Here is a 144,179-nt window from a genome sequence, read left to right as displayed (position 1 = left end):
AGAGTGTGATCAAGTCTGGAGACTTCTCTCCACATAAATATACTGGAGCTAAGGGCAATTTACAATGCTCTAAGCTTAGCAAGACCTCTGCTTCAAGGTCAGCCGGTATTGATCCAGTGGGACAACATCACGGCAGTCGCCCACGTAAACAGGGCGGCACAAGAAGCAGGAGGGAAATGGCAGAAACTACAAGGATTCTTCGCTGGGCGAAAAATCATGTGATAACACTCTCAGCAGTGTTCATTCCGGGAGTGGAAAACTGGGAAGCAGACTTCCTCAGCAGGCATGACCTCTACCCGGGAGAGTGGGGACTTCATCGGGAAGTCTTCCACATGATTGTAAACCGTTGGGAAAAACCAAAGGTGGACATGATGGCGTCCCGCCTGAACAAAAAACTAGACAGATATTGCGCCAGGTCAAGGGACCCTCAGGCAATAGCGGTGGACGCTCTGGTAACACTGTGGGTGTACCAGTCAGAGTATGTGTTCCCTCCTATGCCCCTCATACCAAAAGTACTGAGAATCATAAGAGGGAGATGAGTAAGAACGATACTCGTGGTTCCGGATTGGCCAAGAAGGACTTGGTACCCGAAACTTCAAGAGATGTTCACGGAAGACCCGTGGCCTCTACCTTTAAGAAAGGACCTGCTCCAGCAGGGGCCTTGTCTGTTCCAAGACTTACCGCGGCCGCGTTTGACGGCATGGCGGTTGAACGCCGGATCCTGAAAGGGCATTCCAGATGAAGTCATCCCTACCCTGGTCAAAGACAGGAAGGATGTAACCGCAAAACATTTTCACCGCATTTGGTGAAGATATGTTGCGTGGTGTGAGGCCAAGAAGGCCCCTACAGAGGAATTCCAACTGGGTCGTTTCCTACATTTCCTGAAAACAGGACTGTCTATGGGCCTAAAATTAGGGTCCATTAAGGTTCAAATTTCGGCCCTGTCGAATTTCTTCCAGAAAGAACTGGCTTTAGTGCCTGACGTTCAGATGTTTGTAAAAGGGGTACTGCATATACAGCCTCATTTTGTGCCCCAGTGGCACCTTGGGATCTCAATGTTGTTTTGAGTTTCCTAAAGTCACATTGGTTTGAACCACTCACCACTGTGGACTTAAAATATCTCACATGGAAGGTGACGATGCTATTAGCCCTGGCTTCAGCCAGGCGTGTGTCAGAATTGGCGGCTTTATCATATATAAAGCCCTTACTTAATTTTTCATTCTGACAGGGCAGAATTGAGGACTCGTCCTCAATTTCTCCTTAAGGTGTTTTCTGTTTTTCACATGAACCAACCTATTGTGGTACCTGCGGGTACTAGGGACTTGGAGGACTCCAAGTTACTTGACGTTGTCAGGGCCCTGAAAAATATGTTTCCAGGACGGCTGGAGTCAGAAAATCTGACTCGCTGTTTAGCCTGTATGCACCCAACAAGATGGGTGCTCCTGCTTCTAAGCAGACGATTGCTCGCTGGATTTGTAATACAATTCAGTTTACACATTCTGTGGCAGGCCTGCCACAGCCAAAATCTGTAAAAGCCCATTCCAAAAGGAAGGGGGCTCATCTTGGGCGACTGCCCGAGGGGTCTCGGCTTTACAACTTTGCCGAGCAGTTACTTGGTCAGGGGCAAACACGTTTGCTAAATTCTACAAATTTGATACCCTGGCTGAGGAGGACATGAAGTCTCTCATTCGGTGCTGCAGGGTCATCCGCACTCTCCCGCCCGTTTGGGAGCTTTGGTATAATCCCCATGGTCCTTATGGAGTCCCCAGCATCCACTAGGACGTCAGAGAAAATAAGATTTTACTTACCGATAAATCTATTTCTCGTAGTCCGTAGTGGATGCTGGGCGCCCATCCCAAGTGCGGATTGTCTGCAATACTTGTACATAGTTATTGTTACAAAAATCGGGTTATTCTTGTTGTGAGCCATCTTGTCAGAGGCTCCTTCGTTGTTATCATACTGTTAACTGGGTTCAGATCACAGGTTGTACGGTGTAATTGGTGTGGCTGGTATGAGTCTTACCCGGGATTCAATATCCTTCCTTATTATGCACGCTCGTCCGGGCACAGTATCCTAACTGAGGCTTGGAGGAGGGTCATAGGGGGAGGAGCCAGTGCACACCACCTGATCCTAAAGCTTTTATTATTGTGCCCTGTCTCCTGCGGAGCCGCTATATCCCCATGGTCCTTACGGAGTCCCCAGCATCCACTACGGACTACGAGAAATAGATTTATCGGTAAGTAAAATCTTATTTTATTTATAGTTTGATAATATGAAGTTACGAGGCCACGCCCACTTTCCCAGGAGGCCACGCCCACTTTCCTTGAAGCGCGCGCGCACCGAAGGCGCGCGCATAGGGGTTGGGGGGCGCTTTTACATTTTCTCGCTCAGGGTGCTAGTAGGCCTGGAGCCGGCCCTGAAACAGGTCGACAGGGTCAAAGGTCGACATGACAATGGTCGTCACACATATGGTAGACAAATGTTTTTTTATTTATTTAAATTTTAAAAAAATGTTTCAGTCTTTACCATCCATGTGGACTATGATTGGGAACAGTAACCTGTCCGGAGCGCAGTTAAGCACCTTGCCCAAAGCATGATGAGCCAAGCTAGCCATGCGAGGGGGCATAGGGGGTCATTCCGACCCGTTCGCTCACTGCTTTTTAACGCAGTAGAGCGAACGGGTCCCTGTTGCGCATGCGCTGGTGCTGTAGTGCGCCTGCGTATGCGGGACGGCCGAAGGCCGTAGCAAGACAGCGATCGCCTCTGCCTGATTGACAGGCAGAGGTGATCGATGGGCGGGAGGGGGCGAAACGGCGGCGTTTGGCCGCCGTTTTGTAGGCACGGTCCGGCCAACGCAGGCATGGCCGGACCGAACGGGGGGCGGGCCGCAGCGGCTGAGTGACATCATATGCAGCCGCTGCGGGCCAGGGAGCGAGGAGTAGCTCCCGGCCAGCACGCTAAAGCTGCGATGGCTGGGAGTTACTCCTGAAGTGCAAAGGCATCGCTGCTGTGCGATGCCTTTGCACTTCTGCGAGGGGGTGCCGGACTGACATGCAGGACGGACTAGCTCCGTGCTGGGCGTCCCCCCGCATGTCAGGAAAGATAATCGTAGCTGTGCTAAGTTTAGCACAGCTACGATCAACTAAGAATTACCCCCATAGTACACTAATGGGGTTGTTTGTGGCAGAAAAGTGACAAACACCCCAAAAAGACAAAAAAAAAAATTGTCTACCTTTTCTGTGTCGACCATTTCCATGTCAACCTTCTGACCCTGTCAACCTAATGCATGTCTACCATTAGTAGTAGACCTACTGACTATAGACCTTTTTATTTTAGTGTAGATCTAATAATCTACACCCCTTTTACAAATAGCATTCTACACCCTGTAGGCAGTGGCGGTTCTTGCCACGGGCAAGCGGTACTTTTGCCTGGGGCACCGCCTTCCGGAGGGCGCCGGCGCCATCCGGAGGGCGCCGCACCAGGGCAAGATCCGCCACTGTGCCCCCCGTAGTGCCCTGCTGTGCCCCCCCGCTTTGAAGGGAACCAGACGCGTAGCGTCTAGTTTCCCTTCATGGAGAGGACCTTAGTTGTGCGGTGCGCGATGACGTCATCGCGCACCGCACAGCAAAGGTCCTCTCCATGAAGGGAAACTAGACGCTACGGTCTAGTTTCCCTTCGTCTAGAGGACCTTTGCTGTGCGATGCGCGATGACGTCATCGCGCACCGCACAGCATAGTGGCACAGACACTAGGGGTCATAATTGACCTTTAGTGTCTATGCTGTTCTATGGGAGAGACGTAATAACGTCTCTCCCATAGATCGAAGAGAACAGAAGAGAGGAGGAGAGGAGAAGAGCTGCGCCGCCGGCGGAGGGGGTCTGGATCAGGAACGGGGATGGTAAGTATACTTTTTATTTATTTTTATTTTTTCTTTCAGCGCGCTGACCACGCCCCCAATCGAAGCCACGCCCCCCATATTTTGCCCGGGGCGCCACAAATCATAGAACCGGCCCTGCCTGTAGGGAGGGGCAGGGATCCTCTTACATGTACTAGTGGGCGGCAGACTTTATTCCATATTGATAACAGCGAAGCTAGAATCCAATAGAATAAACAGTACCAAGGACAATGAAATATTAAGATAGCAGGAGGTGGCCAATAAACATGAAAGTCTTTTTGTTTGCCATTCTCTTATCTAAATGTAGACGCAGGATAAATAATTTATTGTAATATATTGTGATAAGTAAGATGATTGTAAATATGAAACCTAATTGTTTATTAGCCACCTGCTCCATTAATAGTACTGTACAGTAGTGATGAGCGGGTTCAGATCCTCGGGATCCGAACCCGCCCGAACTTCACCTTTTTTTTCACGGGTCCGAGCGACTCGGATCCTCCCGCCTTGCTCGGTTAACCCGAGCGCGCCCGAACGTCATCATCCCGCTGTCGGATTCTCGCGAGATTCGGATTCTATATAAGGAGCTGCGCGTCGCCGCCATTTTCACACGTGCATTGAGATTGATAGGGAGAGGACGTGGCTGGCGTCCTCTCCGTTATAGTAGAAAAGACTGAGTGACTTAGTTATAATTGTGGGGAGGATTGGATAATACCAGTGAGTTTAATCCGTTGTTTCTCTGCCTGAAAAAAACGCTCCACCATATCTGTGCTCAGTGTGCTGCACTGCTGCATATATCTGTGCTGAGTGCACTGCTCACACTGCCTAATTGTGGGGACTGGAGAGCAGTTATAGCAGGAGTACAGTGCACAGTTTTGCTGACAGTGACCACCAGTCCAGTATACGTTTGTCTGCCTGAAAAAACACTCCTGTGGTGGCTTTTTTTTCCTTCATACTAGTTTAGCAGTCTGCTGACAGTGTCCTCCAGGTCCGTTATTATTATACAGTATATTATATATATATATATATAGCAGTACGGTAGGCCACGGCTGTACCTACCTCTGTGTCGTCAGTGCACTCGTCGTCCATAAGTAATATAATACTATACTATAGTATCCATCCATCTACATTGTATACCTGTGGTGGCTTTTTTTTTCTTCATACTAGTTTAGCAGTCTGCTGACAGTGTCCACCAGGTCCGTTATTATTATTATACAGTATATTATATATATATATAGCAGTACGGTAGGCCACGGCTGTACCTACCTCTGTGTCGTCAGTGCACTCGTCGTCCATAAGTAATATAATACTATACTATCCATCCATCTACATTGTGTACCTGTGGTGGTTTTTTTTTTCTTCATACTAGATTAGCAGTCTGCTGACAGTGTCCACCAGGTCCGTTATTATTATTATACAGTATATTATATATATATATATATATATATATATAGCAGTACGGTAGGCCACGGCTGTACCTACCTCTGTGTCGTCAGTGCACTCGTCGTCCATAAGTAATATAATACTATACTATAGTATCCATCCATCTACATTGTATACCTGTGGTTGCTTTTTTTTTCTTCAAACTAGTTTAGCAGTCTGCTGGCAGTGTCCACCAGGTCCGTTATTATTATTATACAGTATATTATATATATATATATATATATATATATATATATATATATATAGCAGTACGGTAGGCCACGGCTGTACCTACCTCTGTGTCGTCAGTGCACTCGTCGTCCATAAGTAATATAATACTATACTATCCATCCATCTACATTGTATACCTGTGGTGGGTTTTTTTTTCTTCATACTAGTTTAGCAGTCTGCTGACAGTGTCCACCAGGTCCGTTATTATTATACAGTATATTATATATATATATATAGCAGTACGGTAGGCCACGGCTGTACCTACCTCTGTGTCGTCAGTGCACTCGTCGTCCATAAGTAATATAATACTATACTATAGTATCCATCCATCTACATTGTATACCTGTGGTGGCTTTTTTTTTCTTCATACTAGTTTAGCAGTCTGCTGACAGTGTCCACCAGGTCCGTTATTATTATTATACAGTATATTATATATATATATATATATATATATATATATATATAGCAGTACGGTAGGCCACGGCTGTACCTACCTCTGTGTCGTCAGTGCACTCGTCGTCCATAAGTAATATAATACTATACTATCCATCCATCTACATTGTATACCTGTGGTGTTTTTTTTTTTCTTCATACTAGTTTAGCAGTCTGCTGACAGTGTCCACCAGGTCCGTTATTATTATTATACAGTTTTATATATATATATATATATATATATAGCAGTACGGTAGGCCACGGCTGTACCTACCTCTGTGTCGTCAGTGAACTCGTCATCCATAAGTAATATAATACTATATTATAGTATCCATCCATCTACATTGTATACCTGTGGTGGCTTTTTTTTTCTTCATACTAGTTTAGCAGTCTGCTGACAGTGTCCACCAGGTCCGTTATTATTATTATACAGTATATTATATATATATATATATAGCAGTACGGTAGGCCACGGCTGTACCTACCTCTGTGTCGTCAGTGCACTCGTCGTACATAAGTAATATAATACTATACTACCCATCCATCTACATTGTATACCTATGGTGGTTTTGTTTTTTTCATACTAGTTTAGCAGTCTGCTGACAGTGTCCACCAGGTCCGTTATTATTATACAGTATATTATATATATATATATATAGCAGTACGGTAGGCCACGGCTGTACCTACCTCTGTGTCGTCAGTGCACTCGTCGTCCATAAGTAATATAATACTATACTATAGTATCCATCCATCTACATTGTATACCTGTGGTGGCTTTTTTTTTCTTCATACTAGTTTAGCAGTCTGCTGACAGTGTCCACCAGGTCCGTTATTATTATTATACAGTAACAGTATATTATATATATATATATATATATATATAGCAGTACGGTAGGCCACGGCTGTACCTACCTCTGTGTCGTCAGTGCACTCGTCGTCCATAAGTAATATAATACTATACTATCCATCCATCTACATTGTATACCTGTGGTGGTTTTTTTTTTCTTCATACTAGTTTAGCAGTCTGCTGACAGTGTCCACCAGGTCCGTTATTATTATTATACAGATATATATATATATATATATATATATATAGCAGTACGGTAGGCCACGGCTGTACCTACCTCTGTGTCGTCAGTGAACTCGTCATCCATAAGTAATATAATACTATATTATAGTATCCATCCATCTACATTGTATACCTGTGGTGGCTTTTTTTTTCTTCATACTAGTTTAGCAGTCTGCTGACAGTGTCCACTAGGTCCGTTATTATTATTATACAGTATATTATATATATATATATAGCAGTACGGTAGGCCACGGCTGTACCTACCTCTGTGTCGTCAGTGCACTCGTCGTCCATAAGTAATATAATACTATACTATCCATCCATCTACATTGTATACCTATGGTGGTTTTGTTTTTTTCATACTAGTTTAGCAGTCTGCTGACAGTGTCCACCAGGTCCGTTATTATTATACAGTATATTATATATATATATATATATAGCAGTACGGTAGGCCACGGCTGTACCTACCTCTGTGTCGTCAGTGCACTCGTCGTCCATAAGTAATATAATACTATACTATAGTATCCATCCATCTACATTGTATACCTGTGTTGGCTTTTTTTTTCTTCATACTACTTTAGCAGTCTGCTGACAGTGTCCACCAGGTCCGTTATTATTATTATACAGTATATTATATATATATATATATAGCAGTACGGTAGGCCACGGCTGTACCTACCTCTGTGTCGTCAGTGCACTCGTCGTCCATAAGTAATATAATACTATACTATAGTATCCATCCATCTACATTGTATACCTGTGGTGGCTTTTTTTTTCTTCATACTAGTTTAGCAGTCTGCTGACAGTGTCCACCAGGTCCGTTATTATTATTATACAGTATATTATATATATATAGCAGTACGGTAGGCCACGGCTGTACCTACCTCTGTGTCGTCAGTGCACTCGTCGTCCATAAGTAATATAATACTATACTATCCATCCATCTACATTGTATACCTGTGGTGGGTTTTTTTCTCTTCATACTAGTTTAGCAGTCTGCTGACAGTGTCCACCAGGTCCGTTATTATTATTATACAGTATATTATATATATATATATATATATATATATATAGCAGTACGGTAGGCCACGGCTGTACCTACCTCTGTGTCGTCAGTGCACTCGTCGTCCATAAGTAATATAATACTATACTATCCATCCATCTACATTGTATACCTGTGGTGGCTTTTAGTTGTGCGCATTAAAATATGGAGAACAAAAATGTGGAGGTTAAAAAAATAGGGAAAGATCAAGATCCACTTCCACCTCGTGCTGAAGCTGCTGCCACTAGTCATGGCCGAGACGATGAAATGCCATCAACGTCGTCTGCCAAGGCCGATGCCCAATGTCATAGTACAGAGCATGTAAAATCCAAAACACAAAAGATCAGTAAAATGACCCAAAAATCAAAATTAAAAGCGTCTGAGGAGAAGCGTAAACTTGCCAATATGCCATTTACGACACGGAGTGGCAAGGAACGGCTGAGGCCCTGGCCTATGTTCATGGCTAGTGGTTCAGCTTCACATGAGGATGGAAGCACTCATCCTCTCGCTAGAAAAAAGAAAAGACTTAAGCTGGCAAAAGCACAGCAAAGAACTGTGCGTTCTTCGAAATCACAAATCCCCAAGGAGAGTCCAATTGTGTCGGTTGCGATGCCTGACCTTCCCAACACTGGACGGAAAGAGCTTGCGCCTTCCACCATTTGCACGCCCCCTGCAAGTGCTGGAAGGAGCACCCGCAGTCCAGTTCCTGATAGTCAAATTGAAGATGTCAGTGTTGAAGTACACCAGGATGAGGATATGGGTGTTGCTGGCGCTGGGGAGGAAATTGACAAGGAGGATTCTGATGGTGATGTGGTTTGTTTAAGTCAGGCACCCGGGGAGACACCTGTTGTCCGTGGGAGGAATATGGCCATTGACATGCCTGGTCAAAATACCAAAAAAATCAGCTCTTCAGTGTGGAATTATTTCAACAGAAATGCGGACAACTGGTGTCAAGCCGTGTGTTGCCTTTGTCAAGCTGTAATAAGTAGGGGTAAGGACGTTAACCACCTCGGAACATCCTCCCTTATACGTCACCTGCAGCGCATTCATAATAAGTCAGTGACAAGTTCAAAAACTTTGGGCGACAGCGGAAGCAGTCCACTGACCAGTTAATCCCTTCCTCTTGTAACCAAGCTCCCGCAAATCACACCACCAACTCCCTCAGTGTCAATTTCCTCCTTACCCAGGAAAGCCAATAGTCCTGCAGGCCATGTCACTGGCAAGTCTGACGAGTCCTCTCCTGCCTGGGATTCCTCCGATGCATCCTTGAGTGTAACGCCTACTGCTGCTGGCACTGCTGTTGTTGCTGCTGGGAGTCGATCGTCATCCCAGAGGGGAAGTCGGAAGACCACTTGTACTACTTCCAGTAAGCAATTGACTGTCCAACAGTCCTTTGCGAGGAAGATGAAATATCACAGCAGTCATCCTGTTGCAAAGCGGATAACTCAGGCCTTGACAACTATGTTGGTGTTAGACGTGCGTCCAGTATCCGCCGTTAGTTCACGGGGAACTAGAGAATTGCTTGAGGTAGTGTGCCCCCATTACCAAATACCATCTAGGTTCCACTTCTCTAGGCAGGCGATACCGAGAATGTACACGGACGTCAGAAAAAGAGTCACCAGTGTCCTAAAAAATGCAGTTGTACCCAATGTCCACTTAACCACGGACATGTGGACAAGTGGAGCAGGGCAGACTCAGGACTATATGACTGTGACAGCCCACTGGGTAGATGTATTGCCTCCCGCTGCAAGAACAGCAGCGGCGGCACCAGTAGCAGCATCTCGCAAACGCCAACTCGTTCCTAGGCAGGCTACGCTTTGTATCACCGCTTTCCAGAATACGCACACAGCTGAAAACCTCTTACAGCAACTGAGGAAGATCATCGCAGAATGGCTTACCCCAATTGGACTCTCCTGGGGATTTGTGGCATCGGACAACGCCAGCAATATTGTGCGTGCATTACATCTTGGCAAATTCCAGCACGTCCCATGTTTTGCACATACCTTGAATTTGGTGGTGCAGAGTTATTTAAAAAACGACAGGGGCGTGCAAGAGATGCTGTCGGTGGCCAGAAGAATTGCGGGCCACTTTCGGCGTACAGGCACCGCGTACAGAAGACTGGAGCACCACCAAAAACACCTGAACCTGCCCTGCCATCATCTGAAGCAAGAGGTGGTAACGAGGTGGAATTCAACCCTCTATATGCTTCAGAGGATGGAGGAGCAGCAAAAGGCCATTCAAGCCTATACATCTGCCCACGATATAGGCAAAGGAGGTGGAATGCACCTGTCTCAAGCGCAGTGGAGAATGATTTCAACGTTGTGCAAGGTTCTGCAACCTTTTGAACTTGCCACACGTGAAGTCAGTTCAGACACTGCCAGCCTGAGTCAGGTCATTCCCCTCATCAGGCTTTTGCAGAAGAAGCTGGAGGCATTGAAGGAGGAGCTAAAACAGAGCGATTCCGCTAGGCATGTGGGACTTGTGGATGGAGCCCTTCATTCGCTTAACCAGGATTCACGGGTGGTCAATCTGTTGAAATCAGAGCACTACATTTTGGCCACCGTGCTCGATCCTAGATTTAAAACCTACGTTGGATCTCTCTTTCCGGCAGACACAAGTCTGCAGAGGTTCAAAGACCTGCTGGTGAGAAAATTGTCAAGTCAAGCGGAACGCGACCCGTCAACATCTCCTCCTTCACATTCTCCCGAAACTGGGGGTGCGAGGAAAAGGCTACGAATTCCGAGCCCACCCGCTGGTGGTGATGCAGGGCAGTCTGGAGCGACTGCTGATGCTGACATCTGGTCCGGACTGAAGGACCTGCCAACGATTACTGACATGTCGTCTACTGTCACTGCATATGATTCTCTCACCATTGAAAGAATGGTGGAGGATTATATGAGTGAACGCATCCAAGTAGGCACGTCAGACAGTCAGTACGTATACTGGCTTTATTCCACCTAAGTTGCCCTCCCTCCAGTGTGTACTCCGAAAGAGTGTTTAGTGCCGCCGCTCACCTTGTCAGCAATCGGCGTACGAGGTTACTTCCAGAAAATGTGGAGAAGATGATGTTCATTAAAATGAATTATAATCAATTCCTCCATGGAAACATTCACCAGCAGCAATTGCCTCCAGAAAGTACACGGGGACCTGAGATGGTGGATTCCAGTGGGGACGAATTAATAATCTGTGAGGAGGGGGATGTACACAGTGAAAGGGGTGATGAATCGGACGATGATGATGAGGTGGACATCTTGCCTCTGTAGAGCCAGTTTGTGCAAGGAGAGATTGATTGCTTCTTTTTTGGTGGGGGCCCAAACCAACCAGTCATTTCAGTCACAGTCGTGTGGCAGACCCTGTCGCTGAAATTATGGGTTCGTTAAAGTGTGCATGTCCTGTTTATACAACATAAGAGTGGGTGGGAGGGCCCAAGGACAATTCCATCTTGCACCTCTTTTTTCTTTCATTTTCTTTGCGTCATGTGCTGTTTGGGGAGTATTTTTTTGAAGGGCCATCCTGCGTGACACTGCAGTGCCACTCCTAGATGGGCCAGGTGTTTGTGTCGGCCACTAGGGTCGCTTAGCTTAGTCACACAGCTACCTCATTGCGCCTCTTTTTTTCTTTGCGTCATGTGCTGTTTGGGGAGTATTTTTTTGAAGGGCCATCCTGCGTGACACTGCAGTGACACTCCTAGATGGGCCAGGTGTTTGTGTCGGCCACTAGGGTCGCTTAGCTTAGTCACACAGCTACCTCATTGCGCCTCTTTTTTTCTTTGCGTCATGTGCTGTTTGGGGAGTATTTTTTTTGAAGGGCCATCCTGTCTGACACTGCAGTGCCACTCCTAGATGGGCCAGGTGTTTGTGTCGGCCACTTGGGTCGCTGAGCTTAGTCACACAGCTACCTCATTGCACCTCTTTTTTTCTTTGCGTCATGTGCTGTTTGGGGAGTATTTTTTTGAAGGGCCATCCTGCCTGACACTGCAGTGCCACTCCTAGATGGGCCAGGTGTTTGTGTCGGCCACTTGTGTCGCTTAGCTTAGCCATCCAGCGACCTCGGTGCAAATTTTAGGACTAAAACTAATATTGTGAGGTGTGAGGTGTTCAGAATAGACTGAAAATGAGTGGAAATTATGGTTATTGAGGTTAATAATACTATGGGATCAAAAAGACCCCCAAATTCTATGATTTAAGCTGTTTTTTAGGGTTTTTTTAAAAAAACACCCGAATCCAAAACACACCCGAATCCGACAAAAAAAATTCTGTGAGGTTTTGCCAAAACGCGTTCGAACCCAAAACACGGCCGCGAACCGAACCCAAAACCAAAACACAAAACCCGAAAAATTTCCGGTGCACCTCACTACTGTACAGTACCTTTTATATACTGTTATACTGCATGTATGGGATGGACAGCTATATAAAGTTATATGTACAGGAGGCTACTACAGGGTGTGCATAATGTGCAAGGGGCACTGCTACTGTAGGCATAATGTGTAAGGGCACTACCACTGTGGGCATAATTTACAGTATATGCAGCACTACCACTGTGTGGGCATAACGTGTAAGGGGCACTACTGCTGTGGGCATCATGTGTAAGCGGCACTACTACTGTGGCATAATGTGTATTGGGCACACTATTGTGTGGGCATAATGCACAAAGGCCACTACCAAGGGCATAGCTACAATAAGTGCAGGCAGTACAGCTGCTATGTGGCCCAGAGCTGAGAGGGGCCCAACTTCTCTGTCAAAGTTACATGTGTTATATAAATTTTTGCCATTGGGTGGTACGTTGGGGTCCTTTCAAACTTTTTCCTTGGGGCCTGCAATATATCTAGGTTTGCCCCTGGACCTGCTCATTGTAGTATGGTATAAAATGAACTGGAGGGCATTTTAATGTTATTTAATATGAACCGGGGCACTGTAATGAGGCACAATATGAACGGGGAGCACTATATATCATAATGTAAATTGTGGGTACTGTGCGGCATAATGTGTACTGGCAGCTCTGAAATGTGACATATATTGAACTTAAGCACTACTGTGATTCATAAAAGAAACCAGGGCACTACTATGGGACATAACATTAAATAAGGCTCTACTATGGTTCATAAAATTAATTAGGGCACTATTATAGGGCATACAATTAACAACTGCTACAGAGAAGTGTCTCTCTAGAAGCACTGGGATGGGAGCCCCTTCAAAATGTTGCTATGGGGCCCACAAAGTTCTGGCTACGCCCCTGGCCACTACTGATGTGGGCATAACATGTTTAGGGCACTACTACTGTCTGGGCATAATGTGTAAGGAGCAGTACTGTGTGGCATAATATGTATAAGGGGTACTACTGTGTAGTGTAATGTGAGTAAGGGACTCTAGTATGTGGTGTAATATGTATAAGCAGTACTACTTTGAGGCATAATGTATGCAGTGCACTACTACTGTGGGGCATAATGTGTATGTGCACTACTACTGTGGGGCATAATGTATACGTGCACTACTACTGTGGGGCATAATGTATACGTGCACTATTACTGTGGGGTATAATGTGTACGTGCACTACTACTGTGGGGCTTAATGTGTACGGTGCACTACTACTGTGTTTCATTATGTGTACGCGCACTACTACTAGGAGGCATAATGTATACATGTACTACTTCTGTGGGGTATAATGTGTAGGGTGCACTACTACTGTGTGGTATAATGTGTACGTGCACTATTACTGTGGGGTATAATGTGTACATGCACCACTACTGTGGTGCTTAATGTGTAGGGTGCACTACTACTGTGTGGCAAAATGTGTGAGGAGCATTACTGTGACATAATGTAAATAAGGGACACTACTATGTATTGTAATGTGAGTAAGGGATACTACTGTGTAGTGTAATTTGAATTGGGAGTACTGTGACCACATCCTTTCCCCACTTAGCCAGGCCCTTGTTTTGCGGCGCGCACTGTCCCTATTTAAAATATGGGGCTGTTGCACTAATGCTCTTGCTAGTACAGGGCACCAAAATGTCTAGTTACGGCTCTGCTGATTGCTGTGTGTTACAAGATTGCTCATTGCACTGGAACCTGCACAGTTTGTATCTACAGATTATGCCCCTCACATAGACCCACAGTCCAATATGCTTTGTTATATGTTTGGAAAAAGACATATTAGACACTTGCTTTGGTGTGTTCTAATATGTGCATGGTCATCCATGAAGTAGCTCCTATATAATTGCCCAGATCTGTCACTCTATGACTGTGAGGATGATGCTAGGAGTCGGTAGGAGCTCTCATTGGGTTAGCAACAGGTCTATCACACCCAGTCCACAGCTGATTGGGCGAGAAACGCCCTCCCACACAGGTTACACCCAATGGGAGGCTCTGCCCTTTGGCTGCTTTGTGTGTGTTCCCCGTAGAGAGAACTGAACCCTACTGGACTTTGCCTTCCGAGTTCAGTTCCGAGCCAGGCTCGGGTTTTCCCGCCTGACTCGGAAACCCGAATGCGCCAAAACGTCATCATCCCACTGTCGGATTCTCGTGGGATTTGGATTTCATATAAGGAGCCGCGCTTCGCTGCCATTTTCACTCCAGTCTCGGAGAGTGTATTGAGAGGACGTGTCCTCAATGTTCAGTGTCTGTGTGGGGTCGGGAAAGTGGGGTGGCGAGTCTTGTGCTGTGTTGTGCTGTCCAGTGTAGTCAGTGTATTGTGCTGCATCAGTCCAACCAGTCACAGTGTTGTTGTCCTCTGCTGCCATATATCCAGTGTAGCTGTATAAAGTGGTGCTGTGTTGTGCTGTACAGTCCAGTGTAGTCAGTGTATTGTGCTGCATCAGTCCAGCCAGTCACAGTGTTGGTGTCCTCTGCTGCCATATATCTAGTGTAGCTGTATAAAGTGGTGTTGTGTTGTGCTGCATCAGACCAGTGGTAGTGTCCTGTCCATCATTCATTCCAGTGATGATATCCGCTGCTGCTATATGTCCACTGCTGCTGTATAATAATTATAACAACAACCACAAGTCTCATACAGTGTTGCTGTGTTGTGCTGCATCAGACCAGTGGTAGTGTCCTGTCCATCAGTCATTCCAGTGACGATATACGCTGCTGCCTGCTATATGTCCACTGCTGCTGTATAATAATTATAACAACAACCACAAGTCTCATACAGTGTTGTTGTGTTGTGCTGCATCAGACCAGTGGTAGTGTCCTGTCCATCAGTAATTCCAGTGACGATATACGCTGCTGCCTGCTATATGTCCACTGCTGCTGTATAATAATTATAACAACAACCACAAGTCTCATACAGTGTTGTTGTGTTGTGCTGCATCAGACCAGTGGTAGTGTCCTGTCCATCAGTCATTCCAGTGATGATATATGCTGCTGCTATATGTCCACTGCTGCTGTATAATAATAATAATAATAATAATAACAACAACCACAAGTCCCTTACAGTGTTGTTGTGTTGTGCTGCATCAGACCAGTGGTAGTGTCCTGTCCATCAGTCATTCCAGTGATGAGGCAGTCACAGTGGTATATGCTGCTGCTATGGGTATAGTATGGTATGCCGGCGGTTGGGCTCCCGGCGACCAGTATACAGGCGCCGGGATCCTGACCGCCGGCTTACTGACAGTGTGGCGAGCGCAAATGAGCCCCTTGCGGGCACGGTGTTCACGCTACGCGCACCACGCTATTTTATTCTCCCTCCAGGGGGGTCGTGGACCCCCATGAGGGAGAATAAGTATCGGTATGCCGGCTGTCGGGATTCCGGCGCCGTTATACTGTGCGCCGGGATCCCGACAGCCGGCATACTGAAGACCACCCGCTGCTATATGTCCACTGCTACAGTATTATAATAATTATAACAACAACAACCACAAGTCCCTTACAGTGTTGTTGTGTTGTGCTGCATCAGACCAGTGGCAGTGTCCTGTCCATCAGTCATTCCAGTGAGGAGGCAGTAACAGTGGTATACGCTGCTGCTATATGTCCACTGCTACAGTATTATAATAATTATAACAACCACAAGTCTCTTACAGTGTTGTTGTGTTGTGTTGCATCAGACCAGTGGTAGTGTCCTTTCCATAAGTCATTCCAGTGACATTTACGCTGCTGCTATATGTCCACTGCTACAGTATTATAATAATAATAATAATAACAACAACCACAAGTCCCTTACAGTGTTGTTGTGTCGTGCTGCATCAGACCAGTGGTAGTGTCCTGTCCATCAGTCATTCCAGTGATGAGGCAGTCACAGTAGTATACGCTGCTGCTATATGTCCACTGCTGCCGTATTATAATAATTATAACAACCACAAGTCTCTTACAGTATTGTTGTGTTGTGTTGCATCAGACCAGTGGTAGTGTCCTGTCTCATCAGTCATTCCAGTCATTCCTGTGCCGCATATTGTCTTATATAACTCCAGAAAAATAACGGAGAACAAAAAATTGGAGGATAAAATAGGGAAAGATCAAGAACCACTTCCTCCTAGTGCTGAAGCTGCTTCCACTAGCCATGACATAGATAATGAAATGCCATCAACGTCGTCTGCCAAGGCCGATGCCTAATGTGATAGTAGAGGGCATGTAAAATCCAAAAAGCCAAAATTCAGTAAAAGGACCCAAAAAAAGAAATTTAAATGGTCTGAGGAGAAATGTAAACTTGCCAATATGCCATTTACGACACGGAGTGGCAAGGAACGGCTGAGGCCCTGGCCTATGTTCATGGCTAGTGGTTCAGCTTCACATGACGATGGAAGCCCTCATCCTCCCGCTAGAAAAATTAAAAGAGTTAAGCTGGAAAGAGCACAGAAAAGAACTGTGCGTTTTGAGATGGTATCACAAATCCCCAAGGAGAGTCCAAGTGTGTTGGCGGTTGCGATGCCTGACCTTCCCAACACTGGATGGGAAGAGGTGGCTCCTTCCACCATTTGCACGCCCCCTGCAAGTGCTGGAAGGAGCACCCACAGTCCAGTTTCTGATATTGAAACTGAAGATGTCACTCTTGAAATACACCAAGATGAGGATATGGGCAGTGGCGGATTTAGAAAGGGGGGGGGGGGCACAAAGGCACGTGCCCCCCCTGTCAGTGCCTAGCCCTGCTTATTTATTTATTTGTCCTGGGGGTGCGGGGGTGGGGGGAAGAGAGAGCTGCCCAGTGCCTGGCCCTGCTTATTTATTTCTTTGTCCTGGGGGTGAGGGTGAAGGGGGAGAGAGAGCTGCCCAGTGCCTGGCCCTGCTTATTTATTTCTTTGTGCGGGGGGGGAGAGAGCTGCCTAGTGCCTGGCCCTGCCTATTTATTTCTTTGTCCTGGGGGTGAGGGTGGGGGGGGGGGGTGCGGAGGTAGGGGGGGAGAGAGAGCTGCCCAGTGCCTGGCCCTGCTTATTTATTTCTTTGTCCTGGGGGTGCGGGGGTGGGGGGAAGATGCCTGGCCCTGCTTATTTATTTCTTTGTCCTGGGGGTGAGGGGGGGGGGGGGAGAGAGAGCTGCCCAGTGCCTGGCCCTGCTTTTTTATTTCTTTGTCGTGGGGGTGCGGGGGTAAGGGGGGAGAGAGAGCTGCCCAGTGCCTGGCCCTGCTTTTTTATTTCTTTGTCCTGGGGGGGGGGGGGGGGGGGGAGAGCTGCCCAGTGCCTGGCCCTGCTTTATTTTTTCCTTTGTCCTGAGGTAGATGCTAGAATCAAGTGGGCTAAGGGACCTTTTCCGTCTGGGGGAGGAGCCACGACACACGGGGGAGGAGCTAGGCCAGCGGGATAGTTCCTCTACTATCCACGCCACCAACTATTACCTTTAGTAATCAGGTGGCGAGCGAAGCGGAGCGAGCCACCGAGCCCGAAGCGTGGCGAGCTAACTTTTCGGGTACCCTGTTCGCCCGTAGCTCCTCCCCCTGGTGACGTGTCTCCTCCCCTAGATACGTCAGAAGGTCCCTTCTCCCACTCCGATATAGAATCAACCTTTGTCCTGAGGTGGGGGGGGGGAGGGGGAGAGGGGGAGAGCTGCCCAGTGCCTGGCCCTGCTTTCTGCTGGTGAGTCTTTTCTTGGTGCTGAGGGGGGAGTGGACAGAGCAGAGGCCTGGGGGGTCACATGTGGTGCAGTGGACAGAGCGGAGTCATGGGTGGGTCACATGTGGTGGAGTGGACAGAGCAGAGGCCTGGGGGGGTCGCATGTGGTGGAGTGGACAGAGCAGAGGCCTGGGTGGGGGGTTGCATGTGGTGGAGTGGACAGAGAGGAGGCCTATTGGATTCTACTGGACAAGTGGACGTGATTCTCAGCGTGGGATGTAGGTAAGTATGTGTGAGTGTGTAAGTGTTTTTTTAATAAAGTTTTACTTTCACGGTGTGTGTGTTGTGTTTGTATTTGGGTATTTTTTGTTGTTGTAGAACTACAGGTACCAGCGGGCCAATTATTTCACCACATGCTGGTACTTGAGGTTCACCAAGTACCAGCAAGTGGGGGAGGCTTGCTGAGCCTTGTAGTTCCACAACAAAAAAACAATATTCTTTTTTTACACACTTATGGCTATCAGCCCGGCACCCACCGCCCAGGGGTGCTGGGGACAGCCTCGGGCTTCACCCCTGGCCCTTGGGTGCCTGGAGGGGGGACCCCTTGATTTAAGGGGTCCCCACTCCTCCAGGGAACCCCGGCCAGTGGTGACTAGTTTGGGGGGTAATGCCACGGCCGCTGGGACCTCCATAAATGTGTCCCCCGGCTGTGGCATTATGTCCCTGGCTAGTGGAGCCCGGTGCTGGTTTTAAAAATACGAGGGACCCCTACATCTTTTGTCCCCCATATTTTTGGAACCAGGACTGGACTAAGAGCCCGGTGCTGGTTGTCTAAATACGGGGAACCCCTGTCCAATTTTTCCCCAGTATTTAAACAACCAGGACCGGCTCAAAGGGCCCGAGGCTGGTTATACTTAGGAGGGGGGACCTCACGCATTTTTTATTTTATTTTTGTAACCCATTCAGACCCTTTTCCATTAAGTTAATGGAAGCCCTGGACAACAAAATTGCATTCATGTCCTCCTCCCACTCCCTTCCCAATCCCAAACACTAATTTTTTTTTCTTCTATACAAATGTACAATATATCACAAGTATGATGAGCAGGCAGCGGGCATTGGCGGCATCGGACTGAGATAAAAATTGGTGATGGAGGGCTGGGTCAGTTGATGGTGGGCGAGTTTGTAAGCCAGTGGCAGCGGACATCGGCTCAGGGGCAGTAGCGGGCATTGGCTCAGGGTTTGGATCATCGCCAGGATTCGGTGGACATTATAGCTATAGTGCTTCACCAGCCACTGACCTCACCACACGCCACTGGTGTACATCAGAGCCGTAACTACGTGTGTGCCAGGTATGCCTGGCACACAGCGCAGTCGCCCTGAGGGCGCAACGGCCAGCATTCTATGTCAGCAGCTTGTAATGAGTCAAATTGACTCATTACAAGCCGCCTGTGTTGTGTGCGCCGCCGGAGGAGAAGAGCAGCATCAGGCGAGGACCCAGAGGAGGAGGAGGGAGGGGGACTGGAGCCGCAGCAGTGCTTTGTAATTGGTAGCGGCGCCACTGCAGCAGTCCCTCTCCTTCCGCATTGGCTGGCCAGCGCTGCTGTGAATGCTGGGATGCACTTCCCTCATCCCAGAATTCACAGCGGCGGCGGGCAGCCAATGTGGAAGCAGAGGGACAGCTGCAGCGGCGCCTCTACCAATTACATAGCGCTGCTGCGGCTCCAGTCCCCCTCGCTCCTCCTCCTTCTCCCCTGCCCGGGATCTGCCAGCACCGAGGAGCCTGACTGCCTGAGCCAGCGGGGAGAGTTGGTAAGTATCTATCTATTTGTCTGTCTATCTATTCTGTCTGCCGTAATGTGTAAAAAGGGGGATGCTGTCTGCCATAATGTGTAAAACGGCCTCTACCTGGTGTAGTGGCGCTACTGTGTGGCGTAATTTGAATAATGGAGACTACTGTGCACCGTAGTATGAATTGGTATTATTTTGTGGCCACACCCCTTCCCCATGAAGCCACGCCCCTAAAAAAATAGCGATCGCCTATGGCGCGCACTGCCCATATTTTACATAAGGGGGGGCGCCAATGCCATTTCTTGCACACACCGCTAAAATGCCTAGTTACGGCACTGGTGTACATGTTCTTGTATGGTTTTCCTTTATTTTTTTCCACAGTGGATGTTAATTTGTTATCTCTTTTCCAGACACATCTGCCAGTTTCCTGCGCTTACATATCCGCCAGCTTCCTGCGTTTAGGCAAGCACTGATGGTACATAGAAAAAAAGCTGCAGCAAGTTAGCAAGACACCAAAATCAGGTAGGACATAATGGGATTTCACCATGTTTATTTGATGTACCTGTTCTTGTATCTTTTATGTTTTTCTTTTTTTTTTTTTTTCCTCGCTGCTGTATGGATTTGTGGGAAGGAGAAACTAGTATGTACACTTCTCCACGTGGGTGTCGTACGGTATGCCGGCGCTCGGGCTCCCGGCGACCAGCATACCGGCGCCGGGAGCCAGACCGGCGGCATACTGACAGCGTGGCGAGCGCAAAGTAGCCCCTTGCGGGCTCGCCACGCTGCGCTCACCACGCTGCGGGCACGGTGGCCCGCTACGCGCGCCACCCTATTTTATTCTCCCTCCAGGGGGATCGTGGACCTCCACGAGGGAGAATAGCTGTCGGTATGCCGGGTGTCGGGATTCCGGCGCCGGTATACTGTGCGCCGGGATCCCAACATTCGGCATACTGAAGACCACCCCTCCACGTATTGCTTATCAAACCCACTGCAGTCTATGTAATGCACCCATGATGGCTGCCATGTCTGTTTATTGTTCAGTGGGTTTGATTGACAATACGTGGACATGTTGCTGGGTATCTTGTTGACCAGGCCATGTATTTAGAATTGTGTATGTGTCAAAAATGTCTGCCTCCCTTTCAAATATGCTGTTTTGCAATCGGAAAGTATTTTTTTTTTAATCTTTTGTGTGCATTGTTTACTTGCAAGTAAATTAGAGGGATGTCCAATTGCTATATTTTAGAGTAAGGTTAAAAAAAATATTTTTAACATTGCAGATAGGCAGTTATGGACAAAAGGCGACCAGACAAAGAGCCTACTCTCATGAAGTTTTTTAGAAACTTAAAAGTAATGAGAGCACCGCCAAAAGCACTGAAAACGAAAGCACGTGTGATGATCTGGAAAATACAGCATGTGCTTCGACACCAAACCCTATAGAAGAAAGTTCACCTTCAAATGTTTTTCAGTATTCTAGAGACATTGGCTGCTATGTTAGTTGTACGCAGAGTAGACAATAGTTGATGAAGAACGTTATAAAGTATTGCGTGATCCTTGGTGTCCAGAAGAAAATTACCAATTTCCTTCTGTTGCACAGGGTAAAAAAAAATAGATCTTTTAAATTGCACTGGATAAAGGAGTTTCCTTGGTTGTCTTACAGTCATAAATTTAATGGATGTTTTTGCAGAATATGTGTCTTATTTGGAAGAGAGGAAGGAGGTCGTAGTCATGTAAAGCTAGGAAAGCTGGTATTAGAACCTTTATGTTCATATAAAGATGCCAAGAATGATTTCAGAGTTCATGAGAAAAATGAATATCATAAGAACAACTTGTTGAGATCTCAGAATTTTATTGACATCATGGATGGTAAAACATCAAGTATTGAGGCTTTAGCTGACAGTGCGATTAGACGTAGAATCGAAAGCAATAGACAAAAATTAATTCCAATCATTAAACTATACTATTTTGTGGCATGAACAATATCCCATTAAGGGGTCACAGAGATGATGGATCTTTCTTCACAGAAGACAGTGACGATAAATCAGTAATAAAAGGTAATTTTAAAGCATTGTTAAGATTTCGGATTGATGCTGGTGACAAGATCCTTGAGAGCCATTTGCAGACTGCTGGAAAAAATGCTACTTTTATTAGCAAAACTACGCAGAATGATTTAATCACATGCTGTGGTGAAATTTTGCAAACTAAAATTGTTGACAAAATGAAGATGTCAAAATTTTACAGTATATTAGCTGATAAAACAACAGATATTAGCATTTCAGAACAACTTTCATTCTGTGTTCGGTACCTTGACACAGGTAACTGCTGTGTAGAAGAAAGATTTCTTGGTTTTACCAAAGTAGTAAATATGACTGGTGAAGCTTTGAGTGACACTATCATTGAGTTTTTGAAAAGTGCAAATCTGGATATTGCATACCTCCGTGGACAAGGCTACGATGGTGGTGCAAACATGAGTGGATTGCTGAAAGGAGTACAAGCACGAATTCTGAGAATGCAGCCTCTTGCTATTTATACTCGTGCTAATCACAGGTTAAATTTAGCTTTAAATAAGGCAAGTACTGTTACAAGTATTCGCAATACGGTTGGCATAATAGCAAACATTAACAATTTTCTACGAGATTCTGCATCTAGAACGTATTTGTTGAGTGACAAAATTGGTGAAATGTTGCCTTCTCAGAAAGCTGTAAAGGCCAAGAAGCTTTGTGAAACTCGCTGGGTTGAGAGGCATGATGGTATTTTAAATTTTTTAGAAATACTACCTGCAGTTGTTGGTGTACTAGAAGATATTGGTAACAGTACAAGTACAAACGCAGCAAGCAATGCCCAGTCACTGTTGGCAGTAATTTGCAAATTTGAGTTTTTGGTAAGCTTAAAAATTTTGAGTAAAATTTTAGCCATAACTCTACCACTTTCTGTCCAACTGCAAACTGTGAACGTAGACTTTGGAAAGTCTGTTGAAATGGTAGAATTTGTGAAATCTGCATTACGTAGAATCAGACGACATTCAGAGGATGAATTTAAAATTCTATTTGGGCAGACAAAGGTTGTTGCAGACAATCTAGATGTGGAAGTAAAACTTCCAAAAGTTAGAAATGTGCACCAACACCGAGCTAATTTGACAGATATGGAAGACTATTTTCGTGTTAACACATTCTTGCCTTATCTGGACTATCTGATTTCTGAGTTAGAATCCAGATTTTCACAAGATAACACCTCACATATGGCAAAACTCCCAAAAATAATTCCAAAATATTATTTTGAGTCAGACACATCAGATGCAGACATACTGGAGGCAGCCAAAAAATATGAGTCAGATTTACCATCCACTGTACTGGTACTTTAAGGAGAACTGAAATTATGAAGGGAGTTTTGAGCAATGAAGTCTGAAAAAGTTGATACAGCAATGGAAGCTTATAAATTAGCATCTATGTTTCCTAACATCAGGACCCTATTGATAATTCTGTGTGTGATACCTGTTACCACTGCAACAGCTGAACGATCTTTAGCTCATTGAAAAGAATTAAAACATACTTAAGATCAACAATGGGTCAGGAAAGACTCAATGGTTTGGCCATGCTAAATATACATAACGATATTGAATTAGCCCCAGAAGAGGTTCTATATGTATTTGGGGTGTAGTATGGTTTGCCGGAGGTCGGGGTCCCGGCGACCAGCATACCGGCGCCGGAATCCCGACCGCCGGCATACCGACAGCTGGGCGAGCGCAGATGAGCCCCTTGTGGGCTTGCTGCGCTCGCCACGCTGCAGGCACGGTGGCGCGCCACTCGCACCACGCTATCTATTCTCCCTCCAGGAGGGTCGTGGACCCCAAGAGGGAGAAAAGATGTCGGTATGCCGGCGGTCAGGATTCCAGCGCTGGTATGCTGGACGCCGGGACCCCGACCGCCGGCAACCTGAAGACCACCCATGTATTTGCTGTAAAACATTCACGAAAACTTCAATTGCAGTTCATTTAAGAAAAATAAACCAGCGACTGTGAACCTAGGAAAAATCATAAAAACAAAAGAGACCACTTAAGTTTCCCTGAACTGCATTGAACATAAGCACGCTGTGTCTATAAATACTTTGCATCATTAATAAAAGTTGCATTTTTTTCAGTCAGTCTGCACCACATGGTAGTATATGTTATTTTATTACTATACATATAAAAGAAAAAGGTTGTCTTTGGTTATATCAAAGCTGGTTACTGGCTTGTTACATGTATGTATATTGTTCATCAGTGAATTCAGTGTTACGGTTATCACTTTCCTAGATTCACGTGAACACTGTAATCTGTTTTTTTGAATTGTATGTTCTTATCACTGCTGCTGTGTTTATAAATACTGTTCTTGAAGTAGCATTTTTTATATACAATCAGCATATGTTGGAATTTTCTGTTTTTTTTTTGTCATAATGTATAAAACTATTGTTCTTTTGCAAAAAAAATTATATATATATTTTTTTTAATAAACTGTTTAAAAGCAAATGTTTCTCATTTGTATTCATTAAAAATCCAAAATATATTATTGGGTAAACATATAAAACATTAATTTTCATGTTCTTTGAAATGTAAACTTAGAGTAAGTCTTAGTCTACTCACAATTTCCTTTTTATAAGCTAGAGCTTATACTTTTTTTTTCAATTCGTTTTTTTAGATTTGTTCATAGGCCCATATAGAAATAAACAAATGTTAACAGATATACGGGGGTCATTCCGAGTTGATCGCATGTACAACTTTTTGCTGCCAATGCGATCAACTAGACACCGCCTATGGGGGAGTGTATTTTTGCATAGCAAGACTGCGAACGCTTGTGCAGCCATGCTATGCAAAAACATTTTGTGTAGTTTCTAAGTAGGTCTGCCGGTACTCACCCGCTGCGATGTCTTCAGCGTGTCTTATCCCGGAATTGATGTCAGACACCCGCCCTGCAAACGCCTGGACACGCCTGCGTTGGACTCACCACTCACCGAAAATGGCGAGTTGCCGCCCCAGAACGCCGTCCTGCTGTCAATCTTCATGCGATCGCTGCTGCGATCGCTTTCTTTGGTGTTCTTGTCGTTGCCCAGCAACGGTCGTTGCTGGGCAATAACGCGCCTGCACATTGCGTCCGCCGCATATGCGCAGTTCTGACCCATTCGCATGGCTGCGAAAACCAGCAGCGTGCGAACGGGTTGGGATGACCTCCATAAGGTATAAGAACTAACTGTGTACCCCCTCCAGCAGTGCATTTCGACCACAGACACACTTGATACTCACATTGAGCACTTGACCACACCCCTCACACAATTGGTCACACCCACTGAAACTTGATCACGCCCACTCCACTTCTAACTCCACCCCTCCTTGATAGCACAACCACTTATGGTGCCCCCCCTGTAATTTTTTTCTGGATCCGCCCCTGGATATGGGTGGTGCTGGAGCTGAGGAGGAAGTTGACGATGAGGATTCTGATAGTGATGTGGTTTGTTTAAGTCAGGCACTGGGGGAGACACCTGTTGTCCATGGGATGAAGAAGCCCATTGTGATGCCTGGGCAAACTACCAAAAAGCCATCTCTTCGTTGTGGAATTATTTCTCCACAAATCCGGACAACAGGTGTCAAGCCGTGTGTTGCCTCTGTTAATTTGTAATAAGTAGGGGTAAGGATGTTAACCACCTAGGAACATCCTCCCTTATATGTCACCTGCTGTGTATTCATCAGAAGTCAGTTTCAAGTTGTGAAACTTTGGGTAAGAGCGTAAGCAGTCCACTGACACCTAAATCCCTTCTTCCTCTTGTACCCAAGCTCCTGCAAGCCACACCACCAACTCCCTCAATGTCAACTTCCTACTCAGTCAGGGACGTCAGTAGTCCTGCAGGCCATGTCACTGTCAAGACTGAGGAGTCCACTCCTAACCGGGATTCCTCCGTAGGATCCTTGAGTGGTGCGCCTGCTGTTGCTGCCACTGTTGTTGTTGCTGCTGCTGGGAGTCGATCATCATCCCAGAGGGGAAGTCAGAAGACCACTTGTACTACTTACAGTAAGCAATTGACTGTCCAACAGTCCTTTGTGAGGAAGATGAAATATGACAGTAGTCATCCTTTTGCAAAGCGGATAACTGAGGCCATGACAGCTATGTTGGTGTTAGATGTGAGTCCGGTATCCGCCATTAGTTCAGTGGGACTTAGAGAATTGTTTGAGGTACTGTGTCCCCGGTATCAAATCCCATCTAGGTTCCACTTCTCTAGGCAGGCTATACCGAGAGTGTACACAGACCTCAGAAAAAGAGTCACCAGTGTCCTACAAAATGCGGTTGTATCCAGTGTCCACTTAACCACGGACATGTTGACAAGTGGAACAGGGCAGACAAAGGACTATATGACTGTAATAGTCCACTGGGTAGATGTATGGCCTCCCGCAGCAACAACAGCAGCAGCACCAGTAGCAGCATCTCACAAACGCCAGCTCGTTCCTAAGCAGGCTACGCTATGTATCACTGCTTTCCATAAGAGGCACACAGCTGACAACCTCTTACAGAAACTGAGGGACATCATTGCAGAATGGCGTACCCCAATTGGACTCTCTTGGGGATTTGTGATATCGGACAACGCCACCAATATTGTGCGTGCATTACATCTGGGCAAATTCCAGCATGTCCCATGTTTTGCACATACAATTAATTTGGTGGTGCAGAATTTTTTTTTAATTACAGGGGTGTGCAGGAGATGCTGTCGGTGGCCTGAAAAATTGCGGAGGAATGTGGAGGATTATATGAGTGACAGCATCCAAGTAGGCATGTCAGACAGTCTGTACGTATATTGGTAGGAAAAAGAGGCAATTTGGATGCCCTTGCACAATATGGCTATATTTTACCTAAGTTGCCTCACCTCCAGTGTGTACTCCGAAAGAGTGTTTAGTGCAGCCGGTTACCTTGTCAGCGATCGGCGTAGGAGGTTACTTCCACTAAATGTGGAGAAGATGATGTTTATCAAAATGAATTATAAATTATTCCGGGAAGACTTTTACCAGCAATTGCCTCCAGAATGTACACAGGGACCTGTGATGGTGGATTCCAGTGGGGAAGAAATGAATACTCTGTGAGGAGGATGTACACAGTGAAAGGGGTGAGGAATCGGAGAATGAGGATGAGGTCGACATCTTGCCTCTGTAGAGCCAGTTTGAGCAAGGAGAGATTGATTGCTTCTTTTCTGGTGGGGGCCCAAACAAACCAGTCATTTCAGCCACAGTCATGTGGCAGACCCTGTCGCTGAAATGATTGGTTTGTTAAAGTGTGCATGTCCTGTTTATACAACATAAGGGTGGGTGGGAGGGCCCAAGGACAATTCCATCTTGCACCTCTTTTTCTTCTTTGCATCATGTGCTGCTTGGTGACTAGTTTTTTTAAGTGCCATCCCGTCTGACACTGCAGTGCCACTCCTAGATGGGCCAGGTGTTTGTGCCACACACTTGTGTAGCTTAGATTAGTCATACAGCTACCTCATTGCACCTCTTTTTCTTCTTTTCATTATGTGCTGTTTGGGGCCTATTTTTTAAATCTGCATCCTGTCTGACACTGCAGTACCACTCCTAGATGGGCCAGGTGTTTGTGCCGCACACTTGTGTCGCTTACCTTAGTCATACAGCCACCTCGGTGCAACCTTTTGGCCTAAAAACAATATTGTGAGGTGTTCAGAATAGACTGGAAATGAGTGGAAATGATTGTTATTGAGGTTAATACAACCGTAGGATCAAAATTACCCCCAAATTCAGTGATTTTAGCTGTTTTTAGTTTTTTTTCAAAAATCATCCAGATCCAAAACCAAAAAAAGAAAGGGTGGTTTTGGCAAAACCAATCCAAAACCAAAACACGAAACTGGAATTAGAACCAAAACACAAAACACGAAAAGTGCAAGCCGCACATCTCTAGTTCCCAGAGCAGGATTAACAATGGGGCTGATGGAGCTGCAGCTCCAGATCACACCCCAAAATAGGCCCACTGCATCTGCAGCAACATACCCTCCAACAATTTACACATAAAAATCGGGACAAATTTGAAAAGGGGGCATGGCCACGGGTACAGTGGCGTGGCCATGCCCCTTTCCCTATAACTGGAATTATACAGCAGTATCACGGGAATTATACGGCAATATCACAGAAATTATACGCCAGTATCACTGGAATTATACGCCAGTATCACTGGAATTATACGCCAGTATTCCGAGAATTATATGGCAATATCACAGGAATTATACGGCAATGTCACAGGAATTATACGTCAGTATCACGGGAATTATATGGCAGTATCACAGGAATTATACATCAGTATTCCAAGAATTATATGACAATATCACAGGAATTTTACGGCAATATCACAGGAATTATACACCAGTATCACGGGAACTATACGCCAGTATTCCGAGAATTATATGGCAATATCACAGGAATTATACACCAGTATCACGGGAATTAAAAGCCAGTATTCCGAGAATTATATGGCAATATCACAGGAATCATACGGCAATGTCACAGGAATTATACGCCAGTATCACGGGAATTATATGGCAGTATCACAGCAATTATACACCAGTATTCCGAGAATTATATGGCAATGTCACAGGAATTATACGCCAGTATTCCGAGAATTATACAGCAATATCACAGGAATTATACGCCAGTATTCCAAGAATTATACGGCAATGTCACAGGATTTATACGCCAGTATTCCGAGAATTATACGGCAATATCACAGGAATTATTCAGCCAAATCATAGGAATTATACGCCAGTATTCCGAGAATTATATGGCAATATTACAGGAATTATACGGCAATGTCACAGGAATTATACGTCAGTATCACGGGAATTATATGGCAGTATCACAGGAATTATACATCAGTATTCCAAGAATTATATGGCAATATCACAGGAATTTTACGGCAATATCACAGGAATTATACACCAGTATCACGGGAACTATACGCCAGTATTCCGAGAATTATATGGCAATATCACAGGAATTATACACCAGTATCACGGGAATTAAAAGCCAGTATTCCGAGAATTATATGGCAATATCACAGGAATCATACGGCAATGTCACAGGAATTATACGCCAGTATCACGGGAATTATATGGCAGTATCACAGGAATTATACACCAGTATTCCGAGAATTATATGGCAATGTCACAGGAATTATACGCCAGTATTCCAAGAATTATACAGCAATGTCACAGGATTTATACGCCAGTATTCCGAGAATTATACGGCAATATCACAGGAATTATACAGCCAAATCATAGGAATTATACGCCAGTATTCCGAGAATTATATGGCAATATCACAGGAATTATACGCCAGTATCACAGGAATTATACGGCAACATCACGGGAATTGTGTGCCAGTATCACGGGAATTATACGGCAGTAACACTGGATATATGGCAGCAGAGGACACCACCACTGTGACTGGCCAGTGGACTGATGCTGCTCAAGACACTTCCCCTGGTCTGATGTAGGTCAACACAGCACCACTGAAAGGGACTTATACAGCTACACTGGATATATGGCAGCAGAAGACACCACTACTGTGACTGGTCACTGGACTGATGCTGCACAAGACACTACCCCTGGTCTGATGCAAGACAACACAGCAAAAATGCAAGGGACTTATACAGCAGCCAGCAGCACTGGGGACATATAGCAGCAGAGGACACCAACACTGTGACTGGCTGGACTGCTGCAGCATAAGACACTGGACTGGACTGAGCAGCACAAGACAGCACTAGACTCCACCCCACTTTCCCGCCCCCACACAGACACTGAGGACGGAGATACGTCCTCTCACTACACTCTCCGAGGCTGGAGTGAAAATGGCCGCGACGCGCGGCTCCTTATATGGAATCCAAATCCCGGAGAATACGACAACGGGCTGATGACGTTTTGCCTCGTTTGGGTTTCCGAGTCTAGTGGGAAAACCTGACCCTGACTCGGATCTGGGCTCAGAGCGTGAAGTCCGGTAGGTTTCGGTTCTCAGAGAACGGAACCTGCTCATCCCTAGTATTAATATACTGCCTCCAAAAAAGTGATTCCATTTAATTTTATACTAAGATACATGGACGGCATGTGCTACTGTGATTTTAATTTAGCAAACAAAATGTGAGTGTTTACACACATGTATACTGTATGGGCCTAATTCAGATGTCGTTGGAGTTGTGCCCTGTGCCGCAAAGTACCGATTATTGCGCTTGTGTGCGAATGAGTCCTAGGCGACAACAATGGCCTCTGTATGTGAAAAAAGAGGTGTGTCACTGCCATTTATAGGGAGAGAAAAGGTCATTGATCTGCGCTTGATGGCTTCTGAAATGGGTGGCTTGTGTGGCACCAAGGGGGCCTCATGCCGCCTGATAGTGAGTGAGAGATCCGATGCTACTTCCTAGGAAACAGCAGTGATAGCAATTCCAGTCACATCTGAAATAGCCCCTATGGCCCTCATTCCGAGTTGTTCGCTCGCAAGCTGCTTTTAGCAGCTTTACACACGCTAAGCCGCCGCCTACTGGGAGTGAATCTTAGCTTCTTAAAATTGCGAACGAAAGATTCTCAAAATTGCGACCACACACCTCTTAGCAGTTTCTGAGTAGCTCCAGACTTACTCGGCATCTGCGATCAGTTCAGAGCTTGTCGTTCCTGGTTTGACGTCACAAACACACCCAGCGTTCGCCCAGACACTCCTCCGTTTCTTCAGCCACTCCCGCGTTTTTCCCAGAAACGGTAGCGTTTTTTCGCACACACCCATAAAACGGCCTGTTTCCGCCAAGAAACACCCACTTCCTGTCAATCACATTACGATCACCAGAACGAAGAAAAAAACGTGAGTAAAATACCTAACTGCATAGCAAATTTACTTGGCGCAGTCGCACTGCGGACATTGCGCATGCGCACTAAGCGGAAAATCGCTGCGATGCGAAAAAATTTACCGAGCGAACAACTCGGAATGACCACCTATGTGCCCCATTAACCCACACACACACACACACACACACACACACACACACACACACACACACACACACACACACACACACACACCCTTTCCTTACCACCACCACCTTTTCCAATGTACTGTACAAAACGCTTAGCAATAAGCTATTATTTATGGTGAGCTCACTCTTTAAGTCTGGCATTTCCAAGCTTATCCTTAAGGCGCACTAACAGTCCAGTTTCTAGTGATATCCATTCTTGAGTACATGTGACTTAATTAGTACCTCAGTTATTTTGATTTAACCATCTGTACTGAAGCCTGGATATCACTAAAACCTGCAATATTAGTGTGACTTGAGGACAGAGGTTGTGAATGCCTGGTTTAAGGGGTAATGGGTCAGTGTCATCCTTTGACACTAGCAGTGATGAAATGTCTGATCACATTTCATAATCAGGACTTTGTGAAACATTAGTTGACATTACCAACTGCCAAAAATCCATCCAAAAACCAAAACCAAATAAGAATATGAGTGAATTAATGTCAACAGCCTGCAAGTCTATTCTAGAATTGAATTACCACTAAATTATAAACATGTTGAAACATTAATGTGCCATACCTCTGCCTACAGCATTGACGTCTGCCAACTCTTCCAATTTACTTCCAAATTTTCAGCAACTGCTTTTAAACAAGTCTTTATTTAATTTTCTTTGTTTTGTTTTGTTATGGATTATCTCCACATTTCACATCACAGTTGACAGCTCCTCCCATAAGCTAATGCTTAGTCCTGGTATTGAAATCCACATAATGCTCTGATTACTTAAACAAAGCAAGCAATTATAAGAAAGTATCTACTGGATCAAATGCAGAGAACAAGTTTTGCCACAAAGTTAACACTGAATTTATGGAATTAGAAAAGAATGTAGGACAACCCACGGAGAGAGAAGAGTAGAAGACCAGATATGACCAGCTTGTAGAAAGGACAAGTTCTTAGTCTGTGCACTGCTGTCTGAATAGATCATACCTGCACACAAAACCTGACCTCAAGTCATCATGGAAATTGGGACAGAGAAGGACGTGTCCAATGACCAAGTACCAGACGTGTCGGTGAAACTTCCTCAGCCTGAAGCCTGGAAGAAAGGGGGTCGGCTACTGTCTGGGCTTATAGGCTCCAATGTGCTACTTGTAAGCTGTGCTCTACTAACCTGTGTGTACACTGAGGATGTTGAAGTCTATGAGGTTGACTTTCTTATAATCCTGTCTGTCATGATGGTCATCTGTACTCTGTGGATGTTCTTCCAAATGTACTTCACATGGAAGTACAAAAATGCCATTCTGTATAAGGATTGCGAAGCAGGACCAATATGGATGAGAGGTCAGTCAGTTGATCTAACTTTTTGTGATAATCATTTGACTATGTTGTGTAGATTTATATTTTTGTATAGGTAATGTTTTAAGTTCGTGTATGTTAATATTTAAGTCCTTAACAAGTCTTATACCTGCCCAATGATCTTTTAATTAACTGGATATAATGTAGGCTGTTATATAAACAAATCTCATAAGGTATCCATAAGAGAACTAATATCAAGAGGCATGACGTCATAAATTCCATAGAATAACTACTTATGTGTCACTTGTTGGAAGTGAAAACACTGTTTGTCAATGTGATGGAAACCTGAAACAAATGAAATGACTTAGCTTGCATAAAAGCATAGTAGGAAAAAAACTAAAGGTGGGTACACACTAGGCAATGTGCTCTATGAACAATGTCACCTTGTGTTTCAATCTCCCGAGCCGGGGCAGTTGGTGGCAGTGCATAAACACTGAGCGCCGTGTATGCAGTTTTTGGATGACAGTCCAAACTGAGCTGCGTGCATGGCCGACACCGAGCTAAGATAACGACCAGCGGGTCCGCGCATCACTTGGCGCCAGCAGCATACACACTTAGTGATAAAGTAAACAACGTCGCTCAGGAAGGGTCAAAATGAGCGACATTGTTTCATTTATCGCTAAGTGTGTACCCTTCTTAACTACAAAAATATGGAAGTCTCAAAAGCACAGTGATATATTCACAGTGATATAAAAGAAAAGTACCAAATTGTTCATGTGGGGGTACAGTCCCCTCAAGTCTGTCCCACCTAGGACCTACATCTGTTAGGAGGTAAGTCACAACTGGAGACGTGGGCCTGTGGCCAAGTTTTGATCCTGGAAACCCTCTCATGTCTGCTTTCCTGATACTAATTACTGCATTTGCATTTAGATTGTGTGTACCTTTATGTCCTAATCACTGCAGCTTTTTTTGTCTGTTCTTGTACTGTAAAGCTACATAAGTCTCGATCTCACTATTTTCCATAAGTGTACATCTAGTGTTTAGGTGTTTGCCAGCCTCTTTCCAGGGGCAGATTGGGATTGAAAATCAACTGGTAAATTTCTAGAAGCAGCACTAAGTTGAGGTGGTGGGGTCTATTGAGGGGGCAGGATATTACCTTCTCATACAGGCCTGGTTCTGAGTCTGAGGTAGTCGTGGCCTTCGTTGCGTCTTTTGCTGCAGTTGTGTGTGCGATATTATGCTAATGTCACAACAAAGCCCCTTCCCTGGTGTACATTCGTGTATCTGAATGTGCGAGGACTGAGGCTACAGTGTCAGTGTCTACAGATGCTACAATCATGTTTTGTGCATCTTATACTTCACCATCAGTTGAACCACTTGCACAAGCTCTATGCTAGAAATGATGAACACTGCCATATCAGGGGCACATAAGCCTTTGTCCAGAAGGCATCATAAGCTGGTTCCTGGTTTGAAAACTTAGCCATGGCGCTTTCTACTAACAGGCATGGTTGCCTCTGATGTGTCAGTTGTGATGTGTGTGTCATCAGGAGGGCCACTGCACTGACCACCAGACTACAGTATGTTCTGTTTCTGAACTCACTAACACTCATTTCTCTCTCTCAGATCACAACATTGTCACCTGCATTCTCTCCTCCATTACGTCAAACTCAATGTCACTGAAGTCTATCAAGTCTCCTCTAACCTGCAGAAATATTAATGCTATTAATTTTCAACAACTATCAACCTCTCTGCAACAACTGCTTTCACCAATTACTACACTCACCTCTCCTGAGACGGCTGTATCACACCTTAACCATACTCTGGAAACAGCACTTGATGAAGTAGCTCCAGCTACCCATCACACTCCACGTAGACTTAGATGTCAACCGTGGCACTCTAAATTCACAAGACACCTACAAAAACTGTCACGTAAAATTGTAGTTCAAGTGACTTTCTCACATATAAGACCATTTACCACTCTTATCGTAATGCTCTGGACACAGCCAAACAAACGTATTTCCAATCTCTCATCTCTGCTCAAGCCTCTAACCCCAAGCAACTTTTTAATACATTTAAATCACTTCTAATCCCTCCCTCACCAGTCCCACCAGCCACTATCAGTTCGTAACATCTCAATGGCAAGATTGATACGATCCAAAATGAAATTGTATGGTCTTCCACAGCCAGGGATCTGCTCAATTTCCTTCCTGAACCCTCTGCTCTTCATTTGATCCCACAAATGAAGATGAGGTACCTGTACTTCTCTCATCTGCCTACTCTACTACCTCTCTCTTGATTCTATACCCTCACAAATTAGTAAAGCTGTCTCCTGTGCTCATCCCAACCTTAACTAAAATCTATAATCTCTCTCTGTCCACTGGTATCTTTCCTTCCCTGTGCAAGCATGCAGTGATTACTCCCATTCTTAAAAAAATAATGCTGACTCTAACTCTCTCTCTAAATTATCGTCCCATCTCTCAGCTCCCATGCCTCCCCATGCTACTTGAGAGACTTGCCTACACTTGCCTTACACACTTTCTTAACTCACACAGCTTTATGGACCTAATTCAGCATGGATCGTTATTCTTAGAAATGGCAGTTGTCTGCAAGTAGAAAGGCGCCACCCCGACAGGATGAAAAAATGCCCGAACGAGTTTGCAAATGCATCACAGATTGCTATCCATTCACAGATGCATACGTAATTTTTGTAACATCAAAGATTTGTTGCCGTCTGAGCAAATGTAATTAGGTCTGAGTCTGCAACTAATCTGCAACTGAGATGGCATGGAAGTGGTCTGCACTGACGTCAGAGATCCTCCCCAAAAACGTCTGGGCACGCCTGCATTTTTTTTCCAACACACCCAAAAAATGTCAGGTTTTCTCCCAGAAACGCCAGCTTTTTGCCAGTCAAACAGTGGCTACATTGCGATCATGATCTGTATGTAATTTCTGCCGTTACTACCCACGCGTGTGCACAATGCAAACGCTACGCATGTGCAGTCATTCCATAATCGCTCGCTTTGCAAATTCTCTATTTAGTGATCCATGCTGAATTAAGCCCTCAATATGGTTTGGTTCAATTACAATTAAATAGATGACAAGTCCAGGACACAAAGTCATGTATCAGAATTAGTAGCGTAGCTTGACTACTTTTGGTCCGGGTTATTTAGGAATCGTGTGCACAACTAGGGCCCTTACTTGAATGGTTACATAGTACAAATAAGATCTGTATTTAAATGGAATTGTTGCAGCGCCGTTACGCAGTATGTATTATGAGCAATGTCTAGCACATAAAGTCATTCTGGTGAATGATTAGAAGAAATGGGTGTCTCTCACCAAATCAGTGGATCATAAAGTCGATGGTTTCTCCTCCTTTCTCAGGGCAGTCTGGGATGACTTGGAGCTCTCTTTTCCATTGGAATGCTTGGTCTGGCTGTGGCACCACAAGTCTCAGTCATCTCTTTAATGCAGTTTGTCTCTCTGGGCACTGTCTTTCCCATTTGTTGCCAGTTTTCCTCACTTGAACTGTATGTTACGTCATGCTTCCATACTTTACGTAATGTTCTCTGGCTGACAGCTTGCACATATTCCCATCATGGATGCTTCCTTTTTTTTTCCAGCCATCTCTCCACAGCCCCTGCTCCTCCACCAGTTCACGTCTTGTGCCCTATATCCATGGCTTCACATACTTCTGTAACCCAAAGCCTATCTTACTTTTTTGGCATACTGAGGGATGTAGGCATCTGCAGCTGCAGTAGGGACATGGCATAGTGATACATTTCAACTCTGGGGTATCACACATTACCCCACTTGCAGTGCAACATAGTTCTGCCCAGTTGCTTCATAATTTGCTTTACTCACAAACATGAATCAGGCCCTATTTGAGAATATGCAAGTGCCAGGATGTGTACTGTGACACCAACCCACAGCTCTGCTAATCTCAGCAGCTGCATACAGAGATTTAGTGTCAGCCGCACATCAGTCAACTATCAAAGTTCTGAGTAGCCCTATGGTGGCATAGTGTGGCCGCTGGATTTAAGATGCAGATGCCATGTTCATTGTGTATGGAATTGCAGGCTGAGACATGCCCCAAAAATGGGCACAATACGCCTGAGTTTTTGCTGCAACTCATCATTACCTCCATCAAATGGGAGAGGTAACCACTGATCTCCCCTCTGCCTGTCAATCACTTTGCAATTAATGTCTCACTAAAACGGTCATTGCTAATGAATTGCCGTATGTGCGCATTATAGCTGTAATGCATGTGCAGACTGACGGTAATTGCATAACTGTGTAACCATCGGCAATATAGCACGCAGTACAGCATCTGACTGTCAGTGACTGACAGTCTGATGCTGTATGGAGGCAGGGTGGAGACACCGATGGCCTCCATTTCCATGTCGCTGCAGTTTAGGGAGAAGGAAAAGTCCAGGGATCTCTGTGGTTGCATGGAGATTTCCTGGCCTCTGCGATGGGTGGCTTGCATGTCCCCATGGGTGCCGCAAGCCAGCAGATGGTCCGTGAGTGATCCGATTCTGGGTCCTAAGACACAGGTCAGATCACTACTGCAGCAGGAGGTGACAGCTTGAAATAGGTGCTCCCTGCTGCATTATCATACAGCGCTATCACAGCTGCTAGCAAGGAAGCAACAGTGGTAGCAACTCCAACCACATCGCAATCTGGCCCCGTGTTTTGCGGCGTAAGGGCAAAAACACTGATAGTAAAACCATTGATGGTACTCTATAGAAATAGTTATCTATCGTCGATGGGTTATACCACCATTGATGGTAACAATTAATGGCGTACAAGCCGATGGCCAACCCTAGTGAGAAGCAGGAAGAGGATGACTAGGCTGATACAAGCAGCCTAGTCTGCACAGAAGCTCTGAACACTGCACAATAGGAGCTGTGCGCCAATCATGTCAGCTATAAATCGGTGAGGATGGCGGAAAGGAGAAGGGGGGCGGGGACCCGGTGCAGGCCAGTGGGAAATGAACCAATCAGCCACAGCATTTTTCGGTCCACGTAGTATATGTATTGTTTTCATGTAATAAATGTACAGTACATGTGACTAATTTTAGGTTCTTGTTGTTTGATGCTCTTCCCATTTACATGTGTTTTCAAGAAATATTATTTTAACAGAGCCAAATAAAAGTTTACAAATTATGGCAACATCTAAATGTTTACACACGTTTTCTTTTTTATTGTTGTTATTATTATTGTTATTATTATTAATAATAATAATAATAAGAAGAAGAAGAAGAAGAAGAAGAAGAAGAAGAATCTATAACCGTAATATTAACAGAATGTTAGAATAAAGGATTCATTCATGCAGTAAAATATTAGATGGTTACATAACATGAGTGTAGGGACGTTCAGGATTCCTAAGAATAAATCTGCTAGCTAAACATAACTTAGATTCAATGTATTTGACTGAAATAAAGGTTTGACAATGTACTGTATGGCAGTAAGCAGCGGAATTAGCAACTATAAGCAATGTGGAGATTTAAACCAGGCAAGCCATCATCACTCCCAGTACAGCTAGCAGTTGTTAACACACTAGTATTTAGCTTTCAGAAAGGGTTATGCACATAAAGTGTCTTTCCACCTGTTTTGGAATCCATGATCCCATACCTTATCATATTGGGGCAAGGTCAGAGTAGCCCACCACAGGTAAATGCAGGAGGGTTTTTAGTTTCCTGGAAACCACCCCGCAGCCTGGCCAGTGGCCCCTATATACAGTATAAAGGGCAAAATGTAGAGGTTTTCCTGTTTTTCCTACAGAGTTTGCTGTGTGTGTCATACTTGCCACAGGTCAGCACAGCAGGGGGCATGGTGCGGCATGGGGGAGGGACATATTATAGGAACATGATGCAGAATTGGGGTCAGAACAGGGGGCATTATCGAACAACCACGTCATCATGGCCCCGTCACCCGCAACACCATGCCTAGATTACCGGCATTGTGAGGCAGGGGTCGGGTCCACGTTGGTGTGATTCAGTGTGAATCGCGTCATCGGACCGCCCACTTTGGACATCTGCATGGGGGGGTTGCAGGGAGGGGAGGGTTTGGGTTAGGTTGTGGGTAGGGGATGTTAGGGGGAGGGTAAGGGGTAGCCTACTTACCAAAATGTGTCAGGATTATGACTGTCGGGACGCTGCTGTCAGTATTCTGACCATTGGCATCCTGTCAGAATCCTGTACCCAACCCATTTATGTAGTAGTGTGACCAAGACCATGCAAGGTGCACAGACTTTAAATTAGTGTAGGACAATTTTCCAACAGAGGTCAACGGGCCTAATTATCTCAAACTCAAGGGGGGTCCCTGTTTATATATAAATGTTAGCACCTCGACTATCTTATGCCTCGATCCAGGTGGGTGGCTCCAAAGCTCTGTAATGCATTTTCTTGCAATAAATAACGTTTGCTGGATTAACTTGCATGTGTCAATTCACTCTGTACTTTTTTTGTGTTACACTTTTTATCGATTCCCATTCAGCCAGTTGAATGGTATTTGTGAGAAAAACATAAATATAACAAAAAAATGCACTTTCATTTTGAATACATTTCTCTTATTCTGATGAGTTAGTCAGCCGTGATGTAAGCTCCCATGTCCACAGCGTATAATACAGCTTCCATGCAAGCAATATCATGTGACAACAGTAAAATATATGACTAACATGCTTTCAGATTATTATATCATACTTACGATGACCAAAGAATTTGCTATGGCTCCAATTTAGTGGTGTGGCCATTGTAGAGCAGCAAGACCACACCATTATTGTCACAGCATCTAAAACAGATTGTAACTGGCATAGATTAAAGAATGCTAGTCAGGAGGAGGTTGCAATAGCTGCAGTGAGGGATCTTGAGAATGTGAAGAAAGCTTTCTTTGTATCCTGGAGCAAGTGGAGCCAGGGCCGGCAACAGAAATCTTGGGGCCCAATACAGTGATATCTCTGACGCCCCCTCTGATATTTTATATATATGTGTATATAATTATATTTTAGAGATGTGCGGCGGCCACTTTTCATGTTTTGTGTTTTGGTTTCGGTTCTAATTCCTCGCTCGTGTTTTGGTTTTAGATTGGTTTTGCCAAAACCACCCTTTCGTGATTTGGTTTTGGATCTGGATGATTTTTGGGGAAAAAACATAAACAGCTAAAGTCACAGAATTTGGGGGTAATTTTGATCTTACGGTATTATTAACCTCAATTACTTTAATTTCCACTCATTCCAAGTCTATTCTGAACACCTCACACCTCACAATATTGTTTTTAGGCCAAAAGGTTGCAGCGAGGTGGCTGTATGACTAAGCTAAGCAACACAAGTGTGCGGCACAAACACCTGGCCCATCTAGGAGTGGCACTGCAGTGTCAGACAGGATGGCACTTTTAAAAACTAGTTCCCAAACAGCACATGATGCAAAGAAGAAAAAGAGGTGCAATGAGGTAGCTGGATGACTAAGCTAAGCGACACAAGTGTGCGGCACAAACACCTGGCCCATCTAGGAGTGGCACTGCAGTGTAAGATAGGATGGCACTTTTTAAAACTAGGCCCCAAACAGCTCATCATGCAAAGAAGAAAAAGAGGTGCAATGAGGTAGCTGTATAACTAAGCTAAGCGACACAAGTGTGGGGCACAAACACCTGGCCCATCTAGGAGTGGCACGCAGTGGCTGAATATCGAAAGTGGCCCACAATTTTTCGGTCCACCGACAGCATCTCCTGCACGCCCCTGTCATTTTTAAAACAATTCTGCACTACCAAATGAATTGTATGTGCAAAACATGGGACGTGCTGGAATTTGCCCAGATGTAATGCACGCACAATATTGGTGGACTTATATGGCAGTATCCCTGGAATTATATGGCAGCATCACTGGACTGGACTTATACAGCAGTACCACTGGACTGGACTTATACGGCAGTACCCCTGGACTGGACTTACACGGCAGTACCTCTGGACTTATACAGCAGTACCCCTGGACTTATATGGCAGTACCCCTGAACTTATACGGCTGCACCACTGGACTGGACTTATGCGGCAGTTTCCCTGGACTTATACAGCTGCACCACTGGACTGGACTTATACAGCAATACCCCTGGACTTATACGGCTGCACCACTGGACTGGACTTATATGGCAGTACCTCTGAACTTATACAGCAGTACCCCTGGACTTATACAGCTGCATCACTGGACTGGACTTATATGGAAGTACCCCTGCACTTATATGGCAGTACCCCTGGACTTAAACGGCAGCACCACTGGACTTATGGTAGTACAGGACACCACCATTGGACTTATCGCAGCAAAGGACAGCACCACTGGACTGATGCAGCACAACACAGCACCACTGGACTGGATTTATACAGCAGCACCACTGGACTTATGGCAGCACAGGACACTACAACTGGACTGATGCAGCACAACACAGCACCACTGGACTGGACTTATACAGCAGCACCATTGGACTTATGACAGCACAGGGCACCAACACTGGACTTATGGCAGCACAAGACACCACCACTGGACTGATACAACACAACGCCACTGCACTAAACTGGACTTATACAGCAGCACTGGACTTATGGCAGCACAAGACACCACCACTGTGACTGGACTGATGCAGCACAAGACACTACCACTGGACTGATGTAGCACAAGACAGCACTGGAATGACACAAAAGAGCAGGTCACCACCCCACGTGCCACACCATTTCCCGCACAGACACTGAGGAGACATGTCCTCTCGCTACACTCACCAGAACTGGAGTGAAAATGTCGGTGACGCGGGGCTCCTTATATGGATTCCAAAATCCGTGAGAATCCAACAGCGGGATGATGACATTTTGCCTCATTCTGGTTTCCGAGTCTGGCTCAGATCCGGGCTCCAGATGTGATGTTCGGGGGGGTTAGGTTCTCAGGGAACCGAACCTGCTCATCCCTAGTTTAAACACAGATGCATTGGATTTTAACACAGGCTCTGCCGCCTCCTTTAAGGAAAGAATGGCTTTCATTGCACTAATCTGCTCAGGTATGTCTACCGAGCTGAGTCCTTCCTCCTTGTCTTCGTATGCAGACCCGGAGTGTGATGCGATGAGAGACCTCATCCTCTGATGATTTCTTATTTGAAACATGTGTAGACTGTGAAGATATTGTTTCATATCTATGTGATTTACTTACCACCGGCCTTTCAGCCTGTTTTTGTTGAGAGGCTGCCGCTTCCCTTGCTGAATATAATAAACCCCAGGTGGAAGGTTGCATGTAAAGATTAACAGGGTATCGGAGCTGGCATTATCCGCTCAGCTATACTGGATAATGGGGGTCATTCCGAGTTGATCGCTAACAGCCATTGTTCGCTGCATAGCGATCATTGAAAAAAACGGCTAATCTGTGCATGCGTATGCACCGCAATGCGCACGCGCATCGTATGGGTACGAAGTCCTTTGTGGTTTTGCACTGGTTCTAGCGACGATTCCATTCACACAGCCAAACGCAAGGAGATTGACAGGTACAGGGCGTTTCTGGGTGTCAACTGACCATTTTTTGGGAGTGTTTGGAAAAACGCAGGTGTGGCCAGGCGTTTGCTGGGCGGGTATCTCATGTCATTACCGACATGAGATACCATCATCGCAGCAATCATCGCACAGGTTAAGTAACTACAGGGCTGGTATTGTTTTGCACAAAATGCATTTGCAGACGCTCTGCTGCACAGGCGTTTGCACTCCTGCAAAGCGAAAATACACTCCCCCGTGGGTGGCGACTATGCATTTGCATGGCTGCTAAAAACTGCTAGTGGGCGATCAACTCGGAATGACCCCCAATGTCTTTGCAAAAGTAGCCCATGGGGGTTCAACGTGAACCCGTGCCTGCCTTGGATTATTTAAAAGGCTTTGGTGAAAGCTAAACCAATTTGTACATAATCCATTTTGAACCAGATCCTGAGAGGTTAACACAGCTTTGCAAGACAAACATGAAATGAGTGTTGGTGCTGCTGTATTTTCCTCACCCTTGCCGCTCTTAGACATGATAAATAAATCACACACCTGTACAGTGTTACTACACAATTTGTGACTGTAATCACTTTAAAATTTGTTAAAGTGACACACTGGCCCTCATTCCAAGTTGTTCGCTCGCTAGCTGCTTTTAGGAGCCGTGCAAACGCTAAGCCGCCACCCTCTGGGAGTGTATCTTAGCTTAGCAGAAGTGCGAACGAAAGGATCGCAGCGCTGCTAAAAAAACAAATTGTGCAGTTTCAGAGTAGCTGCAGACCTACTCCTACTTTGCGATCACTTCAGACTATTTAGTTCCTGTTTTGACGTCACAAACACGCCCTGCGTTCGGCCAGCCACTCCCCTGTTTCTCCAGCCACTCCTGCATTTTTATCTGGAACGCTTGCGTTTTTACACACACTCCCCGAAAACGGTCAGTTACCACCCAGAAACACCCACTGCCTGTCAATCACTCAACGATCAGCAGTGCGACTGAAAAGCGTCGCTAGACCTTGTGTAAAACTGCATCGGCTTTTGTGAAAGTACGTTGCGCGTGAGCAGTGCGCACCATACGCATGCGCAGAAGTGCCAGTTTTTAGCCTGATCACTGCGCTGCGAACGAAAGCAGCTAGCGATCAACTCGGAATGAGGGCCACTATCCGACCCTACCCTGCTTTGCACCATCATTGAGGGTCGGAATACACAGAAAAACTGACAGAATTATAGTAAAGTCAGCAATCACACTAGCAATCAGTCACAGGTTATACGTTAGTATAATAAGCAATATGAGTGCATAATCAACCACAAATACATTTCAAGTGTGTAGGAGAAACATATTACTGCATTACCTAATATTGGAGTTTTATTCAGTCTCACAGCGAAAGAAAACAGCAGCATTAGTTTACTCACTCATATGCATCAAGCACTTATCCAACTATTCATATTCAAAGGTAGATAGAGACTTAGTGCTGCATCACCCAGCTCAGGAGAGTGGGATACAGGGAGACTTCACCCCGCTTCCAGGATCGATCAATACTTTAGCGAACGCTGAGTGGATCCAGATGCTAATAGTATACACACTTGCCCCATGAACCTACAGTGAACACAGACACCCAAGTGAACACTGACGCACCCGTCACACAGCCGCCTATGCTGCAACTGGGTCCTTTTAGATACACAGCATCTCAGATGGAAGCAGGAACTCAGTTCATGGTGGTAAACTCGGAGGAAACCGGGCATGAACCGTGGGGAGGGTTGACCAAGGGAGCGTCTGACTCCTCACTGCTGACATCAACCCTAGGGATCACGGCCTCATACTACCCCTGGAGCCTATGATCCGAGGGGCCTAGCGCTGGTGCACCCTGGGTGGCAGCCGCGTTAGCGACTGTTTGGTAGTCTCCCAAAACAGTGCGGCTGTGTCCGTGTTGCCCTCTAAGCGGAACCGATGCCTTACCTTCTCCCCGTGCTCCGGTCACAGCCTGGTAACGTCTGCTGGACTTACTCGAACATCCTACTCAGACCCCCGCCGAAACAGCACTGTAGTAGACGTGGGTAAGCGGTTTTGCGACCCGGCGGGGAGTTGTTAGAGCGACTCTTTCTAAGGTACGTATAAGATGCTTTTTAGACAAAATCGCTCAAAAATTAGTAAGACTATAAAAATAAAATAAAAAAGCTTATGGCTGCTAAAAACCAGCAGCCCACTGACCATGGGGGCTAATTCAGACCTAATTGTAGCCGTGCAAAACGATCAGCCACCCTGTCATGCGGGGCGACGCCCAGCACAGGGCTAGTCCACCCTGCATGTCTGGCCCTCCCCCCGCTGCACAGGTACAAAAGCATCGCACAGTGGCAATGCTTTTGTACCTGAAGAGTAGCTCCCTACCAGCGCAGCTCCTGCACGCTGGCAGGGAGCTACCCTTTGCTCTCCAGGTTGCAGCGGCTGCGTGTGATATCATGCAGCTGCCGCAGCCTGACCCCTGCACGGTCTGGGCACACCTGCGTTGCCTGGACCGCGCCCTCAAAATGGCGGCCCCACGCCACCGGCCTGCCGCCCAGCGAATGCCTCTGCCTGTCAATCAGGCAAAGGCGATCACTGGGCAGAGATGCCTATCGCATCTCTGGCATGCACCGGCACACTGCAGTGCCTGCGCATGCGCAGTTCAGACCTGATCGCCCGCTGTGCGAAAACGCACATCAGTGAGCAGATCTGAATTAGCCCCAAGCTCCGGCTCCTGCCGCACCAAACAAAAAACTGATTTGCCTGAGCCAGGAGGCGGGGATATATGGACGGGCCCGTTACATGCTGGGAGGCCGAAAGCTTTGACCGATTGGTGCAAATCCGCTGTCTCGTCATCATATCCCAATGTTATCCTCTGGATAACCTGTGGACCCTGCCGGAGAAACATGTTTGTACGTTATGCCGATGTCTGTACAATGGAGTGATTATTGGCCGACTGTGCGCACGTGCCAAGGTGCCTTTGCAATCGCGCTCGCACTGAGATTTTACATGCAGAGTTATTAACAGAAAGAGACCATTTGTGGGAGGTAATTGAGAGTGGCAGCAAAAAATGCAGGCATGTCATGGCAGTTTTTTGGGTCATGTATCTGCCTTCAGCTGCAATCATGTACGTAGAGAAACATGGCGCCAACATCGCTACTGCCATGGCCGGTCTGCATGGCCATAGACCTGCCCTTAACAAACGATGTTCCTCGTTGCTGCATCAGTGCTGCATATGTGTAAGCAATTAGGGCCTGACAGGTAGCAGGAGGGGAAGTGTCGACCCAGAACCCCATCAGGCCCTGTCAACAAGCCCCAGCCTTGGAAATTAGTATCTGCCACCCTCTCTGCGCCACTGTATGCAGCTGCTGAGGACTTTGGAATGGCTCTGATGGGTGTTTATATTCTTTTCTGGGCATCAGCTTCACTGGTGATGTTTAGCAGTTCCATAGCCTGAAAATTTGCAGCTGCATAGGCATCAGAATACAAACATTCATTAGGTTCATTAGGACCTATGTCAGAATTGCCTTTGAGAAAAACAACAAGACAGTAGGCTCCAAATCATGGAATGGCCAACACATATGGGTGTGTCTATAACGGGTGTAAGATTTACTTCACATATAAGAAATTAGCATTTGAGATTTTTGACCCCTAATTTATTATATTTGCAGTGGGAATCGTTCTTTTTGGCGTTGGCACCCTTGTTATGGCTTTAATGAAGATTGCAGATACAGCTAAGTACCTGGACTGTATAACACCCATGAAAATCATCCAGCCAGTCATACAGGCCTTTTTTGTCATTGTGCAGGTGATTTTATGCCTCTCTTCTTTACTTATTATATGTAAAATGGTATCCACTTTTGGTGTGTAGTTTAATTCTTTGTAATTTTCCATATGTACTTTAAGTACCGTCATGTAGGTGGGGCCAGCACAAAACTAGGGACTTCCAAATACACTTATCCTAGCAGTGTAAAATAAAAATAAATCATGTTGCTCATGTCTAGTTGTACCTAAAGCTCAGAACATTCGAATGACATACAATACAGAGAGCATCCTAGTGACTGATATACAGAACTGTATAATCTAAATACTTATATACATTGTAGAAAGATTTTTTTTTAAACCATACAATATAGAGAGCATACTAGAGACCATAAAACAATACATATAGCACTCTAAGGTCATCCATAGAGAACATCATAATTACCACCATACAATACAGAAAAATCCAAGTGGTGTGCATACAACAAGGAATGCATCTTATTAACAGGTATTCAATACAGAGAACATTTTAGTTGTCACCATACAATACAGTGAGCATCCTAGGTACTCCACACAATTCAAAGAGATTCCAGTGACTACCATGCAATACAGAACGCATCCTGTAGCCCCCATACAATAGAGAAAGCATTCCACTGAATATTGTGCAACCTAGTGATTGCCATGCATTATGGTGAGTATCCTAGTAACTACCATACAATAAAGTGATTGTCCTAGTGACTACCATACAATACATGGGGCATCCTAGTAAGTGACACACAGACAGCATCCTAGTAACATATTCACACAGCTACTTACCTAAGTGGCCTTCACATATTTTCTCTCACAATTCTTCCCTCTGTTACAATGAATCAGTCCGCAGGCTTCACCATCTGCACCGTGGACAGTACTCACTAAAGTTTAGTTATAAAGTAGGAGCCAAGAGCAAGGGCCAAAGCTATCTTTCTCTACCCTTCAACTTCTTCTTTTCCGTCTTATTGTTCCTCAAACTTTTTCATACTTTTCCTCCTTAATCTTAATTATTTTCCATACTACCCCTTCTCTACTGTCCTCCTCCTTCTTTCTTCTCTACTATGCAATTTAGATAACATTCTGCTGAATGCTATACAATTCAGAGAGCATTCCACTGGGTGCTATACAATACAGAGATCATCATTATGACCACCAAACAATTCATAAGCATCCTAATGAGAGATCCACAAAAGTTGTTCGCTCGCTAGCTGTTTTTAGCAGCAGTGCGAACGCTAAGCCACCACCCTCTGGGAGTGTATCTTAGCTTAGCAGAAGTGCGAATGAAAGGATCGCAGCACTGCTACAAAAAAAATTGTGCTGTTTCAGAGTAGCTGCAGACCTACTCCTACCTTGCGAACACTTCAGACTGTTTACTTCCTGTTTTGACGTCACAAACACGACCTGCGTTTGGCCAGCCACTCCCCCGTTTCTCCAGCCACTCCTGCGTTTTTATCTGGCACGCCTGCGTTTTTACACACACTCCCCGAAAACGGTCAGTTACCACCCAGAAACACCCACTTCCTGTCAATCACTCAACGATCAGCAGTGCGACTGAAAAGCGTCGCTAGACCTTGTGTAAAACTGCATCGGCTTTTGTGAAAGTACGTTGCGCGTGCGCACCATACGACGCATGCGCAGAAGTGCCGATTTTTAGCCTGATCGCTGCGCTGTGAACAACGGTAGCTAGCGATCAACTCGGAATGACCCCCAATGTATCTGAATATTGCTATCTTTTCTCTCCACATTCTTCCATCCACTATAATAGATCTGTCCTCACGTTCCTACTCTTTCACATTCCTTCTTCATCTTCATTGTTTCTATACCCCTCCTCCTTTACCCTCTTCCTTCGTACAATCGACTGGATGAACTCAGTAATTACTGTGGTGCCAGGGAGTGGAGGGTATGTATTGTCCCAGCTGCCATATATAGGGGTTGTGTCCCATGTTAGAAGGGGGCTTGTCCCTAGAGGAGTCATCCATCATCAAGGAAATAAATGTAATTTCAGATCCAATGAGTCAAGGGCTGCATACAAGATAATACTCACTGGCATACTTCTCTTGCTTAATCACATAAAATAAATAGCATTTTCTAAAGAAAAGGAAGAACCATTCTGCAGCTTTAGCATACCCTAATTATTGCATACCTCTCAAATTTGTTAGTAGTCCACATGGCAGCAGAAGTGTATTCACTGTTGCTTTTCTCCATGTACAGTGCCATTCATGTACTGGGTTTGGTCACATTATGTAAGGTTAGTCCAGGCTCCTCCCCTGCAACACATTTGACCTTCCTCACTCCTGTAGTAACCATCACTCATCTGTTTTGCAAACTCTTCATCACCTGTGTAGCACACCCTCCCTCCTACCTGTCATGTAACATATTCCTCCCGCCACCTATGAAATAGCACATTGCCCCACCTGTCTGCCCTGTAACACATACCACATCACCTCTATTCTAACATATGCCCCCTTACACATTTCTACATCCTCCATAACCTCTTTAATCAAATATTTCCAACCCTCATCACATTTCCTTACACTACAGAAATAACAGCACATTCTTCACTGCAGCATATTCATACTGTCATACAATTGCATTTCTTCCAAGTGTACATGAACATTCAGGTGATGGATTTATTTTGCTCACTACTAGACTGACCTTACTGCAGAATGCAAGGTTTGACTGCAGGACGGGGTCCAAGAGAAACCCATCTTCCCCATTTACAGGAAGACCTGATATAATGCCTGGTTTAATGCCTGGATACACACATGAAAACCGGGTATGCCTGGCAGGAAATAATGCAGTACTATTTCTTTCTTGGGTCTCCCTGTATCTGTATAGACTTCCACATGCAGTGCCGCCAAAACTTCTGCTGGGCTGGGTTGATGTGGCCACAGGAGGGGGTGTGGCTCTGCCCCCTTTTAGTCACAGCATTGGTGGGGCCAGTGTTTCAACTCCACTACACTCCTGGGCCCCTACAAAAACCAGGGCCCTGATAATCTGTACCTACTCATCGCTCTCTGTGTCCCTGCTTGCAGGTTCCAAAGTTGCCATGGAGGGTTCTTGTTGTACACGGTGCTGTAGGTTATGTTTAAAGGAAAGAGCTTCGCAAATGTTACATTACAGTATCTGCGTGTCCTGCTTCTGATACATATAAATATATTTGCCTCTAAATTTGTAATGTTTTTCTTTTAGACATTTTTCCTTTGTTTGTGCTGCAAACATTGTGTCCAAATATATATAAATCCAACCAGGTAAGTAATCTCAATGCTGACTTGTTATACTTTCTATTTCTTTCTTACTTGCATTATTGCCTATTTATTTGCTAAGGGTTTTTGTTCATCCTGATTTAAATCTTTTGTTGATTTCACATTTAACCCTTTTTAAAGAGTTTTTCCGCAGAGTACTCAAAGGTGACCTTGTAATGTAACCAATGTAACAGTGAAATTTCCTTTTTGGTGGGTACCACTTTATATACACAGATGTATCCTCATATTCTAGATTCTTTATGCCATACAGAGTGGGATGCTCAACACGTGTAGCTTAACATACATTTTCACTAAATATTGCATTATAGTTGAATCATAGCTGTATCATATACTGTATCGATTTAATCCCACACAGATGTACAAGTATCCTGAGCCCAGATGGTCAATGTACGCTACAAAAGTAGTTATGTTGACTCTTGACTTTTTTAGTGGTGTGAATAAGACATAAGTTTTGAAAAAAGTTGTAGCATTATTCAGAATTCTTCCAAGTTAATTTTGTCTTTTTTTTTCATATAGACTTTGGCAAACTGTGTTTCCTTCCAAATTTTCTAATTAAATAATTTGTCAGCCGACTTAGTTAAACTTTCACTTTCAAAATACACAAAATTAGCAGAATTAATTTTTCTATGAAAGGCTCCAGAATTAGGTATTTTGGTACTAATAAAAAAAAACATTGTTGGTACTAGCATAAGATAATTCACACTAGTTAAAATAAAATAATAATAATAATAATAATAATAATAATTATTATTATTATTATTATTATACATTTAGAAAAAGTTAATAATGGACTTTAGATAAACATATAGGCAACTTTCATAACTTATTTGTGATATCTTGGATCAATTCATTATTCTATTAGACTTAAATATTTCAGCCAATATGGTCGCAATTATTACCAATTTTGAATCACTTTTCCTTGCTATTCAGAACAAAATCTTTCAGGGACTGCATGTGTGTAAACACGCTGTCCCTCCAAAGTCCCTGATGACATTCTTTTAATTTATCTGAAAAGAACTTCCTCTGTATCTAATAATGTACATGCTCCATCTGCCTGCTCACCTGCCACTGTTGTGCCCTTATTAATACAGGCTGCTCAACATCGGAAGTGTGACCAATGGGCTCAATGAGGGCACAGGAAAGGAGGCTGCAAAGGGTGTGGACTGTAGGATTCTGAGGGCATGGGATAGAAGGCTGCTGAGGGCACAGGGCAAGAGACTGCGGAGGGCACAGTGTAGGAGGCTTCACCAACACAGATGCTGTACGTCTTCTATCTATCTATCTATCTATCTATCTATCTATCTATCTATCTATCTATCTAACCACACAGCAATCATTACCCCTATAAAAATTGAAGAGGAGAGTGGGAGGAGTTTGAGCCACTTGCAGGGATTGATTGGACTAGAACAGCAGCGGCTCCTACCGCTTTGGAGGAGGGGGCTGCCAGTCTGCATTAGGTGTGGAAAGCCTCAGTCAGCCTGGCCCACAGCAATGGATCTGGCAGGCACCAGGGCCATCACATGCGCATGAGTGGAGGTGGGACTGCACATGCTTAAAATACCAGCTTCTAAGGACTGTATTGGCTGCAGCCCATAGTAGCTGGGCAGGACTGCCCGAAAGGAAGGGAGTGGCTTATCACAAGAAGCACACTCTGTGATAATCGCAGCCAGTACTGGTAGTCCCAGAGGGAGAAAACATCTCTGAATGGGACTGCCTGTCCAGCGGGTGACTGGCAGGTAACCAGTGGCATATCTATAATGGGTGCAGTGTTCTTCTATACTTACCTTTCTGGTGTCCGTGCATGGGCCCCCATTGCTGATGCCGACTACAGTACGGGAGATGAGTTGGCCCACACCCGGAGACTGCACACGGATCCCATCCTCTCTAGATACGCCCCTGCAGGTAACGCTACCAATGGGAAGGCACTGCTAGTCAGACTAGCCAGTGCAGTTAGGGACTGTAACTGGCTCACTGAGGTGGTGGATTTTACTGGGGTGGCTGCCCATAGGTAAAATCCGCTTCTGCATAGCAGGGATATTTCCATTAATAATTAAAAGATCCATTGTAATACTGTTAATAATTCCGTCAGAGCCCCAATTATTGATGCAAAGGCCCCTCTATGCTCTAACATTACAATTGTTTCTCATCCTAACGTATATTTAAAATCCTATGATGGATAATTTCTTTGTTAGTAATGAGAATAGAATTCTAAGGCAGCCAATATTTTTCTCTTTGAATATACAGTATGTGATGTTGCAGACCATTAAAAAGTCTAAGAAAAACATATGTGGTGCTGCAAACCTCCCAAGGAGCAGTAATTACATTTGTGCTGGTGAGTTTAGAGGGCCGTTCCATAAAAATGAGGGACCTCATTCAGGTTCAGTAGCAGATTTGATAAAAAAGAAAACTGCTACTGCTTACAGTCACATGCTGGTGGCCGCCCAGCACAGGGCAAGGTCACCCAGCATGTGAAATTCCGCCTGGTGATGCGATCACAATTCATTTGCTATCGCATTGAAGAAACTGCCATGTTTCCTATCACAGGAAACGCAAGCAACGTCATCAGGCCACCCAGAAAACGACCATGTCACTGCACGTCTGCAATTCCTGTTTCCCTCCCCTCCAACATCGCATTGCCACCCCTGAACGCCTGCTGCCTGTCAATCACATTGCGGTTGCAGCCTTCCGGGAAGTGATCGCATTGTGAATGTCCGCGCACGCGCGCTGTGGATGCTGCACAGATGGCCAAGACATGGCCGTCTGTGATTTTCATAACTCATAATGAATTAGGCCCTATATTTATAACTATGCCCCCTTATCCCTTGCACACCCTTGTGGCATGCAATATTTGTATTATATGGAGTATTACCTCCAATCATAATTGTGTGAGTGGTTAAATATTGCACGGTCAAAGGGCGTGCGATGGTTAAGGGGTCGTAGCCCCTTGCAACGGTGTGATCAGCGCACGCAGGGCCTGATGAATCACCTCGTAGGTGCTGTGGTTGGTGGAGTGGTGGGCGCAGGGGAGATACGGATGGGGGAGGTGGTCCAAGGGGTGCCACGGGTGGGGGAGGGGCTGGTGCTTGGTACCACGGGTGGGGGAGAAGCGGGTGTGTGGGGGCTGTGGGTGGGGATCCGGATCCACCACGCGTGGGGTAGGACTGGAGCGGTTGTGTGGATGCCATGGTGGGGTAGGGGCAGGTGCGGTGGTGCCGTGAGTGGGGGTGGGGTGGAGGTGGTGTGTGTGTGTGTGTGGGTGCCGCGGATGGGGTCCGGAGGTACTGCAAGTGGGGTAGGGGCGGGTAATGCTTCTCCACCTGGAAGCAGCTAAGCTGCAGTCCTTCCTTTGGCAGTGGCTCTCCCGGAGATTTACACAGCAGCCAAGCAGCCAGTCACTATTGTTAGCGCCGGTGTCCCAACGCGCCGCATTACATGGAAGAAGATGCACTCAATAAACTACAGCTCCCAGCAACCCTTAGCTCGAATGGGGTCCGGAGGTACTGCGAGTGGGGGAGGGGCGGGTAATGCTTCTCCTGGAAGCAGCTAAGATGCAGTCCTTCCTTTGTCAGTGGCTCTCATGGAGACTCACACAGCAGCCAAGCAGCCAGTCACTATTGTTAGCGCCGGAGTCCCAATGCGCCGCATTACATGGAAGAAGATGCACTCAATAAACTACAGCTCCCAGCAGCCCTTAGCGCCGGAATGCTTCGGAGCTAAGGACTGCTTGGAGCTGTCGTTTATTTAGTGCGTCTACTTCCCTGTAATGCAGCGTGTTGGGACACCGGCGCTAACAATAGTGAATGGCTGGCAGAACTGACTGACTTGCTGAATCAATGTAAAAGGTGAGAGTGCTGTGCAGTGTCAGTGACACTGCACACCCACTGCACTGCACAACACTGTCACCTTTTACATTGATTCAGCATCCAGACATTACCCTCCGTGATATCACCCACTCTATCCGTTACATTAGCCATCTTGAGGCTTCCAGGCTGGCAGCCCAGGTGCTGTGTTGCGGAGTCAGGGCCTCTGGGGTTCTGGGCGCGGCTGTGGGCGGTAGGCACTTCTGTGACATCACGCACAGAGGAGGCTCTGGGGCTCAGAGAGTATGCGGTGCAGGGAAGGCTATGAAAGTCTTCTACTGCGCTGCTTTCATAGACATCTATGCCGGTGGCCGCAGCAGCTTTTGTTCCGCCTGCACCGCTGCAAGGGAGCAGGGATTGTTGATGCCGAGGGGGGAAGGCGGACTGGCAGCAGGACATAGGACGCTGCAGTAAAAGGATATTTTTGCCCTATCTACAGCGCAGAGACTTGCTGCAGATGCAGTGTTATACCCTCCAGCTGTACCTTTTTGGTAGGTACAGTACCTTTTTATATGGCCTGTACCAATTTTTTGGCTCTCCAAACTTCCATTGAATGTATAGGAAAAGGGGCATAGCCACGACACTTTACCTGTGGCCATGCCCCCTTTTTGAATTTGTAGCGATTTTATGTGTAAATTGTTGGAGGGTATGTTGCTGCAGATGCAGTGGGCCTATTTTGGAGTGTGGACTTGGAGCTACAGCTCCATCAGCTCCATTGTTAATCCTGCTCTGGGAACACACAGCAGTCAAAGGGCAGAGCCTCCCATTGGATGTAACCTGTGTGGGAGGGCGTTTCTCACCCAATCAGCTGTGGACTGGATGTGATAGACCTGCTGCTAACCCAATGAGAGCTCCTAGCCACGCCCAGCATTATACACACAGGCACAGAGTCACAGATCTGGGCTATTATATAGGAGATTTATATGAAGATGGTACTATATTTAGAAGTTATTAAGGTGGTTACTATATTATGTACAGTGCATCTGGAAAGTATTTTGTTCCAAAACGTGGATAAATGGAATAAATTTTCCCTCAAAATTCTACACACAATATCCCATAATGACAATGTGAAAAAAGTTGGTTTTTTTTTTAGATTTTTGCAAATTTATTAAAAATAAGAAACTAAGAAATCATATGTACAAAAGTATGCCTTTGCTCAATACTTTGTTGATGTACCTTTGGCAGCAATTACAGAATCAACACTTTTTGAATATGATGCCACAAGCTTGGCACACCTATCTTTGGGCAGTTTTGCTCATTCCTCTTTGCAGCACCTCTCAAGTTCCATCAGGTTTGATGGGAAGCATCAGTGCACAGCCATTTTCAGATTTCTCCAGTGATGTTCAATCGGATTCAAGTCTGGGCTCTGGCTAGGCCACTCATTTTATATTGTGGCTGTGCTGAAAGATGAACCGTCTCTGTACGTTGCTGATTTCATCTTCCCCTTTATCCTGACTAGTCTCCCAGTTCCTGCCGCTGATAAACATCCCCACAGCATGATGCTGCCACCTCCATCCTTCACTGTAGGGATGGTATTGGCCTGGTGATGAGCGGTGTCTGGTTTCTTCCAAACAAGATGCCTGACATTCACACCAAAGAGTTCAATCTTTGTCTCATCAGACCAGAGAATATTGTTTCTCACTGTCTGACATTTCTTCAAGTGCATTTTGTCAAACTCCAAGTGGGCTGCCATGTGCTTTTTACTAAGGAGCGGCTTCCGTCTGGCCACTCTACCATACAGGCCTGATTGGTGGATTGCTGCAGAGATGGTTGTCCTTCTGGAAGGTTCTCCTCTCTCCACAGAGGAATGCTGTATCTCTGACAGAGTGACCATCGGGTTCTTGGTCACCTCCCTGACTAGGGCCCTTCTCCTCCGATCGCTCAGTTTAGAAAACCGGCCAGCTCTAGGAAGAGTCCTGGTGGTTCCGAACTTCTTCCATTTACGGATGATGGAGGCCACTGTGCTCATTGGGACATTCAAAGCAGCAGATATTTTTCTGTAATCTTCCCCAGATTTGTTCCTCGAGAGAATCCTGTCTCATATGCCTACAGACAATTCCTTTGACTTCATGCTTGGTTTGTGCTCAAACATGCATTGTCAAGTGTGAAACATTATATAGACAGGTGTGTGCCTTTCCAAATCACGTCCAATCAACTGAATTTACCACAGGTGGACTTCAGTTAAGCTGTAAGAACATCTCGTGGAAACAGGATGCACCTGAGCTCAATTTTAAGCTTCATGGCAAAGGTTGTGAATACTTATGTACAGGTGATTTCTTAGTTTTTTTATTTTTAATACATTTGCAAAAATCTTAAAAAAAAACTTTTTCACGTTGTCATTATGGGGTATTGTGTGTAGAATTTTGAGGGGAAAAAATTAATTTATTCCATTTTGGAATAAGGCTGTGACATAACAAAATGTGGAAAAAGTGAAGCGCTGTGAATATTTTCTGGATGAACTGTAGTTACTCTTTTCATTCTACAATTTCATTTTATTTTATGACTATAGGCAGGAGAGGAAAAGGGCTTTCACTCTAAGCCACCTTTGCATTGCCTAGAGAGAGAAACTTCCAATTGTGCAGTATTTTATTTTATAATAAACTGGTGAATGAGGGTTTGAGAAGTGTTTTATGCAGTTAAACAATTGTAAAATTTGTGACTGCTATATTTACAGTTATACACTTGGTATGAAGGACTGGCACTTTAGGCACCCTGTTGCATTATACTGAGAATACGAAGGTGGCAGAGTGGCCACATATATTTTTTTAACGCAGTAATAACTAGTGTGTTAGGTGATGAATTCATTGTAAGTACACAAACCTAGAAAGTCTTGCATGATTAATTGTTTGATCAAAGTGTTTGTAACATGTAAGTAATGAATCAATTAGAATTGCATCATGAAAAGTACACAATAGACCCATGAAAAGCAGTTGTGTAAGAAATAAGTGCACTTCCTGTATGTTGGCAACTATAGATTTGAGGTCCCCATGTAGAGTTGGTCATATTTACATTTGTTGTCCTCATGTAAAGTTGGTCATATTTACATTTGTGGTCCCCATGTAAAGTTGGTCATATTTACATTTGTGGTTCCCATGTAGAGTTGGTCATATTTACATTTGTTGTCCTTATGTAAAGTTGGTCATATTTACATTTCTGGTCCCCATGTAAAGTTGGTCATATTTACATTTGTGGTCCCCATGTAAAGTTGGTCATAATTACATTTCTGGTCCCCATGTAGAGTTGGATACTAATTACTAATTTTTCAAGGAAGCATTACTTTTAGACGCTTTTTCAAGCATCATGATAAAAACACATGTAAAATGACATCCCATCAAACTTGTGACTAATTTAAGACTTAATGTAGCAGAATTAAAATGTTTAAAAGAAACAAAGGGTGTTTAATTGTTTGTACCTTGAAGTGGTGTTTCGCTCCTCTTGATGCGTGCATACATATTAGTTTGACACTTATTCATTATTATTATAAATAGTCTAATGATCTAATCTGTCTGCTTAGTTGACATGCAGGATTAAGTTAATGGTAATTGGCATATAGTAAGCAAATTATATTTCTCTGACGTCCTAAGTGGATGCTGGGGACTCCGTCAGGACCATGGGGATTAGCGGCTCCGCAGGAGACAGGGCACAAAACTAAAGCTTTAGGATCAGGTGGTGTGTACTGGCTCCTCCCCCTATGACCCTCCTCCAAGCCTTAGTTAGATTTTTGTGCCCGTCCGAGCAGGGTGCAATCTAGGTGGCTCTCTTAAGGAGCTGCTTAGAAAAAGTTTTTAGGTTTCTTATTTTCAGTGAGTCCTGCTGGCAACAGGCTCACTGCATCGAGGGACTTAGGGGAGAGAAGTTCAACTCACCTGCGTGCAGGATGGATTGGCTTCTTAGGCTACTGGACACCATTAGCTCCAGAGGGAGTCGGAACACAGGTCTCACCCTGGGGTTCGTCCCGGAGCCGCGCCGCCGACCCCCCTTGCAGATGCTGAAGATTGAAGGTCCAGAAACCGGCGGCAGAAGGCTTTTCAGTCTTCATGAAGGTAGCGCACAGCACTGCAGCTGTGCGCCATTGTTGTCACACACTTCACACCAACGGTCACGGAGGGTGCAGGGCGTTGCTGGGGGCGCCCTGGGCAGCAATGTATAATACCTTATTCTGGCTAAAAATACATCACATATAGCCCCTGGAGGCTATATGGATGTATTTAACCCCTGCCAGGTCTCAGAAAAACGGGAGAAGAAGCCCGCCGAAAAGGGGGCGGGGCCTATTCTCCTCAGCACACAGCGCCATTTTCCCTCACAGAAAGGCTGGTGGGAAGGCTCCCAGGCTCTCCCCTGCACTGCTGTTGATTTATGGAATCTTATATAACATATATTTATTATATCATATATTGATATAATGGTTTATGTATTTTATATCTGCAAATATATTATAATAGGCTTACAAATAGGTGGGCTCATAACAAAAGGGGTGATGTTTAGTACTGGTCCAATCACACAATATGTAATGCGTGGACGTTCCTATTTTCATACCTGTGATTGGCTCAGATTAAAGGAGCTATATCTCTACTGTCCAGGAAATATTTCCAGGCAAAGCCTAAATATACTTTACAGAGATATATAATCCTGGCTCATTGAACATATAAGTACTATACTTTGACTACAAGTCAGTTGTCCCAACTTGCAGAGCCTTATATAATATATGCAGATTTCATGTATAACTTTAGTGATTCCGAAAATGAGTTCAAGACTTGGAATACCAGCTCTACTTTGTCTAGTACATTTATTATAGGTGATACAAATTACAAGATAAGATAACACAATGATAATAAATCTTATAATTTATCTGTACTTCCTTAACCATGGTACATACATAAAACACAAACAGTTATACAAACTTAAACAATTAATACACATACTATACACTTGCAAGAATATGTGAGGGCATAATTCATAGCTACCGTCTTAGGATCCTGACTCCCTCTGGACTTTGTTCCTTCCTCCTCTCCTTCTAACTCTCTATCTATCAGACTGCCCCTTATATCCTATATTCTACCAATTCAAAACTAGTATATGCCCACAGTTTCCAATGGAGTACATAATTATAGGTTTTGACAGATTCCAAAGTGTAATAAAACGTTCTCTGCTAACTCCGTCCCACGGTGGTGAGCATGTAGAGAATTTTGGGATCATAAAGTTTGGTATTCCTTTATCCATCAGAGATCTACCTTTGTATGGATGTGTAAACGATCTATTTCGCCTAGGCCCTAGGGTGTTAGCATAAATGATTGTGACCTGTTTATAGTGCGTTTGATCCTATATTATCATTGCCTCTGGCCAGCAGTATAACTGGACAATAGGCCAGCTGGTTGATGTACTCTCTAAAGGTATGAAGATCTTTGATTGTGAATTCCAATGTACCCTGTTCATACCAGTAACTGTTTGCATATTATGAGACCTGAGCTAGGTGACCTATTGACTTTATCCACCAAGTTATGATTATTTATTTGCTGTGTGTGAATCAAGTATACAGTATACATATATCTACATATCATGTAAACTTTGATTTAATTGTACTTGGTATAGCGCAGATCAGACGTTAATCCTTTGATTAATACAGATATGAATAATGGCATGGAAGGGATGAATTTGTGTAATGCTCAATGTATTGTGTATTCTGGCTATATGGCTTACACAGAGAAAACCTGTCTCTTACATAATGACCCATAATCTTGCAGTAAAACACACAGAAATACATGCTACTAAATTCTCAAAACATAAGACTAATACATTCAAACCTATTTAAGTTATACCTTACAATAATATATATATACACACACTCTTAACTGGTTAAAATCACATTGGGTAATAAATCATATTATTTAATTTACATAATTTGTTCTAACTTTGGTACCTACTAAATTATATTGTTATGTAATGGTCTATATGGCAACAGTCGCCCCCTTGTGGCCGTGAGAATTGATGATGATGGCCACACATACATTAACATAATAATTGCTTATATCTTGCATCTACCAGTTTTTCTAGCTTACTGCGTTCCTGCCTTATAAGGCGCTTAAGCCACAATATCAGTGAAATTAAAATGATTAGCAAGATTGTTTGACCGATCAGCAAGCCCTTTAAACCAATCTCCAGCCAGGTGTTTGTCATGGTTATTTCAAAATCTCCATCATGCAGTAATTTATTTAGTGTGGCATCTGCCTTCTCAACCATGTTATTAATTTGAACTATGTGTGTGTCTTTCCTATCCAGGAGTTTCTGTAAATCTAAGGTTAAACTATCTATGTGTATGTTGAACACAGGTATATATTCTCCAAGGTTTGAGATTTCTGGTTCACTATCTATATTTATGTCCTCTTCATAAACGGGGATTGGGGTGATAACCGTCTGACCAATGGTGGTATACTCATGTGGGCTAAAGCAGAAATTTGGGTTTGGCACTGGACATGACTTTTCCCCATACAAGAACTCTCCGTGATTTGTGACTATGCAGTACTGTCCATTCATGTTGTATGTAACCTTCACCGCTGGAGTTCTCCATTTTGTTAGCTGCACTGGACAAGCAATGTCTCTGGCTGTATAGCTGGTTGATGTATTTGGCTTTGCACTGTGTTCAGGTCCTCCCATATCCATATCTTTGCTGGGAATGGTGGCAAGTTCATTTATATCTGTGATTAGGGTACTTGGTTTACTTGATTCTAGGCCGCAGATTGGCGTCTCAATTTCGAAAACATTGCAGCGACACAAGTATTGGTTTCCCTTGACTGCACAGCAAGCAGTATGTGGAACTTTCCAGATGTCGTCGACTCGGACCAGTAGTTCTGGTAGGTCCAGCCGCTCTTTGTAAATGTCCTTTTCCAAATATCCAATGGAGTGAACTGTAGACAGTTTGTCAAATAAAGACTTGCTTGGGTCGAACACAGGTAGAGAAATGGTAAAGGAGACATATAGGATATCGCTGACTGCACAAGGTTGCTGCTTGTTGTAACAACGGGGTGAACCTCTATTTGGGTGGGGGGTCACAGTGCCTAAATTCCTAATTGTGGAGATGGGCAGAGGTCTGCAACCATCTCTTGGGGTATTTTCCCCATGCCCAATGTCAGATTGCGAGCAATACCAATTGGTCAGGTCATTATCTCTTAAAATGTCAGGTATTCTACCAGATTGTAGGTCTCTAATTACATGTGTGATTGCGTTGAGGACATAATTACCATATGCAGTGCATATTATTTCTTTCCCCACCTGATTTTGTCTGGCTTCTCTATTGTTCAGTTCAATGATTTCGTTTATCTTGGCTTGGGTCTCTGAAAACAATCTTGCTATGTCATGCATGTTATAAACAGTAAATTTTTCTTCACTGGCCAGACCCTCAATGCCCTGCAGGACAGGCTTCAAAACATATTGCCCCTCTTTCTGCTCAAAATTGCCTATGTGTCTGCGGATGACTTCCAAATCCGCCCTATTCCAAATTGACATCCCGGAACCAAACAGTCCAGGGATGGATCCAATGATCCCATCTAAGCTTTGTAATTTCCTGGATCTAAAAATACCTTTTTGGTTAGGGGTTGCCTGTCCTGTGTATGGGTCTTGAGTTCTGCTCTGGTGAGAAGCAACAATATCTACTAGTAATGAAGCATAGAATAAAGAAACATTACTATTTACACAATAACCAAATTCTGCCATATTCCATTTTGATAGATTTAGGACTACTGGTACATGTATATATTGTACATTGTTTATCAAGGAACCAGGAATGGAGGTGGCAGTAAGGCCACTTGTGGGTCCTTCACTTGTTGGTGGGCACTCAGCTGTTTTAGTAGATGGCAGTGATTTAGCCTTTGTTGTGGTACTTGGGGGAGTAGGGTCTCTTTTCTGGGACACATTCAGTGTGATGCTCCCAGGAACATACGTCCTCTTTACTGTGGGTGGATTCCCATACATGGGAATGGGGATGATAAAACCATATATCCAGGTTCCTGTGTCTGTAGGGTTTGCATGGCTAAGCAATAGTGATCCATTTGGAAAAACATGTATTCTACCCATGTAATGTGGTGAGTTTCCTGCGTTTCCATTATCCCAGGCTTTAATTTCTTTGTCTGCTGGGCCCCACCAGGATACCTGTTTCCCTGTTGTGCCTTGTACTGACACTGGAAGGAGGATGGATTCTCCCTCTTTACAGTGAATCGGATTGGCTTCCACTCTAATTGAAATGTTGACCTCACTGGTACACTGGATCTGGAGGCTCACCACGAAGGACAGGACCAAAGTCGGGATTCTCATTTTTCTGTAAAACCAAAACAAAACAAAATAAAATTATAAGAAAGAAAGAGAGATGCGCTACTCAGTTGACCCTTCTCCTTTGTACAGTTTAATCTGATTGGCATGTACCCATTTGTCCTGCACTTTCTTTGCATCGTTGATTCTTAATTTGTATACTGAGGGACTCAGTCTGTCCACTATTGAAAATGGTCCTTTCCATTTCTTGCCCAGACCATGGTCTGTGGGTCGGAGTTCTAGAAACATGACCCTTTCTCCAACTTCCCAACAATTTTCTCTTACACCTTTGTCAAAATAAGCCTTTGCTTTTCTCTGTGCTTTCCCTAAATGCTGTGCTGCAAACAGATGAACCTCTGTGAGTGCTTTTTGCAGTTTTGTAAGGTACTGATCCATTGACAGTCTATCAATAGTAGGGGTGTGTAGATCTATCCAAAGGTGCTCTGGCAATCTCATTTGCCTGCCTGTCATTAATTCAAAGGGGGTCAATCGGGTCGCTGATGAAGGTGTGGCCCTTATTGCCATTGCCACTAGGGGTAGCAAATTATCCCAGTTCTTACCATTTATGCCAACAAACTTTCTCAACATAGTTTTGATCTGTCTGTTGGCACGTTCCACCTGTCCAGAAGATTCAGGATGAAAAGGGACATGGAAGCTTTGTTTTATTCCCAGCATTTCCAGGCATGTTTGCATCACATTACCTGTGAAATGTGAACCTTGGTCTGATTCAACCGATGTTGGAAGGCCCCACCGTGTGAATATCTGATCAACCAGAATTTTTGCTGTGCTCAGGGCTGTGTTACTTTTAGAGGGAAAAATTTCTACCCATTTTGAAAATAGGTCAGTCACAACCAACACGTATTTGTTATTTTTAGCTGTGGCAGGCAGAGGGCCCATGTAATCAATTTGTAAGGCATTCCAGGGACCTTCCCTTCTCTGGATTCTCAGTGGAGCATTTATCTTTCTAGGTGCTGGGTTAACTTGGGCACATACCACACAGTTGTCACAGTATTGCTGTACATCTTTTACCATATCTGGCCACCAACCTATTGTTTTTAGTCTCTGCTGTGTCTTTTCTACACCCTGGTGTCCACCTGTGGGGAGGTCGTGTACAAGATATATCATTTCATTCCTGTACTCTTTTGGGACTACCCATGTTGTATCTTCCCCATTGTGGATAAGCATTTCCTTGTCCTCTGTTAGTGTTAGATTTGGTGTGTGTTTTGCCAATGTATTTCCCTCTGTTAAGTCCAACTCCTCATTCCTCAACTTTTGTATGATTTCTTTAATTTCAGGGTCCTGCATTTGGATCTCTGAAATGTCTGGTGCATTTATCATCTCTGGCCTTTTTGCCACTGCACATACAAGAGGGCACACTTTTGGCTCTGGGCTTGCTTTCGGTATCTGCCACAGCTCCCCCTCTTGTGCCCCTTGTTTGGCTAAAAGGTCAGACATTTCATTCTGTTCATGGTGTGGTGATGCAGGTGAATGCCCTTTGACTTTACAGACCCAGGGGACATGTGTTAGACTCTGTGCCAGGGAAACTATGTACTGGAGAAGGTCTGCATATTTAAGAGGGCTTCCATCAGATGAGGTATACTGATGAGTTTGCCAAAAGGGCAAAAATTCAGTAAGGGCATTACACACCCATGCTGAGTCCGAGTACAATGCGATTTCATGTTTGTGGTCTTGGAATAATTCAAGGGCATGTGCTACTGCTGCCAGCTCAGCGTACTGTGCAGACTTTACATCACAAGATCGAAAAACAGATTGTGGTGTGGTTTGGGGATGCATTATGTACAGACCAAAACCTGCATGGGGTGACCCATGTACATAAAAACATGAACCATCTGTAAAGATCTGGGTGGTTTGTTCAGGGGCTGTAGCCTCCTGTGGCATTGCTCTAAACAAATGTTTTGAATGGTCAGCTGGGAGTAAGTCACATGTGTGTGTCAGTCCCTGGTATATTAGTCCATATGCACAGGTGGATGGACTGTTAGTTGCCTTCACTGTTATATCTCGATCCTGCAACAAAAGGGCCCAATGTGCTAACCTGGCATTAGAGACATTCCCATCTTTGATTCTGTCTGTGAGGAGGAACCTTGTTGGTGTGTGCGTGGAATGTAAGATGATAGGGTTCAGGCCTATCATGTATGTGAACTGTTTTACTGCCCAAAATGTGGCAAGAAGGTGTTTTTCACACACAGAGTATTTTAATTCCACTGGTGTCAGTAACTTTGATGCATAAGCTATGGGCCTTTGCTGTGCATGTATTTCCTGTGACAGGACTGCAGACATGGCAGTTTCTGTTGCTGCTGTTTCTAAGTGAAAGGGTAACTGTGGGTCTGGATTTGCAAGGGCAGGGGCACTAGCTAGTGCTTCTTTTAATGTTTCTACTGCCTTTGTGTGACTGGGGGTCCATTCCCATTTTATATCCTTTTTGAGGAGAGAATAGAGAGGTGCAGATATTTGTGAAAAATCAGAAATGAAGGACCTAGAGTAATTTACCAACCCCAGGAAGGATCTCAGTGTAGGTATGCTGACAGGAAGGGGTAAACGAAGGATGGTTTTTACCTTATCTGCCGATATTGTTCTCCCATCAGCCGTAACACTGATCCCCAGGAAGGAAACAGATCCCCGTAAAATCTGAGCTTTAGATGGGTTACACTTCAAACCTGCGTCTTTGAGGATGCCAAGGAGTTCTCCCAGTAGCTGAAGATGCTCTTCCTTTGTCTCTGTTGCTAGTAAGAGATCATCTACATACTGCAATAAATTCTTGTGGGAAGAAAAATCAGTTAAAATTTCTCTCATCGTAGTATGGAAAAATGATGGAGAATTATGGAAGCCCTGTGGAAGACATGTAAACGTGTATTGCTTTCCCAGAAATGTGAAGGCAAATTTGTATTGACACTCTTCAGATAGAGGCAGAGACCAAAACCCATTTGAAATATCTAAAACTGTGAACCATTTATGCTCTGGGCTTAACATTTTTAGAATGTCTGGCATTGACGCAACAGTGGGTGCGCAGCTAAGCGTAAGGCCATTAAGTTTGCGGTAGTCAATTGTGAGCCGCCAGGAACCATCCGGTTTCCGTACTGGCCATATTGGCGCATTGTTAGTGGATACACATGGTCTGATTACACGCTGCTCTAACAGAGAGTCAATTGTTTCTTGAATGAAGCTTATGGCCTCCTGTGGGAAATTGTACTGCTTCTGTGGGGGAGGGTCAAGACCACTGACTTCAATCACCTTGTTTACCTTCCCACAGTCATGTTTGTGTTTAGCAAAAGCATCCTGAAACTGTTCAAGTAATGGTAATACCAAATCTTTGTCAGGATGATCAACATTAGCCTTAAGCACATCATATTTCGCATTATTGGGTTTTACAGCAGCAATTACATGGGAATCTGGTATAATTATAACCTCAGGTGTTACATTAGGAGAACTCTGCAGAAGTAAAAGGTTAGTCAGATCCAATATACACCCATTAGGGATCATAAAGTCAGACCCTAATAAATGAGTTTCACTTGGCAGTGAGGCTAATGCAAATGTGTGAATTGCAGATACATCTCCTATTTGTATTTGGAGAGGGTTTGACAGCACTGTATCTACCTTATTCCCTGCAAAGCTTTGGAGATGTATTGTTTTTCCTGCTGACAGAGGAGAGTGATGTGGCTGATCATCATGTAGGATTGATATGGCGGCACCGGTGTCTAGTAACATTGTGTGCTGGTGGCCCCTGACCAGAACCGAGACTTGAGGGCGCCCGCACCTATCTAAAGTGATTGGTGCAACTATCCTTGGGGCCACTGACTGTCAATTTTTCTCCTTTTGTGTGTCAGCTTGCTGCACTTTGTTTGCTTTTTCTAAATTCTCATACTTCTCTTTTATGGCCTGTAGCTGGTGTCTTAGCTCTGTGTAAGTGGGACCCTGGTGTTTAAACTCTGTGTCCTTTCCTCTGTTCCCAAAATGTTGTGAGTAACCCATGTGTCTATTCCAAGCTCCATCATTTGAATGTCCTTGGTATCCTCTACCTCCACCTCTAAAAATGGATCTCTCTTTAAACATTCCCCCTCTCCTTTGTGACCCTGTGTTCCATCGTGGGTTAAATGGTGTGTTTACCTCCCCTGGAATGTGGGGCCCTTCAACCACCATTGGTTTACCTTCTGACTCTAATGCTGCAACCCTCTTTATAACACATTTCTCATTCCTTTCTGCCATCTTACGTTGCTTACTGGCCTGTACTGCTTGAAAGGACCGCTGCATTAATCCCATTATTTTATCATAGCTATGCTTTACGGTATCTATCAAGTGTTCACACTTAGCTTTAATTGTGGGGTGCGAGTTATGCACCAACAAGTTTTTGAAATCTTTGCTGTTTTTCTGACTGTTGTCATTTTTGCTGTTTCCTGCACTATATGCTGCCCACAATCTATTTGCATATATTAATGGGTTCTCCTCACTTTGCTGTTTGATTTCATATGCAACCATTGTGCCTGCTACTGAAGGGTTAATTATCTTTTGTAGCTCCTCTACAGTTTCTTCATATGTACCTTTACCTTCTTTAATCAGATCTGGCAAAGCGCTCCAAGCAGCTAATGGAATTGTTAATTGCAGTACCTTAACCTGATCAGTGAGATTTCTAATTCCTAGAAGTTCACACCTCTGCTGAACATTAGCTGCATGGGAGGTGATGTGTTCTCCTGAACTCATTTTTCCAATCATATCTGCCACTCCCATAAGTGTTTTTATGGGTTGTGGGGGATGATTGGCACTAGGGGCCCTTGAGTGAATGGCCTCTCCTTCACTATTGAATCCCAATAGGGTGTTCCTACTCTCAGTGAGGAATGCTGGCTGTTTATGAGCCCTGTGTGCCTCAATTTCTGTCTGTACTTCTTCATCACTACTATCTGTGCCTATTAATATAGAGCACTCCCTATTCGCTGCTGATTCTGCAAACTCTCCCATTGCTATGGGTACCCTGAGGGTAGATTCAGTAGAATTCCCCTCTCCCCAGCAGTCCTCTCTGTCCTCATGATTTGTGTCCCATTGTTCTCTTTCATATGCATAGATAGGATATGGGGCAGTGGCTGCAGTTCCTATCCTAATGTTTGCAGCAATATGTCCTTTCAGAACAGATATCTCTTGCATAAGCTGCATCTCCCTGTCCACACAAGGGGTATGGTCAATTGCTTTCCCTTTCATACATTCTGTGAGCTGTCCCTGCATAACTTTATATGCACTTATTATCTCATCTCTCTCTGTTGTAACCTCTGTTAGAGCTCTCCTACATTCTGTGGATTCCCTCTGAGCATTTTTATGTTTCTGTAACACTTCATCCTGGGAGATTTTACCCATGTCATTAAGTGTTGTTAAAGTTTTAATTTGGATATTTAGCTGATCTATTTTTTCCTTGCTTTCTGTTTCTTTTAAATTAGATTCTTCTCTACATTTTTGTAGGGTTTTAGCTAAACTGCTTAATTTAGCATCCATAGCCAAACAGGCTGCATACAAGCCTGCAATGGCTATTCCTTTCTGTTTCCTTTTCTTTGATGATTTAATTTCATCATCAAACAAACCCTGGACATAGCTCCATGGGTTTTCTTTTAATTTGGCATCACAAGCAAAGTCTGTACACTTTTGCTTTGTGATGTATTTCACTACAATGCTGTCTATATTTGACATTGTAGCCATTTTACAGATTTATTCCCTTTCGTTATATGTATTCTATCACTGAGAATTACAAACTTTTAGTATTTGGGAACAATATTTCCTATATTTTGCACGTGGTATCCTCCCTTATCTGTTCGCTAGCCTGATAAGTTAAACTCTAACACCCGTGTTTTTTAATTTCTTACTTTAGGCCTTTTTTAGAAAATAAAATTCTCTAGTCATTTGCAACTTATTCCACTGTGATCTTGTATTTTGCCCAGCGGGCTTATAGCCCTTGCGCTGCCCCTAAATATTGTATTTAGTCAAAATTGATACTGAATAATTCCAAGTCCCTTCCGTGGTCGCCAATGTTGATTTATGGAATCTTATATAACATATATTTATTATATCATATATTGATATAATGGTTTATGTATTTTATATCTGCAAATATATTATAATAGGCTTACAAATAGGTGGGCTCATAACAAAAGGGGTGATGTTTAGTACTGGTCCAATCACACAATATGTAATGCGTGGACGTTCCTATTTTCATACCTGTGATTGGCTCAGATTAAAGGAGCTATATCTCTACTGTCCAGGAAATATTTCCAGGCAAAGCCTAAATATACTTTACAGAGATATATAATCCTGGCTCATTGAACATATAAGTACTATACTTTGACTACAAGTCAGTTGTCCCAACTTGCAGAGCCTTATATAATATATGCAGATTTCATGTATAACTTTAGTGATTCCGAAAATGAGTTCAAGACTTGGAATACCAGCTCTACTTTGTCTAGTACATTTATTATAGGTGATACAAATTACAAGATAAGATAACACAATGATAATAAATCTTATAATTTATCTGTACTTCCTTAACCATGGTACATACATAAAACACAAACAGTTATACAAACTTAAACAATTAATACACATACTATACACTTGCAAGAATATGTGAGGGCATAATTCATAGCTACCGTCTTAGGATCCTGACTCCCTCTGGACTTTGTTCCTTCCTCCTCTCCTTCTAACTCTCTATCTATCAGACTGCCCCTTATATCCTATATTCTACCAATTCAAAACTAGTATATGCCCACAGTTTCCAATGGAGTACATAATTATAGGTTTTGACAGATTCCAAAGTGTAATAAAACGTTCTCTGCTAACTCCGTCCCACGGTGGTGAGCATGTAGAGAATTTTGGGATCATAAAGTTTGGTATTCCTTTATCCATCAGAGATCTACCTTTGTATGGATGTGTAAACGATCTATTTCGCCTAGGCCCTAGGGTGTTAGCATAAATGATTGTGACCTGTTTATAGTGCGTTTGATCCTATATTATCATTGCCTCTGGCCAGCAGTATAACTGGACAATAGGCCAGCTGGTTGATGTACTCTCTAAAGGTATGAAGATCTTTGATTGTGAATTCCAATGTACCCTGTTCATACCAGTAACTGTTTGCATATTATGAGACCTGAGCTAGGTGACCTATTGACTTTATCCACCAAGTTATGATTATTTATTTGCTGTGTGTGAATCAAGTATACAGTATACATATATCTACATATCATGTAAACTTTGATTTAATTGTACTTGGTATAGCGCAGATCAGACGTTAATCCTTTGATTAATACAGATATGAATAATGGCATGGAAGGGATGAATTTGTGTAATGCTCAATGTATTGTGTATTCTGGCTATATGGCTTACACAGAGAAAACCTGTCTCTTACATAATGACCCATAATCTTGCAGTAAAACACACAGAAATACATGCTACTAAATTCTCAAAACATAAGACTAATACATTCAAACCTATTTAAGTTATACCTTACAATAATATATATATACACACACTCTTAACTGGTTAAAATCACATTGGGTAATAAATCATATTATTTAATTTACATAATTTGTTCTAACTTTGGTACCTACTAAATTATATTGTTATGTAATGGTCTATATGGCAACACTGCACTACAGAAACAGGGTTAAAACAGAGAGGGGGGGCACTTATTTGGCGATATGTATATATATATATTAAAATGCTATAAGGGAAAAACACTTATATAAAGGTTGTCCCTGTATAATATAGCGTTTTTGGTGTGTGCTGGCAAACTCTCCCTCTGTCTCCCCAAAGGGCTAGTGGGGTCCTGTCCTCTATCAGAGCATTCCCTGTGTGTGTGCTGTGTGTCGGTACTTGTGTGTCGACATGTATGAGGACGATGTTGGTGAGGAGGCGGAGCAATTGCCGGTAATGGTGATGTCACTCTCTAGGGAGTCGACACCGGAATGGATGGCTTATTTAAGGAATTACGTGATAATGTCAACACGCTGCAAGGTCGGTTGACGACATGAGACGGCCGGCAAACCAATTAGTACCTGTCCAGGCGTCTAAAACACCGTCAGGGGCGTTAAAACGTCCTTTTACCTCAGTCGGTTGACACAGACACAGACACGGACACTGACTCCAGTGTCGACGGTGAAGAAACAAACGTATTTTCCTTTAGGGCCACACGTTACTTGTTAAGGGCAATGAAGGAGATGTTACATATTTCTGATACTACAAGTACCACAAAAAAGGGTATTATGTGGAGTGTGAAAAAACTACATGTGGTTTTTCCTGAATCAGATAAATTAAATGAAGTGTGTGATGATGCGTGGGTTTCCCCCGATAGAAAATTATTGGCGGTATACCCTTTCCCGCCAGAAGTTATGGCGCGTTGGGAAACACACCTTAGGGTGGATAAGGCGCTCACACGCTTATAAAAACAAGTGGCGTTACCGTCTCCAGATACGGACGCCCTCAAGGAGCCAACTGATAGGAGGTTGGAAAATATCCTAAAAAGTATATACACACATACTGGTGTTATACTGCGACCAGCGATCGCCTCAGCCTGGATGGGCAGCGCTGGGGTGGCTTGGTCGGATTCCCTGACTGGAAATATTGATACCCTTGACAGGGACAGTATTTTATTGACTATAGAGCATTTAAAAGATGCATTTCTATATATGCGAAACTCTGGCATCAAGAGTAAGTGCGATGTCCATATCTGCCAGACGATGTTTATGGACACGACAGTGGTCAGGTGATGCAGATTCCAAACGGCACATGGAAGTATTGCCGTATAAAGGGGAGGAGTTATTTGGGGTCGGTCCATCGGACCTGGTGGCCACGGCAACAGCTAGAAAATCCACCTTTTTTACCCCAAGTCACATCTCAGCAGAAAAAGACATAGTCTTTTCAGCCTCAGTCCTTTCGTCCCCATAATATCTGCCCAGGGATAGAGGTAAGGGAAGAAGACTGCAGCAGGTAGAAGCCTTCCACCGCTTCTGCCAAGTCCACGCTGGGGCCGTACAAACAGGTGCGGTGGGGGGTCGTCTCAAGAGTTTCAGCATGCAGTGGGCTCACTCGCAAGTGGACCCCTGGATCCTACAAGTAGTATCCCAGGGGTACAGATTGGAAATTCGAGACGTCTCCCCCTCGCAGGTTCCTGAAGTTTGCTTTACCAACGTCTACCTCCGACAGGGAGGCAGTATTGGAAACAATTCACAAGCTGTATTCCCAGCAGGTGATAATCAAAGTACCCCTCCTACTACAAGTAAAGGGGTATTATTCCACACTATATTGTGGTACTGAAGCCAGACGGCTCGGTGAGACCTATTCTAAATGGAGTCACTCAGAGCAGTGATAGCGAACCAGGAAGAAGGGGACTATATGGTGTCCCTGGACATCAAGGATGCTTACCTCCATGTCCAAATTTGCCCTTCTCACAAAGGGTACTTCAGGTTCGTGGTACAAAACTGTCACTTTCAGTTTCAGACGCTGCCGTTTGGATTGTCCACGGCACCCCGGGTCTTTACCAAGGTAATGGCTGAAATGATGATTCTTCTTCAAAGAAAAGGCGTCTTAATTATCCCTTACTTGGACGATCTCCTGATAAGGGCAAGGTCCAGAGAACAGTTGGAGGTCTGAATAGCACTATCTCAAGTAGTTCTACGACAGCACGGGTGGATTCTAAATATTCCAAAATCGCAGCTGTCTCCGACGACACGTCTGCTGTCCCTAGGGATGATTCTGGACACAGTCCAGAAAAAGGTGTTTCTCCCGGAGGAGAAAGCCAGGGAGTTATCCGAGCTAGTCAGGAACCTCCAAAAACCAGGAAAAGTGTCAGTGCATCATTGCACAAGGGTCCTGGGAAAAATGGTGGCTTCTTACGAAGCGATTCCATTCGGCAGATTTCACGCAAGAACTTTTCAGTGGGATCTGCTGGACAAATGGTCCGGATCGCATCTTCAGATGCATCAGCGGATAACCCTGTCTCCAAGGACAAGGGTGTCTCTTCTGTGGTGGCTGCAGAGTGCTCATCTACTAAAGTGCCACAGTTATGCATTCAGGACTGGGTCCTGGTGACCACGGATTCCAGCTTGAAAGGCTGGGGAGCAGTCACACAGGGAAAAAATTTCCAGGGAGTGTGATCAAGTCTGGGGACTTCTCTCCGCATAAATATACTGGAGCTAAGAGCAATTTACAATGCTCTAAGCTTAGCAAGACCTCTGCTTCAAGGTCAGCCGGTATTGATCCAGTGGGACAACATCACGGCAGTCGCCCACGTAAACAGACAGGGCGGCACAAGAAGCAGGAGGACAATGGCAGAAACTGCAAGGATTCTTCGCTGGGCGGAAAATCATGTGATAGCACTGTCAGCAGTTTTCATTCCGGGAGTGGACAACTGGGAAGCAGACTTCCTCAGCACGACCTCCACCCGGGAGAGTGGGGACTTCATTGAGAAGTTGTTTCCACATGATTGTGCACCGTTGGGAAAGACCAAAGGTGGACATGATGGCGTCCCGCCTGAACAAAAAACTGGACAGGTATTGCGCCAGGTCAAGAGACCCTCAGGAAATAACTGTGGACGTTCTGGTAACACCATGGGTGTACCAGTCGGTGTATGTGTTCCCTCCTCTGCTTCTCATACCAAAGGTACTGAGAATTATAAGACGTAGAGGAGTAAGAACTATACTCGTGGCTCCGGATGGGCCAAGAAGGACTTGGTACCCGGAACTTCATGAGATGCTCACAGAGGACTCAGGGCCTCTGCCGATAAGAAGGGACTTGCTTCAGCAAGTACCATGTCTGTTCCAAGACTTACCGCGGGTGCGTTTGACGACATGGCGGTTGAACGCCGGATCCTAAGGGAAAAAAGGCATTCCGGAAGAGGTCATTCCTACCCTGGTCAAAGCCAGGAAGGAGGTGACCGCACAACATTATCACCACATGTGGCGAAAATATGTTGCGTGGTGTGAGGCCAGGAAGGCCCCACGAAGAAATTTCAACTCGGTCGATTCCTGCATTTCCTGCAAACAGGAGTGTCTATGGGCCTCAAATTGGGGTCCATTAAGGTTCAAATTTCGGCCCTGTCGATTTTCTTCCAGAAAGAATTGGTTTCAGTTCCTGAAGTCCAGAAATTTGACAAGGGAGTACTGCATATACAACCCCCTTTTGTGCCTCCAGTGGCACTGTGGGATCTCAACGTAGTCCTGGGATTCCTCAAATCACGTTGGTTTAAACCGCTCAAATCTGTGGATTTGAAATATCTCACATGGAAAGTGACCATGATGTTGGCCCTGGCCTCGGCCAGGCGAGTGTCAGAATTGGCGGCTTTGTCTCACAAAAGCCCATATCTGATTGTCCATTCGGACAGGGCAGAGCTGCGGACTCGTCCCCAGTTTCTCCCTAAGGTGGTGTCAGCGTTTCATCTGAACCAGCTTATTGTGGTACCTGCGGCTACTAGAGACTTGGAGGACTCCAAGTTGCTAGATGTTGTCAGGGCCCTGAAAATATAGATTTCCAGGACGGCTGGAGTCAGGAAAACTGACTTGCTGTTATCCTGTATGCACCCAAAAAACTGGGTGCTCTTGCTTCTAAGCAGACGATTGCTAGTTGAATGTGTAGTACAATTCAGCTTGCACATTCTGTGGCAGGACTGCCACAGCCAAAATATATAAATGCCCATTCCACAAGGAAGGTGGGCTCATCTTGGGCGACTGCCCGAGGGGTCTCAGCTTTACAACTTTGCCGAGCTGCTACTTGGTCAGGGGCACACCCTGGCTGAGGAGGACCTGGAGTTCTCTCACTCGGTGCTGCAGAGTCATCCGCACTCTCCCGCCCGTTTGGGAGCTTTGGTATAATCCCCATGGTCCTGACGGAGTCCCCAGCATCCACTTAGGACGTCAGAGAAAATAAGATTTTACTTACCGATAAATCTATTTCTCGTAGTCCGTAGTGGATGCTGGGCGCCCATCCCAAGTGCGGATTGTCTGCAATACTTGTACATAGTTATTGTTACAAAAAAAAAAAAAAATCGGGTTGTTATTGTTGTGAGCCGTCTGTTCAGAGGCTCCTACGTTTGTCATACTGTTAACTGGGTTTAGATCACAAGTTATACGGTGTGATTGGTGTGGCTGGTATGAGTCTTACCCGGGATTCAATATCCTTCCTTATTGTGTACGCTCGTCCGGGCACAGTATCCTAACTAAGGCTTGGAGGAGGGTCATAGGGGGAGGAGCCAGTACACACCACCTGATCCTAAAGCTTTAGTTTTGTGCCCTGTCTCCTGCGGAGCCGCTAATCCCCATGGTCCTGACGGAGTCCCCAGCATCCACTACGGACTACGAGAAATAGATTTATCGGTAAGTAAAATCTTATTATATATATATATATATATATATATTTAAAGAATAGTTTCCTTAACCCTAAATGTGTATGATATAACATAGTATTGTCTAGAAATCCTAAATGAGACATCCTAGTAGTGGGGTGTAGTCAAACAGTTATTTAATTTTGCTGACTGTGGCCATCTGGCAGTGGCTCACCCCTGTGCCCAAATCATGGCTGTGACTGTGTGTTAGGGGTCGGGGATCACCCTTGTCATCATTCCTACCCCCCATAACATACACACACACTGAGTAGTGTACTGCGGGAGGGCGCCCTGGTGGGTGGACGGTGGGAAATTTTGCCATATGGCCCCATATGTCTAGCTATGGCCCTGCAATTATATAAACATTGATTCACAAAGGAGATTGCATTTCCAGGGTCAGTTATACTGTAAATATTGGGAGTTGGGCATGTACATTGATATGCACTAGACATGTATGTTTGTGCACTAGCACACATAAGAGACCCATTTTTAAGGTCCACAGCCAACCCATAATGTTTGAATTGTGATATTTCATTAGAGTTTGCCGAATTTGAGTCTACAGTATGTTCTCCCTTTGCTTAACATAATCCTATATCCTTTTCTGTGCATAAGAACCTTGCTTTTAATTCATAGCAAATGCTCCATAATTTCATATCATTGTACCACACAATGTAGACATGGGCATAGCTATAGTATGTGCAGGGGGTGCCATTGCTATGGATCCCAGAGGCCTTGGGAGCACCAGACCCAGTTCATATAACGGTCTACCAAGTTCCCGGAATTAGCTGCTAAGCACATGAGTCTGGCCTGTTGCCCAATCTGAAAATAGGGACTTGTCAGTCCTCATATAGGTGGTGGTTCAACATCAGCGCTCATATACTGTAGGATATGATCCATTTCCGGCACTCATGTTTCACCCCCACAGACACAAATTAGATGACCACTTAGTAATTAGTTTTAAACTATAAGAAAAATGCATACTAAAATTAGAACAGAATAAAAACAGAATATTAAATCAAAATAGAATTTCCCCTTTACTGTGACCCACACGTTTCGCAGACTATTTCCGCTAGCTAGAGGCAGACAGTCGGAAAAATGTATAGGCTCTGTTCTTAAGAACAATGGAGCTCTGTACAGGGCTCTTCTATTCCTGGCTGTGACCTGTAGATCTTCTATAACTATTACTGCTGGCGCTAATCTAAACTAAACTACAGTATGTGTTCACTATTGGGACAGAATGCTAGATTCAAGTGTTGCCAGAGAATATTTTATTCTTGAATATCACAAATCAGATTCCTGACAGACCATGAACCTGCGTCTTATTTACTAATACTGTATTACAATTATTACTATTATTACAATTATTATTCTACCAGCGTAAGAATTTTCTGTTACCAATACTAGTATAAGACTGTTCTGTGTCAATGGCTCTACAAAATACTATGCACAAAATGTACTATTTCCTGTTACAGGAGCAATGTTTTATCCAGGGCATGCATATACATGTAGTGCAATTTATAGTTGTTAGTGATTTGTGCTTGTGTCACTGTACAATATACCTTCTTGTGTGTCTCTATTCTCAGGTGCTTTCTGATGATTCTACTGACGCTTAATCTGATCATCTGGGTCACTGCAGTTACTGAAGAATCCAGAAATCACACTTTAGAATTGCAGAAGTATCTAGAGAGAAATTTTTTCGATGAGAGTAGCAAGAACTCCACTGAATATAAAGGTACAGGTCTAAAAGTCAAGTAGTTGCCTATCCTGCCAAAGTTCATACTAATAGTGCTCAGCCAAATAGATTCAGCTTAGTGAAAGGGTAATATAGGTGTCACTGATCCCTTGTTCTTCTACAAAGGCACATGCACATGCTGTCAAAATTTGTTTTAGTAATGTATCTGTAAATTAGGGGGCTGATTCTGAAGAAGCTTCGCCCACTGGTTTTCCATCTACTGTACAGCCGCATTCATTATCACTTGCAACAGCTACGTGCTACTGTAGCTACAAGAGATCCGTCTGAAACAGTCTTCATTCTCTGTATGCACAAATCTGTATAGCACGGAACTCTAGCTATATTCCCACACAAAGCCAGATCCGGCAAAGATCTGACCAACTCAGAATCAGACAGAGATATGCAGAAATACGTACATTCACTCCTGCACATTTGCTGTATGCTACAACTCACTATTTGTGGACCTCATTCAGCGTCAGTTGCAGATGCAAATTATTGTACAATGAGCTATTATCGACACACTGCGCAAGCATACGCAACCGTACATGAGACAGTGCGCACGTGCCAAGGCTGGTTTTCATGATCGTACATTGGTATCTGCAAACACAGTAGCGATTGCATTTAGCAATGATAAAAAGGAGTGGTGGAGTAGTGTCAGTGGGATGGGTTCACAATTTCTGCGATGTGGGGCGTGGCCATTATATTTGCAATATACTGTATGCAAAAAGAATTGCGGGAATTGCAAATGCATCAACAACACAGACTGCGGAATTACTGATTGCAGCAGCAAACGCTCCGATGGCCAGTGATTGCAAAATCACTGGTAGCTGATGTGATGCAGGGAATTCTATTCAGTGTGCTGCATTCCCTAATTAAATAAATTAGCCTTTTACAATTGACAAAATAACACTTTTCTTTAGGCATGTACAGTGTGTTGTCATGTGTATGCTCATTTTAACACAGTGTTGTGCATAACTTATTACTATTGTAAGCAGTGGCTTAACTTCTTAATTGCAAGATAAATGTATTGCCCTCCCTACCCCCTTACAAAAAATGATTTGTATTTTACTGACTCCTTACCCTGTGTGAATGATAACCCCCCCCTTCCCATGTGTGAACCATACACCCCCCTCCCCCCCCTCACACACACCCCCCCTCCCTCCCCCCCCCCTCACACACACACACACACACACACACACACACACACACACACTTCTCCTGTGTGAGTGATATCACCCTCTTCCTCCTTTTCTGAGCCAGGTCTCCATTCCCACTGTGTGAGACAGAGAGAGGGAGACAGGGAGAGGGAAAGAGACACAGAGACAGGGAGAGAGCGAGAGAAAAGGAGAGAGACGGGGAAATAAAGATGGGGAGATAGATGAGGGAGAGAGAGATGTAGGGAGTGAGATGGAGGGAGAGAGCCAGAGAGAGACGCAGAAATGGGCAGAGACAGGGAAAGAGAAAGAGAGACGAGGGAGAGAGAAAGGGAGAGAGACAAATGGAGGGAAAGACAGGAAAAGAGAGACAGAGATGAGGAGAGAGAGAAGTGAGGGAGAGAGATACAGAGACAGGGAAAGACAGGGAGAGGGAGAGAGACAGGGACACATAGACAGGGAGAGGGAGATATATACAGGGAGTGGGGAAGATAGACGAGGGGAGAGAGAGAGAGAGACGAGGGAGAGACAGAGAGACAGGGAGAGACAGATGGGGAGAGAGAGGTGAGGGAGAGAGACAGGGAGATAGACACAGAGACAGGGAGAGGGAGACAGGGACTCAGGGAAAGGGAGAGAGACAGGGACACATAGACAGGGAGAGGGAGATATATACAGGGAGAGGGGAAGATAGACGAGGGGAGAGACAGAGAGACAGGGAGAGACAGATGGGGAGAGAGAAGTGAGGGAGAGAGACAGGGAGATAGACACAGAGACAGGGAGAGGGAGACAGGGACTCAGGGAAAGGGAGAGAGACAGGGACACATAGACAGGGAAAGGGAGCTATATACAGGGAGAGGGGAAGATAGACGAGGGGAGAGAGAGAGAGACGAGGGAGAGACAGAGAGACAGGGAGAGACAGATGGGGAGAGAGAGGTGAGGGAGAGAGACAGGGAGATAGACACAGAGACAGGGAGAGGGAGACAGGGACTCAGGGAAAGGGAGAGAGACAGGGACACATAGACAGGGAGAGGGAGATATATACAGGGAGAGGGGAAGATAGACGAGGGGAGAGATAGAGAGACAGAGAGACAGGGAGAGACAGATGGGGAGAGAGAAGTGAGGGAGAGAGACAGGGAGATAGACACAGAGACAGGGAGAGGGAGACAGGGACTCAGGGAAAGGGAGAGAGACAGGGACACATAGACAGGGAGAGGGAGATATATACAGGGAGAGGGGAAGATAGACGAGGGGAGAGAGAGAGAGATGAGGGAGAGACAGAGAGACAGGGAGAGACAGAGATGGGGAGAGAGAGGTGAGGGAGAGAGACAGGGAGATAGACACAGAGACAGGGAGAGGGAGACAGGGACTCAGGGAAAGGGAGAGAGACGGAGATAGATGCAGAGACAGGGAGAGGGACAGAGGAAGAAGGTGAGAGATGAGGAAGAGAGAGAGACAGACGGAGGGAGAGAGAAAGACAGATGACGAGAGAGAGAAGTGAGGTACAGAGACGCAGAGACAGGGAGAGAGACAGGTACACATAGACGGAAAGGCAGAGAGAGATGGAGAGAGAGAGACAGGGAGAGACAGACATGGGGAGAGAGAGAAGCAAGGGAGAGGGAGAGAGACAGTGACACATAGGGAAAGGGAGATAGAGACAGGGAGAGGAGGAGAGGCAGGGAGACAGAGAGATGAGAGAGAGAGAGAGACAGGGAGAGACAGATGGAAAGAGAGAGAGAGACAGGGAGAGACAGATGGGGAGAGACAGGCAAACGGAGAGACAGATGTGGAGAGATAGGGAGAGACAGATGGGTAGAGAGAGAGAAGCGAGGGAGACAGGTAAACAGGGAGAGGAAGAGAGATGCAGAGAGAGGGTGACAGGGGCATAGGGAGAGGGGGAGAGAGACAGGGAGAGAGAGAGAGAGAGAGAGAGAGAGAGAGAGACAAGGGGAGAGAGACAGGGAGAGAGACAGAGGGAGAGGGAGAGAGAGAGAGAGAGAGAGAGAGAGAGAAAGAGGGCGAGAGACGCAGAGACAGAGAGACAGAGCCGGGGAGAAAGAGATAGACAGGGAGAAAGAGGGAACCGCACAGGGTGAGGTGCGCGGAAACTTCTGCTGCACCATAGGTGCCACACACTGGCTATCCCCCTTATGTGGCCGGGCGGCTGTAGTCTCACCCCTAGAATTTCCCGGCAGAGGGAAGATTCCCAGTGCCTCCTGCACAAGAGCCGCAAGCTTTCTCTACAGTCCACACTTACCCTCCTTGTCCGCCATGGTGCTCACTGGGAGCTGTGTTTCGGTGCTACTTCCGGCCTCGCTGTCCAGACCGCGTACCCCTCTCTCAGTTCGGGAGGCTGGACAGGGGGGCAGCTCCTCCCCATGCTGCTCCCACTATTGTTTCCCACCTCCCCGTATCTCGCATATTCCGCAGCCCTCTCAGCTCTCAGGAGAGTGAGTCCTTTTATATGTTTCTGCTCGAGAGGGGGTTTTTTAGTGACCCCTTTCCCCTACTGAGTCTTTAGGTCACAGAGGAGGAGCGCCCCATTGATGCTGATCGGCGCTTCGCCTTTGCTCGTGGATCTTCGATTGAAGCAAGAAGGGAAGGGATGGGAGACAGTGGAGGAGCCAGGTGCCCCCTTCAGGGTTGGCTGCCCGGCAGCAACAGACTCTGTTACCTCCAGGAGTACCGCCCCTGATTGTAAGCAACACTGGTCACTTAAACATTTTACATGTATGTAGTGTGTTTTTACCATAACCCTTAACCCCTTCAATGGTGACTTTTTGGAATTTGGTCACACCTCCCAAGGCAGGTTTTTAATTTTTTTTTACTTGCGCGTTGCCAGGGGTTACATGCCCGTTGCCAGGGGTTTCACATGCTGTGTCATGCTTTTTGCCAGGGGTTTTATGCTCTGGGATCCATGCTCATTGCCATGGGGAATGCTCGTTGCCTAGGGGTAGCTAGGGATGGCCATCGACCATCGATGATTCAAATCATCAGTGGTCTATGACCGATGTTTAATACTTTTACCATCGATGGGGGAGAACCAGATGGTTTCCCGCCATCGATGGTTCAGTGCTACCGAATTTATTTATATTTTCTCAAAGTGTCAGGGCACAAAGCTTAGCCCCGCCCTCTGATACCTACTAAGCCACGCCCCCTGGTTTGCCTTTTTACTATACAGCAGGGATGACCATCGATGGGTAAAACCATTGATGGATCCATTCCAGATGGTTTTACACCATCGAGGTTACCCATCAATGGTCACCATCGGTGGATAACCCACCGATGGCCATCCCCCATGTAGCATTTGCTGGCGGGTACTAGCCCACCAGCACTGAAATCCCCCCTCCTCCCTTGTATTCCGCTCGGCTGGTGGAGTTTTGCGCAATGATGCGATCACATCATGATGTCACAATGCGATCGCGTCATTCTTCAAAGTCCGCCGGCCGAGCGGAGTATAAGATGGAGGGAGGGGGAGCACTGGCATGCCACGGAAAATTTCCTGGGTTGCCAGTCTGCACAACACAGCTAGCCCCGGAAATTTTCTGGGATTACCACTGGGGTTAATGCCTGCCTAACATTGGGGGTCATTCCGAGTTGATCGCTCGCTAGCAGTTTTTAGCAGCCGTGCAAACGCTATGCCGCCGCCACTGGGAGTATATTTTAGCTTAGCAGAAGTGCGAACGTTTTTATCACAGATTGCCTGCAAAAAAATTTTGTGTAGTTTCAGAGTAGCTCAAAACCTACTCAGCGCTTGCGATCGCTTCAGACTATTCAGAGCCGGATTTGACGTCACACACCCGCCCAGCGATCGCCCAGCCACGCCTGCGTTTTCCCTGGCACGCCTGCGTTTTTCTGAACACTCCCTGAAAACGGTCAATTGACACCCAGAAACGCCCACTTCATGTCAATCACTCTGCGGCAACCAGTGCGATTGAAATGCATCGCTAGAGACCCTGAGCAAAACTGCATCGTTCATTGTGCCTGTACGTCGCGTGTGCACATTGTGTCACATACGCATGCGCAGAACTGCAATTTTTTAGCCTGATCGCTGCGCTGCGAACAAATGCAGCTAGCGATCAACTCGGAATGACCACCATTATTCTGACAAGAAGCAAACCATCCCAGCACAAATATGATTTGTGTTTCCCATATTTAACATTAATAAGTATTTTGACCTATGCACAGCATTTCTATTGTACAAATCATTTATAAATGAACATACTCCAAAATGAACTATAATTTCTGTTTATTCATGTAAATTAAATGTTTCTCTTTTGACTATATACTTAAACAATGTAAAGTAAAAAAATAATCAAATAATATTTACCAAATAATGTGTGCACAAATATAGCCTCACCATAAAACGGTAATAAACATAATTTTTCAGCCAAATAGCAAAAAAAGCAAATGCATCAGTAGGAAGGAACGCAACATCCTTGATGCAATGGCAAACTGGCAACCAGGTATATGGGGCAACAAGAGATTGCTGATTTTTGCCCCCACGCTTCTTTGCAGGTTTTGCAAATTATTTGCCTAAACAGTTCTCCATGTAATTAAATTAATTTGATTTGATTAGTAATCTATTAGCAATTGCTAGGTGTGAAGTTAGTGAGTAGCACTTGCAGTGATTTGCTTAGGATGAACTTCAATGCTTTTGTGCTGACATCGATGTATAAGAGTTGCTTTTAGTCTCGTAATTTTGAGTGAATGTATGCAATGTTGCTTTAAAGTTATGGGTGCAATAGGAGTGGGCTAGGGGGCCTGATTCAGACCTGATCACTGCTGTGCGTTTTCAAACAGCGTGCGATTATCTAACTACTGCGCATGCGTCTGCACTGCAATGCACACGCGTGTCGCCAAACAGAGGATGGTGCGAAAATTTCAATAGCACAGCTGTTCTCAAAGTGATTGACAGGAAAAGGACATTTGTGGGTGGTAACTGCCCATTTTCTGTGAGTGTCAGGAAAACTCAGGCGTTCCCAAGTGTTTTTAGGGCAGTTGTGTGACGTCAGCTCCAGACCCGATCAGCCTGATTTCTTTGCACTAGAGGAATAAGTATTGAGCTACGCACAGACTACACACACAGAATGGGAAAAGCACTCGATGGTTAGTGTGATGCGAACAGTTTTGCAGCTGTCTGCTGACTGAGGGGAATTATCGCACAGTGTACACATGCATAAGGAAGTATTCTAGTGCGCAACCAGCAACAGCTGGTATAGGGACGGTCAAGGTCCCTTCTAAGTACAATAAAGAATAATAATCAATGTACCAGCGCTGGCTGTAAATTAATTTTCTAACAATTTGGACGGTATGTTTGTAAAAATATCACAATTTATTTCATATAAAAAGAGCACATTAAAAAATTTATTAAAATAAAAGTTCACATATAGTAATTACAAAGAAGAAGATAGTTTATATCATTTATAACCACTTCTCTCTGTATCAGGTCATAGTTTAAAGTCCACTCATATGTTACTATAAGCAGTTCCAACAGATATGGCCAGTGCCGTAACTAGGCATTTTAGCGTTGTGTGCAAGAAACGGCATCTGCGCCCCCCGTCCCCCCCACACCTTATGTAAAATATGGGCAGTGCGTGATGTAGGCGTGCTCCAAACATTAGGGGCATGGCTTCATGGGGAAAGGGTGTGGCCACAAAATAATACCAATTCACACTACGGTGCACAGTAGTCTCGATTATTCAAATTACACCGCACATTAGCGCCACTACACCAGGTAGAGCCCCTTTTACACATTAGGGCAGTCAGCGTCCCCTTTTTACACATTACGGCAGACAGCGCCCCCATTTTTACACATTACAACAGACAGCGTCCCCTTTTCACACATTACGGAAGACAGCATCCCCCTTTTTACACATTACGGCAGACAGCGTCCCCTTTTTACACATTACGGCAGACAGCGTCCCCTTTTTACACATTACGGCAGACAGCGTCCCCTTTTTACACATTACAACAGACAGCATCCCCTTTTTACACATTACGGAAGACAGCATCCCTCTTTTTACACATTACGGCAGACAGCGTCCCCTTTTTACACATTACGTCAGACAGCGTCCCCTTTTTACACATTACGACAGACAGCGTCCCCTTTTTACACATTACGGCAGACAGCGTTCCCTTTTTACACATTACGGAAGACAGCATCCCCCTTTTTACACATTACGGCAGACAGCGTCCCCTTTTTACACATTACGGCAGACAGCGTCCCCTTTTTACACATTACGGCAGCCAGTCCCCCTTTTTACACATTACGGCAGACAGTGTCCCCCTTTTTACACATTACAGCAGACAGTCCCCCTTTTTTACACATTACGGCAGACAGCGTCCCCTTTTTACACATTACGGCAGACAGCGTCCCCTTTGTACACATTACGGCAGATAGCGTCCCCTTTTTACACATTACGACAGACAGCGTCCCCTTTTTACACATTATGGTAGACAGCGTCCCCTTTTTACACATTACGGCAGACAGCGTCCCCTTTTTACACATTACAGCAGCCAGTCCCCCTTTTTACACATTACGGCAGACAGTGTCCCCCTTTTTACACATTACAGCAGACAGTCCCCCTTTTTTACACATTACGGCAGACAGCGTCTCCTTTTTACACATTACGGCAGCCAGTCCCCCTTTTTACACATTACGGCAGACCGCGTCGATAGAGAGAGTGACAGACAGACACTTACCATCTCTCCCCGCTGTCCTCTGTGACACTGGCTGGTGCTGCTGTGCTGTGCTGGGGCGGGCTGCGGCTGGGCAATGGAGCTGAGCGGCGCCTGCGACTGGGGCATGTTGGCGGGTCCTCCCCGCTCTGAAGCTCCGTTCCAGCCAATAGACGCATGGAGGGCACCGGCCACGCGAATAAAGTCACGTGATCGGGACCTGCCGCACACCCACCACCCAGCGCACGCCACGCGGAGGGGGCGCAACCTCGAAGACAGAGAGAGATATACCTCCCATATTGTTTTAATCATATGACATGGGGAGACACTCCCCAGTCCACCACGTCTTCGGCGCGGCAAACCCAGCGCATCCTGAGCTATTTCGCTCACCGCACGTCCCTGCTATACAATGACTGTATTGAATTGGAGAATGTCCTAGCCATATCTGTTGGAACTGCTTATAGGAACATATGAGTGTACTTTAAACTATTAGCTGATACAGAGAAGTGGTTATAAATTATATAAACTATTTTCTTCTTTGTAATAACTATATGTGAACTTTTATTTTAATTATTTTTTTAATGTGCTCTTTTTATATGTAATAAATTGTGATTTTTTTTTTTACAAGCAAACCGTCCAAATTGTTAGAAAATTAATTTACAGCCAGCGCCGGTACATTGATTAGTACACATGCATTCGCACACTTGCACAGGGCAAATTTTCACTCCCCCTGGGCGGCGTATATCTGATCGCAGGACAGTGTAATTTGCAGCCCAGCGATCAGGTGTGAATTAGGCCCTATATTTGCGATGAGGGTATAGTATACGCAGATGCGATTGTGGGTTTGGCTAGAAGTCTTCGCAGATTTGCAATCGCAATTAGTGTGTGTTAATTTTCAATTGCAATCCGTGGTGAATGAGGCCCAGTGGGCGCTGAAAGAGATACATCTGACTCAGAGTCCACCTCTATTTCTGATTCCTTTATTATTGAAAATGTGAATATAAAATGAGAAAAGTTGTTAGTTGCTGCAGAGGAATGAGGATAAATAAATAAATAAAAAAACAATGGCCCTCATTCCGAGTTGTTCGCTCGCTAGCTGCTTTTAGCAGCATTGCACATGCTAGGCCGCCGCCCTCTGGGAGTGTATCTTAGCATAGCAGAATTCTGCTATTAAGTATTTCCTTGCAGTTTCTGAGTAGCTCCAGATCTACTCCTAGATTGCGATCACCTCAGTATGTTTAGTTCCTGGTTTGACGTCACAAACACGCCCAGCGTCCGGCCAGCCACTCCCTCGTTTCTCCAGCCACTCATGCGTTTTTACCTGGCACGCCTGCGTTTTTTAGCACACTCCCTGAAAACGGCCAGTTTCCGCCCAGAAACACCCACTTCCTGTCAATCACACTACGATCAGCACAGCGATTGAAAAGCTTTGTTCGCCCGTGAGTAAAATAGCATAGTTTTGTGTAATATTGCTTAGCTCGTGCGCCCTGCTGTGCATACGCATGCGCAGAACTGCCGGATTTTAGCCTATTAGCAATTCTGCTAAAAATAGCAACGAGCGAACAACACGGAATGACCACCAATATTTTAATAAAATATTTTTATTCCTCTGAAGGAACTCTTGATTTTGAGATGATCGGTACCCAATTTGTTAAAAAATACTAATATTAACTGTTATACTACCATTCAACCCATTGTGACCTACCAAAAATTGTCATTAATTTTAGTGTTATTTGCACTTACGTATCCACCTATTCAATGCCAATCTTGCTCCTACCAGCCTGTATAGTAATTAGGGGAGTGCGCAGGGCCAAATCTTCGGTTTTGCGTTTTGATTTTGGATCTGTATCTCCTTCATGTTTTAGATCTGGATTGGTTTTGGTAAAACTGCCCTTGCCGGTTTTGGTTTTGGTTCTGGGTTTTTTTTGAGAGATCATAAAAACACCTAAAATTACATAATGTTGGCCTGTTTTGTTCCTACAGTAACATTAATTTCCTCTAATTTCCAGTCAATTTTGACCACCTCACCAACAAATGCTAAAGCCTGGCTAAGCAACAGAGCAGCAGCACAAACACACAGCAGTTCGTACTGTTTAAAAATGTTTTACAAATTGGCAATGTATTACAATAACCAATTGAGCCAACAAGTACTATCAATAGAAAACAATCCAACACAGAAATTGCCTGAGAATCGTGTGTAGAATATCATTGCTCTAAAGTAGTTACCAAATAGCAAAGAAAAAAACCCTGAAACCGTGTGTAAAATATCCAATAGCAGACATTGATGCCCTCTACACAAGTGCACATTAGGGATGTGCACTTGAAATTTTTCGGGTTTTGTGTTTTGGTTTTGGGATCGGTTCCGCGGCCGTGTTTTGGGTTCGACCGCGTTTTGGCAAAACCTCACCGAATTTTTTTTGTCGGATTCGGGTGTGTTTTGGATTCGGGTGTTTTTTTCAAAAACCCTAAAAAACAGCTTAAATCATAGAATTTGGGGGTCATTTTGATCCCAAAGTATTAATAACCTCAAAAACCATAATTTCCACTCATTTTCAGTCTATTCTGAATACCTCACACCTCACAATATTATTTTTAGTCCTAAAATTTGCACCGAGGTCGCTGGATGACTAAGCTAAGCGACCCTAGTGGCCGACACAAACACCTGGCCCATCTTGGAGTGGCACTGCAGTGTCACGCAGGATGGCCCTTCCAAAAAACACTCCCCAAACAGCACATGACGCAAAGAAGAAAAAAAGAGGCGCAATGAGGTAGCTGTGTGAGTAAGATAAGCGACCCTAGTGGCCGACACAAACACCTGGCCCATCTAGGAGTGGCACTGCAGTGTCACGCAGGATGGTCCTTCCAAAAAACACTCCCCAAACAGCACATGACGCAAAGAAGAAAAAAAGAGGCGCAATGAGGTAGCTGTGTGAGTAAGATAAGCGACCCTAGTGGCCGACACAAACACCTGGCCCATCTAGGAGTGGCACTGCAGTGTCACGCAGGATGGCCCTTCCAAAAAACACTCCTCAAACAGCACATGACGCAAATAAAAATGAAAGAAAAAAGAGGTGCAAGATGGAATTGTCCTTGGGCCCTCCCACCCACCCTTATGTTGTATAAACAGGACATGCACACTTTAACCAACCCATCATTTCAGTGACAGGGTCTGCCACACGACTGTGACTGAAATGACGGGTTGGTTTGGACCCCCACCGAAAAAGAAGCAATTAATCTCTCCTTGCACAAACTGGCTCTACAGAGGCAAGATGTCCACCTCATCATCATCCTCCGATATATCACCGTGTACATCCCGCTCCTCACAGATTATCAATTCGTCCCCACTGGAATCCACCATCTCAGCTCCCTGTGTACTTTGTGGAGGCAATTGCTGCTGGTCAATGTCTCCACGGAGGAATTGATTATAATTCATTTTAATGAACATCATCTTCTCCACATTTTCTGGAAGTAACCTCGTACGCAGATTGCTGACAAGGTGAGCGGCGGCACTAAACACTCTTTCGGAGTACACACTTGTGGGAGGGCAACTTAGGTAGAATAAAGCCAGTTTGTGCAAGGGCCTCCAAATTGCCTCTTTTTCCTGCCAGTATAAGTACGGACTGTCTGACGTGCCTACTTGGATGCGGTCACTCATATAATCCTCCACCATTCTTTCAATGGTGACAGAATCATATGCAGTGACAGTAGACGACATGTCCGTAATCGTTGTCAGGTCCTTCAGTCCGGACCAGATGTCAGCATCAGCAGTCGCTCCAGACTGCCCTGCATCACCGCCAGCGGGTGGGCTCGGAATTCTGAGCCTTTTCCTCGCACCCCCAGTTGCGGGAGAATGTGAAGGAGGAGATGTTGACAGGTCGCGTTCCGCTTGACTTGACAATTTTGTCACCAGCAGGTCTTTGAACCCCAGCAGACTTGTGTCTGCCGGAAAGAGAGATCCAAGGTAGGTTTTAAATCTAGGATCGAGCACGGTGGCCAAAATGTAGTGCTCTGATTTCAACAGATTGACCACCCGTGAATCCTTGTTAAGCGAATTAAGGGCTCCATCCACAAGTCCCACATGCCTAGCGGAATCGCTCCCTTTTAGCTCCTCCTTCAATGCCTCCAGCTTCTTCTGCAAAAGCCTGATGAGGGGAATGACCTGACTCAGGCTGGCAGTGTCTGAACTGACTTCACGTGTGGCAAGTTCAAAAGGTTGCAGAACCTTGCACAACGTTGAAATCATTCTCCACTGCGCTTGAGACAGGTACATTCCACCTCCTATATCGTGCTCAATTGTATAGGCTTGAATGGCCTTTTGCTGCTCCTCCAACCTCTGAAGCATATAGAGGGTTGAATTCCACCTCGTTACCACTTCTTGCTTCAGATGATGGCAGGGCAGGTTCAGGCGTTTTTGGTGGTGCTCCAGTCTTCTGTACGTGGTGCCTGTACGCCGAAAGTGTCCCGCAATTCTTCTGGCCACCGACAGCATCTCTTGCACGCCCCTGTTGTTTTTTAAAAAATTCTGCACCACCAAATTTAAGGTATGTGCAAAACATGGGACGTGCTGGAATTTGCCCATATTTAATGCACACACAATATTGCTGGCGTTGTCCGATGCCACAAATCCACAGGAGAGTCCAATTGGGGTAAGCCATTCCGCGATGATCTTCCTCAGTTGCCGTAAGAGGTTTTCAGCTGTGTGCGTATTCTGGAAACCGGTGATACAAAGCGTAGCCTGCCTAGGAAAGAGTTGGCGTTTGCGAGATGCTGCTACTGGTGCCGCCGCTGCTGTTCTTGCGGCGGGAGTCCATACATCTACCCAGTGGGCTGTCACAGTCATATAGTCCTGACCCTGCCCTGCTCCACTTGTCCACATGTCCGTGGTTAAGTGGACATTGGGTACAACTGCATTTTTTAGGACACTGGTGAGTCTTTTTCTGACGTCCGTGTACATTCTCGGTATCGCCTGCCTAGAGAAGTGGAACCTAGATGGTATTTGGTAACGGGGGCACACTGCCTCAAGAAATTGTCTAGTTCCCTGTGAACTAACGGCGGATACCGGACGCACGTCTAACACCAACATAGTTGTCAAGGCCTCAGTTATCCGCTTTGCAACAGGATGACTGCTGTGATATGTCATCTTCCTCGCAAAGGACTGTTGGACAGTTAATTGCTTGGTGGAAGTAGTAAAAGTGGGCTTACGACTTCCCCTCTGGGATGACCATCGACTCCCAGCAGCAACAACAGCAGCGCCAGCAGCAGTAGGCGTTACACACAAGGATGCATCGGAGGAATCCCAGGCAGGAGAGGACTCGTCAGAATTGCCAGTGACATGGCATGCAGGACTATTGGCATTCCTGGGGAAGGAGGAAATTGACACTGAGGGAGTTGGTGGGGTGGTTTGCGTGAGCTTGGTTACAAGAGGAAGGGACTTACTGGTCAGTGGACTGCTTCCGCTGTCGCCCAAAGTTTTTGAACTTGTCACTGACTTATTATGAATGCGCTGCAGGTGACGTATAAGGGAGGATGTTCCGAGGTGGTTAACGTCCTTACCCCTACTTATTACAGCTTGACAAAGGCAACACACGGCTTGACAAATGTTGTCCGCATTTCTGGTGAAATACTTCCACACCGAAGAGCTGATTTTTTTGGTATTTTCACCAGGCATGTCAACGGCCCTATTCCTCCCACGGACAACAGGTGTCTCCCCGGGTGCCTGACTTAAACAAACCACCTCACCATCAGAATCCTCCTTGTCAATTTCCTCCCCAGCGCCAGCAACACCCATATCCTCCTCATCCTGGTGTACTTCAACACTGACATCTTCAATCTGACTATCAGGAACTGGACTGCGGGTGCTCCTTCCAGCACTTGCAGGGGGCGTGCAAATGGTGGAAGGCGCATGCTCTTCACGTCCAGTGTTGGGAAGGTCAGGCATCGCAACCGACACAATTGGACTCTCCTTGTGGATTTGGGATTTCGAAGAACGCACAGTTCTTTGCGGTGCTTTTGCCAGCTTGAGTCTTTTCAGTTTTCTAGCGAGAGGCTGAGTGCTTCCATCCTCATGTGAAGCTGAACCACTAGCCATGAACATAGGCCAGGGCCTCAGCCGTTCCTTGCCACTCCGTGTGGTAAATGGCATATTGGCAAGTTTACGCTTCTCCTCCGACAATTTTATTTTAGATTTTGGAGTCCTTTTTTTACTGATATTTGGTGTTTTGGATTTTACATGCTCTGTACTATGACATTGGGCATCGGCCTTGGCAGACGACGTTGCTGGCATTTCATCGTCTCGGCCATGACTAGTGGCAGCAGCTTCAGCACGAGGTGGAAGTGGATCTTGATCTTTCCCTTTGGAACCTCAACATTTTTGTTCTCCATATTTTAATAGGCACAACTAAAAGGCACCTCAGGTAAACAATGGAGATGGATGGATACTAGTATACTTATGGATGGATGAGCGACTGCCGACACAGAGGTAGCTACAGCCGTGGACTACCGTACTGTGTCTGCTGCTAATATAGACTGGATGATAATGAGATGAAATCAATATATATATATATATATATATAATATCACTAGTACTACAGCCGGACAGGTATATATATTTATTATGTAATGACTGATGACGGACCTGCTGGACACTGTCAGCTCAGCAGCACCGCAGACTGCTACAGTAAGCTACTATAGTAGTATGTATAAAGAAGAAAGAAAAAAAAAAACCACGGGTAGGTGGTATACAATTATGGATGGACGAGCGACTGCCGACACAGAGGTAGCTACAGCCGTGGGCTACCGTACTGTGTCTGCTGCTAATATAGACTGGATGATAATGAGATGAAATCAATATATATATATATAATATCACTAGTACTGCAGCCGGACAGGTATATATATTTATTATGTAATGACTGATGACAGACCTGCTGGACACTGTCAGCTCAGCAGCACCGCAGACTGCTACAGTAAGCTACTATAGTAGTATGTATAAAGAAGAAAAAAAAAAAAACCACGGGTAGGTGGTATACAATTATGGATGGACGAGCGACTGCCGACACAGAGGTAGCTACAGCCGTGGACTACCGTACTGTGTCTGCTGCTAATATAGACTGGATGATAATGAGATGAAATCAATATATATATATATATATATATATATAATATCACTAGTACTGCAGCCGGACAGGTATATATATTTATTATGTAATGACTGATGACGGACCTGCTGGACACTGTCAGCTCAGCAGCACCGCAGACTGCTACAGTAAGCTACTATAGTAGTATGTATAAAGAAGAAAAAAAAAAAACCACGGGTAGGTGGTATACAATTATGGATGGACGAGCGACTGCCGACACAGAGGTAGCTACAGCCGTGGACTACCGTACTGTGTCTGCTGCTAATATAGACTGGATGATAATGAGATGAAATCAATATATATATATATATATAATATCACTAGTACTGCAGCCGGACAGGTATATATATTTATTATGTAATGACTGATGACGGACCTGCTGGACACTGTCAGCTCAGCAGCACCGCAGACTGCTACAGTAAGCTACTATAGTAGTATGTATAAAGAAGAAAGAAAAAAAAAACCACGGGTAGGTGGTATACAATTATGGATGGACGAGCGACTGCCGACACAGAGGTAGCTACAGCCGTGGACTACCGTACTGTGTCTGCTGCTAATATAGACTGGATGATAATGAGATGAAATCAATATATATATATATAATATCACTAGTACTGCAGCCGGACAGGTATATATATTTATTATGTAATGACTGATGACGGACCTGCTGGACACTGTCAGCTCAGCAGCACCGCAGACTGCTACAGTAAGCTACTATAGTAGTATGTATAAAGAAGAAAGAAAAGAAAAAAACCACGGGTAGGTGGTATACAATTATGGATGGACGAGCGACTGCCGACACAGAGTTAGCTACAGCCGTGGACTACCGTACTGTGTCTGCTGCTAATATAGACTGGATGATAATGAGATGAAATCAATATATATATATATAATATCACTAGTACTGCAGCCGGACAGGTATATATATTTATTAATGTAATGACTGATGACAGACCTGCTGGACACTGTCAGCTCAGCAGCACCGCAGACTGCTACAGTAAGCTACTATAGTAGTATGTATAAAGAAGAAAGAAAGAAAGAAAAAACCACGGGTAGGTGGTATACAATTATGGATGGACGAGCGACTGCCGACACAGAGGTAGCTACAGCCGTGGACTACCGTACTGTGTCTGCTGCTAATATAGACTGGATGATAATGAGATGAAATCAATATATATATATATATATATAATATCACTAGTACTGCAGCCGGACAGGTATATATATTTATTATGTAATGACTGATGACGGACCTGCTGGACACTGTCAGCTCAGCAGTACCGCAGACTGCTACAGTTAGCTACTATAGTAGTATGTATAAAGAAGAAAGAAAAAAAAAACCACGGGTAGGTGGTATACAATTATGGATGGACGAGCGACTGCCGACACAGAGGTAGCTACAGCCGTGGACTACCGTACTGTGTCTGCTGCTAATATAGACTGGATGATAATGAGATGAAATCAATATATATATATATATATATAATATCACTAGTACTGCAGCCGGACAGGTATATATATTTATTATGTAATGACTGATGACGGACCTGCTGGACACTGTCAGCTCAGCAGCACCGCAGACTGCTACAGTAAGCTACTATAGTAGTATGTATAAAGAAGAAAGAAAAAAAAAACCACGGGTAGGTGGTATACAATTATGGATGGACGAGCGACTGCCGACACAGAGGTAGCTACAGCCGTGGACTACCGTACTGTGTCTGCTGCTAATATAGACTGGATGATAATGAGATGAAATCAATATATATATATATAATATCACTAGTACTGCAGCCGGACAGGTATATATATTATGTAATGACTGATGACGGACCTGCTGGACACTGTCAGCTCAGCAGCACCGCAGACTGCTACAGTAAGCTACTATAGTAGTATGTATAAAGAAGAAAGAAAAAAAAAACACGGGTAGGTGGTATACAATTATGGATGGACGAGCGACTGCCGACACAGAGGTAGCTACAGCCGTGGACTACCGTACTGTGTCTGCTGCTAATATAGACTGGATGATAATGAGATGAAATCAATATATATATATATATAATATCACTAGTACTGCAGCCGGACAGGTATATATATTTATTATGTAATGACTGATGACGGACCTGCTGGACACTGTCAGCTCAGCAGCACCGCAGACTGCTACAGTAAGCTACTATAGTAGTATGTATAAAGAAGAAGAAAAAAAAAACCACGGGTAGGTGGTATACAATTATGGATGGACGAGCGACTGCCGACACAGAGGTAGCTACAGCCGCGGACTACCGTACTGTGTCTGCTGCTAATATAGACTGGATGATAATGAGATGAAATCAATATATATATATATAATATCACTAGTACTGCAGCCGGACAGGTATATATATTTATTATGTAATGACTGATGACGGACCTGCTGGACACTGTCAGCTCAGCAGCACCGCAGACTGCTACAGTAAGCTACTATAGTAGTATGTATAAAGAAGAAAGAAAAAAACAAAACCACGGGTAGGTGGTATACAATTATGGATGGACGAGCGACTGCCGACACAGAGGTAGCTACAGCCGTGGACTACCGTACTGTGGCCCTCATTCCGAGTTGTTCGCTCGGTATTTTTCATCGCATCGCAGTGAAAATCCGCCTAGTACGCATGCGCAATGTTCGCACTGCGACTGCGCCAAGTAACTTTACTATGAAGAAAGTATTTTTACTCACGGCTTTTTCTTCGCTCCGGCGATCGTAATGTGATTGACAGGAAATGGGTGTTACTGGGCGGAAACATGGCGTTTCAGGGGCGTGTGGCAAAAAACGCTACCGTTTCCGGAAAAAACGCAGGAGTGGCCGGAGAAACGGTGGGAGTGCCTGGGCGAACGCTGGGTGTGTTTGTGACGTCAACCAGGAACGACAAGCACTGAAATGATCGCACAGGCAGAGTAAGTCTGGAGCTACTCTGAAACTGCTAAGTAGTTAGTAATCGCAATATTGCGAATACATCGGTCGCAATTTTAAGAAGCTAAGATTCACTCCCTGTAGGCGGCGGCTTAGCGTGTGTAACTCTGCTAAATTCGCCTTGCGACCGATCAACTCGGAATGAGGGCCTGTGTCTGCTGCTAATATAGACTGGATGATAATGAGATGAAATCAATATATATATATATAATATCACTAGTACTGCAGCCGGACAGGTATATATATTTATTATGTAATGACTGATGACGGACCTGCTGGACACTGTCAGCTCAGCAGCACCGCAGACTGCTACAGTAAGCTACTATAGTAGTATGTATAAAGAAGAAAGAAGAAAAAAAAACCACGGGTAGGTGGTATACAATTATGGATGGACGAGCGACTGCCGACACAGAGGTAGCTACAGCCGTGGACTACCGTACTGTGTCTGCTGCTAATATAGACTGGATGATAATGAGATGAAATCAATATATATATATATATATAATATCACTAGTACTGCAGCCGGACAGGTATATATATTTATTATGTAATGACTGATGACGGACCTGCTGGACACAGTCAGCTCAGCAGCACCGCAGACTGCTACAGTAAGCTACTATAGTAGTATGTATAAAGAAGAAAGAAAAAAAAAAAAACACGGGTAGGTGGTATACAATATTATATATATATTATATACAATTATATATATATATATATATATATATTAAACTGGTGGTGACTGGTGGTCAGGTCACTGGTCACACTATCAGCAACTTGCCAGTAGTACTCCTAAGCAGACAATCACAATATATATTATACTGGTGGTCAGTGTGGTCACAATGGCAGTGTGGCACTCTGGCAGCAAAAGTGTGCACTGTACGTTATATGTACTCCTGAGTCCTGCTCTCAGACTCTAACTGCTCCCCACTGTCAGTGTCTCCCCCACAAGTCAGATAATATACAGTCACACTATCTATCACTTCAGCAAGTAACTAGTACTCCTCCTAATGCTCCCCAAAATTACTACTGTGTCTCTCTCTACTGTCTCACTCTCTTCTCTATAAACGGAGAGGACGCCAGCCACGTCCTCTCCCTATGAATCTCAATGCACGTGTGAAAATGGCGGCGACGCGCGGCTCCTTATATAGAATCCGAGTCTCGCGATAGAATCCGAGCCTCGCGAGAATCCGACAGCGGGATGATGACGTTCGGGCGCGCTCGGGTTAACCGAGCAAGGCGGGAAGATCCGAGTCGCTCGGCCCCGTGTAAAAAAACATGAAGTTCGGGCGGGTTCGGATTCCGAGGAACCGAACCCGCTCATCCCTAGTGCACATGTCCCAAGCACATAACTATTTCAAGTGCCCAGCCTGTACCTTCCTTCTGGGGGCCCTGGGTCACTGCTGACTGGCACCATGTGCCCATGTAAAACCCCGATCAATCAGCCTTTTTGTTGAGCAGCTATCCAAAATTTCACTAATCACAAAAAAACAGCATTCCGTATCTGCGTAGTATAGTGCGGAATACTGTGGGACACACAGTTAAATATTGACCAGGTTACAGCGCTGGTCAGATACAGCAATGGTTGGATACAGTTCCGGTTCAGACACAGTGCAGGTGACGGTGCAAGTTGGATACAGTGCAGTGACATGCGGTGAGATCATAGACTGGGGAGGCACTGATGGAGATATATAGATCTCAATCAGTGCAATACCCAGTCTATGACCTCACCGCATGTCACTTGTCGAGATTCATTGCATGCATCCCCCCCCCTCACCTATGTGTCCGGACAGTGAGTGTAGGTGCTGCTGCTGGCTGGGAGGAGAGGGAAGAGCGCTGGCCTCCGCCGCATCCCACTGCTCCAGTCTTCAGGCCCACCGCTCCTCCGCTGCTGTAGCTGGGTGCCCGAGACAGCTCCACTGCCGAGACCCGCCATCACTTCCGCCCGCCGCGCCGCATATAGCGGTGATTGGACATCAGATGCAGCAATGGATCCGCTGTCCAATCACAGCTGCCTCGCTGACATGGGGGTGGTGTCCCTGTCAGAGACACACTTGTTTAAGTGCCACCTTCAAGCTTTTTTTTAATGGGCTTTTAATGTGCTTGGGCCCGCCCCCCGCTCTGTTCCATTCCCATTGTCTACGGGAGGCACTGCTATCAGTGCCTCCCAAACTGATTTTAGTAGTTAAAGTTATTAGAATAAAATAAAGAAGATACTTATGACACAGAATATCTGTCATAAGTATCTTCTTTGTATTATTTTAATAATTAATCACAGGGGAGGCACCCTGACTGCACGTCCCTGATACAGTGCGCGTCGGATACAGTGTGGAATACAGTGTGGTTTGAATGCATTGCAGTTTACAGTGTGGGCTGCACTGATACAGTGCAGGTTAGATTCAACAATCAGAGGCGGCCTTAGGCATAGGCAAACTAGGCAAATGCCTAGGGCATGTGGTATACTTAGGGGCACCAGCAGCTTCTGCTGATTAAAATGAAATGCGGCATGCCTATATTCTGTGTGTGACTGCGGCTGTATCTGCATACGATACCTCTGTGTGGAGGTGTCGGCAGTGCAGGGGTGCTGGCTGTGTCAGCAGTGCAGTAGTGCATGCGGTTTCCTCAGTGCAAGGGTGCTGGCAGTGTTGGCAATGCAGGAGTGCCAGAGGTGTTCTCAGTGCAGGAGTGCCGGCAGTGTCCTCAGTGTAGGAGTGTCGGCAGTATCGGAAATGCTAGAGTGCCAGAGGTGTCCTCAGTACAGGAGTGCTGGCAGTGTCCTCGGTGCAGGGTTGCCGGCAGTGTCGGCAGTGCAGGCAATGCAGGAATGCTGGAGGTGTCCTCAGTGCAGGAGTGCCGGCAGTGCGGGCAGTGTGGGGGTGCCAGCAGTGTGGGAGTGTTGGTAGTGCGGGCGGTGATGCTATTAGCATAGTGGGTGCATCCATCTTGCCCCATTGTAGCTCTATCAGCCAATCCGCAGTCAACCCATTGAATACAATGGGACTGGCGCCCGAGCCAAAACCTAAGGATCCGACAGTGGGATCCTGAGATTTTGCCTCGATTTGGGATCCAGGGCATGCTGAGAGACCTGAGGTTGTGGCTCGGATCGCCCCAGATCCCCTATGTTCGGGTGGGTTCAATTCTCTGAGAACTGAACCCGCTCATCTCTAATAGCAATGCATTTGACAGGTTTGTAGACCTGCATACCACTACAGGTCTACAGCCTCATAAATAGTGTAATTTGCTACACATCTCCTTATTGTAGTATGAAAGTATATGAGAGACAAGAGACCAGCATAGAAACATGGTTGTTTTGCCTCCTCATAATCATTTCCAATCAGGTTGAGAGCAGCGTGACTAGCAATTTCCAGTCTTACATACAATGTTTGCAGGTGTTGGATTGCTTGAAATGTAAATAGAATAAAGCAATTATTGTTAAGTAATAGGCTATTAAGAGCAGTGAAAGATTTTGCGTTAACTCAAAAACAGGTGTGGCCCTGACCAATTTGGTGCCCCAGGCAAGATTTTGGGTTGTTCCCCACATGTGGGATATTTGCACGTGCAAAGGCATGCATACACCTAAAAGGGGGTGTTGTCTCACAGAAGGGACATAGCCTCTCTGTGTTCCCCTTCCCCAATTGTGCTGTGTTTCCATCCCATTCAGCCTCAAACCTCCCCCCTTATTCCTCTCTCGAGCCCCAGCCAACACAGTGTCTCTCTCCAGCTTCAGCCCATACAGTGTCTCTCCAGCCTCAGCCCACAGTGTCTCTCTATAGCCCCAGCCCACAGTGTCTCTCTCCAGCCCCAGCCCATACAATGTCTCTCCAGTCCTAGTCCACTTAACAGTGCCTTTCCAGCCCCAGCCCACAGTGTCTCTCTCTAGCCTCAGCCCACACAATGTCTCTCCAGCCCCAGCCCACACAGTGTCTCTCCTCACCTAAAGACCACAGTATCTCGCTCCAGCCCCAGATCACACAAGGTCTCTCTCCAGACACAGCTCATACAAAGTGTATCTCCAGCCACCAAAACTTACCTTCCTAGATGTCTACTGGCTGCCTGCCATGGCGTCTCTATTTGCTCTGTCTCAGCATTATGACTGAGTGAAGTCATGACATCACGTGCACTGTGCCTTAATAGACAAAAAAAATTATTCACCGGCCAATAAAGTTACAGAAACACCCTGGAGGCTATGTGATGGTCACTCTGGTGGTCCCCAATTTAGACTATATGTAACAGGGTTAGAGGAACAGATACCATCTCTTGATACAAACATTATTGAACAGCAGCAAAGAGATCACACAAATCCAATGACAGTTTTATTAAGCAGCAAAATAAAATTAAAATAAAAAAACCCCTTCCTTGTCCAGCAGTAACTAAACAGAAAATGTTCCTACCTGTCAATTGCAAAACATTTGAAAGATTCAGCAAGTATAGTTCACTTGTACCAAGTAGCACGTTTCTGTCACAGAGACTCTGCAGTCTTTTTCCGCAGGCAGTGAGAGAATCATTTTCCAGCCTGACAATCTTTTATGACACTCACACAGTTGAAAATGCTAGTTAGTCATCTTAGGCTACATGTTCTGAAGATCTGGAATGGGCCTAATGGATGGAGCCCACCCTCACTCTCTATCCATAACCCCAGGAACCCTTACCAAAGCCTAAAAGCTCTTAGCAACACAACTCAAACATTTTCCTGGGGTTTTAAAACATATAGGTCAGATACCTAGATCAAATATACCAGCCCTCAAACACTATTCAAGTGTTCTTGTCACATATACAGGGCTAGAAGCGTCATCGCTTGGAGGGTGATACAATAAAGAGAGCTAAAGTACCAGCCAGCTGTCATTTTTCAAACACAGCCATGGCTGTTAGAAACTGATTGGCCGGTACTTTTTCTCTCTCCATTTTATCACTTTCCAAGCGATGACGCATCTAGCCCACAATGTTAAATACTCCACCAAGCAGTATAACTTGGGATGCAGTCAGGTTCCTGACGATTGGGATCCTAGCAGTCAGAATACCGACCCCGAAATCCCAGCACCGCACTGGAAAACCATGGGAGGGGGGGCAGAGGGTTAGGGTTAGGCTCTGGGTGGGAAAGGTTAGGGTTAGGCTGCGGGGAGGGTTAGGCTACAGGGGAGGGAGGGTTAGGATTTGGCTTCGGAATGGAAGGTTAGGGTTAGGCACCACCAGGGAGGGTTAGGGTTAGGCTGTGAGGGGTGGGGGGGAGTTAGAATCAGGCTGCAGGAAAGGCAGCTTAGGGTTAGGAGTTAAGAGACCAGGGTTACCTTAGATAATAGTAGCCGTCTGGATCTTAACCGCCGGGATGCCGCTTTCAGTATTTTGACAGCCGGCCTCCCATGCACCGGAATCCTGTATCCAACCCATATAACTCATTTACTGAAATTTTATTTGGGTATAAACTTTAAGCCAGGTCAACCAATGAGAAACATTTCATTGTCTAACTTACAAAATAATACAGATGAAAGAGTATTGCTCATTAGTTGCCACAGTCCACAGATATTTTAGTGAAGAAAATTATGATTTTTGTGCGTCTCCTAACCAGGCAAAGCAGATTTTTTCTGATAATAACACATTCTTTTTTTCTCCACAGAGGAAAATGAAAATGAGAACATATGTGGGTGCATGACTGAGTGTAAATCCAAAACAGAAGCGTATACTTACCTGTACCCCTTCAACATTGAGTACAATCTCTTTGCTGCAGCCATGATTTATATCATGTGGAAGAACGTAGGGCGTCAGATTGATGAAAATGCTTCTGACCACCATGGATTAGGACCAGGAGTCCACCAACATATCCCCCTTCTGGGGCTTATATCTGGACTCTCTGTTCTGATTACTGGCCTTGTGATGTTTATCCTGTATGAAATTGGAAGAGAAGACAATCTCAAGCACTGGCTCTCAGTGACAGTCTTTTACTTCTTTCATGTGGTCAGCCTTGCACTCATGTGTCTGGCCAATATAGTCGGGATTGTCATCTTCAGACTGGATAATAGAAATATGGACAATGAGAAGAATCCGAGCCGTTCACTAGATGTGGCTCTATTACTTGGAGCAACTTTAGGCCAGTATGGAATATCCTATTACTCCATTATTGCCATGTTATCTAGCCAACCCTTCAGCCTCTTGTGTGGTTTAACACTCTCCTACTCTATTCTGATGATTATACAGCACTCTCTTCAAAATGTTTTTATCATTAAAGGTTTATACCGTCTTCCACCCAGCAACTTTCTCATTCCACACGACAGTCCAACTACCACAAAGTCTGTAAGACAGCATGAAGGCATGAAGCAAGTCATTGTGCAAGAGAAGGAGAGTATACGTTCCCTTACAGGTCCTCCTATGGATGCAAATCGTAGAATGTCAAGGAGAGAAACCCTGACTATGCACATCAAAAGTCATCTCAAGAAAAGAAAAACAATGAAAGATATATATTTGTTTCTTTTCCTCTGCAACATTATTGTAAGTATTAAGTGAAATAGTACAGTCTTTATTGTATACCATTACTTAACCATAACTTTGGTGATTAAACACTGGCATTAAAACACATGCCTTGATTAGTTCTATTTAATGCCAGCCAAATCATGCAAACAGATATGTGGGGGGAACTCATGGGTTCCAAATACCCCATATACAATTCTGCTTGCACCAGTAGTCAGGAGCATAGGGAACTCAGGAGTTTCTTTTAGCTGCTGCATGCTCCTTTGCAAGTGTTCACTAAAGTGTCTTCTGCTGACCACCCTGACCACCAGTCACAGATGGTGTTGGTTGCCCAAAGCGTGACATTTTTATAAGGGATCCAGACAACAATTTCAAAACATTTTAAAACTAAACATAGCAGAGGGGGCTATTCAGAGTGGAAATTTTGCTGTTGCAGTAAAATCTGCAACCATATACTCACATGCTGGGGGCCAACCAGCACAGGGCAAGGCCGTCCAGCATGTATGGCTCTGCCCCGCGATGCGTTCACAGTTAAATTGTGAATGCATCGAATAGAGGTCAACCCTGTCTGCGCAGCCTGGCTGCGTAGGCAAGGACACCGCCGCCATGTTTCCATATGCAGGAAACGCAGGCAATGTCATAGGCCGGCCCTGAAAAAATGGCCATGACACGCTTGCATTTCCCGATCACCTCCGCCCAATGCCATGTCACTGGCCCGGACACCCATCACCTGTCAATCACCATGCAATCGCCTCCATCGCACCCTATGGACGTGGCCGCTGCATGCGAACGCAGCAGTTGCGTCCATCTCTGAATAAGGCCCAGAATCCTAAATGGAATAGGAAATAAAACCACCCAGGTTAAATAAAATACAAAAGTACATTTTATTAAACAGTGATATGAATATACACAACATTTCAGTCAGTGAATCTTAATGAAGCATTATATTTGTATCATGGGGAATGCCATTTATTTTCATTATATAGTAGATTTGTGATACCCCCATCTTCCTCGTCTAATTGGACTATTATTGAGATGTTAGTTTTATATTCTTTGTTCTATGACAGACATTTAGTAATACCCCATGAAAAGTACTGTAGTATAATATAATTGTAATATTCAAACTAAATTATTTGGCGATTCTACTACTAGAGATGGACAATGTTTTGATAGTTGTGTTTTCATCATTATATGGTGGCTTTCCAGGACAGCCACCATCGAATGGTTTGGAAGTGATGGCCATCCAATGTTAAAATACTGCTGAGTTCAGCAGATTAATATAGAGACTGGCATGCACAAACCATCACAATGTTGTTTTCACTGAATTCTTTTGATGTGATGGATAGTTACCATTGCATCAAAAGTTTCAATGTCTGAAGCCCAGCCACCATTTGATGGCAGGCTTCTGATGTCCATACCTAAGCCCCACAAGCTCTTAATATCAGTAATAAATGACAAAATAAATGTAATTAATAAAAGAGACCCTTATCAGTAATAATTTTAAAGACGTATTACAAGCAAAATACACCAAAAACCGTGAGTACCTGTACTTAAATAGCCTTTTCTACACTTGTTCTTCTTTTTATCTCATCTCTTACTTCTAATGTTTTTAAATGACTTTACTCTTATATACACTGCTGTGGTGTTTTTTTACAAGTTTAAAAAAGTGCATAAATTAGCATATTTACATGCATGTGTTCAGTGGGGTACATACACCCCAAGTGTCAGGCACCAACAATTAATACACTAGTAGAACCAATATTAGGTAATGCATTACCAATAGCATTAACATAGCAGTAAATAATGTAGTAATGCAGTAGTAATGTAAGTGAAAATAGTCATTTTCACGCACATCTGTAAAATCCAAGTATAAGGTCCAGTCATTACACAGGCAATGCAAAATATATCAGTGATACCCTTTGATTATCTAGCAGACTTCATGAATGAATATGGACCTATTCTGTGCACATGTGTGAACTCGAGACACACTAACACTGCTGCGTCAGACCTGGTAGTATAAATGTATGCCGCTACTAATTATTGGTATAACTGCCAGTGTTAGGGATCACAGGAACAGCTGCTTGTCACCTTGCTCTGATAATATGATATCTGATACTACAACTCGCAGAGGCAGATGGGACATATCAAACTGGAAGTGACTCTTGTAATGAGAATTACCTTGTACCGGTTATTTTCTCCACAAGACGTAAACAAAATATCTCTCCGATTTCTAATCTCCTATACACTGTAGCTAGCTGTATATTGACAACAGATTCCACAAAATGAAAAAATTCAGAATGGCAAAGAAAAGCTGCACAGTCAGAGCAGATAATAGATTCTTTCATATCTCACTTAGCACTAACATGTTTTATATATGTGGCCTCCATGCAGCACTGCAATAGAAGTCTCTATTCCTTTCCAAGAAACATATTCAGCTGGGGAACATAAATAATGTCCATGCTTTAAAAACAATCAATATCGCATTCACTTTAACTTAACGCGTTATATTAAAAGCTCTGAGTAATAGTGCAGTTTCTTCAGGGTATAACATGTCCATCTTTACTAGATCTTATTTAAAAAAGAGTTAGCCAACCAGAATACATCTTCAACTGAAACAATCCAAATTTATTTAATTCATACATGAGTTAAACAGTTAAAACTCATTTTAATTAGCTAGTTGAGACCAATAATAAGAATTGCAACTCTTAGCTTAACCAAAACAAAGTACAGTATAAGTAATGAAAAGAAAAGGCACGGTACTGTTTGATTTGTTCTGCAATGCTAATTTACTTCAGATAAAAAAGGCTCAGTATAATAATCTAAACCTTTATAAGTTCATACATGTTTAAAATGTTTGAATAATTAATAACAAGAGAAGGAAATTAATACCTGTAGCAGTTTTGGTGAATCTCTCAGAATTGCACAATCCAGTAAAAACAAAATGAACACTTAAAGCATACATAAATTACAAGCCTCTTAGACCCACTGGGCCCGATTCAGACCTGATCGCTGTTGCGCAAAATAGCACAGCGTCCGATTATCGAATGTCTGCGCATGCGTATGAACCGCAATGAACAGGCGTGATGCCAAACAGCGACAGGATGGTGCAAAAATTTTGATCACAAGGCGTTTGCAAGGTGATTGACAGGTAGAGGATGTTTGTGGGTGGTAACTGCCCATTTTCTGGGAGTGTCAGGAAAAACGCAGGCATTCCCAAGCGTTTTCTGTGAGGGTGTGTGACGCCAGCTCCGGCCCCGATCAGCCTGTTTGTATCGCACTATAAGAGTAAGTCCTGGGCTGTGCAGAGACTGGAAAAATCATTAGATGGTGAGTGAGTTGCGAATGGATTTGCAGGTGTACACTGCCTGGCGAAGTTTTCGCATGGCATACGCATGTCATACGCATGCATTCGCACACTTGTACGGGGCGGGTTTTCACTCTCTATGTGCGGCGACTATCTGATCGCAGACTGCTGCAGATTTGCAGCACAGCTAACAGGTCTGAATCCGAACAAAATGCATTTAAGTAATATTGGAAGAGTTACTATAAAGAGTTAATTTAAAATAACTGACAGACATCTCTGTGCAGGCCCGCTAATTACACAAACACGCCCTTACTGTACTTCTACAGCGTCCAGTTCAGTGACTTTGCACGTGGCATGGACTTGCTCAGACTGGCAACATCCTCTAAGCAACCAGTAAATAGTGTAAAGAGAGCATTATGAAGTTAAAGTAAAAATAACACAGTATATATATATATATATATATATATATATCACACTTTTTCACAACATATATAAATTATATTATGAGTTTTAGTTAGTTTTTATTCAAATGTAATAGTCATGATTTGGGATTAGGAACTACATTGATTACACGGATTGTACATGCTGAGACGTTCACTTTCTTCATAATATACTGTAAGATAATGGGGAAGTTCTACTAAATGGTGATATTAAATAATTAGAAACCATCTAAAATGTGCATGTTTCTTTTCAGCAACTCTTCTAAGAAACAGCATTTTTTTTAAATCTATTTCCATTTATTTAAACAAATATGATTTCAATAGCCATGTTCAAAAATCTCAAAGCTTTTCAGCTCAGATTTATCAAGCTGTGGAGAGTGATAAATACTATGGTGATAAAGTACCAACCAGTCAGCTCCTAAATGTCATTTTTCAAACACAGCCTGTAACATGGCAGTTAGGAGCTGATTGGCTGCTACTTTATCACCGTGCAATTGATAACTCTCCAAGGCTTGATAAATCTTCAAGTTTAATGCATCTATTTATTTCAATGGGATTTTCAGTATGTGCACTTCACGTAGAAACCCCACTGAAATAAATTGAGACTTTAACTGAATTGAAAAATACTGTACATATTTGAGTTTTCCATTGATAGACAAATAAACCATTTATGAAATAGTCTGACATTTGTATACCTGGTAGATGTGTCTAATTCATTTCAAGTAACCCTGCTCCCCAGCATGGTATGAATTAGTTTTTTATCATGTGAACAGTGATTTGGAAATATTTAAATAGAAAATTACTTAAAGACTTTCAAATCTCTATTGATGTGGGGAACAAACATTTAACATGACTGGGGGTGCACCAGCAACATGAAAACACCATAAATTATAAAATGCAGGAACATTTGGAATACATATATAACCCGTCTAGGGAGTAAATTTACTAATGTGGGAGTTCTATTTAAGATGGGATGTTGCCCATAGCAACCAATCAGATTCCAGGTATTATCTTCTAGAAGGTGCTAGATAAATGAGAAGGAGAATCTGATTGGTTGCTATGGGCAACATCCCATCTTAAATAGAACTCCCATCTTAGTAAATTTACTCCTAGGTGTCCAAATGTTAGAGTTTTCTTTTAGTAGCCCACTTGATGCCATAAGCAAAGGTTGTCATATTAATTTCAATGTGCTCATTTATGTCAATGAGATTAGACCTGTGCAAAACCAATTATAAACGAAAAGTCTTTTTCATTAACATACTCATACCTCCCAACATGACCCTCTCCAGGAGGGACAGAATGCTCTGCTCCTGGACTTCCCTCTTAACGTAAGCACTTGTGATGAAACGCCTTACTTATCCATTCACCTGTTCAACACAGGTGCCGGCAATCACAAATTAAGAGAAAAGTCCAGGAGCAGAGCATTGTGTCCCTCCTGGAGAGGGTCATGTTGGGAGATATGCATACTTGTAAATACATGAAAAAAATGATTTTTTTTTTAAATAATGTTTAAGTTATTCTGTATGAATCCAATGTAAAGATTATTACTGATTTCAACAGTTCTCAGATCCATCAAGGTATGAAGATATGATGGATGTTGGTATATCAGTGTTAGCACAGTCATTATACAGACTATACAGTAAAAACTCAACGGTGTCACTTTCACTTCTATGGCTGTTTCAGATCTCCCCTTAACTTTCCTAGATCCAGGATTGTAAAAGGGACTGTACTGTATGTGTGGTGGAGAATGAAATGGCAGAGTCAAAGGTGACACCTAGATACCGGAGTAGAGGGACAAAGGAGAGAGTCATGTTGTCAAAAGAGGGGCAGAGGATGGAGTAGAGGGGCTGTGGCTGGTTATGAAATGAGTTCAGTTTTAGAAATATTTAGTTTCAGTATTGGTACACGATAAGATGATGGACTTTATTTTGGAGGTTAAATGGGTAGCAAAATCAAGCGCACTGAGGGAGGAGGTAAGTTGGAGGCGGAGAGGAGTATGTTGGAGGTAGCATAGATATGGTGAGAATTGGAGCCCTAGGAAGAGATGAGCGCTTTGAAGTAGGGTTGTTTAGCAAGTGAGAAAGTGGAGCTTTGGAATGAAAGAATGGAATTGAAGGGAAGAAATTCAGTAGAAAGAAAGCACTACTACCTCCAGAGGCGCTCAGCACAGCAAGAACAATTTCGGAGAAAGTAGGTCAGAAAAGAGCACAAGGGTTGGGAAGCAGACTGATGGCTGTAGCTGGATCAGCAATTTATTTTAGTCCAAACCATCCCAGAATGAAGGGACCACGGATGGGATACAGGAGTGAATGGATGGGTCTGGGATAAACACAGCTCATTGGAAGCTGAACACAAGGGACTCCTATAATCTCTGTCCATCTAGACTTTGGCTCCACCTCTACATCTCCATATCTGGGGCCCCACTCAGAGCAATAGAGTGCATCAGTGTAATGTAGACACAGGCGACCGGATTAGGCGACCTAGTCCTCATCTCTACAACTGCTAGTAAATAAACATATAACATTTTCAAGTATATATATATATATATATATATATATATACACAGATATATATACAGTATATATATATATATATATTTATTTAAACAAACAAACAAACAAACAAACAAACAAACGTCTTTATGTTTCACTGAATAAGATTTGTAGTATAAGCTTTCTTAACACAGGTGACATTTTCATTCAAAATAATAATTTTCACTACATCATTCAACTGAAATGGCCTAAAATAATGTAATTGATATAATATCTTATTACAACATGCAGGGGTCACTGTTGAGAAACTTTTATTGATAGCAAAATTAAAAGCACTACAATATGTATAGTATATATGCCATAGCGAGTTCTATTTTTTAATTTTTTATTTTATTTTACTTCATTTACTGCCAATTAGTCACATATGTTGACTAACAACTCATTAGATTTAGGGGCAGATTTAACAATGAGTGATATTCCTAAAATCACTCGTTATCAATGATAAATGGTGCTTCAGTCAATCAGCTCCTGTCATGTGTTTGAAAAAATTATAGTTAGGAGCTGATTGGCTGGGGCACCATTTATCACTCTTAATGGATGTTAACCACTTGCCTGGCATGGTCGCATTAGATGCGACCATGCCTGCAAGTGCTTCAGCTGACCTGGTAGCACAGGATGCGACCAGTCAGATAAACTGTGTTAGCAGCTGCAGGGAAGGGAAACTTCCCTCCGTTGCTGCTGTCAGAGAGACCGTAAGGTCCCTCTGCCTCCCTGCACTCTCCCCTACTGATTGCCGTGCTGCCGATCACTGCTGATCGGTCAGCACGGCAGGATCCCCACCTCCAGAATCTGCAGACAATGGCAGCCGCTGGGGAGTGTAAATTAACCCTCCAAAGCCACCCCCAGACCTCCCCTGTATACCTGGAGGCTGTCCCGGCTTTCAAAATGAAAGCCGCAATGTTCCCGATCAATGTTTGATAGAAAAAAATATTTTTTTTACAAAAAATGTAAAAAAATAATTATTATTAATATTTTTTTTTTATTAAAATCATTTTAAGTAGGGTTAAATTCATGTTCTTCACCTAATTCACTCATAAAGATAACAACAATTTCGGAGCGGTTTTTGGCAAAATAAATCGTCAGTTAAGTGGTTAACAAAAATCTCACCTGTTGTTAAATCTGCCCCTTAGACTGAAATGTACCATTTGATCACCTGGGGGTATATTTACTAAGGTTCCGGTTTTGACCGATTTGGTGTTTTTTCTTCAAAGTGTCATCTCGGGAATTTACTAAACTAAAATCTCGGCAGTGATGAGGGCATTCGTATTTTTTTGGAAGTCAAAGAAAAAAAATACGAATGAATACACCATCGGTCAAATACGCCTGTTATTTGATACAATTCGGTAATTTACTAAAAATTCTATTTCACAAACACTGCCGCCAATAGCCAAACACTGGCATGAAAAAATACAAATCGTAAAAAAAAGCAGTTTTAAAATAGACCTGCTTTTATTTACAGTGTTCTGATAGGCATGCACGGATCAGTGAGATCCGTGCATGTTTATCAATTGGGAAGGGGTGGTAAAGTGTTAAAAATCTGAAAAAAATTGCGCGGGGGTCCCCCCTCCTAAGCATAACCAGCCTTGGGCTCATTGAGCCGGTCCTGGTTGAAAAAATATGGTAAAAAAATTGACAGGGGTTCCCCCATATTTGATCAACCAGCACCGGGCTCTGTGCCTGGTGCCAAAAATATGGGGGACAAAAAGCGTAGGGGTCCCCCGTATTTTTAACACCAGCACCGGGCTCCACTAGTCAGAGAGATAATGCCACAGCCGGGGGACACTTTTATATAGGTCCCTGCGGCCCTGGCATTAAATCACTAACTAGTCACCCCTGGCTGGGGTACCCTGGAGGAGTGGGAACCCCTTAAATCAAGGGGTCCCCCCTCTCCAGCCTCCCAAGGGCCAGAAATGAAGCCCGAGGCTGTCCCCCCCCATCCAAGGGCGGCGGATGGGGGGCTGATAGCCAAGTGTAAAGAAAAGAATATTGTTTTTAGTAGCAGTACTGCAAGTCCCAGCAAGCCTCCCCGTAAGCTGGTACTTGGAGAACCACAATTACCAGCATGCGGTTGAAAAACGGACCCGCTGGTACCTGTAGTACTACTACAAAAAAATACCCAACAAAACACAGAACACACACACCGTGATAGTAAAACTTTATTACATACATGCACACCTACATACATACATACATACATACTTACCTATGTTCACACGAGGGTCGGTCCACTTCTCCATGTAGAATCCACGGGGTACCTGTGAATAAAATTATACTCACACAATCCAGTGTAGATCGGTCCTCTTCTACTTGTAATCCACGTACTTGGCAAAAAAACAAACCGAAAAACCCAAACCACGCACTGAAAGGGGCCCCATGTTTACACATGGGACCCCTTTCCCCGACTGCCGGGACCCCCTGTGACTCCTGTCAAAGAGGGTCCCTTCAGCCAATCAGGGAGCGCCACGTCGAGGCACTCTCCTGATCGGCTGTGCGCTCCTGAGCTGTCAGTCAGGCTGCGCACGGCAGAGATACAATGTAGCGCATAGGCGCTCCATTGTATCCAATGGTGGGAACTTTGCGGTCAGCGGTTGACCGCGAGTAACCTCAACCACTGACCGCAAAGTTCCCACCATTGGATACAATGGAGCGCCTATTCGCTACATTGTATCTCTGCCGTGCGCAGCCTGACAGCTCAGGAGCGCACAGCCGATCAGGAGAGTGCCACGACATGGCGCTCCCTGATTGGCTGAAGGGACCTTCTTTGACAGGAGTCACGGGGGTCCCGGCAGTCAGGGAAAGGGGTCCCATGTGTAAACATGGGGCCCCTTTCAGTGCGTGGTTCGGGTTTTTCGGTTTGTTTTTTTGCCAAGTACGTGGATTACAAGTAGAAGAGGACCGATCTACACTGGATTTTGTGAGTATAATTTTATTCACAGGTACCCCGTGGATTCTACATGGAGAAGTGGACCGACCCCCGTGTGAACATAGGTAAGTATGTATGTATGTATGTAGGTGTGCATGTATGTAATAAAGTTTTACTATCACGGTGTGTGTGTTCTGTGTTTTGTTGGGTATTTTTTTGTAGTAGTACTACAGGTACAGCGGGTCCGTTTTTCAACCGCATGCTGGTACTTGTGGTTCTCCAAGTACCAGCTTGCGGGGGAGGCTTGCTGGGACTTGTAGTACTGCTACAAAAAAAATATTCTTTTCTTTACACTTGGCTATCAGCCCCCCATCCATCACCCTTGGATGGGGGGGACAGCCTCGGGCTTCACCCCTTGCCCTTGGGTGGCTGGAGGGGGGGACCCCTTGATTTAAGGGGTCCCTACTCCTCCAGGGTACCCCGGCCAGGGGTGACTAGTTAGTGATTTAATGCCAGGGCCGCAGGGACCTATATAAAAGTGTCCCCCGGCTGTGGCATTATCTCTCTGACTAGTGGAGCCCGGTGCTGGTGTTAAAAATATGGGGGACCCCTACGCTTTTTGTCCTCAGTATTTTTGGCACCAGGACCAGACGCAGAGCCCGGTGCTGGTTGATCAAATATGGGGGAACCCCTGTCAATTTTTTTACCATATTTTTTCAACCAGGGCCGGCTCAAAGAGCCCGAGGCTGGTTTTGCTTAGGAGGGGGGACCCCACGCAATTTTTTTCTAGATTTTTAACACTTTAATTTTTTTTTAAAAGGTGCACACTGAAGAACTGCACGGATCTCACAGATCCGGACGAGATTCATTGTGTTAATGTCGGCAGTGTTTTACTATTCACTCCCGTAAAACACTGGCCGAAATTACGAATGACATCGACATCGGAAAAAATGAAAATGCAGAATACGACAGCTTAATAAATGTGGCGTAAAAAATTCAAAAAGTTGCAAATTCACACATTCGATGTCATTCAAGTTTGAACTTTAACCTCATTCAGAAAAATACGAATTTTAGTAAATATACCCCCTGGTGTTTTGCAGCAATCATTGTCCATATTCCTGTGTTATTCCATTGTTTTTTATTTCTTTCCCACAGTTCTGGATTATGCCAGCCTTTGGAGCTCGGATCCGGTTTGACAATGGCTTAGAAGTAAATTTTTTCGGTTTCACGATATGGGCCATAATTACCAACGTCTGCCTTCCTTTTGGGATTTTTTATCGAATGCATTCAGCTGCAAGCTTACTAGAACTTTACAGCATGGCATAGAAGACTTGTTGCACGCTTGGCTCACTGAGATACAAGAAGCTTGTTGATTAACATAACTCCTGTTTTTGTAACAGATAAGGAAAAGAACCGTGGGGTTAAAACAACAACTTGTACAGATCAAGATAATTTACAAACAAGCAACCTACAACTCTGGACCTTTTTAAAATATATATATTCTTTGGGATATTTTGCTTAGTAGTGGAAGTTTGCAGGATTGTTCGAGAGCAGATTTTCCCCACAATCAATCTTTTTTAAAGATTTATTTTATTAGGTCCACTCAAAACATCAAAGTTACCTATATTTGCACATCAAAAAATGCTTGTTCTGCTATGCCAAATTTCAGCTGAAGGGGGCTGAAGCAAAGTTGTAAGTAAATCATGTGTATCTTGCTCCCAGTCTGCGTGCATGCAGAATATCTGTATATTCACCTTTATGCAGAGCCGTGCACATCTTGCAATGAGTCTGCCCCCCTCCCCCCTGTTGGTGTACCGGTATGTCTGGCTTGCTACTAGTCATCATTATCACCTATACTAGATGAGACAGGTGTATTTAGGTTTATGTCCAAATCTGTATAACCTGCGGTTGGGTTGACATGCCCCCAGTGGTGCCGAGAGAGGAGGGGAGAGAGTACAAATTACCCGGGCCCAGGTGTGATGCAGGGGTCCAGTGAGGAACCAGTGGGGGCCTGGGCCCCCTCCCCCTTAACTGACAGCAGCAGCTGCAACTCTTCTCCTCAGCCCAGCACATGATGCTGTTTGCTGGGCTGCAGTGTGGCCATGGATGTACTTCAAATACCATTTTTTTCAGAATTTTTTTCTGAGGGTACATGACCACGCCTCTTATGATTAGGTCACACCCTTGAAAAGTACCTGGGCCCAGACTGGCTCTCTACTGCCCTGCATGCCCCCACAGAACTTGGCAGACACGAGATTGCCCCGTTACAGCCCAGTTTTGCCTTTTATGTCATACATGCAGAGGCGTCACTGGGTGTGGTGACACCCGCTGCACACCCTTCATATGCCAGCGCGTTAGAGGCACACTCGCTGCAAAAAGGGTTGCAAATAAATGGGCGTGACCTCGCGGATCATCACTCTGGGGGCGTGCCCTGCATCTCCAGAGATGTTGGGCTGTACTGCGGCGCTACCCCCGGAGACTGTCTACGGCGCTGTCGGCCCCTCTGTTATGGTAGGAGCCAGGTGCTGTAGCAGAATTTCACATTGCAGCACCTGGCTCCTGTCACTGCGGAGGAGCCGACAGATTTGTGCCCCCCCCCCCCTTCTAGGCGTCACACACCTTGGGACGCCACTGCATACATGTAAAAAACAAGAAAATATACTGACAAAAACCTGCATGTGTGTGTAAAGAGGACAGGTGGAGATGTTGCCTATATTAACCAGCTTCTTGCTATCATTATATAGAATGTACTTGATTTTTTGTGCACTGATGGCCTAATTCAGACCTGATAGTAGCCGTGCAAAATTTTGCATGGCTATGATCAGTTATTCAGACATGTATGGGTTGCAGCGGCTGCGTGTAATGTCACACAGCTGCCGCGGCCCGCCCCCCGCACGGTCCGGGCACGCCTGTGGTGCCCAGACGTGCCCCCAAAATGGCGGCCAAGCTCCGCCGGCCCACCCCCTCCCGCCCAGCTACCACCTCTGCCTGTCAATCAGGCAGAGGCGATCGCTAGGCTGAGATTGCCATCGGCTGTGTGGCATGCGCCGGCGCATGCGCAGTTCAGACCTGATTGGCTGCTGTTCGAAAATGCACAGCAGCGATCAGGTCTGAATTAGGCTCTAAATTTGATACATCTACCCCATAGAGAGTAAGCTCCACTGGGTCAGGAACTGATATGAATGACTAAATATGCTTTGTAAGGTGATGCCCGATATATAAATGTCTGCTAATGAATAAATGAGACTTAAACAAATATGACTCTGCATCACTCATACCTGTGTGTGCGCTCAGTAGCAGGGCAGTCACAGTGTGGAAACAAACACGATACGCTCTGTAAACAGGCACACTGTACGATCAACTTTGAATCAGCCCTAAAATCTCTAATGCCCGTTTCTACTTACATGTTAGCTATGTTCATTTGCAAATGTGATCACGTAAGGGCAAATACAGTATGAATGCTAATTGTGCTAATTACTGTTTTTTTTACGAAAAAAGTTCCAGTACTCACCTAAAGTTACACATTTATACAAGATTTACACTAGCTTCCATACTCTACAATCATTAGATGCTTATACTATATGATTAATTTCTGAACTGATCTCACTGATTTCTTCCTGTTTCTGGAACTTATTAAAAAAAAACTTTAAATGACACATGAAGAATGGTACTGGTGTAACAGGTAGGTATAGGTGGAAATGTCTGTGCAGGTGTAGATGTCAGCAGACGTACCTGGATTCTTCACCGGAATCACTTCCTGAACCGGATCTCACTGCTGGAACCTTAGGCAGAGGTCGAGGAACGCCAACCCCAGCGGACCCAACACAATAGCCACCACACGTTAGGACGGTGATAGAAAGATTTATTATTCAGGAACAGCAGGTCACCGCTATGGAGTCAATGAGTTAAAAGGCAAATACAATTTCACCCATGCAAAAACAGTGCAAACAAGAATGTATAATAAAATGGCAAAACCTAAATGTACAATCACAATATATTGGTACAGTATATTACTTCCTTATATTACACTGGTCACCTGAAATACTCTAGTTTGGGCACACGGTAGCGGTATAACTTCCGCTCTTCCTCTTATCTACTTTGCAATTAAAGTGAGTACTCAGTTCATAGCTACTCTAAATAGCTAAGGAGTCCCTTTAGTCTCTTTTGAGTGTGCACACTTTACAAATTGCTGTCTCAGAGGTAGCAATTAAAGCAGATAGTTGAAATACAATAGCAGAGTATATGGCACAGTGAGAAGCAGAATTCAGTAAAGTACCGTAACACTGTATAGTGGGCAGTTCAAGAGGAAGCCAATAACAAGTTGCATGCATTTAACAAAATGTAGCATGCAGTTCAGTTATTTTCCCTGAGAGACGTGCAAGCTGGTAGCCTGAAAGGTCACTGAACGATATCATACAGTCACTGACTAGGTCTGTGAATAAACTGTGTGTTGCAGTTCCATTAATAGCAGAGACTATAGCCCAATCAATGGCAAGAGATACCTGCAGTTTAGGAGTTGTAAAGGAAAACTAGTCTATTTCAAACTGGGAGGCATGAAAGGAGAATAGTTTCAAGCTGGACAAAAGGTTTGAAGCCAAGCTAACAATGCAAGTTGTGGCAAATCCCTGGGAATCTGCAAGGATCTCTTCCTTACTCTGTCCCTTGTTAGCTGTGTCTACAGCGCAGGATAAGAATAGTCTTTCTCTCTCTCTCATCTGACATCCTTTTCAGCTGCGTATGTGGAGCAGGATGACTCTGGGTTTCTAACTGAGGGCATTAGCTAGAGTGTCTATGAGTCAGAGGTAGGTACCTGCTTTCAGCTGCCTCACCCATTCCCCTCTATCACCTGAGAACTTTCCCGGCAGCTTCTCTCAGTAATGGGCAGGCTGGTGTCACTGCAGTGGCTGGCGGCTCTCACAGCGGTCTCCTCTGCGGCAGCTCCACTCTCCACAGCGTGTCTCCTCACAGTGGTCTCCTTGTCTCCTCACAGCGGTCTCCTCAGTGGCAGCTCCACTCTCCGCGTTGTTACCTCAGAGCACCACTCCTCACAGCATTTCTCTCTGTCACCTCAGCAGACTCCTCAGCAATCACCTCAGGAGGAAACCCCCGCCTCCTACTCTTCCCGCTCTGCACCATCCAATCAGCAGCTTTGATTCCTCCTGCTCTGCATGTCTGCACCTGGGTCCAAGCACTCCACAAGTTGCTGTCCTTTGGTTGCTGGCGTTGCCTAGCAACCTGAGCAAGGGGAAGCTGTTAAACCTTTCAGCTGCACTGTGATGGCTAGTGAGAAGTGAGGGTTCCTTTTAGGGAAAATTTAGGTGTCTCACCCAGGTTGTCTCCAGTATATGGGTGATGGTACCTATATAAGCACATATATCCCCATAAATCCAAGTTAATAGGATATCCATGTGTGTCACATATTCTCCCACTAAAAATATGCATGTCCTCACGAAAGATTTTAAAAGGCAAGAATTCTGAGAAACCATTCGTCAAATACACACTCAAGTCTTGAATGTAGCAGGGCAATATTAAGCATAAACAATAAAATCAAGGTAAGTACATACTTATTACATTATATACATATATACATGACAGCGGTTGATAAAACATTTCACAATATTTCAATTGCGTTACCTTATAGGTAATGTACCTCTTGTACTGCATTCTGGCCTCTTAGGAACTGGGGTAAGCACCCCTTTGGCCTGATCGGAAATATTACAAAGCATATCATCACATTTAGTGGGTACCTCTACCCTGGGTCTTGGGGCTATTGGTTTCATGGAGCTTGGAGTTACACTACCCATAAATAATAAGAGCACTATGGGGTCATGAAATTGAATACCCCCTGGAGTCCCCCGCCCCTCTGCCAGAGGTGAGTCTTTTTCTACTGCTGGTATTTCAATGGTGCAGAGCTTTACTTGGTCATGGGGAACAGTACTCAAATGTCCATCGGGTCTTTGCATTTGGTAAGCATATAGTCCATCAGCTGGAACTCAGACAATCATGTAAGGAACATCTTCCCAGATAGCATCTAATTTACTGGACCAAAGATTTTTCCTTTTCTAAACTTTATCTCTGATCTTGAGAGGCACTGGCCGGGCATCAGAGTTATAATTTTTCTCCTGACGGTGATGCACCATTTCTATCCATTGTTCAACCAGTTGCCAAGCAGTTTCTATCCGGTACTGATGTTCTTGCACCCAGTCAGTCCACACAGTGTCAGATTTATCCACCACTGGTGCCATCTCTAAGTATTTTGGGAGTTTGCCCTGTCTCCCGAACATTAGGTAGAATGGAGTGAATCCCATGGAGCAGTGCTCCGTATTGTTATAGAGGTAAGTCAGTTCCGGAAGATGGTTAGGCCACTGGTTACGTTTCTCTGCTGAAAGACTTTGGAGCATCCCAATTACAGTCTGGTTGGCACTCTCACATAGGCCATTCCCCTGTGGGTGATAGGCTGTAGTCCGCAGTTTCTTGCAACCGTAGAGAGAACAAAGTTTGTGGAACAACTTGGACTCGAAGGCGGGGACTTGGTCAGTGAGAACTTTGTCAGGGTAACCGTAGGAGCAGACAAAATGCTCGAGGAACAGTTCAGCCATTGTTTTTGCTGTCAAGTCACGTGCTGGTACCACCACCAAGAATTTGCTGTAGTGATCGGTGCTCAACTTTTACATGGTCTAAAGCAACAAGTTCAAGTGGGCAAGAGCTCAATATAGGATGTAGAGAATCTTTCTGAGATCCGTCAGCTTGTGTTTTCAAATTACATATCCTGCAATCATGACACCACTTGTCGATATCAGATCTCATCCGGACCCAAAAGAATCTCTGTCGGAGTACTGCCTCCATTTTCTGGGTCCCGAAGTGCCCTGACTGGCTGTAATAGGCGTTAAGCAACATGTCAGCTTGCTGTCTGGGTTACTACAATTTGAGAGATGGGCTGGTGGGTACCGGAATCAAGGCTGGTATGGACGACAAGGCCCTGTCGTAGGCTGATTTGATCTCGGTGGCGTAACAGTTTGATCAGTTCTGGGTTGGCAGCGGCTCTCTGGGACATACATGAATATTGCTGTGGATGAGGCCCATTAGGTCTTGTAACACAGGACTCACTTCCTGTACTTGCTGCCAGTCGAACCCAAGACTATTTGGCAAAGCATTTTCGGAGGTGAGGTCAGTAGCAGCGGTCACAGGATCGGAGGTAACTATTGGCTTTCTTCTCCTGGGAGGTTTGAACAAAGGGGTCTCAATATCTTCAGGCCAATCCCTTTCCAGGAACAGCAGGTCACCGCTATGGAGTCAATGAGTTAAAAGGCAAATACAATTTCACCCATGCAAAAACAGTGCAAAAAGAATGTATAATAAAATGGCAAAACCTAAATGTACAATTACAATATATTGGTACAGTACATTACTTCCTTATACTTGGTAACTGCACTGGTCACCTGAAATATCCTAGTATGGGCACATGGTAGCGGTATAACTTTCACTCTTTCTCTTATCTACTTTGCAATTAAAGTGAGTACTCAGTTCGTAGCTACTCTATATAGCTAAGGAGTCCCATTAGTCTCTTTTGAGTGTGTACACTTTACAAATTGCAGTCTCAGAAGTAGCAATTAAAGTGGATAGTTGAAATACAATAGCAGAGTATATGGCACAGTGAGAAGCAGAATTCAGTACAGTTCCATAATACTGCATAGCGGGGCTGTTCAATAGGAGGCCAATAACAAGTTGCATGCATTTAACGAAGCGCAGCATGCAGTTCTGTTACGTTTCCTGAGAGACGTACAAGTTGGTAGCCTGAAAGGTCACTGAACGATATCATACAGTCACTGACTAGGTCTGTGAATAAACTGTGTGTTGCAGATCCACTAATAGCAGAGATTATAGCCCAATCAATGGCAAGAGATACCTGCAGTTTAGGAGTTGTAAAGGAAAACCAGTCTATCTCAAACTGGGAGGCATGAAAGGAGAATAGTTTCAAGCTGGACAAAAGGTTTGAAGCCAAGCTAACAATGCAAGTTGTGGCAAATACTTGGGAATCTGCAAGGGTCTCTTCCTTACTCTGTCCCTTGTTAGCTGTGTCTACAGCGCAGAATAAGAATAGTCTTTCTCTCTCTCTCATCTGACCCCTATTCAGCTGTGTATGTGAGCTGGGTGACTCTGGGTTTCTAACTGAGGGCATTAGCTGGAGTGTCTGTGAGTAAGAGGTAGGTACCTGCTTTCAGCTGCCTCACCCATTCCCATCTATCACCTGAGAACTTTCCCGGCAGCTTCTCTCAGTACTGGGCAGGCTGGTGTCACTGCAGTGGCTGGCGGCTCTCACAGCGGTCTCCTCTGCGGCAGCTCTGCTCTCCACAGCGTGTCTCCTCACAGTGGTCTCCTCAGCAGCGGCTCTGCTCTCCACAGCGTGTCTCCTCACAGCGGTCTCCTCAGTGGCAGCTACACTCCACTCCACTAAAAAGAAATTGCTCTCAACAAAAAAACTTTATCACACAAACAAATCAGTTGAAAACACAGTTTTTGGAAAAAGGTTACAAAGAAATAGGTTTAAGTCATGAAATAGAAAATATTTCAAAAATAGAAAGGAATGAATTAATCCAGTATAAACAAAAACAAGAAACAAAAAACTTTCAAATGGCATTCATCACCCAATATAACAGTCAGCACAATTATTTTGAGTCCATTTTACAAAAACATTGGCACATACTTAATTTAGACACTCAGCTAAAAGATTTGATCCCTGAGAAACCTAAAATCATCTACAGACGAGCGAAGAAATTAAAGCAGGAGCTCACAAGAAGCTTTATACCACCAGAGGAATCAAAAGAAATAAGAACAAGGAATATGAGACATCATTTCTGTTTAAACTGTAATGCTTGCAAAACAGTAAGAATTTTTTTGACTACACTGATAAATGAATTCATGTCACAAGTCACAAAGAAAAATTATAAAATTAAGGACACTATCACCTGCAACACGGAGGGGGTCATTTATCTGTTGGAGTGTCCTTGTCATAAACAATATATTGGTCAAACAAAAAGAAAATTGAAGATTCGAATAATGAAACATATATACAATATAAGAAAAGGACTAATAATGCATAGTGTGTCTAAACATTTCCTGGACCATCATGACAAGAGTCCAATAGGATTAAAATTTATAGGAATTCAAAAAATCCAACAGCATTGGAGAGGCAGAAACATTTCAGATATTCTTAAGAAGAAAGAAACAGAATGGATCTTTGCCTTACAAACCCTTCAACCTTTGGGTTTAAATGTGGACATTGAATTAAATGTGTTCCTAAAATAAAAATATAAATATATAAATATATATATATATATATATATATATTCTTATATTTTAATTAACATGATTTTTGATCTACTTTAACATTAATAAAAAAATACAAACACATTTTAATATAATAATGAATTTATTGATATTTTAACCCGCTTTCACATAACTACATATGGAGTGCAATACCTGCAGTTTTATTCTAGCCATGTGCATGCCGCTTTTTTAACTTGAACTTCCTGGTAAAAGACCTTGGAATGTTTTTTTACTAATAAAGTTTTTCCTATAAAAAATCAAGTTGGCTAAACCTGCACCATCCATGACTAAGGGCTTGTAGCCTGAAATGCGTTGGAGGAAGCGGTGGTTTTACGGCCTCCAAAAAGACTTTTATCTACTCCACTTTGCTTTACCAGCACGCTGCTGGGTTCTTTTCAAGCCGCCTCACAGATCGGGACATTCATTAGTCATCAAGCGCCGCACGGCGCAAGTGAGCAGCGGCCGGAGAGAGCAGCAAGACGGAGCGGGGGAACCAGCCGGAGGAAGACGGACGTCACCACCATAACAAGGTTGGCAGTTTAGGGAAAGTTAGGTAACCGGGACTCTCTTTATACAAACCTCCCTCTAACGGCAAATATGGAACCTCTTCGTTTTAACATCCGGAGACCGCAGCACATTTACAAAAGGGCTGTAAACAATTATTAACTCCCTTTTTTTTCAGGTATTCCATGATCATTCACTGCAGCATATTCATTTACAAACGGTTACAATCACTTCATAAACACACCTATTATACATAGTTTCAAGCGCTTTGTTACATTTTTTACAAATTACTTTCTAAATACAGAGCAGCTAAAGCACGGGAATCCCAGACACAGCGCGGTTATTTTTCATTTATTTATAGTGTGTACCTGGCATAACAGTCCAACTTTTAAGGTTATCTATGCTTAAGCGCAGGTGAATTAAGGCCTGATTCAAAGTTCGGCGCAACTCCTGTGCCGCACGCAGATACCTGCAGAACGGGCCTTGTGATTTTGCCTGCCCTTCCCCTCTGCCGCTGCCTGGCAGCGTCGTTGAATGACAGGCATCGGCATTGAGGGGATGGCCATGGAGAGGCCTGCATTACCAGAAACAAGGCCCTGTCACCCTCCATTTTCTGGGGGGGAGCGAGGGGTAACCACACAGACTTCCTGGCCTCGCAGCCTCCTGTTTCTATCAGTCAGCTGAGTAACCTGGTGTTTACTGCGTGGAACATCGCAACCCATGTTATCAATGTTGGATCCCAGCTTACAACGTCAGTCGCAGTGCTGGGTCCGCAGAAATATGCCGGAGGCATCTCTTCTACGCAGCTGTCTCCTGCATGCCTCTCCTGGAGATCAGATGAAAATACATGCATTTTTTGTCCATCTCTGAATCAGGCCAGGCTCGGACTTGCCCATAGGGGTACAGGGGAAACCAACGGTGGGCCCCACTGCTTAGGGGCCCACCCTCTCAATTATACATTATGAATATGTTACATTATACTGTACAGGACTATGGTGTATTTTCTACAGGGCATTGCTGTTATTAATTGGTACATTATCATGCATGCACTAGCAGTATTTACTATATATATTATTTATCAAGGGGCCCAGACCATGCACTAATGGTTACCCAAGCCTCTAAGAAAAGGCCCCTACCACTGCATTTTCCCGGTGGGCCCTTCATGCCCCAGTCCGACACTGAATCAGGCCCTTAGTACTGCAGTCAGTTTCAGTATACCATCTGTGCACATGTATGGACATCCTTAAATGTGGACTGTTAGGCTGCCTAGAAGAATAAGTTTGGGAAACCCTGCCTTGTTGTATTTGGTTTAATCTTGCCTGTTCTTCCTAAACCCATTCATGGCCAAAATGCACATTTTAAGCAAATCAAAAAAAATCCATAAGTGCAACTCCATCTGCTTCCCTGCACCCTCAGCCGGTGTCTGCTGCGCTGCCGATCACAGCAGGACCCCACACCTAGCGGCTGCAGATGTTAGTAGCCACTGGGGAAATTAAAATTGACTGTTAAGCCCCATAGACACTAACCGAGCCCTCGCCAATGCTGATATTGATGGCAGTGGGTACTTGGCGGGGTGTCGGCATTGGCAAGTGCATACACACTTACCGATGCCAGTGGGGAAGGGAGCAATGGAGGGAACGACACCCATGCTGCATCTGCAGCGTGGCTGTCGTTAACGAGGACTACTCTCATTTGTGCATGTTCAGACAAGGGAGGGGGTCGTTAATGGCGCGTGGGTCGTGCATCATTAACGATAATGAGTGTACACACTAGCCCTTTCTGAGCGATATTGTTCACAATAGTGCGTATGGGGCTTCAAATATTTTTGTTGATCCACAGTCACAACATGACACATGCGATCACTAGTGTAACAAGCAGTATTGTCAATCCCCATTGTATCATGTCTGTCCACTCTCTATCCTCTTTATTCGTCCTGTCAAATCAATGTATAATGTTCATGACTGTCAAGCCTGTTTTTGTATGTCTTATGCTGAATTTTTCTGCCTGCCATGTGTTTTGTTCGAAATAGTATCCATTCATTTTTATTCAAAATAACTGTCATTTTTCATGTACTGTATGTACATTTTACCTAAATGATTCTGCGCTAATAGTATAAATAGTCTTGTGTGGCCATGGACACACTGATTGTAAAGACAATTGTTTCCCTCTGTACATTTAAGCCTTATAGGGACATAGCTTTTTTTGTATGTAAGGTTTATATATTTTAAATTCATTCACCTCCATAATGAAGTATATTGAATATTGTTGATATTTTTAATATCTATATTGTATATGGCTACGTTGCTTAACTGGCAAATATTTGCTAGCACATTATGCTAATTAATATATTTTTACTATTATTATTATTTTGTGTGTCTGGATATTTGCCAGACTCAGAGGCCTTAATTGTGGGAGGCAACGGTGTCAGTGGCTGACTCCTGCTCTGTAGGGGGGCACCTCTCCTCCCGTTCCGTGTTCAGCGACACCATTTAATTAAGTTAATCGACAGCCGCCGCTATCTGATTATAACTCTGACAATTATTTTACAAGTGTCATACCCAGGATTAGAACGAACAACCTATTACACTGGAAGCAGACTGTACTGATGAAGCTATTTGCTCCAGTGTAGGAAGCATGAGAATTCCCATGCTTCCTATACAGGAGCAAATTGCTCCATCAGTAAGGTGCCTGCTTACAGTGTGATAGGTTGTGGTTCTAATCCTGGGTATGACACTTGTAAAATAATTGTCAGAGTTACAATCAGCATTGTGAGTGACTGAGCAGATCTATGTAGTGTGTGGCTGCACTATACATAGATCTGCCTAGTTGCAATTGTTTTGAATTGACAATTCTCAGTAGCTTCATATAATTAGAATCTACAGCCTTGCTACGCAGAAGCAAATAAATCTATCCATAAGGTGTCTGCCTTCCATGTAACAGGTCATGGGTTCTAATCCTGTGTATAACTGCTAAGAAATATGTGATTTAAAATAAATGACAATGAATATAAATATATATACACATTTTTTTTTCTCAGATCACTACACACACACACATATATATATATATATATATATATATATATATATATATATATATATTCACTAATATTTATCTTGCCTCTGCGCAATTGGGACGAGGTTATGCCACTGACCAGACTTGTCATAGTATTTGCGCAGAATTGTTTAAGTAAAATTCAGTGCTTTTTCTAGTGTAGAAAAGGAGTTGAGTGTCTGCATTTACAAGCAGCAGCTCTGCGACTATATAGATATTTTAATTAACAGCACTGCAACTAATTATGTATAATCAATGCCTGAATTTATCATTGGGATTTAATGTACGTAAATATATATTGCAGATCTTTAATTGCATATATGCACTCTTTATTCTGCCGCAATTGTTTACCTGTATGTCATATCTGTATCACTTTGTAGCTTGCTGTGAGATGTGGGTCACCTTATAAACAAGCTTTGATATGGATGATGTTATTTATGTTAAATAAAAATCTATTGGATTCATGCATGTTGCCTTCATGGCTGTTTTATCTTATTTGGAATAGTTGCTATTTAAAATTACACAATTAAGTCTTAAACCTTCTTAATTTTATCTACAAAGTACTACAGCAGACCCTCCAACATGACTCCTTCTATCAGGAACAAAATACTTTGCTCCTGGACTTTCCACTTCATTTATGATGGCCATCACCGGTGTTGATGAGAAGTTAGTTGATGAAAGGGGGTTTCAACACAGGTGACTGTAATTATAAATTGAGGGAAGAACAGGTACAGAGCTTATTCTGCCTGATGGAAGATGTCATGTTGGAGGGTCTGTTACAGTGTATAACCCAGTGGTTCCCAAAATCAGTCCTCAATGCACCGAATAGTCCAGGTTTTAAAGATATTAAAGTTTGTGCAACAGGTGGTTTAATTAGTACCCCAGTGCCTTGAGGACCGAATTTGGGAACCACTGGTATAATCCAAAAGACACAGAGCGCATAAGACTGAATGAAATATGTGGTGAGAGCCTGCACTGGAAACAGACAAAGAGTACTAATTTATTGATTATAATAGCAGTGCCCCACTCATTCAACATACAATTGTATGCCTGTAGTGGAGCCTTCATTGTTATATACTAGTCAAAGTGACTATATTAAACCTGTAGTACCCAAATAAATAAATACCACGAGAGGTACCCAGTGTTAGGGTTTGATGACCACTCACGGTCTGGTCTATCAACTCTCTTCAGCCATCATTCAGAATTCTGGACTTAGCAACCGGTTGGAGAACAGGAAATGAAAAGACCATACACAGGATTATGCATAACCTTAACAGATCGAAACTGATTTGCCAGGGCCCATCCTAGGGGTTTATTTTATACTTTATGAACAAAGAAATTATATGTGCCAATAATTTTATCCAATCAGAATATACCATGTATATCTTGGAACATGCAATACATTAAATGTCATATAAGATTATAATTAGCAATTTAAGCATCTTTGAATATGTTTTATTGCTTCCCACTAATCAGCCTTCTTGGCATGTGGACAAGACATCCTCTATGATGGTCATATGGTCAGGGCCTTGCTGTTCTGGATGTTCAGACATTCTGTCCTTGAGTTGACCATCTGGCTGTCTGGCCTTGAATATGTCTTGTGTTCAGCTCAGCCTTGAACAATTCATACATTCAATATAATATCTGAGCAAATAACTTCTGAATATAATATCTGTGTAACATTTAAGGGTACATCAACATATTTGGTTTGGTCAATAGTATCTTAATCAATATAAAAAAGCTTGAATCGACATATATGGCTGCTATACTGCAAAAGCTTCCTACACTATCATTTCCCCTCTTTTTGATTCCAATTTTTCTCCTATTCTACCTACACTAGGTTACATTAGAAATGCTTGTCATGATTTCGACACCTACGTTCACCTCCTTGGGTGGGCAGCGACATACCATTTGGTTACCTCATGGCAAGCAAACTAATGCAACGAGTTCCCTGATTCTACAAAAGAACTTCTTGGGTGTCTCTGATTGCTTTCATCTTGTTTACATGTTTTCTAAACCTGCATGAAAAATAACAGTTCCAAGCAACCAGCACCGTCAATACTATGACTATTGCCAGTAGTGGGTGTAGAACAGTTTTCATTAGTCCTGTAGTTGATGGGGATTTTCCTGTGAAAATATCCCACCAATAATGCTGTAAGTTATTCTTTAGCTGTGTGGCCATGTGTTTCAGTTCCCCTACCTCTACAGCTGTTTGCATTTGCGCATGTCTTGTAGAGTAATTAACATCCCTCACAGTTATGTTATGAGGGTGGGGGGGGGGGGGGGGGAGAGTTAATGGTTTAAAAGCCTGTTCCAGGTAGTCAGTCTGATCCTTATAAAATACAATAGTCTGATTTTTCCATATTAAATTTGTTACATTAAACAAAAATCCTGAAAAAGGGTTTGGTAACTGATATAGCTGGGTGATCTGTTCATCATATGTAATCATACAGACTATCTATATCTTTTGGGTCAAACAACTCCCAATTACAAACACTAGTTGGGTTCTTAAGCTGGCATGGTTACGGTATGTAAGTAGTGTGGGGGCATGCCAGTCCATTATCAGTGCTAGTGAATAGAGATAGATCATGAGTTTTATTTTCTGGATCAATATACTGTCCTCTGAACTGTGGTGTCCACAAATCTGAGTTACCTGCTTTTGCGGTAAATGGTACTGCTAAAATTAAGTATTTATACATGAGCTTAGGTTCTGTTATGTTGTAGGTTTCAATTTGTCTCCAGTACCACCTGTCTGTGCAATAAACCTCATGTCCGTATAACCTGACCCATAACTCAGATGCTATATTAAACATTTTCCTGTAAACCTGTATGTTCCCAGTCATTAACTGGGTCTGGGCTAGATTCTTCTGTTTGTTACTGGTACACAGTTCTTATGGAACACTATGCCCATTTAAATAAGCTAGAGATGTTTTGTGTCAGTTTTAAAGTGTTTATGGAAGAACTATTAACCAAGATTAAAAAGGAATGATCCCAATTAATAACCCTTAGAATCGGATTGCTAACAGTGGGCATCCACTTTGCCTGCATGTGAACCACTCTTTCCATATCACTGCCTGCATCACTCATCTTGTTAGTCAATGTTTCTATGTCTATGTCTATGTAATTTAGTGCTCCCATTGTTGCTCCTGCCCCACCCAACAGGATATCATACCATTCTCTTTTCCTTCAGTTACACTTAGGGCCTTTGGATAAAGAAATTTTAAATTGATGTAGTGTCCTAAATTGTTTTATTCCCACCTTCTGGCAGGTTATTGGTATTTTAACCAAAGTATAATGTCTTATTTCTGGCTTATTTTGCAAAATATAAAATTTTGATCTGTGCCCGTAATATTACCAGGGAAGCTGGATATGTTAGTGCACACAATTACTGTACTTGCGTAGTCTTGAGCGAACAATTCAGTATTAAGTCCTTAGAGTTATTGATACATCTTGATATAGCTTGGGTTACCCCCTTATATCTTATCGGATTTGTAAATGTCTCTACACAGCATTACATCTTAATTTTGGTACCACGGGATAATGTGAATGTGATGTGGTTATTTAGCAATAGAAAAATATGTATTTCTGCACCGATTCTTTTCTTATACATTTTTCCTTCATTTATAATAATCTTAAGAGCTTTACATGCCCTCCACCATTGTGTGTCTTGTTCTGACATGTTTTTGGTGTCCCATAAGTGAGAGCTCCTCCTTTTTTATAAAAATAAAAACAAACAGAGGGTTGTGTGGTTAGATTATAGTAGTCCCATCATTGGTCATCAAAACTCCACCAGCAGGAATCTGGTTTTCCTTTACTGGGTGTCCTATTATGACACTCCCTTTCAGTAAACCAGACCCCTGTACTTAAATCTTCAACCATGGGGATTACCCCTAACAATAGGCAAAGGATATGCAACTTCATTCTCCTGGTTGGAGAGTTACTGTCAACTTTTTGTAGTGGGAGATGTGTACCCAAGTATCTCTTCCTTCCACTTTTATTGAGGTAGGTGTGGTTAGCAGCACTTGAAATGGACCATCATTCCTTGGTTCAAATGTCTTTCTCACGTGTCTTTTCAGATAGACCCAATCTCCTGGATTTAGCTTGTGCGTAGCTGATCAGTCTGGGTCTGGAATAGAAGATAACTCTTAGCAATGGAGGTTAGTCAACATTTTACAGACTTTCTGTACATAAATCCTGTTAAATCACCATAATTATCCTGTAACTGTTGTGGATAATAACAACCTGTTTTTGGAGCTGATCCAAATAATATCTCATATGGAGTCAGCTTACTAGGTCTCTTAGGTGTGGTCCTAATATTAAACAAGACTATAGGTAAACATTCTTGACACTTTGTTTTAGTTTCTGTCACTATTTTCTGTAGCTTTAGCGTAATGTCAAAGTTCAAACGTTCTACCTGCCCACTGGCCTTGTGCCTATAAGGAACGTGGAAAGCCTGCTGTACCACCAAATCTTTCATTATGTGTTGCATAACTTCTCCCGTGAAATGTGTACCTCTATCAGATTCTATGACCTCAGGTACCCCAAATCTACAGACTACTTCTGCTATCAGTTTCTTTGCAGTAGTTTTTGCTGTGGCCTAACTCACTGGCCAGGCTTTGGCCCAGTTACTAAACATGTCCATTGCTACCAGTACATGTTCATATGGACAACTGTATATAGTCAATTTGTAGTCTCTGAAATGGGTAAAAAGCTTTGGGTATAGTTCCTAGAGGTGTCTTATTTCTTTGTCCTGGATTGCTGATTCCACAGATCCAGCATCCTGCTACAAAGTTTGTTGCTGCTTTGTTAAAGCCTGGAGCTATCCAATGCTCCTGTACTCTGTTCACCATGGCTTCCTTTTAATGATGTACTTGTCCATGAGCTATTTGTAGCATAGGTGGAAATATCACTGCTGGTAGACAGTACTTCAATTCTCTTGACTTCCAAAGTCCATGTTTATCTTCTGCTCGTAACCGTGTCCATTTTTCCTTTTCTTCTTGTGATGCTTGTTGCTGAATTTTATTCAACTCCTCTTCATTTGGCATTTACTTTATATCTTGTGCTATTAAGACTTGTTCAGGTTCTTTCAATTGTAATGCAATTCTTTTGGCTTCTGCATCTGCAAGTGCATTTCCTTTAGCTTCCATAGTTTGCTTCTTAGTATGTGCTTGCAACTTGATTATCCCAATCCTTTTAGGTAGTTCCAATGCTCTAAAAAGTTCCATAATCAAACTGGCATGTTTGATAGGTTTCCCATTTGCTCCTTTGAAGTCTCTGCTTTTCCAAATCGGTCCGTAATCTTGAGCAACACCCCAAGCATAGTGTGAATCCGTGTAGATGTTGGCTGTCATGTTTTCAGCATGTATACAGGCATTAGTCGTTGCTATGAGTTCTGCTTCTTGTGGTGACATGTTTTATTGAAATGGACCGGAATCTATGACTTCAGTTTCAGTTGTTACTGCATATCCTGTCCTTGGGGATCCATTATCATAATATCTTGATCCATCGATGAACAGGTTCATGTCTGGATTGCCAAGGGGTGTATCTTGGACATTAGGAAGAGGTAGAGTCTTTAATTCCATGAGAGCTAGGCAATCATGAGAAAATTTTTGTGTAGTATTTTTTGTGTCTGTAGCAGCATTTTCCTCATCATGTTTCATCTCCTCATCTGATGATTACCCATCATTACTGTTTCTCCTCCCCTCTTTTGAATCATTAATGGGGAGAAGTGTTGCTGGATTTAGCACAGTACATCTTGTGATGGTGACATGGGAGGCACTTAATAGTGCTACTTCATATTTGGTAAGTCTAGCTGCAGAAAGATGCTTGGTTCTTGATTGACTCAGTATCTCTGTTACAGCGTGAGGTACTTGTATGCACAGTTGATGATCAAGCACAATGTCTGCCACCTTTTCCTTAAGTATTGCTGCTGCTGCCACTGCTTGGACACAAGATGGCACTCCTCTGATAATTGGATCCAGCTGGGCTGAATAGTATGCCACTGGTCTTTGTTTGGTTCCGTGTTTCTGAGTGAGTACGCCTACTGCATGTCCTTTGTCTTCATGGCAGAACAGGTTAAAAGGCTTCTTGTAATCAGTCAATCCCAATGCTGGGGCTGTTATTATAGCTAGCTTTAGTTTCTGTAATGCTTCTTCAATGGTGTCCCTGTTCTCTGCTGACGCTTCTTTCTTTGTTAACTCATATAAAGGTTGCATCAGTAGTGAGGCTGAGGGTATCCAATCTCTGCAGTATCCAATAAGGCCCAGGAAGGCTCTGATTTCTTTTAATGTTCTTGGAGTTTTTGCCTGAGTTACTGCTTTTGTCCTTTCATCTGTAAGGAACCTTGTTCCTTGGGATATACAATGTCCTAAAAAGACAACTTTTTGTTGTTCTAGCTGTAGTTTGTCTTTTGACACTCTGCAATCTTCTTTTGCCAAAAAGATGAGCAGTGATTTTGTTTCCTTTTTGTACTTCTCTTCTGTCTGTGCAGCAATAAGCAGATCATTGACATATTGAACCAACTGGGTATCTGTAAAATGCAGTCTCCATTTCTGCAGGATCAATGCCATTGCTTCTGAGAAGTCTGATGGACTTGTAGCTCCCCCTGGGGTAATTGTGTTCAACAGTATTGATTACCTTCATGAGTGAAAGCCAGGAACTTCTAGCTATCTTCTTTACTTGGCACTGAAAATTATGCATTTGCCAGGTTGATCACTGTGAACCATGCAGCTTCAGTCAGAATTTGATTGAGCAAAGTGTGAGGATTAGGTACTATTGGAGTATTGACAATCAGTCTTTTATTAATTTCTCTCAAATCAATCACAAGTCTGTATTGAACTTCATTTCCACTGGTTCATTTTTTCATGGGAAACAAAGCAAAATTAAAGGGGGATCTGCATTCCCTAATGACCCCTACCTTCTTGTATTGTTCAACTTGCTGGGTTATGGCCTTTGATTGCGCTTCTGTGAGAGGATATTGTCTGATCGATACTGGTTGTGTTCCTGGTTTCAGCTGTAGCTGTACGGGCTGAACTCGCATGTGTCTCACATCAGTCTTTCCTTTGGACCAAAGTTTTTCTGGTACTACCCTCAACCAGTCAGGTACATCTTGTTCTGGTAATGGGTTGGCAGCTTGTTTCATCTGATATATATGTATAAACACAAGAATAAGGTATGCTGGTGCTGTGCACGTCTGTGTAGGTTTGCAACTGTGGGTCAGCAGCCACCTGGAGAAGAGGCAGCCAACCTCCTCAAAGGACCAATGTAATAGATTATACCAGGTAGGTGCTTGATGACACAGAGGGGACCTTATTCAGTTACGATTTTAATGAAAACCAACAATAAAAATATTTAAAAACGTGAAATCTCCATCTATGAGCTAAAATATAAATCTACAGTATATAGGGAGTCATTACGAGTTGATCGTAGCTGTGCTAAAATTAGCACAGCTATGATCATGTTCCCAGACATGCAGGGGGATGCCCAGCACGGGGCTAGCCCGCCTTGCATATCTGTTTGCCCCACCTGCACAAGTACAAAAGCATATCACAGCGGCAATGCTTTTGTACTTGTGGAGTAACTCCCGGCCAGCGTAGCTCCTGCGGCTGGCTAAGAGCTGATCGTCACTGCCCTTGGTCGCAGCGGCTGCATGTGACGTCACGCAGCCACTGCGGCCCGCCCCCTCCCGCCCAGTGATCACCTCTGCCTGTCAATCAGGCAGAGGCGATCGCTAGGGAATGACGGCCTTCAGCCGTCCAGCATGCGCCGGTGCACTGCGGCACCAGAGCATGCACAGTTCTGACCCGATCGCTGTGCTGCGATAAACTGCAGCGAGCGATTGGGTTGGAATGACCCCCATAGTCATATATGATAGTACATGTATTAAAGGGATCCATGGAAGTTCCACAATGCTGCAAAACATCAGAGCATGAATTGAAAATATAGTTACCACCGGTGGTGATGAAAAATGGAGGCTCTCAGAGTTATTCCATTAGTCTCCAGTGCTTGTTCCATATAACTCCTCCATTGTATGGGGATATAAGGCCACAAGTAATTCAGCTACAAGTGGGCAATGGCTAGTGGTTAGTACCATAGGTTAACTTTCCTTTAGTTCCACTGTAGTTCCTTCTAAACCAGTTGCTTGAAGTGTTTTAGTGGTCATTAATTAATTTGGTACCTCCTGTTGTAAAATTGTGCAGCTTCGCCTGTAGTCTATTATGCATCCGTATTGGTGACTTGTTGGCACTACAAGGGTCAATTGATCATTTTCTTTTTCTGATAGTGTGTTCGCAGAGAGGTACCTTGGGAAGCCACTTCTTCATGCTTTAGGTTTTTCTTGCTGATTTTCACACCACTCTTTGTATTTCCTGCAGTCTTTCTTGAAATGTCCTTCTTGCTTGCAGATATAAAATTTTCTGTCATCTTGGTTGGTTCCTTCTTTTAAGTCCCTTCCGATTGCTCTTTTTTTTGGGCCCTTAACTTTCCACTTACTTTGTTCCTGTACGACGTGTACTGTTACTTTTGGTAATGCATTCTTTTCTTTGGCTTTTCTTGTCTTTTCATTCTCCTTTTCCTCAATTCCTTTTAGTACTTGAACTATTGCTTCTAGTTCCATATAGGAGGTTTCTGGCCTAATCTGGAACAACTGGGTTCTGTAGATTTCTGACAATCCATTCAGGAATTTAGTCTTTAACAACCTTTGATGTTGAGGCATATCCTTCATCAGTGTGTCGTATAGTGATTCTATCATAGTAAGTTCTGATGGATTCAGTCTTTTCCTGTTTCAAATCTGGGGCTGCCGGAGCCCTAAGTTTCTGTTCATGACACCATCTTTTAAGTCTTGTCATGTACATATCTCCACTTTCAGACGTTTTGCGATCTGCCTCTGCTGGGGTGGCCAATATGGCTGGACATTCATGTGCTGCAGCTGCTATTGGCATGATGGATACTGCTTGGGTGGTTCCCGCTCCTAGTATAGCTTCACACAACTGGTGTAGGTCAACCACTGCTGGTGTCCATATGGCTTGAATTCTTTCCATATAGGCATAAAATGCTGCTGGATTTCTTCTGGGATCTGGTGACTTGGCAACTATATCTGCCATATTGCTGCCATACCATGGCCTGTGGTGTTGATTCTGAACAATGTCCGGATTGTTCACTCTGTCTACATCACCCGGATTGCGTATTCTCTGCACTTGTACTGGATAGAGAGAAATAGGCACTGATGACCCTTCTTCAGTATTTCTGGCTGCATAGATGTCTTGACAAAAGGAAACGAAAGAACAAGATTGTCTTTTGTGTTGGCGCACTTGAAAAGAAGGGATATATGTATATATTGTAATGTAATAGTTATTTAGTTAAAACTTAACTTTTATTCTTTATTTATTAAAATATCCTGTTTCATGAAATATAAACATGCATATGTAAATACAAACCATTAAATTTGATTATAATATCATTTGGGCTCACTGTATTGTTATTCCATTATATTATATTGCTAATTATTATAACTCAACAAATGATTGGTAAATTAAAGTTTATCGTTTAGATGTTTTGTTCAGGGGATCATTTGTTCTATGGGGGTCATTCCGAGTTGTTCGCTCGTTATTTTTTTCTTGCAACGGAGCGATTAGTCGCTAATGCGCAATGTCCGCAGTGCGACTGCGCCAAGTAAATTTGCTATGCAGTTAGGTATTTTACTCACGGCATTACAAGGTTTTTTCTTCGTTCTGCTGATCAGAGTGTGATTGACAGGAAGTGGGTGTTTCTGGGCGGAAACAGGCCGTTTTATGGGTGTATGTGAAAAAACGCTGCCGTTTCTGGGAAAAACGCGGGAGTGGCTGGAGAAACGGAGGAGTGTCTGGGCGAACGCTGGGTGTGTTTGTGACGTCAAACCAGGAACGACAAGCACTGAACTGATCGCAGATGCCGAGTAAGTCTGAAGCTACTCAGAAACTGCTAAGAAGTGTCTATTCGCAATTCTGCTAATCTTTCGTTCGCAATTTTGATAAGCTAAGATTCACTCCCAGTAGGCGGCGGCTTAGCGTGTGCAAAGCTGCTAAATGCAGCTTGCGAGCGAACAACTCGGAATGACCCCCTATGTCTATTAAGTATTATTATTCTGGATACACACTTGAATACCCCTATATCTGTATTATTAATGATGAAAATATCAATATGATATAATCATTTGTTCCTCTGTGATTAATTAATAATACAGATATAGGGGTTTTCAAGTGTGTATCCAGAATAATAATACTTAATAGACATAGAACAAATGATCCCCTGAACAAAAAATCTAAACGATAAACTTTAATTTACCAATCATTTATTGAGTTATAATAATTAGCAATATAATATAATGGAATAACAATACAGTGAGCCCATATGATATCATAATCAAATTTAATGGTTTATATTTACATATGCATGTTTATATTTCATGAAACAGGATATTTTAATAAATAAAGAATTAAAGTTAAGTTTTAACTAAATAACTATTACATTACAATATATACATATATCCCTTCTTTTCAAGTACGCCAACACAAAAGAAAATCTTGTTCTTTTGTTTCCTTTTGTCCTTCAGTATTATTGTGATAATGTCAAATATTACCTAAAAACATGAAGCTATTTACTAATACCGTGGAGCCGTTATGGCCGCTAGACTACGTGCACGTGATACGCACTCTGTACGCTATTTGCGTACAGAGTCCTGCACGTGGTACGCACTTGGCGTACACACGCTGCGCTGAGTGTATGGATTACACACAGCAGGCGCACACACAGTGGATAACCTTTTAAACCTTGCTAATAAGACACAGTGAGAATATACTTATACTCTAAACCTTAATAACCAAGTACTGAAAAGCAATTGAGTCACTAAGAAAAGCCCTTTGCAATAAACAGTGAAAACACAAGACCTGGTTTGGATTTAAAACCGCAGCAGTTCTAACACTGCCGTGGATTGTTTAGAGAAAAAGGGGAAACACAATACAAGTTATACACTACAAACTAACAGAGAAATCTAAACAGAATAACAGAATATACATGAACAATAGCGAACGATCGCAAACAAGAGCGGACAGAATGAGAACACAATGAGAACAAATGGTGAACAAAATGGATAACAAAATAGCTACAGAGAATAATACATATGTGGGGATGATTCGCCAGCGCGTCCTGGATCCAGCCCTCAGCATTCAGAGAGAAAGCCTTCAGAGAGAGTGAGTGACTGGACAGGCAATGGTGGTCTTTATATACACAACATATATTCACAACACAATGGTCCCTACAATCTCATTGTTCATTGGACACAGGAATGTGTCTCCACATTATAGCAAAGGTCATAGGTGGATTTGAACAGGTGGGCTGTGTCTTTCTCCAACTGCTCTGGTGGGAGGTATCCTCAGGATTCCCGCCGCATGTGTAATTTACAGCAAATACAATATATGTTCATAAAATACTTTTGCACACAACTATACGCAGGAGCGAGCGATCCTTTCCTAACTAGCATCGGAATGTTACTCATAAAATACCCTACAGCTGGATACTAAACACCACCTTTCAACCTTTGTCTGACCCTTCCTATCATGTAAAGAGGAATCTCTCCGTCCAGGAACAGTTTAAACTAAACATACTTGCTGACATTGTCTAGGGGAATATTTACTAAAATATACGCTATATGCGTTAAAAATGCTACGATCGAGTCGCACGCTAGACGCTTACAAACTCTACCGTAAATGCGCATACACCGCACGTGATCGCCGGAGCGATCTTACGCAAATTGCGGATATGTGCACGCACGGCAGAGGGGTTAGTACAAGGCATATGTATCAGGATATTTTTCTACTTTGACAGTCCACCCTTTGGCAGTCAACAATAACTGCCACTATTTAAACAATTTAAGCAGAAAAATATATAATACCGTGAAATACCTATTTATGATTGGGTGTGGAGAGGAGAAGGTGGGAAATGTATGACCTAGTGGGATAGTAAAAGCATGTATGTATGAGATTTATGTCTGAGGGGTCATGTATCATCGTGCCGTACATGTTCTAAAATAAGCTTCGAGGTATTGCGAAGTATACATTGAATCCTTCTTATCCCGTATTAAGGGTCTGTAAGTGGGCTAACAAACTCTACCGAGCTCTTTTCGGCTTTTAGTTTCAACAAATGGGGTGCACATTAGTTGATGATACATGAAGGGGGAAAATACGTGAGTGCTAATATATGTACTTATATTACCTGTCGACTATGTGTGTCACTACCTGAAGATCGTAGAGATGAAGATAAGAAACATGCGTTATAAATGCATTCATGTGATATTGTATGTGATTGTCCTTGGATGTCTTGTTGAAGTCTTGTTGATGTCTTGTCGATGTCTTGTCCGGGTTGCTGTATCTTTGCTGTAAGTGGCAAGCAAAGTTTTTTTTTTCAAGTGTCCATAAAGTTAAAGTCTCTAAAAGTTCATCAAATGTCTGTGAAAAAGTTCATCAATGGTCTGTATAGAGGGTCATCAAAATCTCCTTCCGAGTCGATGTCTTTTTACCTTGGAGAAAAACAAAGGAGAAACGGGTGAAAGAAACGGACCGTGGAATCACATTTTATCACAGCATTGTCTCGATTGATGGGTCATAAATGAAACCAGTTGTTGTAACAATGCCCTCGCTCCTCAAACTCATCAATTTGGTACTACGCTTGCAATTCATTAAAATCCGAACACATCTGAATATCAATCCAATCATTATGACAACTCCTAGGATACATAAGAGGAATTTCCCTACAGTAACGATAACATTTTGGGCCCATTCTCCTAAACCTGAGAACCAATTGCATGGGTTCAACCATGATACCCAGCTGGTCAGTTCATTACTCACAGAAGTAAGGGTAAGGTTGTGCCTCCTTCGGAACTCCCACTTCAATTGTAAGATGTCGTCCATCTTTTGATCTATGACCTCGGTTGGGTCATCAGTGCTGTTTGTGATATACGTACAGCACTTTACACCATACTGAGTTGCTAGGGTGACACAATACCCGCCTGTCACTGCTGTGATGTAATTTAGAACCATCCTGTGCTGGATCAGTTCCGTTTTGTAAGCTTGAAATTCTCTCCCAGTATACCTGAAGGTGTCATCATACATCTCGGTGATATTGTCTATCAGGTTCGCTAGCGCAGTTATATACCTAAAATTTATAACTCTTCTGGCGGTACGGGTGATATCTAGCGTGAGTAGGAGTTGAATCCCGGTGGATTCGTGAATCAAATCAGAGGCTGCGTGCTATGTCCTATCTATAAGGTGTCTCTTTACGATGTGTTCGTAATGGGTGTGAGTGTAAGGAGCTTGAGCATTGCGGTGAACGTCTTTCATCTTTTCATGGGTAATGGTCATTACTTCTGGCAACACTCTTCCAATGTAACACAATCCCTCTGAATTTGGGGCAAGCCACTTATACGCCTTCCTCCCACATATGAAATATGCATCATCGGGGAGGACATATGGGACAGAATATGACATCACCATATTACAAACCTTCCAGGTGAAAAATCCTATCCCTAACTCTCTCATTTGTCTAGTACACGTATCGGGCTGTATGATATGCGCACAGTATCCTGGTGATACTTCTCCAACTCGCATGGTCCTACTTCCTAGAGTGTACCTATATTGAAAATATCTCCCACCGTTGGCTATTTGGCGTATAAGCTCTGAGTCTATGGGCATTCTATCGGCTCTGTGTGAGAATGTCATGGTTTGGTTGTTCCATGTCACTTCCCAATTTCCCGGCTTTCGGGGATTGGAAATGTTAAAACATGTTAAGGACCTATCCACATGATATTGGTGGAGCTTCAAACTAGGAGGCTTAGAAATATTACATTTCTTGTCCACCGGTCTCCCATCCCTTAATTCAAGTACCTCATCTATCGTTAAAGCGTATGGCACTAGTCCTGACTTTCTATGACCTTGAGGTACTTGTGAGCACACCCAGCATTCCGTTTGGTTTAAAACCTTACCCACTAATGAGTGATAGTCACTCAATGGATGACGGTCCATGTTGATATTAATGCTGGACTGACATCTCTGGATGCACCCGTCCTCAACTATATTTTCACAATTCCTACAGATACAATTCTCTTCAGCTAACAATCCTTCACAAAGCCTCTTAGTGTCATGGCTACCAGATCGTTTTCTGATACTCGCCTTTGCTCGGTGATTGTGTTGCTCTCGGAATTCTATGAATCCATCCTTGTCATCAGAACCCATTCCAGATCCTTTCTCGACCTCTCTGGTACTCTCACCGAAACAGACTGCTCTGGTCAACAACAGGGTCAACAGGAAAACACGGAATGCAGTCTCTTGGGGCAAGTCCATCTTGCAGGAGGAGAAAGAAAGAGTTGTAATGGGGGAAAGAAAATAATTAGGAGGGAAAGAAAACTTGGCGCGACAACAGCCTCTGATCCTGTAGTTCTCCGTGCTCAGGTGCCGTGACAACAGTCCTGCCTCTCAACCTTCCTGGAACAGACACTCCAGTGATATGGTTTCCTCCACACTCTGCTTTTTGTCACGGGCTTTCTCTGGGTCAGCGACCTTCTTACAGTGGGACGAGTGGACCCAAGTCTCTCTCTCGGCAACCTTCAATGCTGTCGTGCTGGTCAGTAAGACTTGGTACGGTCCTTCCCACCGGTCAATCGGACAACCTGAGCGTAGAAAATTGCGAATCATTTCATAATCCCCAGGTTCAATGTCAGGACAATTACTGTCTGGCAGATCAGGAATCACTAGCTTTAGATTGCTGTTTTGATTCCTCAACTGCTTGCTCATCTTAACCAAATACTTTACACTGACTTCATTGTTACATTTCAAATCATCCTGGGGGTCAATCATTACATGGGGTTGTCTGATGCTGTACAGTACAAGTGGCAAAGCTTCTGGCCACAACAATCCAGTTTCAGCCATTACTTTGCTCAACTTGTTCTTAATAGTGCTGTTTACTCTTTCCACTTTCGCACTCGCCTGTGGGCGGTACGGAGTATGCAGCTTACTATTAATTCCCATTAATTTGCACATTACCTGAAAGACTTCACCTGTAAAATGGGTACCCCTATCACTTTCAATTATCCTAGGGATACCATACCTGCACACAAATTCCTGCACAATTTTCTTTGCAGTAAACACAGCAGTATTTGTGGCAGCGGGGAACGCTTCAACCCAATTTGAAAACACATCAATACAAACCAATACATACTTAAAATTTCTACAAGGTGGCAATTGTATGAAATCAATTTGTATTACCTGAAAAGGGCCGTCCGTTGGCGGGATATGGGATGGTTCAGTTGGTATCGCCTTTCCAATATTCTTCCTCAAACAGGTGAGGCATGTCATTGCTCTCTTACCCGCATGAGAAGAAAATCCTGGCGCGCACCAGTAGGCTCTTACCAACTTGCACATACCTTCTTTGCCTAGATGAGTCAGACCATGTGCCGCCTCGGCTAAACTTGGAAGGTATGCTCTGGGTGCCACTGGCTTACCCTGTCCATCTGTCCAGAGTCCTGAGGACTCCTGGCCATATCCTTTTGACCTCCAGACTGCCTTTTCCTGTGGGGAACACAAATTTTGCATTTCACTCAATTTCTGTGTGTTGACGGTATTGAATACCATCAGTTGTGTGATGTCTGTCTGTATGGGGGTGTCACGAACCTCGGGCAGCGGCGACCGCGCTTGTCCCTGCGGGTGGCCTGGTCTGCCCGGCGCCTCTCTTCCCCTGACGGTCTCCGGCTTCAGCGGCGGGTCGGCGCTGCTCTCCGGCGGCTTCCCGGAAGCAAGGACGCCGCCATCACAAGCGAGGGCAAGGAGGCGGAGCAGGTCTGACGTCACCTGCCTGCTCCGCCAATCAGGCTAGGGCGGGGAATTTAAAATCAGATACCAGGCAGAGATCCGGTGCCTGAGTATCTTCGTTTCTCCTGCGGAAGCTGTGATTCCAGAGCTCCCTCGTCCCTCCAAGCATCCTGTGCTTCCAAGCATCCTGTGCTTCCAAGCATCCTGTGCCTCCAAGCACCTCCGTGCCTCCAAGCACCTCCGTGCCTCCAAGCACCTCTGTGCCTCCAAGCACCTCCGTGCCTCCAATTATCTCCGTGCCTCCAATTATCTCCGTGCCTCCAATTATCTCTGTGCCTCCAATTATCTCCGTGCCTCCAAGCACCTCGTGCCTCCAAGCACCTCGGTGCCTCCAAGCACCTCCGTGCCTCCAAGCACCTCCGTGCCTCCAAGCACCTCCGTGCCTCCAGTTACCTCCGTGCCTCCAGTTACCTCCGTGTCTCCAAGCACCTCGTGCCTCCAAGCACCTCATCCCTCCAAACACCTCGGTGTCTCCAAACACCTCCGTGCCTCCAAGCACCTCCGTGCCTCCAAGGGCCTCCCAGCACTCCCTGTACTCCCAGCACCACAGTGTCTCCAATATCTCAGTACCCCAGCCTTCAGTATTTCTACAAGTCTTGTCTTACAGGAGACCTTCAAGAATTCCTCTGGGCCTCCCGCCTGCCGTCTTAGTCCTGCATGAGGAAGACCTACATCCGGCCTTCTCTACTACGACCCAGTGGCGGTTCCTCTTCCCGGTCATCGGAAGAAGCCCCGAGTCCACAACACTCCCAAACCAGGTCAGTGACAGTATACTCAGGCCACATGGACTCGGGGAATCGGAACACGGACTCGAGTGCCATCCAGAACCTGGCTTCTCGAGTGCAAAGTCAGGAAGCAGCGCAAGGCCAGGTGATGCAGTACCTCCAGCAGTTGTCCGGGCGTCTGGATCAGATTCAGGCGTCTCTGGCCTCAGTAATTCCGGCACCTGTTCCAGTAGTCGCACCAGTTGCCGTTGCCAGCAATGTTCAACCATCGGCCGGTGTCACTCCACGCCTTCAGTTGCCTACTCCGTCCCGCTATAATGGGAATCCCAAAAATTGTCGTGGTTTCTTGAACCAATGCGAGGTACATTTCGAGCTACTTGCACACAACTTTCCTACAGACCGGTCCAAGGTAGCATATATTATTTCTCTGTTGGAAGGTTCTGCTTTGGATTGGGTGTCTCCATTATGGGAACGATCTGATCCCATGGTTTCCAACTACACCAACTTCATCTCGTCCTTTCGAAGGATTTTCGACGAGCCCGGCAGAATGACCACTGCTTCTTCCGATTTGCTCCGTGTTCGGCAGGGCGCCCGTTCCGTGGGCCAGTACGTGGTTCATTTCCAGACCATTGCTTCCGAACTACGCTGGAATAATGACGCCCTGAGAGCTGCCTTCTGGAACGGTCTTTCCGACCGGCTGAAAGATGAGCTGGTTACTAGAGATCTGCCGGATCCATTAGAAGATTTGATTTCCCTTTGCGTCAAGGTGGATCTTCGGATGCAGGAGCGTGGAAGAGAACGTAGCCGTTCGGATCGTTCCAGGTTCCGAAATCCTACTCCTAGGCCGGTGGCCTCACCTAGCTCAGATGAGCCCATGCAGATTAACCGCTCCCGACTGTCTCCGGAAGAACGACAGCGTCGTCGTGAGGTTAAACTCTGCCTTTACTGTGGAGCCGCAGATCATTTTCTTAAATCTTGTAAAGCCCGTCCGGGAAACGGGCAGGCCTAGCTTGTTCCGGAGGAGTCAAGCTGGGAGTTACGACAAAAGCTTCTCCAACTTCGGACTGCTTGCTTCCAGTAACTCTAGTCTCCAATTCAGTCTCCAGGTCTTGTGAAGCCCTATTGGATTCCGGAGCTGCAGGGAACTTCGTTTCTTCCTTCTGTGCCCAAAGTTTGGGTTTAAAGTTACGGCCTATCGAGCGGCCAATTTCACTGACGGCTATCAACGGGACTAGAATTTCCAAAGGTCTTATAATGTGGCGCACGGGGCCAGTTAAGCTGCAGGTCGGGGTCCTACATCAGGAAGATTTGGAACTCTTGGTAATCCCAGAAATGCCCCATGATCTGGTTCTTGGAATGCCTTGGCTGAAAAGTCATAATCCCCACATCGACTGGAAGTCGTCACAAATTCTGTCCTGGAGTCCCTTTTGTCACACTAATTGTCTTACTCCTGTTTGTCCGCTCCGTGTTACCTCCAAAACGGATGAAGAGCACATTCCGGAGGCATATCAAGGGTACAAGGACGTATTTTCGGAACAAGCTGCTGACCTGTTACCACCGCACAGGCCTTGGGACTGCCCTATTGACCTTGTCCCAGGGAAGATGCCACCTCGTGGTCGCACATATCCTCTCTCTCTTCCCGAGACTCAAGCCATGTCGGAGTATATTAAGTCCAATATGCTCAAGGGATTCATTCGCCCCTCTTCCTCCCCTGCTGGTGCAGGCTTCTTTTTCGTGAAGAAAAAGGACGGGGGGTTGAGACCATGCATCGACTACCGCGGCCTAAACGACATTACTATTAAGAATAAATACCCCTTGCCACTAATCACAGAGTTATTTGATAGGGTTCGTGGTGCCCGCATTTTTTCAAAACTCGACTTGAGAGGAGCTTATAATCTTATACGCATCCGAGAGGGGGATGAATGGAAGACTGCCTTTAATACCCGAGATGGGCATTACGAATACTTGGTGATGCCGTTTGGTCTTAGTAATGCTCCCGCGGTTTTCCAGGGATTCGTCAACGAAATCTTTCGTGATATGCTGTATCAGAGCGTTGTGGTATATCTGGACGACATACTGATTTTTTCCAAGAATCTTGTCGAACACAGGACTCAAGTCAAAGAGGTGCTACACCGTTTACGAGAGAATCATCTCTACGCCAAGCTTTCCAAATGTACCTTTGAAGTAACATCTATTCCGTTCCTCGGTTATGTCATCTCGGGGACGGAGCTTCGCATGGATCCGGAAAAGTTGTCGGCCATTCGTGACTGGACTCAGCCTCTTTCCCTGAAAGCAATACAAAGGTTCCTGGGCTTTGCGAACTACTACAGGAAATTCATTAAGGGTTTCTCCACCATTGTTGCGCCCATTACTGCCCTGACGAGGAAGGGTTCTAATCCTAGTTTGTGGCCTCCGGAAGCCATTGTAGCTTTTTCTCGCTTAAAGTTAGCTTTCATGACGGCTCCAGTTCTCCAACAACCAAATTTCGAGGAACCCTTCTTCTTAGAAGTTGATGCATCTTCAGTCGGGGTTGGGGCTGTTCTCTCCCAGTATTCCTCTGATAAGAAATTACATCCGTGTGGCTTCCATTCTCGTAAATTCTCTCCAGCCGAACGAAATTACACTATTGGAGACCAGGAACTCTTGGCAATCAAATCTGCCTTGGAAGAATGGAGATATCTTCTAGAAGGGGCTAAACATGTGTTTACCATCTACACGGATCACAAGAATTTGCTGTACATCAAATCCGCACAATGCTTAAATCCTCGCCAGGCGAGATGGGCACTTTTCTTTTCCCGATTCTCGTTCATTATCAAGTACCGGGCCGGGACTCTCAATATTAAAGCAGATGCGCTTTCCCGTTCACAAGTTCCCACAGACGAGGATGAACCTCCGGAGCGGGGTTTAATTCTGAATCCAGTTTCTGTCTCTGCTGCTTTAACTACTCCAGCTCCTCCTCCTGGAAGAATGTCCGTGCCAGCTAGATTCCGCCCAGGAATACTACTGTGGGTCCATAACTCCAAGTTTTCCGGTCATCCCGGCGCTCAGAAGATGTACAAGTTTCTGCAAAGGTCTTACTGGTGGAACACCATGAGGAAGGATGTACAAGATTGCGTTAATTCGTGTCCCCAATGTACACAACATAAATCTCCTCGTCTGCCTCCTGCAGGGTTACTTCGTCCTCTGCCTATCCCTGTGAGACCCTGGACTCACATTTCCATGGACTTCATCACTGACTTGCCCCGTTCCAAGGGTTGCAACACCGTTTGGGTTATTGTTGACCGTTTTTCGAAGATGGCACACTTTGTGCCCTTGACTGGTCTCCCGACAGCACCGAAACTGGCTCTATTGTTTATCCGAGAACATTTTCGTTTGCATGGGTTGCCACAAGAGATTGTTTCTGACCGTGGAGTACAGTTCACCGCCAGGTTTTGGAAAGCCCTTTGTTCAACTCTACACATTAAACTTAAGTTTTCGTCTGCTTATCATCCCCAAACAAATGGGCAAACGGAACGAGTCAATCAAGATCTAGAGACTTTTCTTCGTTTGTATCTCTCTCCTTCACAGGACAACTGGGTGGAGGAGTTGCCTTGGGCGGAGTTTGCCCATAACCATTTGTTTCATTCTTCCACTGGGGAATCACCATTTTTCGTCAACTACGGGTTCCATCCCCGTGTTCCGGAATTTCCAAGCCTTCCGATAATAGAGGTTCCTGCTGTAGCGTCCACTCTACGACACTTTGGACAAATTTGGAGAAAGGTTCATGCTAATCTTAAGCAGGTTTCTGTTCGGTACAAGTTCTTCGCAGATGAGAAACGGCAAGCCGCACCTCAATATAAAGTTGGGGACAGGGTATGGCTGTCCACACGGAATCTCCGGTTGAAGGTGCCCACCATGAAATTCGCTCCAAGGTTCATCGGTCCTTACCCTGTGCTACAAGTCTTAAATCCTGTGGTCTGTAAACTGGGTTTGCCTGCCCATCTTCGAATACCTAACGCCTTTCATGTTTCTCTACTCCGTCCCCTCATTCTGAATCGGTTCCACTCAGCACTCCCTAGGCCAACGTCCGTAGTGGCAGAAGCTGGAGCGGAGTTTGAAATCAAAGCTATTCTTGACTCTCGTTATCTTCATAAAAAATTACAGTACTTGGTGGACTGGAAGGGTTATGGTCCTGAGGAGAGAAGTTGGATTGGGGCTACTGAAGTAACGGCTCCTCGTCTGATTCGGATCTTCCACTCCAGACATCCGACTAAGCCCGGGAAGTGTCCAGGGGCCACTCCTGGAGGAGGGGGTACTGTCACGAACCTCGGGCAGCGGCGACCGCGCTTGTCCCTGCGGGTGGCCTGGTCTGCCCGGCGCCTCTCTTCCCCTGACGGTCTCCGGCTTCAGCGGCGGGTCGGCGCTGCTCTCCGGCGGCTTCCCGGAAGCAAGGACGCCGCCATCACAAGCGAGGGCAAGGAGGCGGAGCAGGTCTGACGTCACCTGCCTGCTCCGCCAATCAGGCTAGGGCGGGGAATTTAAAATCAGATACCAGGCAGAGATCCGGTGCCTGAGTATCTTCGTTTCTCCTGCGGAAGCTGTGATTCCAGAGCTCCCTCGTCCCTCCAAGCATCCTGTGCTTCCAAGCATCCTGTGCTTCCAAGCATCCTGTGCCTCCAAGCATCCTGTGCCTCCAAGCATCCTGTGCCTCCAAGCACCTCCGTGCCTCCAAGCACCTCTGTGCCTCCAAGCACCTCCGTGCCTCCAATTATCTCCGTGCCTCCAAGCACCTCGTGCCTCCAAGCACCTCGTGCCTCCAAGCACCTCCGTGCCTCCAAGTATCTCCGTGCCTCCAATTATCTCCGTGCCTCCAATTATCTCCGTGCCTCCAATTATCTCCGTGCCTCCAAGCACCTCGTGCCTCCAAGCACCTCGTGCCTCCAAGCACCTCTGTGCCTCCAAGCACCTCCGTGCCTCCAAACACCTCCGTGCCTCCAAGGGCCTCCCAGCACTCCCTGTACTCCCAGCACCACAGTGTCTCCAATATCTCAGTACCCCAGCCTTCAGTATTTCTACAAGTCTTGTCTTACAGGAGACCTTCAAGAATTCCTCTGGGCCTCCCGCCTGCCGTCTTAGTCCTGCATGAGGAAGACCTACATCCGGCCTTCTCTACTACGACCCAGTGGCGGTTCCTCTTCCTGGTCATCGGAAGAAGCCCCGAGTCCACAACACTCCCAAACCAGGTCAGTGACAGGGGGTACTGGCTGCTGATTTTGCAGCTTCGTCTGCCCGGCTGTTACCAAGTGACACTGGGTCTTGGCTGTATGTGTGGGCTTTACACTTGATAACAGCCACTCTGTCAGGTTCCTGTATCGCTGCTAAAAGTCTTATGATGTGGGTTGCATGCGCCACGGGTGTGCCAGCTGCCGTCATGAAATTTCTGAGGCGCCATAGGGCCCCGAAATCATGCACTACTCCAAAGGCATACCTAGAATCCGTGTAGATATTGGCTGACTTACCTTTAGCCAATTCACACGCTCTGGTTAGGGCAACCAGCTCAGCAACTTGTGCTGAGTGTGGTGGACCCAGGGGTTCCGCTTCTATGGTGCCTTTGTCATCTACGACTGCGTATCCAGTACACAAGTCTCCCGAGTCCGTCTGTCTGTGGCAACTACCGTCAGTGTAGAAAGTAAAATCTACACCTTCCAGTGGGTTGTCACTGATGTCGGGCCTTGCAGTGAAATTTTGGGTCAAATATTCCATACAATCATGTGTGTCAGTGTCTGTACTAAATCCTCTTTCACCATCACTCTCACCCCCCACCCTTTGTGCCTGTCCAGGCACACCTGGGAGATACGTTGCAGGATTTAGTGCGCTGCATCTCCTTATGGTGATGTTTACAGGGGCTATTAGTGCTAATTCCCACCTTGTAAACCGTGCTGATGAGATGTGTCTGGTTTGGGCAGAATTCAGTAAGGCTGACACTGCATGAGGTGTATGGATGGTCAGGTTGTGTCCCAACACTACATCTTCCCTTAAACTCACTAGCATTGCTATCGCTGCAACACTTCGCAAGCATGTGGGGAGAGATTGTGCTACGGTGTCTAGCTGAGCGCTGTAGTAGGCTACCGGCCTGCTGGCATCACCATGTTTCTGGGTTAAAACACCTGTCGCACACCCAGCACTTTCCGTTCCGTACAGTTCAAAGGGTTTCCCATAATCTGG

At 44.4% G+C, this 144,179-nt stretch overlaps 1 protein-coding gene across 1 annotated transcript; it reads left to right on the top strand.

Annotated features, from left to right (window-relative positions):
• Positions 1 to 31,640: 31,640 nt before the first annotated feature.
• Positions 31,641 to 111,726, top strand: LOC135055991 (proton channel OTOP2-like). Its single transcript, XM_063960669.1, has 6 exons — positions 31,641 to 32,192; positions 45,308 to 45,444; positions 48,621 to 48,679; positions 74,797 to 74,945; positions 98,466 to 99,334; positions 109,628 to 111,726. Exons 1-6 carry the CDS (start codon positions 31,871 to 31,873, stop codon positions 109,796 to 109,798), a joined length of 1,707 nt encoding a protein of 568 aa, XP_063816739.1. The 5' UTR covers positions 31,641 to 31,870; the 3' UTR covers positions 109,799 to 111,726.
• The last annotated feature ends 32,453 nt before the right edge of the window (positions 111,727 to 144,179 follow it).

Source organism: Pseudophryne corroboree, chromosome 3, assembly GCF_028390025.1.
Source record: "Pseudophryne corroboree isolate aPseCor3 chromosome 3, aPseCor3.hap2, whole genome shotgun sequence".
Lineage (NCBI taxonomy): Eukaryota > Metazoa > Chordata > Amphibia > Anura > Myobatrachidae > Pseudophryne > Pseudophryne corroboree.
This window is presented reverse-complemented; position numbering and strand designations above follow the sequence as displayed.

Coding starts and splice junctions, on each gene's coding strand:
- LOC135055991 (XM_063960669.1), top strand. CDS start 31,871: ATGGAAATTGGGACAGAGAAGGACGTGTCCAATGACCAAGTACCAGAC. Junction 32,193..45,307: donor AGGACCAATATGGATGAGAG/GTCAGTCAGTTG, acceptor TTATATTTGCAG/TGGGAATCGTTCTTTTTGGC. Junction 74,946..98,465: donor GAACTCCACTGAATATAAAG/GTACAGGTCTAA, acceptor TTTTCTCCACAG/AGGAAAATGAAAATGAGAAC.